A 141,770-nucleotide genomic window follows, 5' to 3' on the forward strand; every position below is an offset into this window, starting at 1 on the left:
AAAATATCAAATTAAATATTTTTCCATGAAGCTCTTTTATTTATTGTAATAAAACAATGAAATTCATATGTATATTAAATAAAGTTGTAGAAGACAATGATATTCTTATATTACAAATATGTATTCATATGTAGTATTGTGTCATAAATATAGTATATCAAAGTATCAAATTAACTATTTGATCAAAATCTATACACTTATTATTGGTAACCATATATATTCTATTTTTTATAAAGATAATTAACTACTATATTACCCGAAAAAGCAGATAGCTGTTATATGGGGGGTAATTTTACAAAGAGCGTACTGTCATAAAGTTGGTCGTTGCCGTTATAAGTAAAATGTTGTTATAGAGAAAGTAAAATATAACATAAAAGATTAGTTCCGAAAAATCTTAGCTGTTATAGAAAGATGCTGTTATATGCTGATGCCGTTATAGAGAGGTCTGACTGTATATACTTATTCACTCAATGTCCTTCTATTCATCGTTTAAGATTTTGACATACCCATTAAAAATATTACTATTTAATAACTATTGTATATAAATTGAGCCTTCTTGATTTCTTAAAACAATAATTATTTTGGTCAAATTTGTTTGGTTAAAATGACAATAAAAAAGACAGGAGAGAGTATATTGTTCAATTAAAAAACCAAACACAGAATGTTATATTATGTTGACTTTCTTAACTCTTGTTGAAGTGGCGAAATTGAGAGAGCAAGGTGTGGGAACATACATAAAAATCAACAATCATTCGAGAAACTAACACTTTAAAGAAATTTATCACGAAATGACGACGCAATTGTGCTTATTTATATGGCACTTGATGATCTTATTAATTAAATTATGATAACAGCTAGCGATGATCATGGCACAGAATATACCAGGAACTTGGGGGAAACAGAATTTAGGCCTTATATATTTCTACTACTACTATTACTCAAGAAAATGCAGGACCTTACACGCCTCATTTAATGCATGGAATTCATCTTACACTATTAGTAATTTCATGACTCAAACTTAAGTTACATCTATTGATACAGTAGAATACTAACATATATCATCAGTACGATTTAATTATTATAGCATGTTATTATTCTACTTTCTCCAATTAGTTACGGCATCAAACTTAATATGGAGAGTTAATTACTTATTGATATATATAGGTCAACTTAAAATGTATTTTACACCGTCATATATTACGCATTCTAACAAAAACTGTTAGTCAAGGTGCATGTCTTATTTCATGCTGACAACTTTCGGGAGGTTTATCAGTAAATGTCATTTGGATGATTTAATAGTATAAAAATTTCTTTTCACTAATAGTGTATACAGTTGAACTTAATGTATTTTATTTTAATTATAATAGCAGCAACTAAGAACTTGGTAATTAAAGAAGAAAAGAAAAATAAATATAAAAACGAAAAACATAGCTGGGAATCTACAGAGCGGTACGCGGTATGGGCTTAAAAAAACCTGTGGGCTATCACCATAAATATCTTATTAATATTATTTCTATTAGATTGACGAAAAAGTATTTCTTTTTCCGTTAAGAAAAGTATTCAGTCTTTCGTACTGCAACAAGTTGGGGAAGCCAACTGATAAACATATGAGATCACTCCTATCATAATTCATAATGCATAGAAGGACAAAAAGTAAAAAATAAAAAGAATGAAACCATCCACCGTCGTGCTTTGTTAGGGTGTAACTTGGTCCCACACTGTTCTCATGTTCTTTCAATGTAATATATTTATCAATTAATTATAAGCAACCAATAGATCAAATCCCTATATATATATAACATGTTCACCAATCATTTCCAAACATTAAACAAGCTACCTTCTCCTTCTTCTCCTCCACTTCTTTTTTCACTTGAAAACACTCGTAACTTCTTAATTTTTCTCTTCAAGAAAATTAAGTTCATGATGGGGAAAGGTATAAGGGCAATGATTCGACAAGCAAAGAGCAATGTTTTTGTACGACCAAAAAAGGAGATACCAAAAGGACACATAGCAGTGTACGTGGGAGAGAGGCATTACAAGAAGCATAGAAAGTTTGTGGTTCCAATTTCATATTTGGAACATCCTTTATTTCAAGAATTATTGAGGAAAGCAGAGGATGAATATGGATTTGATCACCCAATGGGTGGTCTTACTATCCCATGCAGTGAAACTACATTCCTCACTATCACTTCTCATTTGAATCTCATTAGTAGATGTCAATAATATTCAGGAACCAAGAATGTTGTTGTACATGCAGAGAGACAGATCCAAGATTTGTCTTTAATTACATTCTTATCAGTGGATCCATTGTACTTTTAAATTCATGGGTTCAAAATTCAATACTTATTGTAATTTAGTGATTTTTTATACACAAATACACATTTAAGTTGTGAAAAATTATGAGTTCAGTTGAATCATAAATTCTTAACTAGATCCGCACCATGTATATGCATGCGTACATTCTATCTTCCGATATCTTTAATCAATTTCACCAGCACAACGTAGCATATTGTGTGTTCTAGGCTCATTATTGCACTAGATGCACTATATTTGTCGCTTTCACAATTTTGAAAAATATTGACAGAGTCTTGATGAAATGCAAACTATGCACGTAATTTTACTTCAACTTAAGAAGATACATTGATCCTCGGATAAATTGTTCTATATATATACACTCTATGTTCAGAAATCAAAAATTGAACGACAAGGTATATAGAAGAGAAGAGAGGAAACTAATGCGTTACGTTTACGTAAAAGGAAAAAAAAATCTCCTTCGACTTTTCTATTGGATTCAACCAAACAAGGAAATAAGTCATTTTTCCCTCCCATACTTACACTCTCATGCAAGTACACTTTTTAATAGATTTTGTTTCTATTTTCTCAAAATCTCAACACACATGCATGCCAGCATATTGTGAAATGTGAATTATATCATAATACTCCCTTCAATCCCAAGCATTTTTTTTTTACGAGTAGCATTCATCTTCATTATTTTGAAGACGCAAAATATGAATGACGTTCCAAAATGGATGAAAATCTAAATGTACTGTACCTTTAAGATCAAAGCCTTTCCTTTTCCTACAGGCAACTGAAGGGCATTAAAAGTTTAGAACTGTGGCACTTGAAAACCTGGTCGCCAATACAAACAGAGTTTAAGTTTCATACGTACGTTGACAGTAGTGCAATTCTTTTTTAAAACAATCAGGTCACATAAAAGACACTAACTAAAGGCTGGTATCGTCCATGATTATAAGTACGGATTAATACCTAAAAATGAGACATAATCCGCTGAAACATCTTAAAATACACTAAGGGCTCGTTTAGTTGGAAACAACTTATCCCGGGATAACTTATTCCGGGATTAGTTATTCCACCTTCAAGGTGGGATAAAAAAATACTATAATGTCGGGATTAGTTATCCCGAGTTTTTATTCCAACCAAACATGGGATAAGGTGGCACTAAATTTTATCCCATGACTATTTTTTCTTATCCATCATACCAAACGAGCCCTAATAGTATAAAAAAAATCACAATATCCATGTATATTTAAGTTGAATCAATACAGGAAAAGATTGTTCCGACACTTCACAGTCTCATTTAAGATCAAAGAATGACTTCCACTTCTTTAGGGCAACAATAAGGTACGGTTTGCAGTAGGAGTAGCACTTGACGCTGCTTTGCATGGCTGGATTTTCAGATTTTTTATAGGGAATATTAATTTGCGGTGGAAAAGCAGTATAGAGAAATATACTTTTTAAATTATTTTTAAAAATCCGTACTTTACAACGTCGTTAACGACCTACTAACACACTGGCAATAATTAAATATGACATCGGTGCGGTTATTTATGGTAGTTTATTTGTGCGGAGGAGGAGGATTAGTCTACTTTAATTTGTCAACATCTAGAAATTCTTTCAATCTTGTTTTTCCCTAATCATAATTATTGTTAATTCTAAAACTCTTAGTGGTCGTTTGGTTTGAGGTCAAAATAGTCCCGGGATTACAATTCCGGGACTAATTTATACCATCTGTTGGTATTATTTTATACCATCTGAAAGATGGTATAAAATAATACCAGTATAAGTGGGTTAAGAAGGTATAAGTTGAGTTATTCCAGCACTAATTTTTATACCACGTTTGGTACAAGGTATAAAATAATCCCGGGATAAATCTATACCTTATACCAAACATGGTATAAAAATTAGTACCGGTATAATCCATGTTATACCTTAAACCAAACGACCACTTAGAGTCTCTAAGTCACGCTGATATGATTCTGTTATGACTCTGTTTAGATGGAAAATCGCTTTCGATCATTTGTAAATTGTAATACTACCATTTATTATCTGGATCTGAGTCACAGATTCTGTGATATCGATAATTCTACTTTCAATTTAATTTAAATAGAAATGCTCATCGTACTGCTATATGAGTTGTTAAGATTAATTGCTTTTCTCTTTTGTACATTCATAAAGTTCTTTTAATATCTATGCAGACACGTTCCAGTATAAGAATAAAGATTTATTGTAAATATTATATGTGCTTCGTTTTCATTTCCTTACGACAACTTGTTTTCATTTCCTTACGACAACTACTTCGCAGTAACATCAATGCGGAATTAATAATATGTTGCATTAATTTAAATATTTATATATGTACGCGGAGAATTAGATGTGCAAACAATACATACATATATACTGGTATTATTATTCGTCTATCTAATAATCTATTTAGTTAGTTTGTCTATTCCTTACGAAATGCATTGGGCTGTTTGTTCTCTAATTTGTAAGTACGAAATTCGTGTTTAATTTGTTCACACTTAGGAGTTATTTTCCTTAATTTGTTTGGTCTTCCACTCCTTTCTGTTACAAGTCAACTTGATTAATGGACAATCACAAGTCAATTTTATGTTGAATAACAAACATAATTCAATCGCCTCTTGACCATTTATTCATTTAACAATTTAATATAGGACAAACTTTGTGGGCAATCTATTAGAATATTTTTCATGCAAGTCGCAATTAAAAATACCTGACGCGAATTGTTACGATATTACCGAAAGTGGAAATAACGGCTCTACATTGCCAAGTCCATGCATATGAGCAATTATAAAGCTTTTGAAAAAAGAGTTTAAGTTATATGTATCCAGTAACAAATACTTATATAGGTAATTACATGTAAAAATAATTATAAGCATTAATTGGTAATCTATCAAAATTGATAACTAACCTATTATTACAGGATAAATTTTAATTGATAGTGTTAAAAAATCTTTATACTGTCGGTATATATATACCTTAAATCCTTTAGAAATAATTTTAAAGCTTGGAGGCAGGAAAGAGTTTGTACCCGGCTAAGAAAGAGTAATCTTTAGATAATGACTGCATATTTCACAACTAAATGTACATCAAAGGACATGCAATTTGATTTTTGTTTGAAGAATTTCCATACTGATTGTATTACACAACTAATGTCTAAGGAAGAGGCAACATCAAATTGTATTAGGGGCCGGGGATGTTGTTTTTATGTTTGGTCGTGTTTTGGACACAAACATTAATATGGATGAAAAAAATGTCCAAGTTGGAAACAATGGCCGAATGACGGCAAGGCATGCCAAAATTCAGGAATAGCAAATGCAAGTGGATATATGCTTGAAATGCTCATTTTATATAACTTATCTTTACACTTACATACAATTATTCATAATAAGTGAAATTAGTACTCCTCTGTCTCATTTTATGTGATATACTTTCCTTCTTAGAGCTTATGACTTTTGGTTTATTTTTGTTATTTTGGCTTAAAAACAAGTGCTTAAAAATATTTTTTTATTATGCCCAAATACTACAAAAGTGCTTAAGAGTTATTTTGGCTTAACATCACCTAAAATAAGCTCATCCAAACAGGCTCTTACGCTGTCAAAAAAGAATGATACAATTCTTTATTTAGAAATAATTTAATATAAAACTTTCCCTTTTATCCTTAATGAAATGATTTACAACCACACAAATATTTATGACTTGTTTTAGACCACAAATTTCAAACGTCTTCCTTTCTTTCTTAAATTTCGTGCACAGTCAGACTATATCATATAAATTAGGACTGATTCACTGAGAGAATAATAATTAACTTGAAAAATGAGGCACTTAACCTGCTAGCTACAATAAGTTAATTGAACATGACCATGTATATAAGTTGAATATCTCTCGTAGTATATATTCAAGCATCAAAAAGTTAGTCATTACCATCTTTGCCACACCTCGTTCCTCCCTAAGATTGGTACTTAGTTCAAAATTGGAACAATCGAGTTTTGTCAAAAATATAATTTATGTGACACTTTCATTTTTTTTATGTCAAATTGAAAGTCACATTTCTATATTTAAAAATAATTTAATTTTAAAATTTTTATTTTCCCTGAATGAGATGCTATGACCATAAGTATCTAAGATTTGATTTACACCACAATTTTCAAAAATCTTAATTATTCAGTGCCACATTAATTGAAATGGAGGGAGTACTGTATTATATGGCTACTTACTAGCTGTCTGCTAGAAACCTACTTCATGCAGGTGATGTTTGTAAAATTTTGAGGCTAACTCAAAGTTCTCCAGAAAACTCAATGCTAGTACATCTAAAAACTTGTTGAAGAGTAAAGCACGACTATTCAATAATATTCATAGTAAAGAAATTGTAACAATCTCATTACATATGCCTCTGTAGGGAAGATTTTTCTATTGTTTCTGAATGCAATAAGTTCGTAGAAACAAGTAGGCTCCTTAACCACTACAGAGTGATGTCTTCACAGGGAATTGAATATTTAATTTTTATTATTATTGAACAAAATGAGCAAAGCCCATGTGAAGTAGGGCCTCCCTCACAAGGCAGCTAATATAAGTACATAACCTTTCCAGTCCAAACTCCAAACCATTCAGAATATTCCAATTATCAAACACCTTTGGTCCATTCGTCTCAAGTACAAGTTCCACTTCCATTCGTCTCAAGTACAAGTTCCACTTCAATCACTGTCGATCAAATTAAACACCTACTACTTAATTACCTTCAATATCAAAAAGTGATCATATCATGGGTATTCGTTTGCTATCTATGATTTCCGGTGTCAAGCAATTCAACAAATTGCACTCTATTCTTACCAGGAATCAAATTTCAGATGTTCCAAAAGGACATTTTGCAGTTTATGTGGGAGAAACAGAGAAGAAGCGATACGTGGTTCCTATTGCATACTTAAATCAGCCTTCGTTCCAAGAATTGCTACGAAAATCAGAGGAAGAATTCGGGTTTCATCATCCGATGGGTGGCCTCACAATTCCCTGTAACGAGGATGCTTTTTTTCATGTCACTTCTCGATTGAACCGGGCTTAAGTGATTCCTCTTTTAATTTTCTATACGTATAATATTTTTTCCTCTTGCCATGCAAGAGCTGTATATTTATGGGCAAAGCCTTTCCACTGTCTCATACTGTTGAGAGAAATACTGGAAAGGAAAACATACAATCAAATTTTTACCATTCTTCATTATTGTCGTCAGAAAAGATTTGAGTTGTATAAGACTATCTTATTTTTTACACGGCCGGTCAGTGCAGTTTAACTTTTTAGAATACGTCACGTACCATTTTTTTTAATCATATGTATATCATAGACCTCTGATTACCTTATAAGTAGCCTAGCAAGTTATTTAAATATTTTCTAAAATATCCGTACACAGAAGTTAAACTCCGTCGAAAGGTAAATCCCTTCTCCATTTAAAGATAAAATATCAAGATTTTGCTATGTCCAATAATGGGTTCAAATTTACCTAATAGTAACACTTATCAACGCTGCGCGCTATGCCCTGCTGGATGCTCTCTTTCGTTATCCACTAGGAATATTTGCGGTGGGAAAACAGTATGGAGAAGAATATACTCACTAATTTGATTAATTCCTAATTAAGTACTTAACTGTGTCATCGGAGAGGAGCTTTGGAACAAAGTTAAAAGTTGCCTTTGTGTGGCATATGGGTCATGTGTTCAAACCATGAGATCTGTCACGTACTGAAGCACTATTCAAGGTATATAGGTTGACGAGTGCGGCCCTTCGTTGATGTTTCGTGCCAGGGCTACTATATTTTTTTTTCTTTACAATGTCGTTAATTACACTGGCAATAATTTATGAAATCGATGGGTTCTTTTTGTATGGAAATCATGAGAAGCTAGCAGAGTAGTCCACATAGAAATTCTATTAATTTATTCTAAGTATAGTAAGTCACGCTAATTAATGATTATGTTTAGGTGGAATTTCAATCATTTTCATTTTTTTATTATATGGATCTGGGTTGCGGAATTGGAATAAAAGATGTCAAAGCACTTCTGTATAACTGTTGAGTAATTGTCAAGAAATTTCCTTAAATCCATTTTTTCTTTTTGCAGAATTAATAATAAGGAAATCTAATTATTGAACAGCGTCAGCAGTGACTGGTTTAGAGTCGTAGACTAATAGATTTGAACTTGCAACAACATTAATTAGATGAAGTAAAGCTATATATCCCGTAAGAAATTATAATCGTAAGTAATGCCAACTCTCAACGATTTTTTAGATTCCTTCACATTTGTTCGCAAATGTAAAGTCGTCTCCTGTCCACAATATTGAGAAATTCTTTATTCATTTTTTATTTCGTAAAAATTATTAATAATTATACTAAAAAAAAATGTCACGCTGATTGTAGTTATATAGAAAATGGTTCCAATCATTTGATCTTTTATTTTCTGGATCTGTATCACAAATTCTGTGATATTGATGTATGAAGTTCTATTCATTTTAAATGGAACATGTGAAAGCACTACTGTATTAGTAGTAGTTATAATTAAGATAAAATACTCTCTTTCTTAAAAATCAGAACCTTATTTTCTAAGATTTTGCACCGCTCTCGCCCAAGGTTGCATGCGGATTGTCTATGACACCATCTATATCAGTCCAAGTCCACTAATGATATTATCCATCAGCCCAGGCTCGCACGACTTTAAAATGTATTAGTAGGGTCTAAGACTTTTTTGCCGATATATGAAACATAAATCAAACTAAAAATTTCTTCGGAAATTGAAAGAACGCTGACAAACTATAACAAATTGTGTAGCTTATTTATTGCCTTAGCTAGTAGCCTGGTATATATGGATAAGCCATTTATGAATCTGCAGGCACAATAATAGCTTATGATAGATCATAAATGCGCACATTCTTTTTCCTTTCCTTGATCCGGCAACTTCGTGGTAGTAGCTCGTCACAGAATAATTAATGTGTTCCATAAATTTAAAATCATATATACGCGGAGAATTAAATATACAAAGAAATATACATACAGGTTGTAATTTTGGTCAAGTTAAGCAATTTATTTATTTGTTAGTCGTTACTTAACAAAATCATTTGATGTTTGTTCAAACTTATAGTACAGAATTTGTGTTTGTTCACACTTAGAAGTTAGTTTATCGTGTTTCTATTTTCATTTTCTTTCGTTGCAAATCACTTAAGTAATATATTGCTTAGAGTTTGTCCTTCACAGAAGCTCATAGTTTAGTAGTGACTATAATGTTGAAGATATCATTAAATGAATAAAGTGTATTATCTCTAACAACATAATTTTTTAGATGAAACAGTTCCACGCTTCAATATGATATATAGTATCAAATAGATGTATCTTAGGTTCAATTCGAGTCTGAAATCATTATAAAAAATGTGTTTCAATCATCAAGAAAAAGAATCAGGCCCTGCGGAGGAAGGAACATACCGTGTTAAAAATATTAAGTTTACACTTTTTAAATAAGAAGATCAAACAATTCACGATATTCAAATGCTTATCAAATGGGCAGAGTTAGTAAAACTAGTACTCATAGAAATATACTATTTTCATGCAAGTTGCCACTAGTTAGAACATAAGTTGAAAATTCAACACGAAGAATATGCAGAACACAATTTGTGTACTGCCATATGTTTGAAAATTCAACACCAAGACATATGCATGTGGGCATGCAGTTATTTCCGCAGAGGAGGCACGTAGGAATTTGCACCAAAAGTTATCTTTAATTCGATCATAATGACTTCACAACTTTGTGGAGAACTTGAAGATGCAGTACTTTAAGGTACTTAGAACTTTCGTGGAGAACTCCAACGACAAGAAGGCAGTATGGGAGTTGCAATTTGATAGAAAAGGATTAGAGTGCAACATATATACATCTTTTAGGGGCCCGAAATGTTGGTTTCATGGTTTGGTCATACTTTGACACAAACAATAATATGGATAAACATGACCAAAATTGAACAATTGGCGAATAGTGGCCACCGTCATCACCAAAATTCAGGAGTAGATAATCAAGTGGATGGAAGAGTAGAAACCCTCCTAATTCATTTGTATTTATGCCGCAAAAAAGAGATCATTGTTTCCCTAAATTTGACTGAGCTCAAAGTCCAAACTATCCAGTTTACTTGCTAAAGGCAAACTCAATTACTTTTTGGAATATGACCTTTTTGTTAAATTGACTCGATGGAGAATTTGAAATAATCCATCAAACAATTGAGTCACTATGAATAAAAAATAGTGCAACCTGACGGGTCAAAATGCAATCTAAACATTCAAAATCAAATTTGGAGATTCAGAATTATGTAAATTTAAAGGAATTTAAAGTTAATGATTTTAAAAAATATACATAAGATTCTACGTACTCTTCTTAACTTTTTCAAAAAGCAAAATAAAATAGGAGCAAATGTTCGGACATGTTGGATAGATTGAGTCATGACATATAATTTGAAATCATCTTGATCCAGACATACATGACCAATTTTTTTGGTTTAATCCCAAATACTCGCCCTACTGTAGTTAGTGTATGACTACTACTGTTTGCTACATTTCTAATGACTACCGATCGATTTCAAAGAAACTGAAGTTGCATCTCTTCTCCACTAAAGAGTTTTATGTGTTTTCACGTCATTTGAGATCCCAAAAAATGGAGAAATTCCTTTTGTTAGGAACAAGTACAAAATTTATATTCTAGTCTTTGCAAGTTCCTGATCCCGGCACACCCTATCGCATGACAAATATTGTGAAAATCTAGACAATCACGGGTAAAGAAACATGTGTGGGCTTGAAAGGCTCAGGAGTCGGGATATTTGATACTCCTCCGTTCACCTTTACTTGTTCACTATTTTCTTTATAGATTTTCATTTTTACTTATCAATTTTCACATATTAAGGTAAGACGAAAAAAAAATTCTTCTTTTACCCTTAGCATTTATTACTCATTTCAAATCATCTCCAATACAACTATACACCACTTAATAGGGGTATTATGGTAAAATACCTATCTTAATCATTATTTTTTAAACAACATGAAAAATCAAAACTTGATAAGTAAAAGTGAACGGAAGGAGTACCTTATCCTCTGTTCCTCTGTACTAGGAACTTGAATCAACTTGTGAAAATTTTCTACTATACGACTATTTTCGAGGCATCAAATTTCGAAACTACAGCAACCCAATGCAATAAATTCGAAGGAATACAGTATAGTGGTGTCACGTCCTTAGTCTTCAACTAAGCGCACGTGCGGCACTTGACAACTTGCTCACGATCTTGCTATGCCAAGTCAGCCTAGTTTACTACACTCAAGATCGCTAAGGGAATAGTAATTGAGAAAGACAGGAGAAATTTGCTAGAAGGAAGCTTTTTATTATAGAAGACTTAGAGCCTGTTTGGATGGGCTTATGCCTATAAGCTGTAAACAGCTTATAAGCTAAAAGAAAATAAGTTGGGGTAGTCTAACTTATTTTTTTTGGCTTATAAGCTGCTTTAGATAAGCTAAGTCAAATGGGCCCAATTATCGTTTTGAGCTTATTTTAAGCACAAAATGACTTTAAGCTGGCTAGTCAAACACTCAAAAAAATTGAAAACAGCTTATAAGCAACTTATAAGCCAATCCAAACGGGCTCTTAATTGATTTTGCTTGATGATTTACAAATGAATGACTCTCCTATTTATACTACTCACCTAGGGACTAGTATGTAAATAATAATTATTATACAAGTCCCTACATATTTACAAATAAGCTCCTATTCTAGAAATCTCTACACAACTAGATTATTCTAAGGACTTTCCATGCAATTCCATAAGGTTCTAAGGTCTTCCATGAGAAATCTCTATATTTCTCTAGAATCTTCTCACATAAGCTAGCCTCCTCTCCATGTAATCATCCACATAAGCTTCCTACATGACAAAAATAGTTTCACGTGGCGCCTAGGTGACATGATGACGTGGCGGGTCACAGTGGGCTGATTAATTATTCACAGGGGAATTGGATATGTTAATTTATTTATTTATTGTTTTTTGTTGATGAGCAATATAACCATACTGTAAAGCCATGTGAAGTGGGGCGCGTCTCACATGCGACCAATAGTCCACAAGGACGGCATACCTGCGGTGGTAACATATTGCAAGGTGACTACTATAAATATAAGCCTTTCCAGTGCAACCTTCAGAACAATAACAATTCATCAAACACTTTACTACTTTAGTGCATTATTCCTCTCAACAAGTTCCAGCTCAATTGCAACCCCATCTTCAAACACCAAAACTTACCTTCAATATCAAGATCTAGTCATGGGTATACGTTTGCCATCTATTATTTCCAATGTGAAGCAATTCCAAAAACTGCATTCTGTTATTAAGAGAAATCAAATATCAGATGTACCAAAAGGACATTTTGCAGTTTACGTGGGAGAAACAGAGAAGAAGCGATACGTGATTCCAATTGCATGCTTAAATCATCCTTCGTTTCAAGACTTGTTGCAAAAAGCAGAGGAAGAGTTCGGGTTTCAACATCCAATGGGCGGTCTCACAATCCCCTGCAATGAGGATGCATTTTTTCATGTCACTTCTGGATTGAACGCTTCTTTACAAAATGAAGAAACAATTAAGATGCAGCGTTAGTGACAGATTATATTAGAGCTTAATTAGTGCTTTCTCTTTCGTTCATTTTTTCCTCTTGCAATGCAAGAGCTGTAAATTTATGTGCATAGCCTTTTCACTGGTGGCTCATAATGTTGAGAGAATTGGAAAGGAAAGTATACAATCAATTTTTCACAATTTATTCGACAAAGATACAAGTTGTTAATACTGACAGTTTAGTTAGTACTTACTGCTTAATTATTTACGTTATCAATGCAGTTTAACCTCTTTAGCATAAATTATTTATTGATTGTTTTTATCAAGTTATCAATTAATTTGTCTCAATTTATATATGTGGCACAATTTGAATTTTTGGAGTCAAATTTTAAATTTGACTATAAATTTGAACATGGAATCTTTAACCTTTTTTGTTTAGATTAAATGTACATATTTCAAAAAAAAAAACACGTAAAAAGTACTATAAGTTACAATAATTTAAAAGACATATGAAAAGATTATTGTGACTCTCGATATTCGAAAGGTAATGTATAAATTACAGCAATAATATACTGTAGCTGATCGGCATGCAAGCCCTCCCCAGAACCCGCTTGGTATGATTATACGAGGTATATTTATTGTTGTTGTGATCGGCATTCACCCCATTTTCGTCAATTTTTTATTTGTATGGAATTAAGTTTTGCCGAATTTGTCCAAAGAGAAGTTCCTTTAATTATATTTATTCTGATTTGATCACTATAATAAGTCACGCTAATAATTATTTTGATGGATTTAATCAATTTTATTTTTGTATTATTGGATCTGGGTCACAGATTTGGAATAGTAGATGTTAAAGCACTTCTGTATTAAAGTAGTTGTCAAGAATATTTTCTTTTCTCGTTTAGATCAACCATACACTTTAAGGCCTCATTTGTTTTCATTAAGATTAAGACGTCTGAATCTGAATTGACGTCTGAATCTGAATTCACATCTGAATGATTAAGATGTTGTCTCTAGATCTAAACACTGAATGATTAAGATGTTGTCTCTAGATCTAAACACTGAATGATTAAGATGTTGTCTCTAGATCTAAACACTGAATGATTAAGACTGTTTGTTTTTCAATATCTAAATGTATTTATTTAAACATAATAAATATATAATTAAAATAAAAAAGTAACTAAATCTTAGAAAATAAATACAAAGTTAATAAAATAAAAAATTATTTAATAAAAAATTGAAATATTTATGTTTGCTAGTAATGATAGAGATGTTTGTAGTGGTGGCGGGTGGGGTTTTTTTTTGGGGGGGAGGGGGTTATAGGTGGTGGGCCTGGGGTCGTTTGAGGGAGGTGTAGGGAATGGGGGTGGGGTTTGGGTGGTGGTCGGAGGTTTGTGGGGTGGGGTGCGTAGGTGGGGATTGGTGTGGAGTTGGTAGTGGTGAGTGGAGGGTAAGGTTGGGGGTTAGTGTGGTGTTGTTGGTGGTAGGGGGAGTAAGGTTGGGAGGTGGATGGTGAGGTTGGGTTGGTTGCGGGGTGTGGGGGGTGAGGTGGGTAGTTTTAGGTAGGTGGGGGTGAGGGGGTTGGGGCGGTGTTGGTGGGGGTGGTGAGTTGGGGGGTAGATGGTTGAGGTGGGTAGTGGAGGGTTGGGGTGGGTGGGGGTGGGTTGGTTGCTGGGTGGGGGGTGAGGTGGGTAGTTTTTGGTAGGTGGGGGTGAGGGGGTTGGGGTGGTGTTGGTGGTGGTGGTGAGTTAGGGGTGGATGGTTTGGGTTGGCAGTGGAGGGTTGGGGTGGGTGGTGGTGGTGGGGGGTGTTGGAGCCTGTGGTAAAAATTATCCATATAAAATACCTCTTAATGAAATTAAGACTTTGTTCTAGATCTTAATGATTAAAACCTATTCAGACCAAATAAGTGTTTAGATCTTAATGTAAACAAATGCACTTAATGGCCTAAGGTCTGAACCATTCAGATTCAGACCTCCGTTAAGTGCAAACAAATGAGGCCTAAATCTTTTTTCTTTTTTCTTTTGCAGAATTAATAATACTATGGAAATCTAATTGTAAAGCAGTGACTAATAGAATACTAGATTTGAGCTTGTAACTATGATTAGATTTTACAAAGATATCCCATATGAAATTATAATTGTGAGTAATGCCTATAATTTTTAGATTCCTTCACATTTGTTCGTAAATGTAAAATTGGCTCCTGTTCACAATATTAAGGAATTCTTTTATTTATTTATTCGTTCATAATGATTATCGATAATTCTACTAAAAATATAGTCACGCTGTTTATATTTATATAGAAAATGGTTCCTATCAGTTTGAGTTTGTATTGCCTGGATCTGTATCGCGAATTGCGTGATACTGATATGTGTATGTACTTTAGGGTGGATCATTTTCTATGTTAATTTTTTTTTATTTTAAATGAAACATGAGAAAACACTACTATATCGGTGGTAATTTTGATTCTCTTTCTTAGTATCATAACGTTCTTATTTTTTATTTTATTTAGTAAAGAGATGAATAGAAATTGAACCGAATAACAATGATAAACTTAAACTCGTAACACTACATATTATAAGTTATATTGCCTACCCTCACCACATAAAGAGCCCGTTTGAATTGACTTATAATTGGTCAAACCAGATTATAAGTTGTTTTGTGGTTTTTTATGTGTTTGGCAAACCAGCTTATAAGCTAAAAAAAGTGCTTAAAATAAATCAATTTCTTTTTGGCTTATAAGTTATTTTTTGGTCAAACCAGCTTATAAGTCACTTTTTTTAAGTTAGGCCAAACGGGCTCAAAGTAGTGTTTATATCTAACTAATTGATGCATGATATGTATTTGAACATATATAACTATCGCTTAATATCGGGTAATTAATTTATAATTTTAATTCATAAATTATTTAATCATGATAAATTGAATTAAGTTGATGTAAACATCTAATGCGAATAAATATTTACTTAACCTTTGTTGTGCTGTCAAAAAATAAATCAAACGAGAATTTTTTTCGTAATTTTCAAGAACGCTAGCAAGCTATAAGAAATTGGTAGCTTATTTATGGGCATGGTCAATCTGCAGGCACACACAATAATGGCTTATGATAAAATCATAAATGTGCCTAATTCTTTTTCCTTCCGGCAACTTCTACGTAGTAACTCCATGCTAACTAATGTATTTTATAAATTTAAAAATAATATATACGTGGAGTTAATTATATTAAAAAAAAATATGCATCTAGGCAGAAGCGGATCTAGGATTTAAACTCTTGGGGTTCAATCTTTTAAATTTTTAGCATTGAACCATTATATTTTTAAAGTTATGGGTTCATATCTACTATTTATTTTAAATTTAGTAAATTTTTACATATAAATTTATACACCGCATCGAAAGTTTGGGATTCAATTGAACCCCAAATTATAATGCTCCATCCACCCCTGCATCTAGGTAGCGATTTTGGTCAATTTAAGCAGTCCATTTTATCTTTAGTCGTTACTTAATAAATCATTGGGTTGTTCGTTCAAACAAAAAGTATGGAATTCGTGTTTGTTCACATTTAGGGATTCTTTTTTCGCTTTTTCATTTTCTTTTGTTATTAGTCACATTAATTAGATTTATTTAGTTTTTCTCTTTCACAAAGTTAACAGAGTGTACGAATTTAAACAGGATTGCAGTGATTGTTTTGTCAAAGCATTATTAAATACTAAAAAAAATGTAATCTCTAACGGCTTAAATTTTTTGATGAAATGATTACACACATGTCAATATGATATCAAAAAAATTATGAATTCAAGTATTACATAATTTCCATGTGCTTGACCATAAATTAAAATAAAAATTAGGCCCACACGTAAGCGGCGTGTCGAAAATATTATTATTAAATAAATAAAAGTTAACTCTCACTAACCATTTATACTTTTAGATAGACTGCCACACACTTCTATTGTTTGAAATGGAGTAAAATACTCGTAGAAATATAATTTTCATGCAAGTTGCCACTGGTTGGAAACCTAATTAGAAAATTCAGCACCACGAATAAGCAGCAGAACACAATTGTTTAAGCTGCCATACCTGACACAAAATTGTGACGATATTAGCAAAAGTGGAAATAATGGCTTTAGCATTACCAAATCACTTGCATGTGCGCAGTTATTTGCACGGAGGAAAGTTTGCAAGCAATGAACTTAGACGTAGGAATTTGCACCAAATATTATCTTTCGATAATGACTTCACAACTTAGGAAAATAGGAAGATACTTGATGGTGACTTCACAAATTACATGTACTTCTAAGGATTCCAACTTAATTCACCAACGACAAGAAGGCAGCATGGGAATTGCAATTTGTTAGGGAAAAAGATAATGGGCAACATACATCTTTCACAGAATTATTTAAGGGGCCCAAAATGTTGGTATTCATATTTGGTCATGTTGTGACACAAACAATAAATGGATAAACGTGACCAAAAATGAAACAGTGGGCAAATAGTGGTATATTACCATCTTATGGCCACCGTCATCACCAGCATGCCAAAATTCAGGAATATACGGAAAATCAAGTGGATGGCAGAGTAGAACAAACCTCCAAGTAATTGTATTCATGCCCCAAAAAGACCATTCTTCTCCCAAAAGTTGGCACTTAATTCAAAGTCCCAGCTATTTAGTTTTGCTAAGACTTAGAGGTGGCAAAATGTAATCTGCCTAGCTAACCCGTCTAAGTTAAACGTGAGTGATCATGATGCATTTGTTGACTTCATTGAACCTGAGAATCCGAAATAACTTATTAAATTATTGGGTAAAAAGTAAATATTGATCGAAATAGTGCAACCTGACGAGTCAAGGTGCAACCCAAACATACAAAATCAAATTTGAAGATTGAAAAATATATAACTTTCACTCTTTTTTTGAAAAAGCAAAAATTAAAAAGGAACAAAGATTAGATAATAATGGGCGGGTTGGATTATTTGCTATAATCCTAGGCATTACACTTTATTCTACTCTTTGCAATTTCCTAGCCTAGCACGCGCTACAACATTAAAAATTCAGAGGTCCTCTGTAGTAGGAACTTAAGTTCACATCTCTTATTAATTTTTTTCCATTATAAGACCACCTAATTCTCAGGCAACACGCATTGCAACTATAGCAAACCATAATGCAATATAATAGGAGTAACTTCGAAGAATACTATAGTGGACGCTGACATTATTCACAGGGAATTGGGTATGTTAAAATATTTTGTTGATGAGCAATATGAGCCATGTGAAGTAGGGCCCTTATCACATTGGACCAATTGTCCACAAGGACAGCTTACCTGCGTTGGCAACATATTGCAAGCACCTCCTATAAATATAGCATTTCCAGTACTGCAAACTTCAGAACTAGAACAATTTGCAAATCATCAAACCCCTTTAATTAGTGCATTATTCCTCTAAACAAGTTCTAGTTCAATTACAATCCCATCAAACACCAGAACTTACTTTCAGTATCAAGATCTAGTCATGGGTATTATTCGTTTACCATCTATGATTTCTAGTGTGAAGCAATTCCATAAATTGCATTCTGTTATTAAGAGAAATCATATTTCAGATGTTCCAAAAGGATATTTTGCAGTTTACGTGGGAGAAACAGAGAAGAAGCGATACGTGGTTCCTATTGCATACTTGAATCACACTTCCTTCCAGGAATTGCTTCAAAAAGCAGAGGAAGAATTTGGGTTTCAACATCCAATGGGTGGTCTCACAATACCCTGCAATGAGGACGCATTTTTTCATGTCACTTCTCGATTGATGAACAGTTTATGAAATGAAGAAGCAATTAAGATGCAGCATTAGTGACTGATTATATTAGAGCTTAGTGTTTAATTTTTCATTTATTTTTTCCTCTTGCCATGCAAGAGAGGTAATTTTATGTACAAAGCCTTTCCACCGGCTCACATTGTTTTTTGGGAACCGGAAAGGAAAGCATACAATCAATTTTTTTACCAATTCTCAAAATGGAATGCCAAATTCTTTAAATACTTTTAATTGTCTTGTAATTTGTTTAATGTATATGGTTAGTCAAAATATTTACAGGGGAAATTCTTTTTATTTTCTAAATCTAAAATTTACAGAGTGGCAAAGCATTGATGTAGCAGTGTAGCTTATGACATATGATAAAAAAAAAAAAAAACTGAAATATCTTAGTTACGGTTGTAATAAGTAAAGTTAACGACCAATAGCAAATGAGAGAATATCCAATATAACCCAAGTCATTCCTCAGGTTAAATAGCATGTGAAATCAAATTACTTCTGACGCGACTAATGGGAATCATTTTATAAAATCCAATACAAAGAGTAATTCTCTAGAATGCTTAACCGAATTAGTATAGGCTTGTTGACCCACGCTAGCCTGAGAGTAGGAACTTGCTAGTTTGAAATTCTGTTTCTTCTGATCATTCCTGAACTGTGGGTATAATTCCCTTTTTCATTTGAATTCTCCTAACAATATGCTGGAAGGGGCTAGAAATTTCCCTTTGCTGCCTCGAGTGAATAGAATCTCTATAGCCAGCTATAGTACAAACGTATTAATTTAGTATATGCTGCTATCTATACTACCTATCATAAATCATTTATTATATTAAATAGTATAGTTCTGGAAGTAGAAATAACGACTTTACGTTGCCAAGTGATCAGAAGCTAACACACACACAAAAAGAGGGGAAAAGAAGAACTCCTGAGTGAGATACTTCTACACAATTAATATTTGGAGTTGGAAACACGCACCAAAAAATTAATAAACCTAATTAGTCATGACTTCACAAGTGCATGTACTTATAATTAAGGACATGTGCTCTTTACATAACCCCCGGAACGAGAAGAAATAAGTACCAAATGGCTAAGGCTATTGCAATTTCACTATATCTTTTTTGTTTGCATAAAAGCATATTTTATTAGAAAAAAGTTCACTTTGACTTAGTAATAAAGAGTTTTAAGTTCTACAAATACATTAATGGTATAAAAAATACATATTTACATAATTAATTCACTTATAAGATAGTAGTTGTCTATAAGAAGTAATTGATAAAATATAATAAAAGTGGTAACTTACCATTATGAGTAGTCAATTCGTAACATGAATCTTTCACAGAATTATTTAAGGGCAAGAGTTGGTGCAATACTGCATGTTCTCTTTCTTCATCTGCAAGGAATATTTACGGTTAAATGTATATTAATGTTCTGACAATAATTTGTGAATCGGTGGGTTATCTAGGCTAATTTAATTGTACGGCTGCTGCAAGTTCAGTTTGTTCACATTATAAACAAATTAATTCAATTCAGCTTTTTTAGTTGTAATGAAATGAATATTATGAATTCTACGAACTCCAAGTCAACTCTGATTTTGTTTAGATGGAAAATCGTTTTTGTTCATTTCCTTAATTATGGAGATCTGTACCAAAGAGATTCTGTAAGATTGATAAGTCTTACCCCATCAGTTTATTTTGATTAGAAAATATGTCAAAGTCAACTCTATTACTGTTAAGAAGCATTGCATTAATTCCTCTTTCAATTATAAATATTGTACTTCGATCTTTACATTATCTTTTGTATTTCCTTTGGGCGACTTCTTCGGACTAACTTAACGCTGAATAATACTCCCTCCATTCCAAAATAAGTGTCCTTAGGCTTTTTATTTTGTTCCAAAATAAGTGACACTTTAGGATTTCAAGAAGAAACTAATTTTATTCTTCCAAACTTACCCTTATTGAATCATTAAATAACTTTTCTTTTTATAAGCATTAATTAGGGGTAAGTTGGTAAAAACATTCCTAATTTTCTAAGAGTGAACAATTTCTTAAGGGGTGTGCATGAGCTAAAAGAGACACTTATTTTGGAATGGAGGGAGTATAAATGTACATTGAATACATACGTATAAGTATTAGTTCGATCTGGTCCATTGTAATTAATTAGTTCATCACTAGATATTTCATGAAATCATTGGGTTGTTTAGTCTAATTTCTAAGTACAGAATTCGTGTTTGTTCACATTTAGGATTCCTGTTGACTTCCTTAATTTCATTTATTATTCATGAGAATTATATTCATATTTTTTTTTCCACTAGTTAACTGGAATCCAAAGTTAACTCGTGATGTTGGTCAAATATTGTGATCCAACTACATGTACTTGTAAGAACTTGCAATTTGCTGATAACTGCAATGAGCAAATAGGAGAGTGCAGGTATGGGAGTTGCAATTTGATATAAAAGAGTATTTTCCCCATATTGTGATATTTACATAAATTAAAGAGGGCAACATCAATCTTTTACAGAACATTTTAGGACCCAAGATGTTGTTTTATATTTGGTCTTTGTTTTGACACAAACATTTATATGGATGCTAGCATTTCCAAAGTTTGAAACAATTGGGAATAGTGGTGTTATCATCAGCTTCGGACCATTTCCAACCAACAAAGCAAGCCAAATTTCAGGAAAATAGTATGCTAAGTGGGTGTCAAAAAGGACTGGATAATTGGTAACTTATCAGGAAAATAGTATATGCCAAATTAACTTCAAATGACGGATAAAAAGGACCGTGATAGTTGGTAACTTTTCCAGAGTCTCTGCATCGTAGGAACCGAAACTTAATAATTCATCACATGCAATCTGTTGTTAGTAAAAAAAAAAAAATTCATTAACGCGATCAACTATTCCCAAGGCATCGTATCACACTTTGGAATGAAATTTACAAGGAACGAGTGGGATCTTTAATAATTATCCACCTCAGGCTGATATATTCAGAGGAGTTAGCTAACTTATAGTATTTCTTAATTGAGCTTATATTGGCAAAGCCATGTGAAGTAGGGACCCATAGCCCGTAACAACAGCTGAACTTCGGTGGCAACACATGCAAGGGAGCTACTATAAATATAACCTTTCCAGTGCAACCTTCACAACAATTTCTTTCAAATCAAATACGAACAGTTAATTTAATCAATCTCAACATCCAGTTCAGTCCTATATATCAAACACCAAGTTAATTACTTTTCACTATAAAATAGTGATCATATCATGGGTATACGTTTGCTTTCTATGATTTCCAGTGTCAAGCAATTCCACAAGTTGCAATCTGTTCTTACGAGGAATCAAATATCAGATGTGCCGAAAGGACATTTTGCAGTTTACGTAGGAGAAACAGAGAAGAGGCGATACGTGGTTCCCATTGCATACTTGAATCATACTTCGTTTCAAGAATTGCTTCAGAAAGCAGAGGAAGAGTTCGGGTTTCAACATCCAATGGGCGGTCTCACAATACCCTGCAATGAAGATGCATTTTTTCATGTTACTTCTCGATTGAACACTTGTTTGTGAAATGAAGCAGCATTCTACAGACTTAGATTAGAGCTTAGGATTTCGAATTTTCTTTTCTCTTCGATTTTCATTTTTTCCTCTTGCCACGCAAGAGCTGTAAACTTAATTATATATAGACAAAGCCTTGCAATCAATTTTTTTACCTGGTTTGTCTTGGAAATGAAATGCCAAATTCTTTAACAGTACTGCTGGACTAGCTGCTCTTTTGTTCTTTCAATTTTCCCAAGAGAAAAAAAACCCACCTTGTACAAGTGAGAAGCTTATAGTAACAGTTAGAACTCAGAGGAAGATAACATAGCCAAATCTTCTACGCAGCGGATTGATACTGTAGCACACCATTAATAATGACTATTAGTGTGTCCAGTTATAAGCTCAATGATAACCATTGAAAGGCCAATCACAAACAACTATCTAATAACTGGTCACGCCCCAAAAAAGATAAGGCGCAACCGGCCGGCATAAGTACTTTCAACTTATCGAGCGAATCACCTAATCTTGTCTATCCATTCATGGTAATATCAAGTTTGGAATATAACTTTTAAATCGTTTGGTTTAAACGTCTCATTTTAACTCCAATTAGATTAGGCCTTTGACCAAAATGCATAAGTGCGAAATGAACATGAGAAATAAAATATGAATCCCAATTTACATAATTAGACTTCCCACTAATGGAATCTCTAGACATATATATGGAGGAAATGTGTACTCCAAATGTCACAGTAGCTGAAACATCAAGTAAGTCACTTCACATAAGACACTATGAGCAAAATTTCTATAAAATTGTACCCCGTATCTTTAGTCCTACCAAAAAGGGTTTGAACTTTGAACGATGTCTTTTAAAACTTCGGATACAAAATAGAATAATATATCATGACAATTTATGACCCTGTATTTCATAAAATTCTAAACAATGAAAATCGCTTTATGCTAATTTTAGATGTACTGAAATGAGAAATCGAGTTTGCGTACATTAAGAAGCTCTTTTAAAATTCTGGTGGTTAATCATCTTATTATGATTCTGCTAGCTGGAACTTGGAAGTCACGTTCATTTAATTTTTTTTGGAGTTAAATTTGCTGTTTTGTAGATCTGTATCACAGCTTCTGTGATAATTGATTATTGTACTTTTAGTACTTAGGAGTATTTAAATGGAAAACGTCAAAGCACAGCTTATTATGTTACATAAGAATATTTTCTCTTTCTCACAATCTTAAAAGTAATCGTAAATGTGCTTCGTTTTCATTTCCTACCAACTAGCTCAGTGCTGAATATTTGTTCCATAAATTTATAATTCTTACATACGCGGAGTTGAATATACAAAACATATATATACTTACAGGTATTAGTTTCGTCAATTTATGTCATTACATTATGTTTGTTCCCATTTAGGACTGCTTTCTTTCTTCTTTCCATTTCTTTTTCCTTTTGTTTGGTTTTAAAATTTGGATGCTTAGTTTTAGCTGGCAATCAATTTATAGTGTTCATTATCTGTATCAAATATAAACTCGGCCTTAACTGTTAATCCAAACATTACTATAAACTAATGTATACTCCTATTATTTAGTTGTTAATTTAGATAGCTCTTTGCTCTTTACAGCAATCACCACCACTATTAGAAAACATTGAAATTAGCTACGAAATTTGTCAGTAATCCCCTCTATTCAGCACTGCCCAATACCCACCACAGTGCAGCGCGTATACTAATTATAATGCTCAATACAAAAGAAAAGAAAAAGAGTAAATTACTCTTGTTCCAAATAATGCTATTGTAACCACTAGTGGAAGTCAAGTTTATGTCAATATGTGAATATAAAAGTTAACTAATCATATATATATATATATATATATAAAAGCAGGCAAAGGGCCCGCTGACGTGGCAATCTCTATGATTATAATGGGTATTTATCTTTTTCCTCATTTATTTGACAATTTAAATTCTAAAATTCAATTATTAATAAGTTAAACAAAACACAAAAGCCGCTTAGGTTTCGGTGTAAGAAAACTTAAAAATCGTTTCGGCTAAAACTCAATAGCCGCTTCCTTTGTCCCCTTAATTACGCATTGCTTTCTCCTCTGTCTGAAACGTTTTTTTTTTTTTTTTTAAAAAAGCTTTTAAAGAATCTTTTGCAGTTTTACTTTAATTTCTCATTGAGAATTACCTTTAACTAGTATACGTACCCGCACGATCCGCGATAATTTAAAGAAAAATAATCATAAAAAATGCTAAGTTATTCATTTGAAATAATAAAATTGATCAATTTTTATTGTATCACATTAACATATTTAAATTGACTATGAAATATTAAAAAAAATGTTAATAAATAACTTTTTAGTAGTGAAATTACAATTAGTACATAATATCTTATCACAGTTGCCATTATTTTAGATGTTTTGATATGAAAAGAATAATATTATTTTTATCATATTCCATTGACTGATTTTGAAAAATAATCAAATATGAGATGAAAAATAATTGTATTGTAGTTGGACTTTGCCGGACATATCAAAAAAGTTGTGTTTGGACGTGTTTGAATTATAAGAAATTTCGAGGTTCTTATTTACTTGAAAGGGTAATCTAGAAATAAATGACTCACTTTTATTTTCATAATTAATCGATTTATATGTTATTTAACTTTATATTTTTAATCAATTAAAACATGCGATTATACTTCTTATCTTTCATTTCAAATTTCATCTTTTTGTATATCAATTCAATTTTAACAAATAACTACACTCAATTTAAAAAAAAAAAAAACTTATCTTCCAATTCCAATTCGAACACTAAAAATACTCAATTGTGTCAATTCCAAAAGTTCTTATTCCAAATTTTAAAATTAACCACAGTCAATTCAAAAACTAAGCACATGCAATTTTATTATATTGCTTATTAATTTTATCAAAAATTATCATGTGACTCATGTATGATATTTTTTACCGCAAACGCGCGCAGGAATGGATTTATATTATGTGGCCAACTCCCCAATTTAAAATAGATGTATACATGTTTCCTTTAAAAAATATAAACGGTTAATTGAATTTAAATTTAAATTCAAAACAACAACTAATTATCATTAACCTAACTAATTCTATTATATTGGTATTCTTCACAATTGCATTCAAGAATATTTTTGGTGCAGAACAAAAATGGGAATAAAATATAAATAACAGAATTGCAATATCATTCATATACCAGGCTATCCTTCATGGAATTCACATCTTATTGGAAATTGGTTCCTTTCAAATCAAAGTGATCTAGAGACTACAATAGTTCGTACTTAAACATTACACAAACTAAATCTATCCCTTCTTTTAATTTGAACTTCATCTCTCTCACTTCTCTTCTTTATTATACTGATCTCCGATATATAAAATTAGTGATGTCAACAACTTTTCATAGCATAGCCTGATCACACCGACTCTTTTGTTCTGTTTGAAAAATAAATAGATCATTTGCTCAGGCCCAAGTACTGATCCAACTTCAAGTTTTTCACCAACGTCCTCGGCCTTAAAGTAAGCAATCTGATATTGAATCGCCTTGTACTAATAAATTGTATAATAATCTACATCAACAATATTGAACTGAAATGTTTTAAAAAGGTAATGATATAAACATGTATTTTGTTCTATAAAAATAGTTGAAACTTCTAGCATGACGTACCTGTTGATTGTACAGACTTTAAACAAGACTTTAAGAGATCAACACGTTATGCTCATAACTTTGATTTAGATTAAATTTTCAATGATACAAAGAAGTTTTAACTGTACCAACAAAAGGCAAGTAGTAGTTTAAAATTTCTGGACCTCGTACATATAAGTCGAACGGAAAGAGCAATATGGCAATGATATCAAAGAAGTTGAAATGCACCAGCAAAAACAACAATAATGAATTAAGATAAATTATTGTGATATAGGTACCTCCTGTATTTTTCCCTTGCTTCTGGTGTCCTTTTTTGTTTTGTTCTAATGTAGTTGTTTTCATAATACCCGCAACACAAACAAATACTCAGACAAAAAAAAATGGTGTCTGTTTTGGGGAAACTGAAGGCTAAAAACATGTTGTTTCACCTTTGTTATAAGATCACTACTATTTCCTAATTAGTTTAGAAGAAAAACATAGATGAGAAAGATATAAGCTACTATATGTATATAGTAGCCATAAGCAAATCCAATGTGTAGAAAATTGTTTTGAGCAAATAATTTTTTTATCTGATAGTATTCTTGGTTGTGGGGATGATAAATGATTGCCCTGCATATTGAACAAATTCTTGTTGCTCTTTCAAAGCATGCAATAAGAAACGAAAATAAGAACAAAGATGTGAACAAAAACTGATAGCACCGTTTGAATTATACTTAATTATAGTTTTCAGTACTGTTTGTAAATATTTGATATGGGTTATGGGTAAGCATCTATCCTGAAAAACCTCTAAAGACGAAAGGTGCAACAAATCAAACAAATTGGTGGTGCAAAAATATGACAGAGAGAAGCAACAAACATTTGTATCCCGAAAAGAACAATAAATATAATGTTCTCCAACATTATTCGACTTGTCAAAACTGCAAAAGCACAAATAATAAAACAGACTAAAGACTATTGAAGACCTCTATATTGTCACATAATCTGACTGACATTTCTATAACTAAATAAATTTTATGCAAATTCCAAGTAAAAGATGATTAAGAGAAAAAGAAGGGGTTATGAATTCTTGCAGCCACACCAAATATTTTACACTTTTCACTGAAAAGTGGAGTATATGTTATGCCCTCATGGGTGTGTAATATATATGTGTGCGCATGTGTAACCGTGTGTTGGGTTATGGGAGAGATTATGTGATAAGGCATGCGGGAAATGGGGAAGTTAAGCAGACGTGAGTGAGGCTTTGGGTTTATTTAGGTTAGTTACTTTTTTTTATTTTGGTATTTTCCTTATTTTATCTATTAATTAGATAAGATTAATTGGATTAGACAAAGTGGAGCAGTTGTAATCTCCAAAATTGTCAGTTTAAATTCAAATTTTAAACCTTTTATCTTTCTATTAATTTTTAGTTATCTTCGAATTTGATTAAAATAATTAACTCTTGTAAAAATGATATATTTGAATTTGAAAAATACTATAATTACGATATACTCCTAAAAATACTAACTTTTGACAAATCATTCATAGAATTCCAGTCCTCACAACTGCTCAGTGTGGTTTCTCCTACAAAATGTCGTCATTCTAATTAGTACGTGTAGATAATCTATACATGTATAAATTGGAAATCTAATTTATAAAATTCCTATTTTAAAATTTTGAATGAAACATAGTAAGAAAAATTACAGAATTGAAAATCTAATATATAAAATTTCTATTTTAAAATTTTGAAGGAAACATAGTAAAAAAAAAAATTACAGAGAAAAACATGACTCCCCTATATATTAAAAAAAAAAAAGTAAAATAAGCTTAAATTTAGGAATCGGTTGAGAGTTTCGTTAATAATAATTAAAAAAAAATTACATTCAAATTATACAAAGTTGTGGATAATATCTAACGTAACTTGAAAAGAAAAGAAAAACCATCCTATAATTTTTTTTTTCAAGTAACACATGGCATTCTCCTGCACTGCCACTTGTCCTAATTCTATCGCAAACTATCCTGTTTTTAATAATATATAGTATACATACCCCCGCGCGATACGCGAAAAAGTGTTTGAGGAAAAAAAAATCATAAGAAATTATTATATTTATTTTCTTCACCATATTTTTTTTTTTGGCAATAAAATGTGAATTATTACCATACCAACAAACCAACCATTACACCTAAGAGAGCACTCATAATCTCAACCACCTACTATGTAGGGTGCTGAGAATTGGTGAGCCTCTGAAGAAACTAAGTACATAATGAGTCAATCAAATGAACAAACTTCCTACCCTTCTTGGTATTCCTATACATGTTAAGCCTTTCCCTAATTAAATTTTGCATCTGCTGTAATAAGTAACTGCACTGTACACTTTGTCCTCAGAAAATTTTGTGATTTCTAGCAATCCAAAGGTTGCAGATAGTGGCACCATATATTACAGCTAGCACTTCCTTTCGAAATCTGCTCCAGTGTTTACCTCTTATTCCCATCAAAGTTGCTTTGGAAAAAAAAAAAAAACTATCTAAACACTGCCTTCATAAACTTGTAAAAAAAAAAAAAAAACTATCTAAACACTGCCTTCATAAACTTGTAAATAAGAATTGCCCTGGTGCAGTCTTCTCGGCACGAGCAAAAATAAAGTTTTCAAATGTCTTTCAACTTAGAACTCCCATAAATTAGAGAGAAATTGACAAATAAAGTATGGTTTAGTTATGAAATTATAAGTAGTTCATAAATATGATCACATATGAGTACAGATGGAAACAAATACAAAAAAAAATTAAAAAAAATGGGAACAATAGCATCGACTTATGTTTGAGAATGAGTTAAGCCCATCCATATCGCGTGCCAGCTGCTTTAAGTGATTCACCAGTCTGGTGCCATAACCTTTCTTGTTCATAACCCTTCCTGTTCATATGTCGTAACTGCACGAAGAGCTCTCCCCCCAAAACTTCTAGCTACAATATGAATAAGAAGAAGTGCACCAACAAATATTAAATAAAATAAAATATCACAACAGCAATTTACACACCTCTACATAGGGGGAACAATTCACTACTTGGAAATATCCTGTATAGCATTGCAATCTGACACATTCACTACTTCAATTTTTTCATAAATACATTAAATATATACTATCATTATTTTCAATCAGGTTTACCATAGATCATGAGTGTTCTTCCCACAAATGGAATATAACTTCTATCTAATGTCAGCAAACTGTTATCAGTAAAAGAGCCACGAGAACACAGTAATGTTGCACGTAGCTGCACATGAATAGATGCTAGATGGGCTGCAACAACACATAGTAAGCTTATTCACTTAAAAAACTAACTAATCAATATGTTTGAATGAGTTTCTATAGATTGAAGGAGTCATAAGTCCCTAGTTCTTGGTGGTTCTATCCTGGTTCTTGCAAGACCATAGTGGAAAGAAACCTAGCTGATGTCTTCTTCTTTCTGCTTCACTGGCTCATGAAATCTTCTCTGTTATAATCACTTGCTTGTCCTTGTTGGTAGACTGTTGAAAATTGTGTGAATTTGGCCATTTTTCCTTTTTCTCAATTTTGGAATAGATCATTCCAACATTCATTTCCTTGTGGCTTTAAATCACCTTTCCTTAAAAATTCTTTATTTGGATATACTATAGTCTGCTGACCTTCGAAATTCATTAAATACAACATGGTTGAGAGAAAAAAAATCTGCAGCAAAGTGGTTGTCAAAAATCCATGATTCAATTATCAAAACTCATGTTTGATGTGTTTAACTCTTCTATAGCATGCCATTTGCACAAAGCAGCCTAAAACAAATGAAATATTTGTGCTTCTGGTAGTGTTGATGGAAAGGGTTGAATGAGAGATGTGCGTCGTTACATTACATATATAACGTTTAATGAGAGAGAACTGAAACTTAGCAGACCTATTATAAAATGAGTTTTCGTAAAAACTATTTTAAGGCCTATGATCCAAAAGTTACTGGTCTTACAATCCTAGGCATTAGGGGTGGTGCTGGTGAACATAGTTTAAACCTCGACCAATTAGATTTTTCGTGCTTCAGGCAGTTATGCATCTGAGACATCCACATGACTCCCAAAAGCGTTGAAAGCAAAAATCACAAACTTATGAAGCCAAATGCACGATACAAATAATGGCATAAGAATCAATTATAGACTTAGCATGACTACAATTAATATGTCATCAGCTTTAACTTGCATAGCTGAAGGCATTAGGATACCTCCAGAGAAATTAACGCATGCGCAAGACATCACCAAAAGATCTCTCTCTGGCTAAGAGGTTCCAACACAATATTTAAAGGAAAGAGTTCCAAATTTTTCCACAAGATCTTCTTCTTTAGAGCCAAAACTCTTCCATTTTACACGTTCTTTTTAAAAATAATTCACTTTACACGTTTCCTATCATAAAATTGTCTCTTCATTTAAAAAAGAACCCCCAACAGTCAACAATAAAAAGGGTAACTGCTATAGCTTTCCTACTTTCCTCCAATATTGGCCCAAAGTTAGTCTTTTTCACTCTTTGAAAGTTTTACATGTAATTCTAATGACAGCATTTTCTTAATTTTGAGTGGTTTTCATTTCTCTCTTGAAATCTAGTACCCTAGAGTTTGATTTTAATAGTAATATGAGTTTAAAAATAAGTTATTGCCTCAAGAAAGGAAATAGAGTTTTACATTCTGCTACTTTTTAGACATTTCGAATGCACAAAAAAAAAAGAAAAAAAAAGAAGGAAATACTACTATACAGATAACACTAATGAAAGTAAGAAGGCAATGGATTACATGACAGTGACTGATGTAGAAATCTCAGGCCAGAAGTAATCAACAAAGGCATTGAGATTGGAGAGAGCGTGGAGTTTCAACTGGGAGTGACTTTCATTCAGCATAGCCAGTAGACTACCGTCAGTACAGCAGATGCTCCTTTGCTAGCCACTTAACACTGCCATATGAATATTATATTACGCCACCAACTCTTCCTCATTTATTAGCGAATTTAAAACCTAATTATTGGCAAATAGATTACGATCTGTATATCCATTTCTACAATTACTTCACCTAAAAAAGAGATATAAAGGCTTACTACTGCACATTGCACTCCTAAAGCTTCAAACTGTGCAACTATTTGATTAGCGAGCTCTCTGCAATACACAAAGAAAGCAGTTATACTTTAAATCATTAAAGAGCTTCTACAAAATAAAACCCGCTAATCAGAAGAAATGGATGGCCAGAAGAGGATAAAGCACAGAAAAGAAGCAGTGACTGTAAATTATCTTTCCTTCCTCACAACCTCAGGCACTTAGAGAAAATTCATGTGAAATTCAACCTGGACCATTATAGATCTGATGGTACTCATGTCCCAATTCATATCCTTTAATGCATTATTAGTTAGACATTGCTCCGTAAAAGGAGAACTATGACACTCAAGTATTGGCAGAGATGTAACAAAGAAGAACACATTTTGACATCCACAGTTGTATGTTGCTAATACTGCCTTTATGAAGACATACCTGAAAATTAAATCATATAATAGCACCTTGACGGAAAAGTCATTTTTGATGTCATATCCTTAATAGGTTGCTAATACAATATCCCCCCTGCAGTGTTCAAGTACGTATGATGTCATATGATGCTTCATCAAACTTGTTACAGGTCGCCATTGTAGTTTATTCCAAGTAATTTAAATGTTTAACGAAAAGTATATAGCCTCTGAATGCACCTATTTTAGTATGAGACAATATTTCTTTCACCATTTTCACCATCACCTTGATGGTCTTAATGGAACCACATCTCAGTTATAAGGATATTACCTATTGAAAAAGTTATTTGGTAATTGACACAACTGGCTAGACTAAAAATTCTACCATGTTATAATCGGATTTAAGGTACTACCAGATGAACTATATAAGATTTCTATTACTTGTCAAATAGTACCTTCATAGGCTTAAGAAATTCTGTATTCTTATTTGGTTTTGCCAAACGTTAATGCAAGAAAGTTGATGTTAAAAAATAAGCTTAAGTCATAGGATTTGCAGTGCAGAACTGATGCAAAAAGCTAAACCAATTCTACTCTAAAATTACAACAACATGAACTGCACCTTGAAAGATTTTGAACGACAAATGGACGAATCTAAATCTGAAGCCATGGAGTATGACCTATCGGCTACATCAACTTGGTCCAAATCCATGAAAGCATCACATTGGCAGATATATCCCTGTAAAAATTAAATCTAATAAATATTGCATGTAGAGATTAGGAGTAGATGAAGTAATTTAATGTTCTCCTAAACGAATTGCAGAAAGAGAGTATTCATATATTGTATCTGCTATATCAAAAGGAAGGGGATTGTGACTTCATGTCCAAAAGTGGTCCTTTCCCACTTTGCTAGTCGAAATATCAATCTTACGTTTACAGAATTTTAAGGACTGCTCATGAATTACAAATCATATCACTCACCTCTTGTAGTCCAGAATTCTTGTAGATTATCATTCAAAACTTGTTGAAAGCGAATCAAATGGCTTTTCTGCAAAAGGACATTTCGAATAAAATTAACCCAAATGATAAAATTTCGATCCTCAAATTAAATCGCAAAAGGTCTCATGGAAAAGAAGCAAAAAACATCTCCAAATCTACATATCAAATTTTGATTTGGAGAATTTTAATTCAAATTATTAAATTAATTTTACATGTTTAAAACAAAATAACGTAGAAATTAATTTTTTATTTAAACGAAGAAATATTATTTTTTAATTTTTAGTAAATATTCTCGGTTTAGCTCATTTTACTTGTTATGTTGTATAGTTTTTAAGAAAACGTCGATTAAAATTATAATTTGACTAATTTACCTTATTGATTATTTGATCTGCATTTGATATTTTTTTTTTACGACATTAATTTCTTTTCACATTTATTAGAGTAAGAATAAAAATAAAAAAGTGATTAAATTCTATCTTATTTTAAAATATAAATATTTTAAATATATTTATTTTAGTAAACATAACAAATAAATGACATGGCGGAATAGCAAATACAACAATTTAATATCTAGATTAGATCTCAGGCTAATATAAAAAATTAAAAAAAAAATTGTATGGTTTGACTACTTAACCTTTTGAAGAAAAGCAATTTCATGGATTGACAAACACATGGTAATGAATTCATCATTATTGACTTAATGAGATACATTGGAAATTACATGAATATTGTTTGATTTTTTAATAGGGGGTGCACTTTTTTTTTTGACATTATTAATTTGCACTATTTTTATGCATATATATATATATATATATATATATATATATATATATATATATATATATACTATGTTCAAAACACGATTAATATAACATTGTAGTTTGTACTCCGTATCTAAGACTTTATTATATTAGTGTTTACTATGAATACAAAGTCTGCACTTTTTTTTTTACATTATTTTTTTTTAATATGGGGTTCACATTTTTTTTTTATATTACTTGATTTTGTTAATATGGGGTCCACTTTTTTTACCGTGAGTTTGGAGATGGTGGGATCCACTTTTTTTTTTATATTGTTTGATGTCATTTAGTATGGGGTGCAATTTTTTTTTTGACATTATTAGTTTGTACTATTTTTATGCATATAATATATATACATATACTATGTTCAAAACACGATTACTATAACATTATAGTTTGTGCTCCGTATCTAAAACTTTATTATATTAGTGTTTGCTACGAATATAAAGTCTGCACTTTTTTTTTTAAAACATTATATTTTTTTTAATATGGGGTTCACTTTTTTTTTATATTGCTTGGTGTTGTTTAGTATGGGGCCCATCCTTTTGGACATTATTAGTTTGCACTATTTTTATGCATATAATATATATATATATATATATACTATGTTCAAAACACGATTAATATAACATTATAGTTTGTGCTTCGTATCTAAAACTTTATCATATTAGTGTTTGCTATGAATACAAAGTCTGCACTTTTTTTTTTGGCATTGTTTTTTTTTTTAATATGGAATTCACCTTTTTTTTATATTGTTTGATTTTGTCAATATGAGATACTATGTTCAAAACACGATTAATATAACATTGTAGTTTGTGCTCCGTATCTAAAACTTTATTATATTAGTGTTTGCTACGAATACAAAGTCTGTACTCTCTTTTTTTTGACATTGTTTTTTTTTAATATGGGATTCACTTTTTTTTTTATATTGCTTGATTTTGTTAATATGGAGTCCACCTTTTTTTTTCCCGTGAGTTTGGAGATGGTGGGTTCCACTTTATTTACTTCTTTTTTTAAAAAAAAAATATTGGTTGGTGTTTTTTTTTATTTTTTAATATTGGTTGGTGTTTAATATGGGGACCATACTTTTTTTTAAATGCTTAATTGGTTGGTGTTTAATATGGGGACCACACTTTTTTTTAAAGTATTTTAAGTATGTTGCTATACAATAATTTCATTTGCTTCCACTAATGGGTTGATACGCATGTGGCAATAAATCCATCATTATTGATTTAATTGTTTGATTTTCTAAGCACTTTTGTATTTTAAGTATGTTGCTGTACAATAATTCCATTTGCTTCCTCTAATTGGGTTGATACGCATGTGTCAATGAATCCATCAGGCTATATGGGCCCACAATTTTTTTTTCAAAAATTGGAAAACGGATATATATATATATATAAGTATTTTAAGTATGTTGCTGTACAATAATTTCATTTGCTCCCACTAATGGGTTGATACGCATGTGGCAATAAATCCATCATTATTGATTTAATTGTTTGATTTTCTAAGCATTTTTGTATTTTAAGTATGTTGCTGTACAATAATTTCATTTGCTCCCTCTAATAGGTTGATACGCATGTGGCAATGAATCCATCATTATTGATTTAATTGTTTGATTTTCTAAGCATTTTTGTATTTTAAGTATGTTGCTGTACAATAATTTCATTTGCTCCCTCTAATAGGTTGATACGCACGTGGCAATGAATCCATCATTATTGATTTAATTGTTTAATTTTCTAAGCACTTTTTTTTTAACATTGTTTGTTTTTTTCATATGGGATTCACTTTTTTTTTCCCGTGAGTTTGAATGTGGTGGGTTCCACTTTTTTTATTACTGGTTGGTGTTTAATATGGGGCCCACAATTTTAAAAAATATATTAGTAGTTGTTTAAAATATGTGGGCCACAATTTTTTTTTTAAATATTAGTAGTTGTTTTTAAATATTAATAGTTGTTTAAAATATGTGAACCCACATTTTTTTAAATATTAATAGTTGTTTAAAATATGTGGGCCCATAATTTTTTTTTGGGCCCACAAAAGGATGACGAAAAAGTGCTAACGGACGACCAAAAGGTGCCCACACTCACCTTTCTATATAGTAGTAAATTCTACACAAAACTAAAATAAAAAGAGAATTCCTCCATAATAAAATATTATAATTAAATAAAATTACAAATGACTTACATGTTTAAAATGCAAAAAATTATTACTGATAGTAGATAATGATAGTAGATAATTGAGATAAGGATAAAAAACACACCCCAATTATCAGTGTTTTTTTAGTTTTATACCTAAACTATCATAAGGTTGAGAAAACTACATAAACTATCACTATTTAGTTTGCAAAACACATCTCAAATTATTCTTGAATGACATGTGATCCACACTCTCCATTTTGTATAAAAATATTGCCAAGTGTTGTCCACGTGGATAAATAATGTCACCATGGAAATTACAAAAAAAAAAACTATTTGTTTTAAAAAACAATATGAAAAATAATAATTTTTGTAAAAAAAATCAAAAATTATAGAAAATAAAAAAATAGTTTGAAAAATGGAAAAGTTATTTAAAAATAAATAAATAAGAAAACTGATTATTTAAAAAAAAAATCAATTTTTCCATTTTCTTAAATCATTTTTTTATTTTCTATTTTTTTTTAAATCCAGATTTGTTTTTTAAAAAAATTCTAATTTTTTTTAAAAATAATGCAGTTTTTTTTTTAAATATACATTTTTTTATTAAAAGAATATTATTTTTTAATTTTCATGTAGGTGCCGCCATAGAATTACTTATGCCTTGTAAACATTTTTTTTAAGAAAATTTTAGCTTCACGTGTGTTTTGCAAACTAGATAGTGATAATTTAGATAATTTTTTCAATCTTATGATATGTTAGGTATGAAATAAAAAAAAAATGATAGTTAGGGTGTATTTTTGACCTTGATAATTTGTTCTTTTCTTATTTATGAATTTTGAAAGATGCATATTTCAGAAAATATTTTTTTGTTTATTTTAAAGTACTGAATAAGAATTTTTAAGTAAAATATTTATACCTTATAGGGGCGTAAATATAGAAATTTAGGAAGTAAGAGTCTGATTTTAATTATAGGGTTAATATTTGAAAGTGGATCATACTTTAGGGTTTGTTCAGTGTAATTAACCTGAATTTCTGATTCAATAGTTGATTGATTATAGATACTAGTAGTTGTTAACAAAGTTAAAGGCAAAATTCAACATTACAGACCATTGATACCACATTGTTGAGTGCTTCGCTACACAGGTATGGTATTATCTTCTTCTTCTTCTTCTTCTTCTTGTTTTATTCTGTAATATGCCCTACTTGAAAGCAAATTTCATTTGCGTATTATTCTTTGAAGATTGGGAATCGCGGGTTTTATCTAACTGTTGGAGTGTAATCGTTCTTGCATAGTGCACACAAGGTGTTTGAGAAAATTCCTTTATGAAAATCATCACGTTTTGTGAGTTGTGATTAATTGCCTCATTGATTTCTTATTCAAATGCAAATATTGAATTATTCCATATCTGGTGTGATCAGGGTATTGAGCATTCCCCTTTTTAATGGCAAATGCATTTTGATAATTTAGTTTTTTCTTCTTTTACTGAAATGGGCAAGATAAGAAAGATTGAAGTGACATTTGAAATTTGGGCGCATTTTGATGGCTGCATTTGAGCTTCTCATACATTTGGTCAAAAATCTTCTTTGATTTCAACCCGCATTTATTTTGTAAATGATCATAACTCCAACGGTAAAGTTGTCTCCATGTGACCTATAGGTCACGGGTTCGAGCTGTGGAAGCAGCCACTAATGCTTGCATTAGGTTAGGCTGTCTACATTGCACCCCTTGGGGTGCGGCCCTTCCCCGGACCCTGCTAACGCGGGATGCTTTGTGCACCGGGCTGCCCTTTTTATCATAACTCTAATGAGAACGTTCCCACGGCGACCTTCTTCACCGCCTTTTATAATTCAAATCCCCAATGCATTAATTCCTTCTTCTTCTTTTTTGTGGTGCAGCATTTGGAAGTTTTGTGATTCGTCAAGCAAAATTTGACAGTCATTTCCATTGAACGTTGAACTTCACTGAGTACAAGGAACTATAATGGATGCTTACATGACTGGAAATCCTGTTCCTCAGCCTGCTTATCATTGGCCGATGGAGGGAGTTAAAGAGTCTACCCTCTTGATTCGACATCTTCCAGAAGCAATTCCTCATGAAACCCTTTCTAGATTGCTCTCCAATTATGGGGCAACTTCTATCCGTCCTTGTACTAGTGGGAGGTATTCTGAAGAACTATTCCATAATTCCCAATTTTACTGCTATTTTTGTTTTTTATTTGTATCTTTTAAAAACAACGAGAAGGTTGGCAATCTTATGTTTCTTAAATCTGTTTATTTGGCTCATCTTTTTGGTGTAACTTATATTTTTTTTAACAAGCAATGGGAATATGATGTTACTTATGCACCACCAACCAGAGGAAATCAGCTTCCTCTGGCACAAACAAGTAGAGAGAAAGTTGGACGCATACCCAAAATTTCATGTCTCATTCCATTTCAGTAAAATGTTTCACCTCCCGCCTTTGCTTTTAAAATTGCTTGTGACCCAAAGAAATGCATTTATGTGTACCTTGTATTTGGGATCATTGTGCTTATTCCATTTGGGCACTAGCACTAACCTGTCCTTGAGGCTTCTTTCTCCGTTTCCCCTTTTGGTTTATTTTATAATCATCATAGTTCTTGGGATAACAGATAATTGATGCCATCAGCCTTTGGTTCAATGTTTTTCATGTCTCTCGCTAGTACATAACTCAACTGGACTTTTTTTTTTTTTTTTTTTTTGAGAATGGATAACTCTACTGGACTCTAATTGGAACTTTATCATTTATTTGGATTTATTTTATCCTGGACAGGATGAGGAATTGTGCTTTTGTGGATTTCAAGGATGAAGGTCTGGCTCACCAAGCGCAACAGCATTTGAATGGGTATGTTTTTCTTTGAATCTTTTCTAATTGTCCTCAGTTTTCGGTCATCTTAGATAAACATACTTAAATGCCCTCCTTTTTTTTTTTTTTTTTATTTATCTCAAGAGAGTAAGCAAGTCTAATTGCCAATATATGTTGTTAGGGTACGGTTTCTTGGTAAAACCTTAGCGGTGGAACGAGCTAGTAGAAGCACAGAAAGAGATAAATATGGACAAAGTGAACCTCGGATAGGAAATGAATCCGTCTCTTTGATCCAAGATGCTGCTGCTAAAGAATTTGGTGGAGGATCCAGAGCAGGTCCTTATCCTGTCAGTGAACCCATTGCTGAAAGACTTGGGGTGGATTATCCATTTCCTCCTCACCTAGAGTAGGTTTTCAACTGCTTCATGATTTTTAAAAGTCATTTTTCCATTTTTTCATCTAAATTTGGTGGATAAGTTGCTATGACAGCTGACTTGCATCTTTCACTGTATGCAAATAATTCTGTAAATTATAGGCTCTATTCCTGGTCCTTCTGGCATACGCAGAGAAAACTAGGAAAGGACAAAGAACAAAGAACTAAATGTTACCATTCTCACAAAAAAAAAAAAAAAAAAAAAAAAAAACAAATAACTAAGAGGATTTAGACATTCTATCTGCTTGATCTTACACATTATAGGTCTCTATATTGTTTCTTCAGTACTGATAAACAGAACCAGCTTCTATTTATTCTTCATAAAGCTGACTATCCTGCTTGTGATTCAGATATGTTTACCCACCACCTGATGGACATATACTTACCAATATTGTAAATGCTCTTATTGCTGTTCCTCGGTTCTACACACAGGTATTTCTTTTCATAATTAACTATCTCCTTTCTGCTTCTCAAATTCATTTTCTCATTTCCTTAGCTATTCGTGGGTATTAGTCTATTTTACATCTTCTTCTTCTTCTTCTTCTTTTTTTTTTTTTTTTTTAAATAAAAAAATAGGTCTAATTTACATCTTTTTATACCCATATTTTGACATGGTTTAGGTCTTGCACTTGATGAACAAGATGAATATTCCAGCACCATTTCGGATGGCTTTGCCGACTCCACCTCTGCCAACTTCCCCGTCTGTTCCTCCTCCACCCCCTCCTCTTCCTCCTCCAACAGTTTCTAAGAGTAGAATGGAAGATCAATCAAGTAGTGAATCAGAAATGGAGTCTTCTGATGAGGTAATATTTTCTATGCTGTTAGATATTCTTTTACTTTTAGAATTGAGTTTGGCGAAATCAGCTAACTAGCACTTGAAATATAAATTATAAACCTCAAGGATATTGGGGAACTGACTCAAATTTTAATGTTGTATGAAGTATATCTCTGGTTTAATTCTTTCCATCTTTATGTTCCTTGTGTTTACTGTCATTTTTCATCATGATCTTTTAAAACCTTTTGCTACTAGAGTGAACTTTTGGCAGATTCTAATGGTTTTGTATATTTAATGGTTCAGGAAGCTTCAAAGGTTGGTGGGCCTAAACAAAAGCGTATCAGACATGAAGCTATATTGGGTCCTGCAGTTGACAAAGATGTTGCCCATGAGGCTGTTGGATTGAGAGCTGCTGCCTTGGTTCCTAAAGAGATGCCAGTAGTTAAGAAGAAGAACCCAATAATTCAGGTGATGGCCTTGGATCTCCAAAAGTCTCCTCCTTCTTTGTTGTTCTTCGTTGAAGTTGGTGATACTAGGTTCTTGCTTGCTTTCTTGCAGATTAAAGTAGCACCTAAACAGGTACAGAATGAAGAGAAGGATGATGCGAGTGCAATGCCATTGGTAGTGGAAGATAAAGAGAACGATCATAAACCTTTTACAACCCTTGAAGAGTTAAGAAGTGGAAGATTGCCCCCAGAAGAAATTCTGTCGCTTCCTATGTTTAAGGTATTGGATATTTGTGTGTATTTACTTTTTCCCATGAATCACTTGCTTGCAGATTAGATAAGAAAGAAATGGTAAACATGAGTTTCATGTAAGTGACTTATTTCCAATTGATAAGAAATGTTAACTGGTTTATTGATAAGAAAGGTAATGGTTTAGTGTGCTTAAGCTGGCAAGTACTTGCTATAGAAGTTCACTAAGATTGCATCTTTCCACTCTATAAATTATGTTGTTCTAATTCGCTTCATTATCAGTAAATCAAAAGTACTACTAATGAGCAAAGCCAAGTAGTAAGTTTGTGCTTGGACTGTTGGACGTGTCAAAGGAGGACATTCCCCGTACAAGCACGAATGGATTTCTTTCTATGTGAGCTATTAGTGCAAGCAAAGGACTGAATAATAATTGACTCGTGAGCTTTCTTTCTATGCAGAATTATTGTGCTGGGAATCCTTCACAGATCTTGTACTTGAAGAACTTAGCAAAGGAAGTGAATGTTGATGATATTTACTTCATATTTGGTAAGGTTAATGCACATATCCATTGCAAAATTAAAACACCTTTCTGAATTTTTCTCAGACTTCTGTGTAGTTTCAGGCTTAAATAAAAAGGATGGATAACTAGAAGTTACTTCAATTGGAAATAAGTTACGTACACAAAACTCATGTTTACCATTATATTTCTTCTCATCTATTATGTTCTTTAGGATCTTTATTTGGAAGCATTGATGAAGCTAAATCCAGTCTTGCAGTGAAGTTAATGCAGGTGAGGTTCATCTATATTTTTCTAGTTCTTCTAATACTGTGATAACTTGAGGCTTTATTTATTAGTTTGTACTTCCTTTCCATTGATATTTATTCTAGAGTTTTTGCTGAAATTATATGACTTCCATTTACAGGAAGGGAGAATGCGTGGACAAGCTTTTGTTACATTTCCCTCAGTTGAACTTGCTGAAAATGCCTTGGTATTTTATATATACTTACTTTGTGTCTTTATTCCATTTCCTTTGATGGTCCATGCATAGTGAACTTTTTATTTGGTGCATTTCTCAAAGTTTTTGGTGTGATGTTTTGCACAGAAAAATAACCCTGGAAAATGATATATTAAAATATTGTACAAGTCATTCTCTGGTGTCTAGTTCAGAGGCGGATCCAAGATTTAAATTTTATGGGTTCAATCTATAGATTTTTAGCATTCAACCCATTATATTTTTAAAGTTAGGGGTTCATATCTACTATTTATTGCAATTTTAATAATTTTTTACACATAAATTTAGGCTCCGCGTCCAAAGTTTGGGGTTCAGTTGAACCCCAACCTTATAGGCTACATACGCCTCTGGTCTAGTTGGACATAAAGGAGGTGAAAATAGTAGTGGTAGAGGGTGGACGGTGGGTCATGAAGGGTGGGTTTTGGTGATTTTATAACTAGTAATTAGTGGAAATAATATTTATGGGTTGATAGGAACAAGAGAATATGGTGTTCAACTGTTCTGGCACTGACGCACCAAAAATGTTTTTGCTGTGGAACCTTATTATGTCATTTTCATTTAAGTTCATTGTTGACACATTTTAGTTACTAATGGAATATTCATGAAAAATCCACATGCTTCTAGTGTAAAAGTACCACAAATGTTTCTTGCTCTGTATCACCCTGATTTTTTAATCCATTTCACAAGACACTACCACATAATCAATGCCCACTTGCTATTTTGAAGGATGCCGTGGAAGGGTCCTTTCCTTTTTGTTGGGGAAAGAAGGGGGCAGGGGAAGAAGGATGATTTAGAAGATTGAAAAAGAAAAAAAATGAAGGAAACAAGACCCGGCGTTAAAGTTTATCATGTCCACGTTCCTTTGTTAAAGGGGTGTTAGATTAATCTGTTGGAGTGCTGGATCGCAGAATCATATTTCAAAAGAATAGCAGAATCTGGGGGAAACAAGGGGGAAAAACTGGTAATTTAGTATATTGTTTTCCTCCTGAGCAGTGGGATTGTAAAATTAATACCATGAAAGTGGTTGTAGGCTTTATTGACCTCTTTAAAAGATAAATCTTAAATCTGAGAGGGATCTGGAAGCACCACATGCGAACCACCCTGGGGTATTTCAGCATTAGCTTTTTGCAAGCATCATTAAATTTGAAATTCGAATGATATAACGTATGCAAATATTTTTGAATTGCCATTTGTGGCATCTATGTTAGCCTATTCAAATTTCACTATGCTGTTATAATTTGTTGTTTAGCTCCTGCAGCTGGTGCTATGTGCCTATGTTTTGTCCTTGATGTACTTTTATGGTGCTTTGTCCTTGATGTACTTCGATGGTGCAATTTCCTAGTTAACAGTTCTCGACCTAATTGAACCAAAAGCTCAAATTTCTTCAGAAGGTGATAAACCTTCTACATGTAATCGTGAACCTGTGTTAAATTTCCAATGGGTTATATAAAGTGAGTAGATTCATGTATATGGTTAGGTTCCTCAAGTTGGATAAAAATGTACTATATGGATGAAAGGAAAATCTTTTTATCATATACTTATAAGTTTATATCAACACATGCGACTGTCTAGAAATTAGCTAATATTATGGTGCTATACTATACTTGATGATACTCGTAAACATTAAATACAAGAAGTGAATGATTGCAGAATCTGGTGAATGGTTATGTGTTTAAAGGCAAGCCTATCGTCATTCAGTTTGGTCGTGATCCTGCTAAAGCAAAAACTAGGTAGGGAGGATTTTTGCTACATGGGTAATTTAAACCCTCAGCTCAACATTCTAAGTCAGGTATGTACGTATGATCTATTGCTTAGTTGCTATATTTATTTATCTTTTTAACAAGTATATCTCAAATAACCTCAATACAGCACCAAAAGTAGTTACTCCTTAAGCCATATTATCTATAGGCAACTCATCTCTGTAATGACTAGTACAGGGAGCTCGTGATTTGGGCAGCAACGTCAGTAAAGATCATTTGAGTTATGGGGTTGCTGGTGCCCTGGTACATTAAAGGAGTCAAGCTAATGAAGCTGCTTCTTGGGGAAGGAAGGAAGGAAAGTAGGGCTTCCTTTCCGGACTAGAGAAGGTCAAACTCTGGGCAGGCTATCTGGTTTTTACCTACGCAACGGTTTCACCAGATGTCTGGAGCCAAAACCTTACAGAAGTTATTATGATTTCTACATTGAAGCACAATTGATCGGCTGGAGCCAAATGGTTGTTAGTTCATTTGTTGTGTATAGTAAATTTCTGGAGTCTGGACAGAGATGTTTCACTGGCAATTCATTAAATTAGGTGAGAGGACTCTGCTGTTTCATTAGTAGTGACTTCAGAGAGTTCTTGTATTATTGACAACAGTTATTCATGCGGTATTGATTGAAAATTTACACTCCCCGAGTCTACAGTGGCATGTTAACTACGAGCTCGCATTTCACTTGCAGAATCATTTTTGCAATGTAAAGTACCTGCAGCTTAGATGTCTGTTTAATCGTCATAATCTACATTTAACCTTAGAGGACCAGGAAAATTTTATGCATCAGAGAGCCAATTAATTCAGCTATTGTACAAAGCACTTGTTCTCTAGGTTTAGTATGACAGCAATGCCCAAAAGTAGTTCACCATCTCCTCCTGGGAAGATGGTTACCCTTTAAGAAAATTTTGGAATCACTTTTTAATGTTCATTATCTGTATCACTGATAAATTCAGACATAAGTCATTTTTGATGGAAAGTAGAAACTGTTCCAAACAATTTGATACTACTAGTGTATTTCTTAATCAGATGTTTAGATAGCTTTACCATTTTGGACAATCACCATTCACCACCACGCCTCATTTAGAGCCCCGCAAAACCCCTGAAGATTAAGAACCCGATGTTTTTAATACAGAAATTAGATATGGATAAAATACTAAAATACTCTTGTATCGAATAGTTTCTTTTTGTGAGCCTACAACAAATCATGTTATTGTCGAAATAAGACTGCAAAAGCTAACCAGTCCTAGATATAGAAAAGTGGCAATTTCTTCAGAACAGAAAAAAAAAAAAAAAAAAAAACATAGCGCCAAAACAAATTGGGATGAACGGAGTAGTTAAAATGAAAGACCTCATCTAAAGCCAATGTGATCCGAATTAGTAATAGCTAGAAATATCATAGCATGTCTATAAGACTATACATTTTGTCATATTTCAACACAAAAAAAGTGCTGTTTAAAGTCAGCTCAATGTTCCATTTCTGTAATCTGATCAATTCAAGGAGCAGTGAGTCAATTGATTTTCTTGACAAATTTAAGCCAACACAGCATGTTATTCTTATGGATTAATACCTGCTCATAATCACAATTGCCCTACACATTAGAGGTTATCTTCTATATTCTTTAGGCCTATCTTCTGTTAGTTGTTCCCTACAAAATTAGTGCTGAGGTCCACACATGCTCAGCAGTGGCATAACACAAGCACACACTGGTTGGTTTTGCTCTTCCTTGACATAAAACACTGCATGACTTATGACCTTCTTATTGATAAATGAAACTGGAGAAATATTCCAACTTATCCAAATCTCTATTGTCCAACTAATGATAATCTTAAATTGACCATTTTGTAGTTACTGTATAAGTCTTCAACTGCAGCACCAACTTGTATCCTGAGCCATCACTTTAGCACTATGGACGATCAGATTTTGCCTAAAATTCTCAGGTTATGCTCTCATAGATCAATCATTGGAATGCTGACTACAACTTGTTGATTCAACATCAAGAAATGGCTCCAAGTGGTCCTTTACCATTTTCAAGAAGATGAGGTTTCATGAATCTGTTGTTTGGTGTGAATATCAGTGGGACCTTTTGCTTTTAGACATAGTTTCAAAGTCTAAATAGTTTGATAATTAGTTGGAAGACATAACCATATGTTATTTCATGTGGTATTGTCTCTAAACTGTGCTGCACCAAAACTCAACCACGCAAGTAATCTTTAACTGGTGCCCACATAATGCCTATCCAATGCATATCAGTAGGCTTCTACAAATTGTCATTGGACTATATAAACACATACAAAGAAAGGTTTACCATAACAGCTCAACAAAACTTGAAATCATACAAAGCTTTTCTTTGCTTTCAAAGTCCTTAAAAGTTCTTTCCTACCTTATTTGCTCATCTAAATTGAACTAAACGACCATGGCTATCCGTATGCCTTGTATAATCAAGAAGTCTTCTACAGCTGGAGACGTTCCGAAAGGCCATTTTGCTGTATATGTTGGGGAGAAGCAAAAGAAGAGATTTGTGATCCCCATATCATTCTTGAGCCAACCTTTATTTCAAGACTTGCTAAATCAAGCGGAGGAAGAATTTGGCTTTGATCATCCAATGGGTGGTGTCACAATTCCCTGTAGCGAGGATGTGTTTGCTGATCTTACTGCTCGCTTGAATAGGATCTGAGACTTTTCCTTTCACAGATTTGTAGAGAACTAACATGGATTTCCAGTTTGTACATTAGAGTAATTAGGAATGACACCATATCTTTGAAAAGAAAATAGAGGAGGCTACTGTCAGCTACAACTGTAGATCCCAATTTTGAATGTAATTTTCAGTAGTTTAGAAAATGAAATCTCTTCAGACTCATTCTTTATCCAATTTTGTTAATTAGTATTCCTGTTTTACAAAGTTCTTTACATGACTCCGTTCTCTCCTACCATGGGAATTGGAGCTTCTAAAGTGCTTAAGTCTATGTTAATTAACTCTAAATAAGATAACTTATCCTGAACACTGAAATATTTTTGGCAATGACAGCAGCTAAAACTTTATCAGCAGCACAACAACAAACCCAGTGTAATCCCACTTTATTAGCAGCAGAAATTTCAAAATATCAAATAAGTGACATTCATAGTTCACAACTTCACACTTCATTAGACATTTTCGTTTTCGCTCTTTTAAAAACAAAACTCTGGCTTGATTTTGTTAGAATTTCTCTCGACCAGCTGAAAAACTCAGATAGCTCTTATCTGCAAAGTTGATTAGCTTATCAGATTAAATGACTTATGATATGAGAGGAAAAATTGTATTTATTTAAATCAACTTATTTCTAAAAGAATCCATTAGTTACATCTGTATTTACTATATGGTTGTATAAAAGAGTGCCTATGTAGAAGTAACTATTGATGCTTGTTTGCAAGCTATTGAATTCAAACAATAACTTTGTGTGTTTTACTTCAACAAAATATATTTTGTAAAATATAAATATCTAAAGGGCATTTGGCCTTGAGGAGTTCTCTATAGCTGTAGACCAACTACGCCAAGCAATTAGGAGGGCAACCTTTCCTCTTTTTTTTTTTTTTTTTTTTTTGGTCTTTTTTGCTTTATTTTCCATTCAGTAGTGCAAAAATTCACATTTATTCTCCTTCCTCTTTCTCAATTTTGTTATTTCATTCTTTTTTGGTTAACTTTGCTATATAAGTTGTTGGTCAAAGTCTACCTCATGATTGAATTTCCATAATTAGCCAACTTTGTAAGTCAACACATTAGATGTTGGTTCTTTTAAGCGTTCCAAAGATCAGGTGTTTTGTTTATTATGATCTTAGGAAATAGTTTTTAAACCTCCATATATAAATTATACTCAATCCACTAAAAATTGCGATATTTCAGATAAATGGTTACTAGAAAACCATGTTAATGACAAGAAATGTCTAGGGGTAGATTTAAACATGAATAATCACACTTTAGCAATTTGATTGTGAGGCATGCTACGTTCCCACTTCAGACATAATGTAGGGCCTTATGTTTTGATCTAATACGGCCTTAATATATCAATACTTTGACAATTAGTTGGAAGGCAAAAGCATGTTACTTAAGGTGATATTGTCTTCCGGCGGTGCCCACAAAATAATTCCTTGCTATCAGCAGGATTCTCAGAGTTGCCTTTTGGCCTATATAAACACATTCAAAGTGTGTCTACCACCACAACTCTCAGCAACACTTGAAAAGTTCTCAAGCTTTCTCTGACTTGGAGTTCTTTAGTAATTTTTTCTTTCTTTTCTCATCATGGCTATTCTTGGTATGATCAAGAAGTCTTCCACAACTAGAGATGTTCCCAAGGGCCACTTTGCTGTGTATGTCGGGGAGACGCGGAAAAAGAGATTTGTGATCCCCATATCATTATTGAGTGAACCTTTATTTCAAGACTTGCTTAGTCAAGCTGAAGAAGAATTTGGCTTCGACCATCCAATGGGCGGTGTGACAATTCCCTGCAGTGAGGATTTGTTCATTGATCTCACATCTCGTTTGAAGAAGTGAGAAGGAAAACCAGTCGCCATTTTTTGCTTACACAATTTTGTGTAGCTGTAAATTAGGATCTCCACTGTGTACAGTTCAGAGTTAGAAGATACACTAGGTGGACTAAGGACACATTTTTCTACTTCAAAACAAATTGAAGTAATGAACCTTTTTACTTGTATGGTTCCATTGTATTCCATTTATTAATGTAATGAATCATTGCAATAGAAAGTTTTGCTCAACTCTCATGGTTTGCTAATCAGAATAAGCTAGAATCTAGTCTTCTATAGTGGCATAGCCCATTCAATTGGTGAAATGATAATCACACTTGATGGTTTCAAATGAAGTTAAATGCACTTGGTAGTGGCCATCATATAGTGAAGTATAACTCAACGTGTACTAGATCTGCCATTCTGCAGCAATGTGGAGGTACTGAGTGCAACTGACTGCAATAGAAAATGAATTTAAAATAATTAACTCCCAAGAAGATAATAGCTATACTTTTCTTGGATATGCACTCAAACTTCTGGCAATAATAAGGTTTTGACCAACTCATAATTTAATGGAGATTTGCAAAACCCAGACACGGACATGTTGATAGCTAGTAGACATTTCTATTATCTAGTTAATCTGGAAAAAATTCTCAAATTTTATTGAAATAACTCAAGTTATTCTGATCAGGAAAGTTGATCCTTCAAGTTGTCAGATAATGCAGTAAACTTATTTCTAGCAGCAGACCAAGTGGTCCTGACCAGAATGAGGCTGAATCATAACAAGACAATTACTCATTATTGTCAATTTGATTTCTAAAGATCCTCTGTTCTCTACCTTGTCATGAAAAACACTGGGGTCTGCTGATATTCAAGAGCACTAGCTAAGATCATATATATTTGACAATGAGTCGGGTAGCAAACCATGTGATACTTCATGTGCTATTGTCAATCAACAGTTCAACAAAGACCTCTCCACCAGTGAAATCTTACATATTATTGACTTTTTTTTCTCTTACAGTAGTTTTTTTTGGGACACATATGTATGTATTATTCCTAGAAATCACAAGGCACCAGGCGATATTTATGGATTTGATTCTGAGAGATCCTTTGTTCCCTGTATGATAAAAAGGATAGGACCTAGTGTCCTTGAACTTATATGAGCTAAAGTATTAATCTTGTCAATTAGTTGGAAGGCATGACCATGTGGTTATTGATGTATCATTGTCTTTAACTGATGCCCAACCCAAATGGCTCTTCACAACAAATCATGAGATTTTATGACTTTTCATTTGCTTATATAAACATGTTTTAAGAAGTTGCTACCACCACAGCTCTCCACTATACTATAAAATTACTCAAAGCTTTCAGAATCATTACTAATTCTTCTCTTCATTCTTTGCTCATCTTAAATAAAAGACCATGGCTATCCGCGTTCCTCGTATAATCAAGAAGTCATCTACATCCTTGGATGTTCCCAAGGGCCATTTTGCTGTTTATGTTGGGGAGAAGCAGAGGAAGAGATTTGTGATACCCATATCATACTTGAGTCAGCCTTTATTTCAAGACTTGCTAAGTCAAGCAGAAGAGGAATTCGGCTTCGATCATTCAATGGGTGGTGTCACAATTCCCTACCCAGAAGACATCTTCATTGGCATCACTTCTCAGTTTAGGATTTAAGAGCATAGCTGAGATTCATTTTTCTTTTTTTATCTCACAATTTTGTATAGCAATGCAGGAGAGCCATATTTTACAGTTGATTAGTTAGAAGCTAAGTGAGGTTTAGCACCACAAAGATTGGTGCTTTTTGACTCACATAGACTAATTCAAAAAATACATTTACCACATTCGTTAAAATTTCTTCAGTTATCAGTTGGCCTGCGATATGCCCTAGACTAGTGTAGCTATGAGTATCTACAACTTTATTTATTCATTTATTGCTATTAACGATATAATATTAGATCGAATTATCTACAACTTTGTACCAGATGGAATTATCTACAAGGTGACCTTATAAAAATCGAATTCCATGAAAATGCCAAATTATGGGATTTTAATATTTTTTGTTCTTTTACCTTATTTTTTCGTGAAGTGTTGAACGAAAAGCATTATGCTTGATTTGGGGTATATGCGTGAAAAAGGATCTTAGACTAAGTGAATTTTGACACTAACAATGCATAAAAATGCTGTAAACTAGTCCAGCTCGATAGATAAACATACAAAAAACTTCAACAATAAGCATATACTTAAATATTTTACAAAAAAAAAAATATATAAAAAATTAATTTAGGCAGCTATACAAAGGCCACCCTTAATGATTAAAGCACAAATTTTCTCATGAAAAAAAAAAGGCATTAAAAACCTTGAAGTACTCTTATCTTTATGGCTGCTACTGGTGGAAATATTTTGGGGGATGAAGAGAGCCAGCTTCCTTTTGGAAGTAGTAATAAAATTAAAGTTATTTCTTTTACACAAAAGTAAGTATCAATTTTTTTTTGGTCGTCCCTCACCACTCTATAATAAGCCTACGAGTATATATATTTTTGGTTTGATATATTTCCCCTTTGTTCTCATTTATATGTATGGCGTTTGGCTTTTTCTTAACAGCTTAGATGACGAAAAGAAGAAGTATACTTCACTCACAATAGCAGAAAGGTTGGGCTTGCCTGACTTCTTCACTTTGGATGTTAGTAAATTTCATCTCTTACTCATCATTTTTTTCTATGTTGTATACAATATTTGTGACTATATATATCCATGACAGTTATTACTGAACTTGGAGGAGATCTAGCATATCATGGCATTTTATGGTTATAAAAGCATATCATCAAGAATGAAATAAAAGGTCTAAAGTTAACAATTTTCAAATATAGAAAGTTGTCATTTCGTTTGGAACAGGTAAAAAAAATAGTCTCATATAAACTGGAACAGATGGGTTACTTAAGATTTTCGATGGTGTACCACTGTCTATGTATATCTCTTGGAATGGTCCCGGTGAATTTAAATTATGTGCGTTATAATATGAATAACTTTTATACTATACCAACCTAATTTAATCTGATTCTAACAACTTACTTGCATTTTTTTTTAAAGTACGTAAAAATTTACATTCACTACAAGCAACTACTATGCTTAGTTGGCTTTTAAAGTAACATGTTTACTTGACCTTTTGATATATAGGTCTGGCGAGCATCGGTTGGAGAGCTTTTAGGCTCTGCGGTTCTTGTTTTTATGTTGGACACCATAGTGATTTCAACCCTCGAAAGTGATGTCAAAATGCCAAATTTAATAATGTCAATTCTCATAGCAATTACACTCACCATTTTAATCCTTGCTGTTTTTCCAGTGTCTGGAGGCCACATTAGCCCTGTAATTACCTTCTCCTCTGCACTTGTTGGACTAATATCAATGTCACGAGCCATAATTTACGTAGTTGCACAATGTGTTGGTGCTATTTTAGGTGCCCTAGCACTCAAAGCTGTGGTAAGTAGTACCATTGAACACAGATTCTCTCTTGGTGGTTGTACCATTACAGTAATTACACCAGGGCCCAATGGGCCAGTCACTGTGGGCCTAGACATAGCCCAAGCATTTTGGCTTGAGTTTTTGTGTACATTTGCTTTGCTTTTTGGGTCACTTTGGATGGCCTATGATCATCGTCAGTCCAAGGCACTTGGGCTCATTACTGTGATGTCCATTGTTGGGCTTTTAGCAGGCCTCCTTGTGTTTATTTCAACTACAGTGACTGCTAAAAAGGGTTATGCTGGAGCTGGAATGAATCCAGCTAGGTGCTTTGGAGCTGCTATTGTTAGAGGAGGCCCCCTTTGGAATGGGCATTGGATCTTTTGGGTTGGGCCTGGACTTGCTTGTTTTGCTTTCTACTTCTATACCAAGATCATTCCTACGAATCATTTTCATGCTGATGGATATAAGCATGATTTCTTAGCTTTAATCGCGGCATTGTTTCGATCTGAGGTGTAATGATTTTTGCCAGTTCACATGCTAGTTATGTAGGATTATAATGTAGGGATTGTCTATAAATGATTAATAATGACTGAATTACTTTAAGGGCCTGCCTGACTCAAGACAACCTCAAAAGGATTCTTATCAACATGCCATCTATGCTATCAGACTTATGAGACTGTGAATCACCTATTTTTGCACTGCCCAGTGACTGCTGCTGTCTGACACTTCTTTTTCTCTTGTTTGGCCTTAGTTGGATTATGCCTTCTTCTATTAAAGATGCTTTTGAAAGCTGGATATTATGGAGAGTTGACAAGTCCATCAAAAGGATCTGGAGAATGATCTCAGCAGCCATCTTCTGGTGTATTTGGAAAGAAAGAAACAATAGATGCTTTGATGGAAAATCAACTCCTACCAGTTTTTTGAAAGGAATCTGCTTAGTTAGTTTGTTTAGTTGGCATTTTCATACTCCTGTAAACAGTGTTGATAACTTTTTGAATTTTGTTGGCTCCTTGACTCTTATTTAGCAGAGTTTCTAAGGTAGCATAGGTCTAGACTGTTTGCACAGGTTTTTGCTCACCAATCTAGCTTCATGCAGCTTTATGTTTGAAGCTTAGGTTTCTTTCTGTAACTTTGCATCTACTATCAGCCTTTTCTAATGAAATTTGTTTACTTTACCAAAAAAAAAAAAAAAAAACTTTAAGGGCATTTCTACTTTTAAAAAGTTTAATCATCATAATGCTAATACATGTACTCTTATTCCATATTCAACTTTGCGCCTTGTGTTTTGGGCAGGTGATTAATTTGAGCCAAAAAGTATGGTTCTATTGCTTTTGCAAAGTAGCATGTAATAAGGTACAGTTATTATATTATGAATATTGAGAGGATGAGGTGCTAATTGCAAACAAAATCCCTATCAATGGTAAGCATATTAACTGGTATTCTTATGAATTGTTTGGCTAACATTACACATCCATCTCAAAAATAGCCACTTATCAACTTATCACCATAAGCCCGACTCAATATCAAAAACTGCACATAAAACAACCAGTGGCACTTCCACTGCTCCGAACATAGTCCAATTGATGAGCACGGATTGTGCAGTACAAAGGCTTCCTCGGTTTGGATGCTTCTTGCTTCTTTCTACTCTGGCATCAAAAAATCACCAAGCCAGTTTTCCAATTTTCATTACAAAGTTAACTGGCAGCTACAGCACTCTGTTTTATCATGGTGATTCAACCAAAGCATCAATTCATTAAGAAAATGTGATGTCTATGTTTCATTAGCCTCCTTGAACTCTCCTAATCTAAGGACAAATTGCCAGCTCGAATGTCACGCTGTTGCTGGCTTATTCCTTTTCGTAGCCGTGTCGGGGAGAAGCTCAAACCTGTTAGTTTCCAACTTAAGGGGGATTCAAACTTTGGCTGGAACCACCTTTTCACAATAACACCGTTGATTCGAATCTTCCCACACGATTCGTTCCCTGGGTAAGGCAGACCAAGCCTCCTCAAAAGTGATGCAATTGCCTGGTTGATCCTGTTGACCAAATGATAATTTGAGAAAAAATGTTATGTCATTCGTGCAGCTCTTAGAATGCTGTACCCAAGCCTTACCAGAAAAAAGAGAAGGCAAAAGATGTACCGGAGCTCATGAAAGGTGAATGCCATATAAGCTAACTTGGCATTAAATGTATTTCACTTTTACAAATGGTACCTTGACTTTCTTTTTGGCCAGTTACCCATATTTTGGTTTCTTTCATAGTGCACGCAAGGCATGAAAGTTTTATACTAAAATTTGTAGCTTATATACATCAGTCTTGCCAGAAATGCAGGACTTGTTATACTACCAAATTAACATCATTTTCTCAGTCCCACATTTGTCCTTTCTGTGTTCTGCTATTAATGTAATTCCAGAAAGAAAAGAAAAGATCTTTTCCTTTTTGTGGATGAAAAAAAAAAGATTTTACATATGTCATTATTTACAAAGCAAGCAGCATCACACAAACATGCAAAAGGGAAATTTCTTCTTGGAAAAGAGCTCTCATTACCTTCCGGCAATCTTAATTGTTTTCTCGCCAGTGGGTGTCTGGATATGTGACTCCGCTACAGGGAGTAGAATGGATATGTTTGGTATTTTTGCACCTGCATGATTTTCCGTCATTTCAAGAGATGTTAAACATAAAGCAATATATTCTAACGGTGAAGAAATTTCCAGTATTGTGATCTTTTCGAATTCTCTATTTTATAATTTTTGATAAGGAAATAAAGAAGCTTTTACTCTTATCTTTTATATAATAATATGTAGTCTTGTAATCTCCCAGTGTTATTCAAGAAATAAGAAGTTGTTTTCGTTAGAAATAACTTCGTTCTTGTGAATTGATCAATAAGTGTTCCCTTGAATTCTTATTCTCCTATTCTGAATGACCGTAAACTTGGTACATCTTAGTTGTTAGTTAAGTATATGCCACATCTTGTGCTATATAATGGAAGTGGGAGCTAAATAAGAATTAAGGGGCCATTTGATTTTTCCATATAAATAAATCAAAACTGGTATAATAAAATTCCGCATAATTAATACACAACTCTACCAGTAGTTGGCCAGTGAACTCTCATGTTTAGAAGATAAAAGTTGTGGAAACGAGGATGCTGAGGTGGATGTGTGAGCATACTAGGCTAGATAAGATTAAGAATGAAGATATCCGGGACAAGGTGGGGAGTGGCCTCCGTGGTGGACAAGATAAGAGAAGTGAGGCTGAGATTGTTTGGCATGTGAAACGGAGAAGCATAGATGCCCCAGTGAGGAGGTGTGAGAGGTTGGCCATTGTGGATGTAAGGAGAGGTAGACATAGGCCGAAGAAGTATTGGGGGAGGTGATTAGACAGGACATGACGCATCTTAACCCTACCGAGGACATGGCCTTAGATAGGAATGTGAAAAATTAAAGTTAATTTTTTGGAAGAATAAATATCATAGATATTTAGAAGAGTTTCTAGAAAGTTATAATGTAATATCTTTGATATATATTGTATTTAGGAAATGTCTAGAAATTCTAGACACTTAGATATTTACAGTTGAGGATAGAATTATCTAGATCCTTTTTGTATGTAGAATAATATCAAGATATTCTAGAGTAGTGGTAGGAGATAAAGATGACTAGATTTTTCTAATGGATGTATCTAGAAGTATTTCTAGAACCATCCCTACATAAGTATAAATAGGGGTGACCTTAGTCATTTGTAAGCAACCCAGTACAACTCAATTCAATAGCATTCAAGTCAATTCAAGAAGTCTTCTTCCATAATCAAGTTCTCCATTTCATAGTTTCTTCTTCTTTAGTTGAATCTTCCGATCTTAGTTAACGATCTTGGGTTAGCAGAAGATTTCCCCGATTTACTTTTCTTCTGCTATATTTCTTTACATGGTATCAGAGCCATAGCCATAGGTTGGCTTCTGGATTTTGTTTCAAGAGCGGGTTACTGGTAGATTCAACTGTTTTCTCTAAATGGATTTGAGCGGCCGTGTTAATGGACTGGGGATGGAGTTGTTGAATCAATCCAATTACAAGGTATGGAAGACATGTATGGAGTCATACCTTGGGGGTAAGAATTTGTGGGATGTTGTTAATGGTAGTTACACAAGTCCTCCTACCGACGGATCGGAAAATAGCAGCGCATACAAGAAGTGGAAGCAGATTAATGCGAAAGTGGAGTTCATCCTAAAGAAGTCCATCTCGCACAACTTGTTTGATCATATTATAAGGTGCAAATCAGCTCATGAAATTTGGAGCACCCTTGATCGTTTGTTCAACAAGAAAAATGAAGCTCGGCTTCAAATATCGAAGAATGAATTGGCGAACACCACTCAAGGTAATTTTTCTATTGCAGAGTATTTTTTGAGGATTAAGGACTTATGTTCAGAGATACAACAACAACAACAACATACCCAGTTGAATCCCACAGTGTGGGGTCTGGGGAGGGTTAAGTGTACGCAGACCCTACCCCCACTTTGGAAGGTAGGGAGGTTGTTTCCGAAAGACCCGTGGCTCAAAAGAAAACAAGGGAAAAATCAGGACGAGGCTATCTCTGAAGCACGAATGAGAAGAATTATCATTCGTGGTTTGAAGAAAGAATATATTCCTTTTGTTACATCAATTCAAGGATAGGCTCAACAACCATCCTTGAAGGAGTTTGAGAATCTTTTATCATCACAGGCCAAATAGATGGCTAGTGTGTCTATCAAAGAAGGGGAGGAAATGCTCTTGTTGCTAACAAGAGGAATTTTAAAGGAAGACAAAAGCGAAGTGGCTCAAGAGATATGACAGATTCTCAATTCCATGAGGGTTCAAGCTCGTCAAGACAGAATGAGGAGTCTTTTAATCATTATGGTAAGAAGACTATTAAATGCTACCGATGTGGTGAAGTAGGAGACGACAACAACAACAACATCATACCCAGTTGAATCTTACAATGTGGGGTCTGGGGAGGGTAAAGTGTACGCAGACCTTACCCCCACCTTGGAGACATAAAAAGATTTTGCCGAGCCAAGGAAATCAACATGGCTCAAACCGAGAAAACTCCTGAAGAAGAAGACCGGGGAAGGTGCTTCGTAGCTTCGTAGCTGAGACTCGAGCAATAGATGCCTTGGCTTCTCTTAATTTCGAAACAGATTGAATGGTGGATTCCAGATGTGGACACCATCTCACAGGTGTTGAATCTAAATTTTCCAACTTCCGGGAACACAATGATTGTGATGTAATTGTAACATCAAATAATACGATGCATCACGTGGAGAAAGAAGGCACTGGTGACATCAACAAGAAGCAAGAAGATGTTGAAGATGTTCAAACTAGTGACGTGGTAGCTTGTACCGACGAAATCAATGAACCAGATCCTGAAACTGGTAATCAAAGTATGGACGTGAAGGATGTTGAAGTAGAACTTAAGCAGGCAGTGTCTGAAACTATATATGGTAATGGTGACCATTCCGGAGAAAGCATTGAGGGAGTTGTAATGGAAGTTGAAGTCTCTGGTCAATCATCTGCAGTACCAGAGTCAATCACTAGCTCAGATCAAATACCGGAAGCAGATGGAGAAGCCGACGGTCAAATAAATGACAAGGTTGACCTTGAACAATTTCATATGCAGATACAAACGGTATGATTTTTGGAAGCTCTGAAGCCGCCAAACAATTTATTGAGGAGCTGGAAAGGAAATCTGGTAGTCGATCCTATGCTGGTATTGAGGCTTCGAAGGAAATTCGTAGTCAGATCGTCACCGACTCAGGTGCTTCTCCAGATAACACAATTGTTAAGGAGCTAAGAGAAAGGGGGAGCCTAGAAACTCAAGAATGTGAAATTCAGCATGAAGATGATTCACATGGTTCGCAAAGGCCAAAAAGAAATAGTGGAAAGTCTCCCGCTACAGAGATGTAAATTTTATCAAGACGAATTCATGTTTCTTTGGAGGTCCAATTATTAGCGGAAAACCATCATCATTTGAAGAAGGAAGAAGTGTCGGGAAAGTATTGCTGAGATCTTCACCAAGGCATGTCCAAAAGCTTCGTCTGAGTTCTTCCACGACAAGTTCAGGATAGCTTCCAAAAAATTACTTTAAGGGGGGAGTGTGAAAAATTAAAGTTAATTTTTTGAAAGAATAAATATCAGAAATATTTAGAAGAGTTTCTAGAAAATTATAATGTAATATCTTTGATATAAATTGTATTTAGGAAATATCTAGAAATTCTAGACACTTAGATATTTGTAGTTGAGGATAGAATTATCTAGATCTTTTTGAATCTAGAATAATATCAAGCTATTCTAGAGTAGTGGTAGAAGATAAAGATGACTAGATTTTTCTAATGGATGTATCTAGAAGTATTTCTAGAACCATCCCTGTATTTCTAGAACCATCCCTATATAAGTATAAATAGGGGTGGCCTTAGTCATTTGTAACCAACCCAATACAACTCAATTCAATAGCATTCAAGCCAATTTAAGAAGTCTTCTTCCATAATCAAATTCTCCATTTCATAGCTTCCTCTTCTTTAGTTGAATCTTCCGATCTTAGTTAACGATCTTGGGCTAGCAGAAGATTTCCCCAATTTAGTTTTCTTCTGCTATATTTCTTTACAGGTTTGGAGGTCGAGGATTAGGGCAGAAGTTTAGTTGGTAGTCGAGCGTTCTCTCGCTTTCGATAGGCTTGGTGGTCGTATTTGTACCTACTTTCTTACAAGTAGTATTAGCACTATTCCCGTTTCTTGTTCTTTGATTTTTGTTACCACCTGTGTTTCTTGTGCTTCGGGTATCACATTGTTTCGTTGTTGTTACTGTTCTTTTTTTTAATGCTATGTATTGCTTTTCATATCGCATTATTTCATTGTTGTCACTGCTTTCATTTCCGTATTCCCTTTTTCAAACTGCTTTGAAATGCTTTACTTGAGCCGAGGGTCTATCGGAAACATCTCTATCTCTATGAGGAAGGGATAAGATCTGCGTACACTCTACCCTCATTCGAGACCCCACCTGTGGGATTACACTGGTATGTTGTCGTTGTTGTTGTAATACACAACTCTACATTGCTAATGCAGACTTCACATAACAAATACAAAGTAGGTTTAAGATGTAAAACTGTGCATAACTAATACTCCCTCCTCCGTATCAATTTATGTGAACCTATTTCCTTTTTAGTCCGTGCCAAAAAGAATGACCTCTTTCCATATTTGGAAAAAATTTACCTATATGCAATGATTTATAGCCACACAAAATATATGTGCCTCATTTTACACCACAAGTTCAAAAGTCTTTTTTTTTTCTTTAAACTGCGTGCCCAGTCAAATAGGTTCATATAATTGAAACGGAGGGAGTACAATATATGACCTGTAGTATAAAATTTTGCATTACTACTACAAGCAACCTTATGCGATGTTATATGTAGGACAGAATATGGAATAAAATGCATGCATTAGCAATACTTAAGTAATAGCACCTAAAGACAAAAATATCATTTTAAGTAAGCAAAATATTCTTTACCTGCAGCCAAACGATGCTTGAGAGCCTTTAGGACAGTCAAAAGATATACCTGGTTAATTTTCAGAGAAATCATAAGAAAAAGAAAACTGTCAAACAAAGTATCAGCAGCAGAATTGTTTTGAAAATGGATGGGGAACCAGCATAATGTATAAGATTAGCAAAAGGAATACAGATCTTTATGCATGAAAAGTAAATTTTAATTCCCTAATTCTTAAAAACTATTAGGAATCCTGCAAAACGGGGAGACAGAAAAACAGGAAAAGAGAAAGATATCTTTGCAGCCAAAAAGGACAAACTCACAATTATGAGTGAATATGCCAAGACCAATTAAGCTCGTCAAGATTATTTACTACCCATTAAGACAAGCTTACCTGAGCTGCATGAATATGCAAATTCCTCACATCGACAACAATAGGGCTTCCCTTTAAGGATGTCAGAGGGATGATTCCAAGTGAAGCTGCCTCCTGAGAAACAAGAAAATATGCGAGATGATCCACCACATAACTAACAAGATGAAGTTGTATCATATTCACAATGACTAAGATAGACCACGGACCTCAAGCAATGAAAAGGCACGGGGATCATATTCACAAAATCCATCAACCAAAGAGCAAAGATTTGAGACTTTTGTTGTTTCCACAGTTAATCCTAGATTTTCAATTAGTCTTTCTTTTAGGGATGCATCACGAGGAAGTTGTAGGCAACCCAGAACTAGTGATAGCTCCTCCATTGTGGGTACCACACCAGCTGCAATTGTTTCCCTGTAGACCATTAAGGCCAAAGATGTCCTGCAAATCAATTAAGAATTTCATGAGTGGGGAAAAAATTTTAAAAAAAAATCTTCCTGGCCCATAAAGAGCCGTTTAGCCACTCAAGGGACGAACTTCTTCTCTGATTCAATGACATGTAATTGGTGAAACAGGAAAGAGACATGAAAGATGTGAGGATAAATCCACCAGCCCAAACTTCTGAGATTTCAAATAAATCAGCCACAAATGTGCTAGGAATTAGTGACAACTATGTGTACTAATAAGTCCTTTAACAAAGCCAGCATGCATAATTAACATTAGTGACATCTTTTATGTTTGGACTAAGGCACAAGCAGTCCAATCCTACTTGAGCCTGAAAGGAATATCCACTCAAGAAAAGAATATTCTTAAGACAATCCCTCACTGTACGCCAAATTTCCCTGAAATAGCTGAACGAATCAAAATGACAATCAGGCTATCTCAATAAATGATTGTAACAATATGTTCAATACGCCTCTTATATCAACTGCTTTTACAAAGAAATTGAGGGCATTCACTAAAAGATAATTTTACATCCATCTTAATACACCAAGAAGTTGGGCCTAAACATTTCAAAGCTTTTAGAATTCGTATCTGATAAAAATGAAATCAAATAACAATAAAGAAAGGTACTAATAAATTATCACCAGAGGCACTTTAGATGGAGATGTTGATCTTAAACATCAAGTTAAAGCTGGCTAAGCCAACTCCATCGTCACTATAACAGTATATAATTTTCCTTCTGCAATCCTTTCTTAACAGACATTCAGAATCAGCAGCAGATTAAATAGAAGCATACCATTTACTGTTCAGCTGCAGGCGACCAGAGCTATATGACAAGACAGGCTCACCAAGTGTACAAGCTTTCTGGAATCTCCTTAAGCACATAGCTATAAAAAAAATCCACATAATCAAATAATTGTGATGCCCAAAACAAATGACACAACAAAAAAAGATCCATTGCTACAGAATGACTGAGATACAATGGCAAGACTAGTTGACATTCTTGTTATGAAGGACAAGAAAAAACAAAAGCTGCAGAAGATTGTGAACCGCTCCTTTATAATGACCAGGTAAGGGCATGGTTACTAATACTGGCTTATCTACTAAGCATGCCAATCTTCTAGAAACTTAGATGATATCCTAAAAACATTCCTTACATTGGCACCACGGGGATATGGGCAAATGCCACAGTAAGCATCATTCAGTTTTGAAGGAAGTTCCAACTGCTAATGGTGTGACTAGCAAAAGTCCTTTCCCCTGGGGGGTGCCCGAGTATACAGTGCCATAATACAGTTAGCAAAGACTGGCCAAAAGAATGCACTTCCATTCTTTTTTGGGTAGGCCATCCATTCGTGGTCACCGTGTAACAAGGACATGAACAGAAAGTCTATCATTGGCTTAGAAAGTCTTCTATGCATAGAGGTGTCATGATGTCATCTTTTATGACCTCCATTTGGTCTAAGAATTGCTGGAAGGATCAATTAGTGCATAAATGTTCCAACAGAAAATCCACCAGCGAGCAGGCAAATAACTTGTAGGTTACAAGGCCCTTCTAGGCAATAAGGCTTGGAGGTTTAGAGAATAGGCTCATCCTTGTGTTCCCGCCATGTAATATGGATGTAACCATAACTGTCACATGAGCATCAATAGAGACTCTGGAAAGAAAAATTCCCGGAAACTTTGTTCCCTGTCAACCATAATATAGGTGCCTGGTCTCAGCGATGGAAGGATCAATTTCAACTTGTTAATTTGTTAGATGGACCTAAAACATACATTATTTTCCACCATAATGAACATATCCAAATAAAAGGAAAAGAATCAATCCTTTTGGTGATGTTGTAGCACCGTATATCAAGTTAAGATTAGCAAAACCAAGGCAATGACAAGCTTATAATTCTTACCAAGAAGACATCTGCACATAACAAGGTTTGGGGCAACACCATCTTTTTTAGCATGAGAAAGAAGCATGAGGCCGATATCCAAGTCATCCTTTCTGTCATGAGATAGGAGAAATAAATGATAAAACTCAGATATACAGAATATGATGTATTGACAGGAGAAAATGATCATAATACATAAACCTCAATGTAAAGGGTTCAAGCTATTACTTTTCACTCGCCACTAACAGAGTGGAGTATGTAATGGTGTTAGGGCATAGGTCCACTCTCTTCATTTCAGAAAAAATTTCCAGAGCCTTCTGATATTGATCGGCATAACCTATTACAAACATATCTCATTGAGGAAAATAAGCAAATACTTAAGAACTGGCAAACAACTTAAACAGATGCCTATAAAGTAAGGCCATCCTCTGTTATAAACATAGTAGGTGTCACAGCAGAAAATAAGATGAAGATCTAGAAAGTCTATAAAGCAACTATTGAACCTAATTCTGAATCATGAAAGAAACCTCCAAGCTCTACCAATGGACTGAGACCACTTAAAGGTATTGAATTATGAACCTTTTGAAACTAAAAACTAAGCAGGAGAAAGAAAAACACAAGTGTAGACATTTGGAGTCAAAAAAAGCATCAGTGAGATGCTTTATGCCGAGAAAAGCTTAAGATGTGACTTACACAATGCAGTTATCAGTGCATTCATCATTGAAACAGTTGGTTTTAAGTTGATGCCTTTTATATCCTCATACAATTCTAGTGCCTTCTGCCAGTTCTTTGCCTGCAAATGGAATGGAGAAGTGTTTAACGACCAAGTCGCATTAGCATAATGTGTGTTTCTTAAACTTTTCGCGTTGTTCCATATAAACTAAATTTTGCCATAAGGAAGCAGAGCTTGTACGTTCGTCTATACGAGGAAACACAAAAAGGAACAGTATTCATACATTACAACAGGCTCCCATCAATGAGCTATATGATATGGATCCCACATTTATGCCTTTAGTCCTGGCTTCTTCTAGAACTTCAAATGCAGCATCCAACTTACCTGTGTGCCCTGCCACATCTATCAGCGCACTGATAAACATCTGCACAAATAAACAGAACTTAAGTTATTTTAAACTTAATTGCTTATCTTATCAATAAAATATACGGAACTTAAGTAAGAAATCTCAGTGGCAAAGTTAATGCTGACAAAATGATGTAAGATGGAGATAGATAGTGATGCATTAAGCTCTGATTTCAGCAACAAGATTGAGAAGCATGATTTTAGAGATAGAGGCCAAAAAAATTGTATTTCAAGAAACCTGACTCAGCTAATCAATCAAAACAAAATGAAAAAGAAAGACTCAGCTAAACTCGCACACATTGAACAATGAAAGCCAGAATACCTCTTGGATCAAATTGCCCAAAGAAAGTGCATAATACTCTATGATAGCAACAGAATTCCTTCAGAGGTTGGGCAGATTAAGGTCAAACAAACAAAAATTGGAGCAAGAAGGAGAAACAAAGGGTACTTCCCAGGAGAACAGCTGACATTAAATACAATTTTCAAAAAAAGATAATTCGATGAGAAGATAATAGATATCTGGAAAAAAAAAATGCCTCTAAATGCTTCGCCTGAATGTATATTATTCAAATCAAAAGTTGACCTTCACTAAATCATGTGTACATTTTCACTAAATCATGTGTACATAAATAGGACTGTCAACTGGACATTTTTTTTTTTTGATAAGGTAAAGTACAGACTAACAACCGGGTAATAGGTCAGCACCTTGCAGGAAGTATGAAAAGGCTGAAGTAATCCATACAAAGAAAAAAGAAAATGAAACTTCATGATTCAGGTAAAACCATTGGCAATCACTTAACATATCTTCCTCAAATGGATGGGGAAACACGTAAGATCAATACTAGGCCTATCTTATCTATCTAATAAGGAACATTGGATGCCTATTGAATTCTTCCTCTTAGAATTGGATCTTAGCAACACGAAGCAGCAACAACAACATACCCAGTGTAATCCCACAAGTGGGGTCTGGGGAGGGGGTAGTGTGTACGCAGGTCTTACCCCTACCCTGTGGGGGCAGAGAGGTTGTTTCCGATAGACCCTCGGCAAATCTTAAGAACGCGAAGAGCAACGGATATTGATATGGATTAGAAGACCAAGAATGCATATGTATCACCTCCTGTAGAAGAGAAAAACATCTTCTATACAGGACCAAGTTGTTTCCTACATTGACAATAAATCATTCTTCTATTCGAGGAAATTCAATCCCAACTCCATCACTATGAATAAAGAGTCTATGTTCCTCTTTCTTTCCAAGTCGAAACACAACGGGATGTGTTTCTTGGCCTCTATCTCAAAAGCAATGATGGAAAGTATTGTTCATCCATATTGTGTTTCAATATGCATCTCTGTAGATGTCTCATTGTGTGAAGGTTTACAATTACTTGTTGATCATCCAAAAGCAAAAATCCTTTTAACAAAAAGGAAAACAAAAAGGCTCCTCCGCTCATAGAATTGTTATTCTGATAAATCTGTAATATTAAATATTCTGTACCTTGTTTTAATGAGGTAAAGTTTTATTGAAACAGCACCAAGATGGTACAGCAAGATACCAAAAAAAAAAAAAAAAAAGAGAAACCAGACACACTGCTATGCTCTCCTACCCAACAACTCTAGTAAATCCATGTTCTGGTCTAGGTTAACAAACATATTGCTATTACACACCAGAAATACAGATTGTGCAGACACTTATTCTTAAAATGTTCTGTATTTTAAATGTGATTTTTTTTCTCTTTTTGCTTTTGGTAATTTCTCTAGTTTGGGCTTTGACTTTCAGAGGAGGGGGTTCATTTTGGACAAGAATTATACGCACAGCAATACAGAAGCAAGCTTTGAAAATTCTGGAGCCTTTCTGAAGGGTTGACTCTTAGTGTCCAAGAAACTGTCTACTGATGCCATTGGCAGGAAAGGCAAAAGCTGCTGGAATTCAGTTGCAGTGTCATAGTTGGGTTTATTTGCATTTCAGTTTTGGTGTTGAAGATTCCAAACTTGTTTGTGGATTAACGGTATCCTAAGCTTTCTAACTGCTGTCAACTCACAGAAATATTTGGTGGTTGAGAATTGGGTTTGATGTCATCATCGTCAAAAACCACATTCTCTTGTCCCAGTCAAGCGTACTGAACATCATAATATGTTGAGGAATAATTAAGAATTTCAAGCCATCAAAATGTAAAAGAATCTCCAGACATGCAACCACAGCAAGTTTAAAAATTAGTACCTCATCTGGATTAACACCTTTTTTGGACATGTCAGCATAAATGCTGCGGGCAAATTCCCAATTACCACTTTGACTGCAACAATTTACAGCAATTGTGTAAACCTCTGGTGTGCCCTTGATATCACATTTATCAATCATACGATAAACATCTAGAGCTCGATCAACCTAAAGCAATTCATGTCAATGGTTAATTATGATAGAAGAGCAGCTGAATGTGGGAACATCAATCCCATTCAACAGAGATATAGATTTCAAGTATAAACATCTAAAAACAGAATGCACATATACCTGACCAGCATTTGCACATGCCTTCATCAAAGCCCCAATAGTAATCTGATCGGGTTCTATTGGTCGTGCTTCTGCTCTCATCTCTGATAAGACATCAAATGCACGATCCACTGCTCCTGATTGACCACAAGCGGTGATAAGAGCATTGAATACAACACGATCTGGCTTCACATTCTACTGAATACAACAGGAATCCAACGTGAGATATTCGGCTGTCTAAGTACATGTCACTTTTCAGCACAATTTGGTAATGATAAGCTGATACAATTGAAAAGTTAAAGCAATACCCTCTAAAATCTTATATACCCTAAGTAGATAAATTCATACCTTAGATCTCATTATACCATAGGCACCGAAGGCCTTCGCAACTTGTCCAGCTTTAGCACAACCATCAATAAGTGTACCATATGTATTAGCATTCGGCTCAACTCCAGCATTGACCATTTCATGAAAAACCTACAACTTCAGAAAATATCAACTCGAAAGATGGTATATAAGGGTGCAAGGATAGGCAATACGAATCTAAGAATTCATGCAGGCTTACCTATATTAAAAACAAAATTACCCTTAATGCGACTAATGCGACTAATGGGCGCAGCAGATCAACTATCATTAGGTCTAAAAAGCAATTATGAGAAAGAAAGTGAATTTGTTTCTCCCTCTATGAAGTACTCTTTGACGTCATTGTCCTGTTGGGAAGATATTTGAAAATTACAAACAACAGTTATGCCTTAATCCCAAGCTAGATAAGATCGGATATATGAATCCCTCACTATCCATCTCGCTCTGTTAAGACCTATCCGATCTAATATTCAATAAATTTTAGCTTCTCTAATACCAGTAGTTCTATACATTTTCTACTGACTACAAATCTCTAACAGTAATAAGACTCGTGCTGGATCTAATGTAAGTGTACTAATTTTATGACCAAGCCTTAATCATAACCTAATTGGTATGCATATATGTATCTTTTTCATCTAGTTTGTTCTAAATGCATAGATTCCAAAAGATTGTACGTCTTTCTAGAGAACTTCTCTTTTTAACACCTTCAGTTATCATGGTTCACGCCTATGGACCATGCAACTGGAGGTCGACGCAAGGCATAACCAACTCATATTAAGCGACCTTCTCTCATTTCATCGTCGGTGTTACTTGTACCTTTTGTTGAATGCGATCAATTTAATCTTTGTATGAGCTCACATCAAACTTAACATCCACATTTGCAACACTCATTTTATTGATTTATTAGACCTTAAAGGCCCGACATTCACTCACATAAAGAGGATATTTAAGAACAAGAAAAAAAAGACCCTTGAATGGAAATCACCTATAAGCTATAAATATAACAAATTTTCATGAGACATCACAATGGCGGTACTTACCTCAAACATGGTATCAACTTTTCCAGCTTTTGCACAAGTTGATATAAGAGTAGTGTAGAGCTTGCAGTCAGGTTTCAGTCCAGTCTCACGGACAAGTTGAAGCACTTGAAAAGCACCTAAGCAAACACAATAAATTGACCATAATTACGATGGGATAAAGACAAATGCTTCTATTTTCCGAAGAAATTATTGAAAGTTGATTTCCAAAGTCTTAAGAAAAAAGATAACATCCCCTTGCACTTTGTCCTCTCTATCCGTGTCAAAGAACCTTACCCCAAAAAAAAACAGGAATAAGCATCAAGAAAAAGAAAACTTACGCTCCAAATCCCGGGAGCTTGCACATACAGACAAGAGCATATTGAATGTGCTTAGAGTTGGATTTTGGATAAGCTTGGTGAAACGGAAAGCTTCCTTCACAGCCTTTTGACTTTTACAGACTTGGAAGAAACCAGCATGATACACCTGTAATGTGAGCTTTAACAAACTACGAACCAGCCAAATTTCATAAATAGAATATGAAGTGAATATAAGCAGAAGTCTCCCAGTTTACTTTATCCATATTCAGGGAACCGCGCCTTCCCATATCTTCAAGGATTTCTATGCAGTCCATCAACCTGCAGCACGAATTCTTGTGCATGAGCTCGAATGGTATAAACAAGAGCAACAGACCAAGGGTGTCCCGTAGCCAGTGGTTACATAATTTTACTTCAATCAATTACATCATTTCGTTATTCAGCCACCATTTCAATGGTTTTGCTAGCTTAATCCCGTAACTCACAAGTCTGAATGTTTTCATAAAGTGCAAACCCTTCGTTAAGAAAGAAGCAGAACAAAATCCAACAGGAGAACATGTCGACATCCTAAGTACCATTTTTTTATAAGTACATCAGAAATATCATTTACTACGTGCTAAACCTTTAATATTATTAATGGCAAGCATAAGACCAGTCCAAAGAATGAAGTCAACCTGTCAAAGAATAGGTTACCTGCCCTCTCTAAGGAAATGGCGATAAGCCCTGAACTGTTCGGGTGGATGAGGTCCATCACACACTTGGATCCCCTTTGGATTAGGAATCTCAAACTGTTTTGTGGTACCATTGTCCGGTAGAATACTCTTTTCCTTCTTAGTGAAATGCTGCTTTCTTTTGGCAAAGTTGTTTTTGTTGGATGGTCCTTCTTTATAACATCCATGAAGCCTTTTCTCCTCAAAAGCCTCTGGAAAATAACTAAATCTCGTCAAAAATCAATACTGAAGGAAAGAGCAAACAAACCACGAAAAAAAGAATTCTCAAGGGAGATGTACAAAAATATGATAAAATGGAATAAAGAGGTTGCAGCATTTTCGTAGAACACCCTGCTGGATAACGAGAATCTGAAAAGATGCTTTACCTGCTCGTACTGAAGATACTTTTAAGGGGGCTGAAAAGACCCCAATGCGTTGAAGGGAAGCATGAGAAGTCAATGCTTCTTGACCATTTAAACTTTTGGTAGATGCCTCAAAGAACGAGTAAAGCTCTTTGCGTGCAGAGTCCCTGAAAATAAGATTGTGGATATTGACTTGATTGTGGATATTGACTTCATCCTCTGCAACAAGTTTATGGGCTTTCTTACATCCGTCCTTCCTCATGAGTTCCGGGTCCATTTTCATGGTTTCATCAATTCTTTTATCTATGTTGATTGCAGGAAACAAAGCAACACTACGCTCTGAACTGACTTCCTCTGCAGTCAATATGTTACTCATTTTAGTTTCATGTAGATATTCCTGCAGATAAATGTTATTCGACTCTGCCACAAAAGAAGATGGTACTGCATCTGATTCGGTGTGTGCATTAGATCGAGGTGCTCTGACTTCCTCTGTAGTCAATATGTTACTCATTTTAGTTCCCTGTAGATTTTCCTGCAGATAAATGTTATTCGACTCTGCCACAAAAGAAGATGGTACTGCATCTGATTCAGTGTGTTCATTAGGTCCAGGTGCTCCTGAGGTCAAAGAGCCATCGGAACTAGGAGCCAACTGATTAGTATCTGGAGACTCAATTTTGTTGGTAATGAACGTTTGTTTCAAATAGGTTCCACCATGTTGCAGCACATTTGTCCCCCCATCCTCACACTCATTGCTGACTTTGGTTACTTCCTTCATTTGGTTTTTGACAGGTTTCTCCTCCTGTATGTTTATAAGAGCAAATACATGACGTGGAAACCAGTTCATCACATGTCTTATTTTTCGCCGCAAAGCATGAGTTAACTCAGCTGAAATCTATGAAAAAGTGTGCACATCAGAAATATGGTCTTCCTGAAGTAACTCTGGTACAACTGTAACACCTCTTGCTAATGTGTTAAGAAAAAATTTGTCTTACTTTGATGCCAGTGACCAGAAAACTTCAGCCATAATATTTTCAATTTTCTATAAATTTATTCAGCAACTAAGAACTGAGATGGTAGAGTTCAATACCAAGATGACTATTAAGACCAAACACTGAGAAACATAGTTCAAGAGGTTGTGTTCTGCCCAGTTTTGGTCCCTCATATATAATGTACTAACTTCCACGACATTTTTAAATGACATTCAAGTATCCCATGGGAGTTAATAGAATGATAAATGAAGCAACTCAAAACTAGAAAAAGAATTTAGAAGATGGTGAAAACGAGAGCAAAATAGTTGTTCGCGTGTTAGAACTGATCCTGGCAAACCAAAGCATTTCCAATCTTTGGTAGCCCCGCTACGTTTATAGGCTTGTTCCATGTCTAACTGTTTTATTTAGCAGTTGCTTCCAGGAAAATTCACCACCCATCACGATTTGCATGAGTATGTTATACCAAAAACTAGAACACATGAACTATCACATGTACAAGTATTAAACCTTTATCTCTTTTCTCAGTCCTGGAAGATTAGCAAAGAGTTGCCTTGGAGAATATTCAAACAGCACATGGTGAATGACGATCCACATAAAACTATATGATTAGCATATATCTAAGGACATCTATGCTAGAGTCTGTACATGAGAATTCATATTTTAGGACATTCTATCAGTACATTAATTTATGTAATTCTCATGAATTTTTTTAACTATTCACATGTAAACTTTGATGTACAACTTCTCTATCAAACTAAACTTTAATAATATTTCCCCTTGATATTACTCAGATACTACTCCAAATTACTAATTGAAGATTAGCAAATTAAGAGTTCGCCTTCTGTGCATATTCATACTGTTGAAGTCTCTACTTCGAGCAGAAAGTTACCAGTTTCAAAAAAAAAAAAAAAAGTCTCTACTTCGAGCAGTGCACATGTGTTGCACATGAGCTTAGCAGAGCCGGTTAGTGGAGTAAGTTAGAGGTTGTTAGCTTAGTTGTTAGTTATGCTTAACTGGATAATTAGGTTGACAGCTGGCCCATCAGCCTTGTATATATGTGTGTGTGTGTATATATATATATATGTATATATATATATATGTATATATATGTATGTATATATATATGAACTTGGCGACTTTTATTCAGTGCACACATAAACTTTACTGTGCCTAATTACCCCCCTCAACTTGACAATATGATAGGCACGACCCCTTGGACGCTGACAACCCATGAGAGTGACATACGCGCTATCACATGGATTTTGTCCATGTGGCCTTTTTTAAGAATAAAATATATATTTTTTACCTTTTTAAGTTCACCAATTAATTGAATCATCTTTTTCGGTCCAAATTTGTAAAAAAGAGCCCGGAACAACGCTATTTTGACTATAATTTTTTTCTTTTGGATAAAGATAATGATATTCTAATCAAGTTATTTATATATTTGTCCAGGAAAAGAAGAAATGCATAGAGAACAAATAAATATTACAGCTCAAAAAGAAATAAATAAAATTCCAACAAAATATTTTACGAATTTGACTCGAAAAAAGAATAATGCACAATTGAAATAAATAGTCATTGCATGAAAAGAAAAATATACAACTTTTTTTTTTTTTTTAGAAAATACACCGTCTAAACTTCATTACTTTTGCTAAACCTTCTTTTTATTTGACTAAAATAAATAGAGTTTCAACTAAGGTTCGTAGATTTGGATCCAAAAAAAAAAAAAATACATGTTGAAATAAATAATCATTGTATCTAAAAAGAAAAAATGCAATTGGGATAAAATATGCAATGTATATAAAGAAAAAACAAAGAGAAATACAATTGAAACAAATCAATCATTATATTGATTATGTGGCAATTAATAGTTGAAAAATACCCCACTTGGAAGCTGAATTTTCGATTTTTCATCCATTTCACGCGCCTAAAAGAGAGTGCATTCACGCTCTTTGCTACATCAGCGTCTAGGGGGGTCGAGGCTGTCATATTACCAAGTTCAAGGGGGTAATTATGCCAAACGTAAAGTTTAGGTGTACACCGAATAAAACTCGACAAATTCGGGGGGTCCCGACCTATTCTGCCTATATATATATGTATATACACGGTTGAATCACCTGTTCTTCATTCTCTCTTCTTAGCTTTGCATGTAATCGTCCAATTTCTCTTCCATAGATCTAGAGAAAATTGACACATACAGCATGTACTGAACCGATGATAATCTATGTCAAATGATGAGAACAGAATTTAGCTGTGGACATCTACATTCTACACGACAGCATGTTCATGTACTACAATTGAATCACTAAAGACGTATACAGACTCAGACACAACTGTATTCCGTACTGACCGACATCTAGCAACAAAACTGAACTAGTGAATTTATACACCGAGTACTTGCCAGGCTTACCTCTTAGAAATTCGCATCTCTTTAACAAAAACACGTAAAAAATGAACCGTTAGGTGAAATAACAATAGTTGAGTGATTTGCAGGTGAAATAGTTATAGTTGAGTGACTTTTATGTTATGAAATAATTATTAGTTGAGTGACTTTATGAGGTAAAAGATGTGAGTTGAGTAACTCTAGAAATAGGCATCTCTTTCAAAAAAAAAAAAAAAGGGGGTAAAAAGTGAACGGTAATGTTATTCACAGAGTAGAGCTTACCTCCTTGAACTTGGCATTGGCATTGTCGTTATTTCTTTTGTTAAATTCAAAAAAGACGATAGAAAGAGCAGAGATAGTGACAACGGATGCAACAACTACAACCGTTTGCGAGTCAAGAGAAGCTTTAAGAACAAATCTCGAATTTTTCGAGCCGATATTATTTCGGCATTTCCTCCGCGAGTGAAGAAGGCCGCCAGTTGGCCGTAAATTATGACTAGAACCGGCGAGAAATTGGCGGCGAGGAATAAGAGAAGATGAGATTGGAGAACAAGATATGAGAGAAAGTGTGTGAGGTTTTGGAGAGAAGATTGTTGAGTCCATGAAATTGAAAGTATTGGAGAAGAAGAGGAAATGAGGAGAGGAGTGAATTAAACGAGTAGTTATTCATCTTGAAGATAGAGTGATGACTGGATAGGAAGTTATGGAGCTGACGGAAGGAACGATGTTGCTTGCGTGGCTTGTTATGTATCGAAATCTGAGCCGTTAGACATTTATCTTTTTCTTTTTCCTCTTTTCTTTTCTTTTGTTTTGTGATAAAAAAAATACAAAATCGGAAAAAGAAAAGAGCAGGATATGCAGCATAACTTGCATCCAAGAACATACCAACAACTAGGGCTGACCATAAATATCGAAAACTGAAAAATTGGACTGAACCAAATTAATTCGATTTTTTGGTGTTCAGTTTTTCAGGTTTTCGATTTGGTTTCGGTTTCGGTTTTCAGAAATTTCGGGGTTCGGTTCGGTGTTCAGGGTTTAGTGTTCGATTTTTCGGATTTTTGGTTTAAATAGAAATTTTATGTATTAGCCATAAAGTATTATATAGTCCAATCTTTTTATTTGGGGATACATTTTGGTGATGAAATGTCTTGATTTTGCAGATGGATTTTTAAAGTCTGTACCTTGTAGTTTTGCTTATTCATTTCTCTTATCTTTCTTAATAGATCTATTTATGATGGAATGTAATGGTTGTGAAAAATTCATGAGGTGGATTTTTTTTTTCATTTTTGCTGCTTCACCATTTGATTTTGTAATCTAAATCTTTAGAGAATTAGAATACAATGTATGTTCTTTTTATCTCCTTTTGTGTGTTTGAAGGCATCTTTTCAATTAATTAAATGTATGGTTGATCAAGTTATACAATTGGTTTTTTTGTATGTTCATCCACTAGACTAAGCTAAGACCGGGCAGACCTTGAGGATCCGTCATGCATATAAAAAAAAACCGAATGGAAAAAATCGGAATCGAACCGAACCAAACTTCAAAAAATCGAAATCGAAAGAACCGAACCGAACCGAACTAGTTTGGTTCGGTGTTCAGTGTCCACCTTTAAAACACCGAAACCGAAATAGCCGAACCGAAGAACCGAACGCCCACCCCTAACAACAATAACTAACTTATCCAGGAAAATCCCACAAAGTGGTCTGAAGAAGGTAGAGAGTACCCAGACCTTATCAAGATAGAGAGATTGTTTCCGATATACCCTTGTTATAATTCCATCCAAGAACATGTGTGAAAAAAATTAAATGAAAGTAAAATAATAGTTAGTCCTATCTAAAAATAGTTAAAATAAATGAATAAAAAAACAAAAATATTATTTTCTCAAATTTATTTTATATAATAATGTAATTACTCAGAGAGTCCTTATTTATTATTTTAATTTCACTAGATAAAGTAATATAGATATTTCAAGAATCCAAGACAATCAATACAGCTTTACATGCCTAAAGTTTACCATAAGCCTATCACTCGAATAGTCACTCAAACTATAATAAATGCTCTTTAATATTTTTATTTTGACTCAAAATAAGTGTTCACCTATACAATAAAAAAAAAATCTAATTTTAATTATATAAAATAAAATAACTAAAAATTGAAATAGTATATTTTTTAAAGATAACCGACCAAATCATCCCGTTGACACCGCTACTTACACGCTTTTTTCTATTTTATTGTCAACTACGGAAATAAAATTTGTTATTTTTATCAAAATAACTCGTACAAACAGAAAAAAGAAAGGGGCAACCCTCTTGTCACAGTCTTTCCACCCGCCAACTTGCACAAACTAACGCCTTAAACCCTACGAATTTACACTCTAAAATCCCAGTGTATCCATTATTTGATGGGGAAAATGGATATTGATGGGGACGTGGAAGAGGCTGCAAGGCGTATACAAGTCCGGTTTGTAACGAAGTTGAAGGCCCCCTTTAGGGCCCCGCCTTCTTCCATTGCTATTCCTTCCAACCTCACCCGTTTCGGCCTTTCTTCCATTGTCAACAACCTCCTTAAATCCGGTAACTCTTACTTCTAACGCATTCTGCTGCCTAGTGGAGTATTCGTTTTTCTATATCGGAAAATGGATAGATTAGAGGGTTCATATAGTTGACTCATTGCAGTTGATTGATTAGTTTTCACAGAAAATCACAAATATACCAAGTCCCTTATGTTTGACTGTAGGTATAAAATAGTCCCTTAACTATGCACTTAATAGTTTTGGTCCTTTAATGTTAGCAATTTTTGTCTCTGTCAAATATCTACCTATCTTAGTCGGTTAGATTTGACGGGAACTATGAAAAAAAAGTAAATTAGCAGGAATTCATATTTAGAGGTACCGTTTCTGAAGCTTCTGCAAATTTTTTTATATTTTTTTAGTGTTTAGTGTAGTTTCTGGTGTGGCATATTTTAGGATTTGACGAGATTTTCTTGGTGTTTATAGTTAAATCTTTTTCCACTGTCGTCAAATCTAATGGACATAGTTCGATAAATAGTTTACAAAGACTAAAAGTGTTAACTTTTGGCAAACTTAAAGGACTAAAACTGTTAAGTGCATACTTAACGACTATTTTGAACCTACCCTCAAACTAAAGGGACCATTTTTATGTCCAGACACAGATTCCCAGGTAAGCAAAATAGATCCAGATCTGATTCTCTCTCCTTAGACCACCATCACAGCCCTCACTCCAGCATGACTCCAGCTCTCTCTCCTCCATAGCCTCCATCTACAGCTTTTTCTCTCTCCTCCATAGCCTCCATCTACAGCTTTTTCTAGTTCTTTTGCTTTCTCTCTCCTCCAAATCTTTTCAGATCTACCCTCTGTCGACATCAGCGACCTCTGACAGTGCCGGATAATTTTTCCGGCGACCTGTCAGTGCTGGAGAAAAAAAAAAAAAAAAAAAAAACTCCGGCGACCTGAGTTGCTGTCGGCAGAATCACCGGTGACATCTGACAGTGACGGCGACCACATCAATCAACATAAAACTCCTTCAGTTTCAGTGACTTTCATTAGAAACATGCAGGGCTCACACCTTTTTTTCATCAGTGGGGATAAATCCTTTGAACTCAGGAATACAGGGGATAAATATTATAACTGGTTTTCATTAATAGAAAGGGGCAAGAGATATACAAGCAAGATCAATATGGATATTCAGAACCTGAGATGGGTGTGCGAAGCGCTTATTCAAGCATCAAAAGGCACTGGTCGACTATATAGAAGGTGGGGTAGAAAACAACAACACAATCTTTTCAGAGTTTACCAAAATTTCAATGTTTATGGTAGATTTGTTCGCATAGAGGTTTGGCATGGTTCATCTAAAGCAGCAGTGATAATCCCTGAGATCAGCCTTAACAGTGGATGGTCAGATATTGCGAAGAAAATCCTTCAATTTCTGAAAGAATTCAGCGAAGCAGAGCCACTGCTTCCTCCTCCCCCATTGACAAAATCTTATCGTGCAGCTGCTAGCATTGACAGATGGCCAGATATAAGTCAAGGAACCAACAAAGGAGAATTGAATGGAAAACATCCTTTGCACAGAAGCTTGGTTGGCACCTTCAATGATCCATTTCATCACAGTCCCAATCCCGAAACTATTCAGAAATGGTTCATTAGTAGATGGAGAGTTACTGCTGGCATCAAAGTCATACCTTTAGACCACAATCAGTTCCTCTTTGAGCTTCCTTCCAGGCAAGAGGCAATAAGGGTAAAGGCAGGGAATTGGTTCTGGAACGGAAGACATCTTTCTTTATCTTGGTGGTCGCATGACATTTTCTCATTGCAATCTGGTAACTGCTCGGAAAACATATGGTTGAAAGTTTTTGGAATCCCTCTAAATGCTTGGTCAATGGATACTTTTGAACATATAGGGGCTCGTTGCGGGGGTTATGTCGGTGTTGATGAAGATACGAAGAACAGAACCCACCTGATCTGGGCTCGCATCTGCGTCAAAAAATCAGCTATGAAGTTTCCGGCAAGTTTGAATTTTGAATTTGATGATAGGATCTTCGAATTGCCAATAATTAAGGAAATCCGGTCTTTTTCTTTACATGCTGGTCCTTCAACTGGTTTGCCCGAGGTTGGTAATAAGATGGGATCAAATTCTCTCTCAGCTCCACGTGCTAATACCATTAATGATTCACGTGACACACGTGTGGAAGAACCTGTGGAGAAAAGAAGGAATTCGAAGGATTTAAACACAAATGGGCCGGCCTTATTCTCTTCTAATAGTCAGGGTAGTAAGAAACACTACAAAGGGAGAACTTCATTAGCTTTGAACAACGGTTACTACACTAAAGGCCCACTTACAAGCAAACACTTCAAGCAACACAAAAAGAAGCAAGTGTGGAGATCATCTGTACCAAAGCTGGACCCATGCTGCTTCAGAGCTTCATCTTCCTTGAATGCTTCATTCTCTTTTGATCCTTTTGAACTAGAAATTCAAGTTTCTAGTCTCAGGGATTTAGAACTCATGGAGGGGACACTGTCCGAGCCTGAAGCAGATGATGAAGCGGTTCACGCAGGGCACTCGATGGACCCACATATACCCAAACCGATATTCTCAGCACTGTCAGTTTCAAATGAATCTGACTCTGGTATCTCATCTCAGTCCTACAACAGTTTTCTTCCTTTGCCTTGGCATGATCCACAAATTCAAACTGTTGATATCCCTGATGTGGTGGAAACCTCAAAATGGACGAAGTTGACAATGATGAAGGCTTGCAAAGTGTTGGGGGTAAATGTTGCTGGGTTTGAACACGAACTTCTGGGAATTATTCTGAGAATGGAGGAAAAAAGAAAAGTGCAGATTCTTGAGCAAAAAAATAAAACAGGAGAATTAAAGAAAGGGAAAAGCAAAGCAGTTACTGAACTTAAAAGATTGGATTGGGGTCTCCAGGACGGGAGTGGGAAGAAAGAGAGGGGCAGGTCTCAAAAGGCTCATTCCAGATGAGAGTTAAAACACTCAGCTGGAATGTGCAGGGTCTCAACAATAAAGACAAGAGAAGCACTTTGAAATCTCTTATTCACAAGTGGGGAGTTGATATTATTTGCCTGCAGGAAACCAAAATAGAGACATGGAATCCATCTCTAATCAGGCAAATTTGGGGAAACAGATGGATCTCTTGGGCAGAAGTCAAAGCAATTGGTACCAAAGGTGGGATATTAATAATGTGGGACAAAAGAGCTTGGAAATGTGTTGATTTTGAAGCAGGAGCCTTTTCTTTATCATGTAGATTCGAAAGTCTTGCTGAGGATTTCAAATGGGTTTTTACTAGTGTTTATGGCCCTCATACCAATCCAGAAAGGGAGGATCTTTGGCTCGAGTTAGCATCTATCAGGGGATTGTGGTCTGACCTATGGGTCATAGGAGGGGATTTCAATGTGTGCAGATTTGTGGGGGAAAGATTGAACTGCGTTAGAAGATCAAGGGCGATGCTGGGCTTCTCCAACACTATTCTAGACCTGGATTTGATTGACCCTCCACTTCAGGGAGCACAATTTACCTGGTCAAGAGGGGAGGAGTCTCTCCAAGCCTCTAGAATTGACAGGTTCCTTATCTCAACAGAATGGAGCGAGATGTTCAATACTATCAAACAGTACCCCTTGCCTAGAGTTTTTTCTGATCATAAACCAATTATCCTGGAAAGTGGAGATTGGGAGACCACACCTTCTTATTTCAAATTTGAAAACATGTGGCTTCAAGCTGAGGGTTTCATGGACATGATAGAAGGATGGTGGATTTCTTACACTGTATTAGGCACCCCAGACTTTGTGCTAATGCAGAAACTAAGGAATCTCAAGAAAGACATTACTAAATGGAATAGGGAGGTCTATGGAACAATCGAGACTCAAAGGAACAAGGCACTCAAAGAACTTTGGAAGCTGGACCAGTTAGCTGAGCTCAGAGCTCTCTCTACAGAAGAGAAAGGTCAGACATTGAATCTCAAACTTGAAATTCAGCAAATAGCAACCGCTGAAGAGATCTCATGGAGACAAAAATCAAGATGTTTATGGTTGAAAGAGGGGGATAAGAATACAAAGTTTTTCCAAAGAATGGCCAACTCTCATAGAAAGGGCAATACCATTGACAGACTCAAAATAGGGGATGAAGTAATTGAAGACAAAGGAAGGATCAAGGATGGTATTCTGGAGTACTATCAACAAATTTACAAAGAAACTGAATCTTGGAGACCCTCAGCTGTCTTTGAAGGTCTGTCAAGTCTCAACACAGTGGATAAAGAGGACCTTGAACTTCCTTTCACCGAAATGGAGATTTTAGAAGCTCTCATGACTTGTGCCCCTGACAAAGCTCCAGGCCCTGATGGTTTCACTATGGCTTTCTTTCAAAAATCATGGAACTTCATCAAAGCAGACCTGCTAGCAGCTTTTAATTTCTTTCATCAGAACTGCCAAATGGTGAGATCATGCAATGCCTCTTTCATTGCTCTTATCCCAAAGAAGAAAGGGGCCGCAGAGCTTAGAGATTATAGGCCTATAAGTCTTATAGGCAGTGTCTACAAATTGCTGGCCAAAATTTTAGCTAAGAGGCTCGGAAAAGTGGTGGATTCCTTAGTTTCTGGACAGCAGAGTGCTTTTCTGAAGAATAGACAGATCACTGATGCATCTATGATTGCCAATGAAGTGCTAGACTGGAAAATTAAAAGTGGTGAGACTGGGATCCTATGCAAATTAGATATTGAGAAAGCTTTTGATCAGCTTAACTGGGCTTATTTAGTCAACATTTTGAAGCAAATGGGTTTCGGGGAAAGGTGGATAAGGTGGATTTATTTCTGTATTTCGACAGTGAAGTTTTCAATTCTGGTGAACAGAAGTCCAGTTGGGTTTTTCTCTTCTCAAAAGGGACTCAGGCAGGGGGATCCATTGTCCCCTTTCCTCTTTATCATTGCGATGGAAGGATTATCTCAGCTGTTAGCAAAGGCCAAAGAACTTCAGTGGATTCAAGGGTTCCAAGTGGGCAGAAATCCTTCCACCTCAGTCTCAGTCTCTCATCTACTCTATGCAGATGACACCCTTATATTTTGTGGAGCTGATTGTCAGCAGGTCTCTAATCTCAACACTACCCTCATGATCTTTGAGGCCATCTCTGGACTTCATATCAACATGCGTAAGAGCACTATATATCCAGTGAATGAAGTGACCAACCTAGAAGCTCTTGCTGATATTCTTAGCTGCAAAACAGGCTCCTTTCCCACCACCTATTTGGGACTTCCTTTGGGTGCTAAATTCAAATCATCTGGGATATGGAGTGGGGTCATTGAAAGAATGGAGAAAAGACTAGCCACTTGGAAGATGCAATATCTCTCATTGGGTGGCAGGCTCACCCTCATCAAAAGTGTCCTAGACAGCATTCCCACTTACTTTATGTCACTCTTCCCTATGCCAACCTCAGTTCTAAAGCAAATTGACAGGCTTAGAAGGAAATTCCTATGGGAAGGTAACAGTGTTACTCATAAATTCTCTTTGGTCAAATGACAATCAGTTATTCAACCCAAAGGCCAAGGGGGGCTGGGGATTAGAAATCTTAAGTTTCATAACAACAGCCTACTCATGAAGTGGCTTTGGAGATATGGTCAAAATGAGGCAGGGTACTGGAAGGAAATCATCAAAGCTAAATATGGTATTCAAGACCACTGGACTGCAAAGAAAAGCAATGAACCACATGGTGTTGGAGTATGGAAACACATCAGTAGTCTCCAAGAGGAATTCTTCCAGGCTGTCTCATTCAAGGCTGGAAATGGGCTCAAGATCAGATTTTGGCAGGACAAATGGCTTGGGGACACTTTAGTAAAAGATTTATTTCCCTCACTATTTCTGATAGCTTCTAACAAAGAAGCAACATTAGCTCAATATAGAGTTAACAACTGTTGGACACCAATTTTAAGGAGAAACTTACAGGATTGGGAAGTTGATGATTTTCTTTCTCTATTAGAAAGTTTGGGACAAAGTACTTTGGTGGCAGATTTTCAGGACAGAATACTCTGGGGCAATTCTAAGGAAAAGATTTTCACTGTGAAGGAATGTTACAACAACTGGTGCTCTCAAAATAGCCTTTTAGAGGTTTGGCCTTGGAAGCTTGTATGGAGAACCAGACAGCCTCTCAGAGTTACTTGCTTCACTTGGACTGCACTGAAGGAAGCATGCCTAACACAAGACAATCTTAGAAGGAGAGGTGTAATAGTTGTTAACATGTGTACCATGTGCAAGCAGACCAATGAAAGTGTCAACCATCTATTTTTGCACTGCCCTGCAGCAGCTAGCCTCTGGTTTTTCTTCTACTCTATGCTTGGTCTACAATGGGTAATGCCCTTCAACATCAAAGATGCATATGCTAGCTGGATACTCTGGAGAGTTGACAAATCCATTAAAAGAATTTGGAGAATGATCCCAGCAGTAATTTTTTGGACCCTATGGAAGGAGAGAAACAACAGATGCTTTGAAGGAATCTCAACTCCTATTTGCTCTCTAAAGTCTAGGTGTTTAGTTAGTCTTTTTAGTTGGCATTTTTTTGCCCCTGTAAACAATGTGGGTAACTTTCTAGATTTTATCAGCTCCTTTTCTCTAGTTCAGTAGAGATAGGATATCTTTAGATTGTTCTACAGGTTTTGCCAAGCCTGCCAGCTTTTTCCATCTGTAACCTTGCATCTTCTTGATGTTTTACTAATGAATTTTATTACTTTACCAAAAAAAAAAAATGATGAGGAGATAAAAAAAAATTAACTATTTTGAAATGTTGATTGTAATTGTAATAGTAATAAGGGGTAATCTTGATTTAAAAAAAAAAATAGTAATAAGGGATAAATCAACTAAGTATTCAGCTTTTTAAAGTCTTTCTAATATCTATCAGAATGTACTATTTAATTAAGGGTAATTTAGTCAAAATACCTAATTGTTTTTGGGAGTTGGTATTTTCTTAAGGGGTGTGCCAAAGGCCAAAAGGTCACTTATCACGGACCAGAGGGACTATTTGTTTAACCTACATTGACAAGTTGAATAGATTGCTGGTTGTGGTCCAAGAGCTTTGTTATTATGGGCACTGGTTGCCATAACTGAGCTACTTTATCCTTATAAATGACTATCAAATTGTATATTGTGTCTAAATTTGGGATCAGAGATAAAAGAGTCAGTTTTCATATTTAATTAAATAAAGGGCCTGATCTCATGTATACTGGACAAGCTCTGCTAGTTGTGTTTTTACTAGTATGCTTACCTGCTTGTCATTTGATTGTTATTAGGAAAGGATGATTGGAATCCTGAGCCTTTCGATTTTCTCATTGATGGGGAACTGGTCCGCATGTCACTTGAAGAGTTTCTCCTTGCCAAGGGCATTTCAGCTGTAAGTTTCTTTCCTGAAATCACTTCTTGACTGCTAGAATGACCAAAATTCCAGTAGTACTGTTTTGTCTCTTCAGACCAACTTAAAAATAAATAGATCCTTATGGAAGCTGGTTAATCTTGTTTCCAAAGAAAATATAGAATGAACTCTATACATTCATGTTAACATTGATTTTAAACACGATAACAGAAGTGTATTTTTGTTGTGTGGCTCCATTAATGCGTAATCACATTCTGCTTAAAGTTTGTTGCTTCAATATGTCTGAGCATAATGACTGATAGAGAATGATAATAATAATAATGATAATAATAATAATAATAATAATAATAATAATAATAAATTCTAGAAAAGGATGAATAGCAAGTGGCCCGAGCTCGAGCTGAACTTGTACCAACAGTTGTAGCAGTTGGATTAGCTCAAATGCTGTCACCCATTACTTAGAGTTATTTCTAATTCCACAAAGCATCTACTGGCTGCTGCTAGTGGGATTGTTCTTTTGCATTATTTCATAGGTTTTAATTCGTTTATGCTTGCAATTGTATCTCTTATTGGAGTTTCAAAATTGTAGAATGTATACTGTCTCCTGTTATGTGCTTTTGCACTCCCAACACCAAAGTATGAAAAGGTCTGTTTCAAAAATTGTAGATAGTGTAGTACCAATCAATACAAAAAATTGTAATCTGTGTAGTGTAATGTCAAAACAATTTTTTTCGGAAATGATAAATTAGTCTCCCTTCGTTTATGAGGTGTTTGAAATAATTGCACGCATTGCAAAAAGATATGCATACCTGAAGGTTCTAGAAGTACTGCTACTCTGTAATTCTAGTTCCTTCCTAGTTGTTTCTCGCATGTTCTCGCTCACTAGCCAGAAGTGGCTTATTTCAGTCGCAAGTGATTAAATTTTTGACAAAATACATTGTACTTATGTTATACATTTATTTAGTGGCTCTTATACTCCTTATTCTGTTTCTTACTTTTTAAAAAAATATTTTTACAGGAGAAAATATTAGAGATTGAGTACATTAGAGCTGTAGCTCCAAGAAAACAAGAAGAGCCATCTTTGCATGACGACTGGGTCAGTGCAGTTGATGGTTCTAATTCTAAGTAAGCATGAGTGTGAAATTTGTTTTTCAGTGCGATCCTTGTAATAGTCTCCGCCTTCTATATCTTTCTTTGTTAAATATACTTAACATGGTGTTTGTATGCTTCTAAAGGAACTTCTTTACTGAAAGAGAATAGTGGTTTATCCCCAAAAAAATTAAAAAAAATAGAGAGCCTGCATAATATAACTAAAAGGAATGGTTTCATGTCCCTGGCTATTGGATCTCTGTACCTTATACTCCACGTCTATTGTGCATTCACTTCACTCATAGTTATCTTACATACTAGATCTCTGAGGACAACACTTTTGATATTATTACATTGTGCTGCTTTTGTTCCAAGTGTTTTTGAGGTAATTTCATCCTCCATATGCTATTTTCCCTAAAATATTGGCTGGTGACAGTTAAGAATGTATAATGTTCTTCTTTCCATACAATGAACTATTGCCTTAACTGACAAGATGTGCATATTTGTGATCTATCAGGTTTGTTTTGACTGGATGTTATGATGGTTTTGGAAGGTAATCTGCTGATTGTATATTCTTTTGCTAATTGCATTTTTTGGTTCAGAACTCAGTTTTATTTGTTTTTTTGTTATTGTGTCAACCTAACACTTGATAGTGCTAATCAGAATATGGAAGGCTGCCGGATCTTGTACTCATCTATTGGAGGGCCACACTGGTGCAGTTACTTCTGTTTGTGTTGTCAAACCAAGAGGTATTAGTGGGAGATGGTTTCTCCTCAGTTGCTCGTTTTCTAGCATTATGCTTTATCGTCTGCTGCCATTATCATTTATCCGTGACACCATGTTCATACTCCTACATCACCTGCTTTTGATATTACTTTTTTTTTTCGGTTAGTATTTCTTGTTGATATCCATTCTATTAACTTGCCTTGCAATGCTGAAATACACTGGATACCAAACACTTTACCACTATGACAATCATGAGGACTATACTTTGAATTTCTCCTGGATATCTAATTCTCCATGCTTCATTTTTTCCGCAATTCTGTCTTTGTGTTTATCATATTTATACTTTTTATTTTCTTTAGTGGCTCAAAGTGGTGCCGATCAAATAGTAGCGACGGCTTCCAAGGATAGGACACTGCGGCTCTGGAAGGTAATTGATGTGCCTGCTGCACTACTTATAATTTATAACTAACTGCCTAATTCATGATCTTCCTCTAATTAGTATTTGTTTGGCTTAAAAGTTTGACGCAGATGATTCTTCGGATCAGACAAAGAGGATTAGAGCCTTTAAGATTTTACATGGACATAATGCTTCTGTTCAAAGTATTGCAGCAAATCCTGCTGGAGATATGGTCGTGCATCTCTTTACTTAATTGATCATTTGAAGCTTTTAAATTACGAAGAAATTGATTCTAAGAACTTTTACGGACTCCCAGTATTTATTGTGTTGACAGGTGTGTTCAGGGTCCTGGGATTGCCAAATAGCTTTGTGGCAAGCAAGTGGCTCAGATACAGGTGATGCAGTTTCAGTCAAGAAAAGGAAGAAGGATGCCGAAAAGGAAGATCCTCAAGTAGAAGTATGACTACATTTCTTCTAACCTGTCTAAGTTAAAGAGTGAAGACTGAAAAATACATCTATTTCATGCGGCATAGTGTACAAAAATCCATGACCTGTTTAATAAGGATAACGTATCTCTTCTAACTTCTACCTTATCCAAAACAAAGAGAGGGTAATGTGTTTGTTCTCAAAATCAGTGAAAAAGGAGGAAAGAATAGTTTGTGGCTGCTGTTGCTTAAGTTTCCAGTGCAAGGCATACACGTAACAAAACAATCTACTTGTACTTTTCTGGAAAACCTCTTCTTCCTTGAACACTACTTTGCACCCTTCTCCATCCTACCTCTTATATGCCACACCCATCCAATTGTACCACCCTTTTTCCTGCAGCGCCTCCAACTTTGTGTTGCTACTCCCTCCGTTCCAAATTATGTGACATTATTTGAACCATCACAGAGTTTAAGAAAAAAATGAAGCTTTTTGGAACTTTTGGTCTAAAATATGCCATAACATTTCTGTGGCTATAAAAAATTTTAAACTTGTAGCCTTAAACATAACATCACATAAACTGGAACTCGCGGGAGTACTTATTCTTCTTCCTTCCCCCTACCTGTCATCCCTAGCGGTCCCCTAGCTTCCTCCCTTGTTCCTTATCTACCACCTTTGTTGCCATTATATTCTTCTTTCCAAAGCTGTTTCAGCTACAATTTTGTGCCAGTCCAATGTGTCTCTGACTTTCTATGTTGTATCTCATTGACAAATGATATTGATTAGCAAAATCTTTTGTGTCCCTTTTGGTGAAAGACAAACAACCTTCTGGTTTCCTTAAATGACAATGTTCATTAATGCAACTGAAGGACCAAAATAATGTCAAAATTGATTTTTGAAATATGTCAGTCGTTGGCTAGCAGGAGAGGTGTTATCTCCTCTTATTATATCTTTGTGAATTGCTTGATCTTTGTTTTTTCTCTCTTCATTCTCTATTATTTTCTCTTTTCTTCTTAATTTTTTTTTTTTTTTTTTTAATGTTGTTATCCTAATCTTGTACTCAAAAAATTTCCATCACGTCTTATGCTCACAGGAGGAGGCTAAATCTACACTTGTAGGACATACACAATGTGTATCTTCCTTGGTGTGGCCACAAGATGAAACAATCTATTCAGCATCATGGGATCACTCTATTAGAAGATGGGATGTTGAGATAGGCAAGGATTCATTAAATCTGGTGAGATGCCATCTCTTTTCTTCTGTTCTTCCAGTCACATCTCTAGTGTCCTGTGCATGTAGCACTTACATATGCTATTCCTAGTGATTTAGCTTTCACTTTCTGTCGGAGATAACATTTCTCTTCGGCTGTCAACAATCTCATATTTTTAAAAATTATACCATCTTGAAGAAAAAGCTACCACCCCATAATGATAAGTAGCCACGGTTTTGAACTTTTGTAATGCCAAGATGTATAGTTCTTTTTTTAGTCTATTGTGTTGAGGGCTTGAAACTGTATTATCCTAAAAGTATGGATAATGATCACCTTCCTCTTCAACAGTATTGCGACAAAGCCATTAATTGCATTGATGTTGGAGGTGAAGGTTCTGCCCTCGTTGCTGCTGGCGGTTCTGACCCCATTCTTAGGATATGGGATCCTCGCAAACCAGGTTTCTTTCTTTTTCTGTCCAACTTGCAGAAGCACTTTTAAACACCCACTTGAACTTTAACTCCCTGTTTCTCTGTGCTTAAATATTTTTTCTCTGTGTTTATTCTTCAAGTAACTGTTGACCTTACATCACACAACTATATCACTTAACAGGTACTTCAGCTCCTGTCTATGAGTTCTCATCACACAGTTCTTGGATATCCGCTTGCAAGTGGCATGAAAAGTCATGGTTTCACTTGGTTTCTGCATCTTATGACGGGAAAGTAATGTTATGGGACTTGAGAACTGCGGTTAGTACTACACTTTAACGTCTCTATTATTACTAGTACAACTTTTATAAACACTTACATTTTCTGTTCCTGGGTAAAACAATTGTATTGCAGTGGCCCCTTGCTGTCATTGACACTCACAAGGACAAGGTGCTAAGTTTTGTCTTCTAAGATCTGGCTTATGAGTGGTTGTTCTATTACATTAGTATTTCCTAAACATCAGGCTGTCTATACAGGTATTGTGTGCGGATTGGTGGAAAGGTGAAAGTGTAATCAGTGGTGGGGCTGACTCGAAACTTTGCATCTCTTCCGATGTTTGTGTGTTGTGATGTAGAGGTAAATTACTCTCTTCTTGGTGTAGACATTTGAGACCAATTATCTTTCATCACTTAGTTCGGTGGGAGTAGAATATATATACTATTAGAAAAAGGATTAGAACTTATGATACGGCTGAGTTTTATCTGTATCAAAGTTCTGATAGGACAAAGTTAGTACATATTGATATTGATGGTTGATGTGTTTTACATGATTTAACATTTGTTCTTTCAGGATTGATATCCCCTGTTGCAGAGGCGACTGTGCTCCAAAAAATTAATACAATTTTACTAATCGAATCGGTTGCGTCAAGCTGAAGTTCTGATAATTTACTTCAGAAACAATTTTGTCTATGCTAACTGCAAATGGTTTGTATCATGTACTCCTGTGGTGAAGCTGTATTTCTTGGATTTACCTTTGCAGCTTCTGGATTTTATTACAAGACTTTTACCCTCAAGCAAATTGGTTCAGAGTTATTTGAAATTCTAACTCGATCCTTGTATTACAGTTTAAACGGTACCATTTTTTTACCATTGAGCTATCACCAAGGAATGTGATAGAAATGGTTGACATGCCTCCTTTCTTAATTAAAGATGCTAGTATTCGTATGCGGTGGGTCTCAAAGAAAATTAATTGTATAAACAAATTAATTTATTTGTTTAATATATTAAATTTTTTGCCATATCACATTTGACATATTTAAAATCAATAAATTTGCGAAATAATAAGTATTACTATTAATACACTCAATTAAACTTCATCAATGATGTATACTTAAATAAAAAAATTATATTGAAAATTTAAATTGACACTTAATATCATATCATGATTACAATTACTTTAGACATTTATATATGTAAAAGATATATTTTATTTTTTGGTGAAAGGAAAGCTTTATGATCACCGAAAAACTTTACATTTTTCCTATTTATCTAGGAGACTAAGGCATATCTTGTAAAAGATATTCTTATCATGTCCCATTGACTTATTTTTAAAAAGGCTATGATATTAAAAGATAATTGCCAAACCCGGCGCATGGTGTTTTTAGAATTCTTCTTCTTGCAATACCAACACATTCATTTATGTAGATCAAATTATAAGAAACTCACATTATTTTAAAATATACTTATCGAATTCAAGAAATTTACATATTAGACAGGTTTTAAAGTTTATTTTCGTCAAAATACCTATGATTTTAAAACCTCTCAGCTAGTATTATAAGTTTTTTACAATGTATTGAAGTCCTACAATTACTTTCCTTAAACGTGATATCTTGTTTCGAGATTAATATCCCACTAAAATAGGGTAGTAAATATTAATTTAAACTTGCAAAGTTTTTATTTTTATCTCTCTATCTTTACTGTTTTCTTCTCCAACCACTATGCATCAAAATAGGTGAGTGCATCAGTTTTAACTTTCAAGGTTTAAAATTATATTCCTCATATTTCTCGATCATATATCTTCTAAAAAAGCTCAATTCTCAAGTGATGTGATGGTTATACTAAAACATATGTTGAGTGATTAAGCAGCCTTTGTCAAATACTACTCAATAGATTAACATATATAACTTTACTTTCAAAATAGTCGAGAAAAAAATAATAAAAAAGTCAGATAAATAATCAAACAATAATTTACTCAATAATTTACCTTCAATACCATGACGGGAGCAATAAATTTTTAAATAGCATTACAGAAAAAAATATAGAGGCCTTTAAAGTAATGAAACTAACCATTAAATAATTGAGATCTTTTAACATATGGGATCATTAAGGATTAAAGTTGAAAAGGTCTTTACCTGCACTGACACCTAAAAAAAAGCAACTCATATTCTATGAATAAAATAAATTTTATTATAAAGAATCTTAATTGAGATTGAAAAAAAAAACTAAAACAACACGTCAAATGAATTCTTATGCAAAAGCTTGTGAACTAAGAAACAGGATGAGAATTTTGTAGAAAAAAGACACTCACCAAATGATAGGTTTATTTCAAGCTCTGCGTATTTCTGTTTGGCTTCTTTCTATCAAGATCTCTTTATATGGGTAAAGTTATAGTTTTATCTTTGTTTTTCCATAAAGAAACAACCAAAAATCGAAAATTTAAATTCAATTATTTTATCTCACAATTCAAATAAATAAACTCAAATGTTAATTTATCATGAATATGGCATCTAGTCTAGTGTAATTATACCATGGAACAGTCATGCAAAATTGAAATTAAAAAAGATCATGAAAGCTCACAATTTGAATGCAAGACATTTATCTTAAACTTCCATGCACTGCAGTGGTAAATGAGTACAATGCATCTGTAAACAAAAACAAACACAAATAAGCAAACAAATAGTGTACTATATTTCCCTTCCTTCCGTAGATGGTTTGCAACAAAGTTAGAAATTTAAAATAAATAGCTCGATGCCAGTATTTATTTAAACTAAATCAAAAAAATTCCAACCAAAGACAATACTCAAGATTTTAGAAAGAATATCGTAGAGAAAAGAGTATGATTTCTAGAACTAACCCAAGATGATAGCCAAACAAAAATGCAACTATTGTTGCCACAAGTACATGTGGACACGAATACTTCCAATATGAACATACAAATTGAATTACATATTAAAAGAGTAGCATTCACATCAAACTTTTAAATACACATAATAGAGCAAAGGATCCAAAAAACGACTGTTGAAACTCGACAAACTGATCAACATATCAAAAGAGTAGCACTCATGAAATAAACTTCGATAGAAGAAATAAAAACAGTCTATGAGCCATAATATAACCCAATGGGACTTTAAAATATTAGTTTGCTACCTTCTTAATTATCTTGGAGAATCAATTCAACCGAGAATGAGCTGTGTGAATGCTCACGATCTATCATGTGCCATCGTCGTACGACTCGAACTTTCAACCTCCATTGGTTATCGTTGATGAGTTCATTCTGATCAGTAGGCATATTATGCATTTGAAAAAATATCGATACTCACCTATATAGGTTATAAATCTATAACAAATAACTATTCTACAGAAGAAAAAGAAATACTATTGTTTGTTAAACAATTATTTTCTAGACCACTGTATTCTCTTTCGATGTTTTTGTAATAGTAATGAGATTCACATCATCCCCACGGTTTAATTTGTGATCCATTATCCACAAAAACTACTCGTATAAAATTCTAATTAAGTAACGGATTGGAAGTTTCATTATCCGGATTTGGTGAAAGTGTAGTTCCTCGAACTAACACTATGGAACCACAGCACGTGCACCTCTCCCCCACTTCCCTCTTCTTCAGCCACTTTCAAATCTTTTTCCTTGTTTTTAGATCACTATTATTAGTAATAAATTTTATCAATATTTTAAATAATTATTAGTTTACTATTACATGAAATATGCAATTATTGTGATTGCCTACTTAAAAAATTTAATCATATTTGTTATGATCCATTTTATTCATAATATAAAATGACTACATCACTTCTAATTTTTTATTTAAATTATAACAAGTGTTAAGAGAAGTTGAAATAAATTTTAATTTTGGATAAATATTGTTATAAGGAAGGAGTAAAAAGATGGTGTTTTGCTTGGCTATACTTTTATGAAAAATATATATAGCAAGATTCATTTCAACTGAAGATTAATAGAGAATAGTATGCATTTTTTTATTTGTAATAATTATTAGTATATTCGAGCATGTCCATATTAGCCAAGTTTATATATATTCAACTTTAAAAGCTTTGGAAAAAAAAATCATTAAAAATCGTAGTCAGCTAAACAATTACACGATTTTTTTTGGGTACTTAAAAGCTTTGGAGAAGTTTTTTTTTTTTCCTTTTTATGAAAAATCCTAAAATTTGCTAAGTGGCTTTGTAGTATCTTGCCACTTGGCTTAGTTTTTTATGAATAACTAATTTCTTGTCCTAAATTGCCAAGTGACTTATTATTAGCTTGCCATTTGGCTGAATGTGGTGTTTCTTCCTTTGCTTTTAATAATATATATAGATATAGATATACAAGATTTGTGTTCGACTATTATAATGTAGAACCTCTTGAGAGGAACCGCTTTACTGAATCTTTAAAGATTATTGAATGTTATGTAATGCTTTCCCTTATTTGTTATTTTCTTTTTATTTTTGTATTTGTTTTTTCACCTGCTTTAATATGCATTACTTGAGCTGAGGGTCTTTTGAAAACAGCCTCTTCTCTTCACCTCTATTATGTAGGGATAAGGTCTGCGTACACTCTATCCTCTCCAGATTTTACTTGTGAGATTTCATTGGACATGTCGTCGTTGCTTAAAAAAAAAAAAAAGCAGTTCCATTACAAGTCATGCAAGTAATATTTTATTTTGCTAGTGGAAGACAAATCCACAATTAAACTAGTATGTTCATACTTCATAAAGCACGCGTCAAAATTTTCCGGCGCAAATACGCAAAGCATCAATCCATTATTCTTGACAAGTCCAACTCACAAGTACGAAGCCACAAAAAAAAAGCCCAAGGAATCCAAAACGGCATCTCACCCGGCCCACTAACTTTAAGGCCTGGCCAACGAGAAACAAATTACGTGTACACTACGGTAACGCGCCCCGTAAAAAGCGGACACGCGTCCCATGTTAAAGGACCGACCATAGACAGGTCACAAAGACTTCGTACCATTGCCCGCCCTAACCGCCCCAGCTGTCCCAACCACATAAGTATAACATCTTTTTGAGAAATTGATAAAAATTGTCTCTTACCTTTAATAGTAGGTTCAAAATAAATATCTTAAGTATTAGTTGAACAGATCTTTTAAATTTATTAAAATGAGTATTTTTTATTTCCGCTTTATCATACTCTAATTGTTAAATTTAATTGGTATTATAAAAATCTTCTGATTGTTAAATTTAATTGGTACTGTGAAAATCTTCTTTAACCAAAATCACTAGAAATATCAGTCAAAAATCCCGAAAATACTATGCCAAACACAAAATATAGATTAAAAAAAATCATAATTTACACCTCAAAAATTGCACCAGATTCATGAAATAGATCAAAAAATAACATAAACTATAAAATCTGTACTTCTAAATACGAGCTTCCGTCAATTTTTTTTTTTATTTCAAAACAGTTCCGATTAATGTTCAAGTTTGAAAAAAAATGTTCAAGTTTGACAAAATTACAGGACTAAAATACTTAAAAGACTACTTTGAACCCACTACCAAAAGAAGGGACCATTTTATCATTTTGTCACATATTTTTCTCTAGAACTCTCACTCAAAAGAAATTGCTTTGCGAAACAACTCAATACACATTGATTTGAGACACAACCTTTTTGGAAGAGAAAAGAAACTTCGTCACGAGAAAGTGAGGTTTGTTGACAAGGAATTAAATTAAAGGCTAAAAATGGAGGAGAAAAATGAAGAAGTGATGAAGATGGAAAGTAGTGGGAGTAAGAGTCAGGTGATGGACGGTTCAGATATAATGAAGTTAGTTGGAAATGAGGCTGTGTTTAGTAACTTTGTAGATCATAAGTTTCAAGAACTAGACATAGACCAAGACGGCAAACTTTCAGTTAATGAGTTACAACCTGCTGTTGCTGATATTGGTGTTGCTCTTGGTTTGCCTGCTCAAGGTTCTTCCCCTGAATCTGATCATATCTACTCTGAGGTACTTTCGCACTGCAAAATTCTATCTCTTTTAAATAGGATAAACACTTAGTCCACACCCCATATTTATACAAAATCACATTTATTTACCATGATCAAGTTGTATTCATTGGTTTGTATAAACATCGATCGCGATATTTTTACATACCCCTTCAAGTTTCGTATGGTCATGCTTTCTTTGTTTCTTCTTTCTTTTGATGAAGTTATGGGGGGTGTTCCGTGCAGAGGAAAACATTTTTTAGTTTTCTCAAATTTTTTGAAAAAGATTTTCTTCAGTAAAACAAGTTAATTAAAAATAAGAAAAATAACTTCACTAGAAAATAGAAAAAACAAGTTTCATGGTGTCTTCTCATTTTTAACCAAGATTCGGCCAAGAGGAACATGGGAATGATGCAAGTACAAAGTTAACAAATCTCTTTTAAAAATAAAAAAAATAACAATAGGGCGTTTTGGCCAATTTGCTTATAAGTCAAGCTATTTGAGTGTCTGCTACTCCACTTCTTATTAACAAATGTTTATTAACAAATATATAAGGTAGCTTTGTCCATCAAAATAAAAAGAAATTAACCAGTAGTAATATTTATTTTCTCACCTGAATTTTGAGCCCTGATCTCTCATATATTTTTTTTTATTCTTAAACAAATCTACACATTTTTTTTTTGGTTAATTATGGGTTGAAATGTAAATTGCATAAGTGGTAGTGGTATGGGGCCTAAGAGGCCAGATGGTTCAATGCTACGAGTGCTTTAGCTGAGACAGCAACTTAATTGACTCTTGTGTCTGGACTGTTCGTTTATTTTTCAACGTTTTTTATTCAACAGTTCAAGTTTTCATATTTTGTAGTATGTGATTTCATTTGTTTGACTATCAATTTTCAAAGTCATGATTTGAATTTGGTTCTTTTTTAATTTGGATATACATTACGTACTTCTACAAATATCTGGAATCTATTACAGAACAGTGACTAGTTTTTTGGATCAGAGGAAATTTCCTCGTTTTTTCTTCTTCATGCTGTTGCTGAAAATCCTAGTAGAGAGATTTATGCACCTGATTCCTAGGGTGCACTGAAGTTGACGTACAATAACAACTGTAACTTGGAAAACAGAATAACCACCTGCTTATCCAGTTAAATTACACTAACTAAACTGTAAAAAAGTTACACCGTCTTATATATGACAAGTTAAAAATATTTGAAATCTCCAAAATAATTATCTATAGCTTTTGATCAACTTTTGGGGATTTTGGCCTTTCAAGTTGTTCTGTCTTTAATGTTTTTTGCTTTTTCTTTTTATCTCCTTTTCCCTTATACATTTGGAAACACTATAAAAATGTGATGGAGATTGCCTAGATTTTTTTATTTTTTTTTTAAATTTAATTTTGAATCTGTTGAAAATGATGAGATGAATAGACAAAATCTGGTTGAAGTGCAGATAGAGCAGTTAGTTATTTTGCATCTTTGTGCCAAAACAGTTTTGTTTAATCCCCTTAAGATTTAAACAGCCTCTCTCATTTTACTGATTAAAAAAAAATATTCTCTCTTTAACTAGCTGTTACAAAATGAAAGAAAAAAAGGTCTAATTAAGTTGGGTGATGATGTAACTAAACATACCTAACTAGTCAATTTTGTGTGATTAGCACAATCCAGAATAGCATTTATCACCTTCTGTGCTCAAGTTAAAAGATGAATTGACAATTAACCATATCAAATACACGGTGTAGAACGAACTAATCCGTGACCAGCAAGTTTTCCGAAAACGAACTGAATGGAATTGTTACTTTCAAAAAATCTTGCTTCAAATCAAAGAAAGAAGGTTTTACTTTCCCACGTATCTCGCCGGTCAATTAAAATATAGGTGTGAGTCTAATGTATAAAGGATCATTCTCAGGGGCATGCTAAAACTGATCGCGTCTTTTACACTGCCAGTGTTTTGAAGTTAAATTCTTCGCTAAATACAGTATTATATTGTTACCTCTTTCTGTTATTAACCTATATAATCTAATTCTGATTAGTGAACTTGTTGTGAGTTAGGTTCTTCAAGAATTCACACATGGAAAGCAAGAGAAAGTAAGCAAGACTGAGTTTAAAGAGGTTCTTTCGGATATTTTACTAGGCATGGCTGCTGGTTTAAAGCGAGATCCTATTGTACTCCTTCGTATGGATGGCGAAGACCTTCTTGAGTTCGTTAAAAGTCCTTCATTCGAACCAGAGACGCTTTCAATGTTCTCTGAGATAGAACTGCCTGATGGATCCCTTAAAGATTACATCATCAAGGCTTTTGAGAAGCTTACGGTTGATCAAGGGATGCCTCCTGCCTCAGACTCATGGGTAGTTCATTTGTTCTCTCTAGCGGTTTACATTCAGCCCACACTTTCAAGCATTGTTAACTAATATATACCGACAGTCTAAAGGAATTGTACACTATCTGGTCACTTAAAATTGGTAACCTGCAGGGAAATTTACACTTGTAGTGTAAAAATCTTTTAAACTGTCAGTGTACATAAGTCAAACTTTTCTTCATAATGCCCCTCTAATAGAGGCTAAGGCGATAAGAAATATTATGCGTGATATCTATTCTTACCTGGCTAGTTTGTGATTGCTAACTGATTTATTTACTGCTTACTATACCTGGTTAACTTCTTTGGAGTTCTTTGCAAATTAATAGGGCACATTACTTTGTTATAATCTTGCTCTGTAGGTAATGAGTAATGTGGTGGAGCCGGTAGTTGAATCCTGCATTGGAGCATCTAATGAGCAACCTGTTTCACAAGAGACATTTTTGGCTGAATTTAAGAAAGTTGCAGAGAGTGCTGCTCAACGTCTCAAGGAGCAGCCGGTGATTGTTGCTCACAGCGAGAACACATTTGATGGAAATGGAATTAAAAGACTATTGTCTAACAAGTTTGAATTGGATAAGGTATGTAAGTAGTATATCGACCTAGTAACATAGAAGTATATCGTACTACAAGAAATGAGACTTTTGTAGCGATTAAAGTTGTTACAGGAAGTGGAGAAGTCGCCACAATAGACTTTTCCTAGTGGCCTGAGGGTCGTCATAAATTTCCCTTTTAGCTAGAAACAAAAGTTTAGTCTATATTTTGTGGCAACCTAAGTATACACGACTAGTAACATGGTAGTATATTGTACTACAAGAATTGAGACTTTTGTAGCGACTAAAGTCGTTACAGGAAGTGGAGAAGTCGCCACAATAGACTTTTCCTAGTGGCCTGAGGGTCGTCATAAATTTCCCTTTTAGCTAGAAACAAAAGTTTAGTCTATATTTTGTGGCAACCTAAGTATACACGACTAGTAACATGGTAGTATATTGTACTACAAGAATTGAGACTTTTGTAGCGACTAAAGTCGTTACAGGAAGTGGAGAAGTCGCCACAATAGACTTTTCCTACTGGCGTGAGGGTCGCCATAAATTTCCCTTTTAGCTAGAAACAAAAGTTTAGTCTATATTTCGTGGCAACCTAAGTATACACGACTAAAATATTACTTTCCAAGGTGACTACACAAATCGCCACTAAACTACCACTTATCGCAACAAAAACCCTTACTTTTACATAAGTCGGAGAAAATGACAAAAATGGTCCCTAGTCTTTGATAGTAGGCTCAAATTAGTCTCTTAAGTATCAACTGAGCAGTTTTGCTCCTTTAAGTTTGCCGAAAATGAGCACTTTTAGTTCTCTTCAGACTGTTACTGAACCTTTGTTGTTTATGTATGGTGCAGACGCTGGATTCTGCCTTAAAGACTGTACCCAGAGATCGCCATGGGAAAATGTCAAAGGAATACCTACGAGTTGCACTTGATGTTGTTGCACCATCAGCTGGTTTACCTCCCATTGGTGCTGTTGACCAGGTATTTGTCCATTAAGGATTTAACTTATATGCACTAACAGTATTTGCATTTTTAACATATTAGCCCGTAATCTATCTTATTTTTCAAGTTACAAATCTCACTTTTTATGGATAGTTACATGTAGTTATCTTATTTATGAAGGGTTTTTTTCCTTTTTGCCCGTCAGCCGAAATTAATTAGGAGCGCTAGCCAAAATATACAAAACCTATACATTGATTATGTATATTTTGTGTATACAATATGTATATTTATATTTAATATACAAAACCTATACATTTTCTAGATATTATTCTTTTGAGCGGTCCAACGTTTAATTATCTCCTTTATATTTTATATGAATGTATAATGTTAAACTCGTCAACTAATAGATCACATTCTTGCTTTATTAAAAGCTGGTGTTGTGTATGACATAGTTGTATCTCCTTTGCAGATGGATAGGGTCGTCAACGAGGTGTGTAAGATGCTTGATGCTGATGACCGAAAGATGGTTAAAGAGGAAGAATTCAAGAAGTTGTTGACAGAAATACTTGGCAGCATAATGCTGCAATTAGAAGGAAATCCAGTTTCAGTGTCCACGAACTCTGTCGTGCACGAGCCTCTGGCTTCTTCCTCTACACTCTTGCAGCCTCCGTCTAATTCTGAGATGTAACAGATCTTATGGAAACTAGAACAAAAAGAATAACAGGGGATGTATTATGTAAATTTCTGTTAGAAATTAAAGGCTGAGAGATACTGCCTTATTAATACCGCATCCATTTGAGCAAATTAACTGTGACATGAGGTCTCTGAATACCTTAAAAGTTTGAATGAGTAGTCTTATTCTCATAATACTTTAAATATCATCAACTATTGGCAGAGTAATTTAGCCAGTACAACCACATTCCAATAAACCAGAAGCATAAACTATCATCATAGTTACTACTCCTTCCGACCCAATTTAATTTATGTGAAGGTGTTTGATTGACATGGAATTTAAGAGAAAAAGAAAGACTTTTGAAACTTGTGAGCTATGGAATTTAAGAGAAAAAGAAAGACTTTTGAAACTTGTGAGCTATGGAATTTAAGAGAAAAAGAAAGACTTTTGAAACTTGTTAGCTAGAATAAGTTATAGAAAATTGTTGTAGCTATAAATCATTTCAGTAAGGTTATATATGAAGTTATATTGTTATTAAATATGGAAAGATGTCATGATATTGAATGCATAATGCCAAAAGGGAAGAATTTGGAATTTTTGACAATCTTGATCGAACCTATTTTAGGTTCCAAGATCAAGATTCCCACTTTGTCTGCAAGTATGAGGTCATTTTGTGACTCATATACATGAATAATAAAATCTTGATGCAGGAGTAAGTCAACTCATGTTATTAGGATTGACATTTGGAGGATTAGTGTTAAACTATGAATTTATCGATCGATCAAAGATTGTAATCTTTACATGTTTAGCCATAAAAGCTTGTTTTCCTCGAAATCTCAACTAAAAAAAAGTTTAGTTTATTAATTTTCCTTAACAAAAAGTAAATAATATCTGAACTTCTGAAAGATAACTCGTGCTTTCTTTACCTTTCTTACATATTGCATGTTTGCCACCATACCTAAAGGATGTTGGAAAGGCCAAAAAGGCCTGTTGAAGATATTGGTTAAATATTCAAATATCATGACTTAGTAGTTAGTTGAGTATCTGAGAAAAAGTTCTATAGTTTATTGTGTGTTTGTCCTTTTTCATATGCCTGTTAACATACTGTTGATATTTCCAATGGTCTTGTGCTTTGTTACAACCAAACATGGTGGATTTAATTCCAAGATAGAATGCTCTATATGCTATTAAAATCTTCTTTTCTGTTCTTAGTAAACATCATGAAAAGTTTGTCTCATTATAATTTATATCTCCCATTCTACTTCTGAAGAACTATATCTCTGTTCGAAATTGCCTTTTCAGAAAGGACCATGGACTTGATCAGTTTTGGAACAGGGTGTTTTCCTCTGATGATGGTTCTGATAATTACTATGTGCAATCTTTCAGGCAACGCCCTTTTCCTTATTTTCTTTCTTTTTGCTTCTATTTTGCAAATAGTAAATAACCTAGCCACTTGTTTTTCTGTTAAGTTGGGTGCTTTTTCTTAATTCCAGATTGCTATGATCCTTTGGATCCTACTGGAAACATTGCAGTTACATACGACATTGTTAGATGGACGGAAGATGGTTACCAGGTCAGAAAAATAAGAATTACTTCTAATATCTAGTACTTATTTTTGTATGCCCAAATGCAAGAATTTTGTGAATTCAATAATATCCATTGATGCCTGGGGAAAGTGGAGTATATTGTGGTAGAAAGCTTCATAGAAATGATTTCAGAATCCAGCTGCATGTTGTGTATGAGATAGATTTAAATTCCTTCACAGCAGAAGTAAAAGTTCATAACTACGACAATTTGAACATGTTCGAAAGCCTGTGGGGTTGAGCTACCTTTTAGAGTTCAGTTAGGCCCAACATCAATTTTCTTAGCATGATAATAGAGACATGGTTTACCAGGCCTGGCCGTGCTATTGAGTTTGGGTTTTGGGGAGGGGGCCTAATCTCATGAGCTAACTTTTGAGGTTGAGTTAAGTCCGAAGTCATATTCGTTGAGGCCAAAGTTTATATATATATATATATATTCATCAGTTTATATTAGTAATTCTTTGCTCTCTAATTTGACTATAATGCTTCAGGCAAGGATAACCATTCAAAACTACTATCAGTATAGGCACGTCGAGAAACCGGGATGGCGACTAGGGTGGATATGGACAGCTAATGAGGTCATTTGGTCAATGTCTGGTGCTTTTGCCACTCAACAAGGGAATTGTTCAACCTTCAAGTCCGAAATTCCTCATTGTTGCAAGAAAGATCCTATTATAGTCGATCTCGCACCAGAAGCTCCACCAGAGAAAAGATCAGATGGCTGCTGTCATGGTGGATTTCTTGCTGCCTCAGCTATCAATCCTTCCAATTCTTTCGCGTCCTTTGAGATGAAAGTTGGAAACTTGAGGGGAAATTATACAGCTCACAAGCCTCTAAATCTCACTCTAATGGCTCCAGGACGTGGTTATACTTGTGATGATTTTGTGGACACTGATCCAACGACATCTTCGGTTATAGAAGGAAAAAGACAAGAACAAGTTATCAGTAAGTACTTTGTTGGAACCTTAATGTAAAATGTTTGATCAATATCACTTAATCACCTTTATTCTTTGTTATTACTTTCAGGGACATGGAAATCAACATGCACATACTCATCTTTCTTAGCCAACAAATCGCCAACCTGTTGTGTTTCTCTTTCAACATTTTACAATCCTGAGATAACACCATGTCGTTTGTGTAGCTGTGGATGTAAATTAGCTGACAATGAGGCAAAATCATGCATTGGGTTTGTAACTAAACAAAACAGCCTTTTAACAAATACTTCAATGTTGCCCATTTTGCATAGGTTGTTGATTTTGTTGTGGTTTATATACGTGGAACAGACAAAGTTCGTCATCACCATATGAGCGCGAGCTACTTCAGTGCACTGATCATATGTGTCCACTTGGGGTTCACTGGCACATTAAGAAGAATTATAGGAATCATTGGAGGGTGAAACTGACCGTTTCCAATTACAACTTAGGTAAAAACTATTCCAACTGGAATGTGGTAGTTCAACATCCTGGTTTTGGCCAGCAAGCAACTGTCTTCAGCTTCAACAATACAATGCTCCCAACTGTTGGTGTCCCGGGTATTTGCTCTACATTAAAAGTCACATTACAGTAGCTGAACTTTACACACTATAACAGTAAAATTCAAAACAATTTTTCATATTAAAGTAACCGAACCACTATTATAGTAAGTGACAAAACTTTATCAACTATAACAATAAAGTTTCTTAACGAACAATGGGTAAGTTTTGTCGTTATAGTGGGTAAAGTCTAGTGACTTTACTGGATAAAGTTAAGTTACTTTAATTTGACAAAAAGAAATTTTGTGAAATTATTATTATAATGAGTAAAGTTTAGTGACTATACGTGAAATATATCCCCAACTTCGATCATTTCAGTGATTAGAGTAATGTCAACGTGCATGGTGATATGTTAAATCAGGATAAAAGAGATAGTAATTCCTTTTGTCCTTAATTGTTACATTAAGTTTTTTTTTTTTTTACTTATTCTTATGTTATTGATGTTAATGCAGATGAAGTTGCACTCTTTTGGGGTTTAGATTTCTACAACGACGCATTGTTGCAAGCTGAAGAGAAGCAAGTGGGATCTGTGACGACAGAGATACTTTTACTCAAGGACATGAACTCATTTACTCTTAGTAATGGATGGGCATTTCCCAGAAGAGTATATTTCAATGGTGAGAACTGTGAAATGCCTCTTCCACAGACATTCCCTATGCTTCCAAATGGTTGCTCAAAGAAAAAACCTTATAGCAGCCATCTTTCTGTTCTAGTCTTGGTATACTTGACTTACACAACACTTTGAGAGAACATGTATATCAGAGCAAGTAGAGAACACTTTGACATGATTAACTTCTTGTAAACTTGACAACTTGTACATGTATATTCACAAAATTTATTCACACAAACAAAATAAAAAAGAGGGGTAAAAGAGAAACATTGTTTGTAATTGGTTTCTGCACTTGTACAATATGTAAACTGAATTCAGCTTGATGGCCACGGCATCCAATGGTAGAGCATATCTTATCTTTCTGTTAACCTCCCTTTGGTTCTATTATGAGAAAATAACTAATTAAACGATCATGTGTCAAAGTAGGAAAAAAAAAAAATAGAGAGAACAAATTATGAACAATTTCTGATGGTAGGTGAGACTTGAGACAAACGTGTTTTTTACGAGGTTGCAGATGCCAACGAGTGACTACATAAAAGAAAAGTAACCTAAACAGTCGCACACACAACTGCTTAAACAAAAAATAGCCGGTGGATGGGTAATATATGTATAATCCATGTAGTAGAGATCTTAGTAGTTCAGTTGGTTAGTTACCTGAACTTTTACTTTGTTGGTGATGATTCGAATCCTCACATTGTAATTTCCTTTCTCATTTTTCCCTTCCCCTACCCCTACGTAATAAAAGCAATTTTTTTTTTAAAATATGCATAATCCATGTATAATATATGTATAGTCATGTATATTCCGGCTAGAAAATGTTAGACGTGAATCCGATCAACTGTTCTTGTAAATATCTCTACAAAATATACGGAAATGCATCAACTGTTTCATTTTTTGTGGAAATTAAATATCACTCCGGCAACCGGCAATACCAAAAAAGAAAAAAAAAAATCCCTCCACTTCAATTTTTATGTCGTATTCTGTCTAAATCTGTTCAAAAAATGTGTCCGTCAATATTTAGTAGGAGTATATCATTTTGGGGAAAACGCCATTTTCTGGCCAAAAACAGCACGATTTAAGCCATGCCAACATTTTAAAATATTTTGCCAACTTCTTATGTGTCTGGTTAACTTTTTCCAAAAGAGGCTTTTAATATAAAATAAAAAAGACATTCATATCAAAGTTAAAAAAAATAAAAAATTATCGATTTTAAATTCTCAAAAATTGTAAAAATAGATAGAGTAGAATGATATACAATATATCGCTTTCAGACTTAAAATTGAGGGACCAAAGGTTTGTTATTTTGTCTAAAAATCAATCTGCATTGTTTGTTTTATACAAAAATCTATTTTGTCAATCAGTGAACGCAAACCGTACTTTTCAGAATACTTATTCAAAACACATATAAGTAAACTATTTTAATTTCTTTCAAAAGATTCGTCCAAAAATGTGAACGGTTAAAAAATTATATGGACAGACAGACACTAGGCAGATTTCCATTGGATATTGGGGTTGGTCACGTAGGCCCTTTATACCCTCATTTTCAGTCAGCTCTGCTTACTACTAATAAAAATTAATATCCCCATCGCCTTTAGTTTACCACTTGCAACTTCGATTCTCAATTTCTCAATTCCAGAAATTAGATTTATATCTCAAAAAGAAAAGAAGAAAAATATTTTTAAAAAATGGCACCTCCACACGGCGAAAAGTCAACAGGAGTCAAAGACGCCGTCGATAACCGCCCTATCTCCACCATCGTCTTCATCATCGGTAACTTTTTTTTTTTTTTAACTCTCTGTGTTTGCGGTAACTTTTTTTTGTTTTTTTAATGTGTTGACTGGTAATTTTGTTGAATTGTTAGCTATGCAAACGGAGGCGTTACCTCTTGTTAACAAGTTTGAGCTTACTGAGGACGTTGATTCAGTGTAAGTTCACTTCTTTCTTATTCGAGTCTTTTACAGTTTTACTGACTCAAAAATGAAGGAATTATGTACAAAATCACAGGTAAAAAGAGTAGATATTTTTATACTCCTTTGTTCGGTTTTTTTTTTTTTTTTTTTTGGCTTGTTGTTTCGATTATTAGTCCTTATGTAGTAAAGATCAAGAGTAAGAGGACTAAACACATCTAATTTTAGTTTTTATTTTGTTCTCATTACTTGTTTAAAAAACATCTAGTTATGAATTTGGACATTTTTGAAATATAATCTACATATTTAAATAAAGGGAAAGTTATGCATATGTGCCGGATCTAGTTGTGATTTTGGAGATGATTTGTTCATTTTTTAAATATAAGCTAGGCATATGTACCTTCGGCCAAACTTAATTACTGGCAATAGCCCAAATATATAAAACCTATACACTGATATGCATATTATATTTTTAGTATATGTATATAGTACATGTATATCTATAGTATATGTATAGCTAAGTATTAATATACAAAACCTATACATTTGCTGCCTATTTTGTAAACTAGATCACCCAAAGGTATTGGGCTGTAATTTTCCCTTTTAAAAAGTCACTTCATAGCTAAAAATATTCCTTAAAAATGTTGAGATTTTGTAATCAAAGGAAAAAAGAAAATTGACTTTAACAGAGTGATGAGTGTTCACTTAGAGATTAACGAACTAGATATGTGAAGATAACCAAAGCTAGTAGAAGAAATGAAATAGTAGTAATTACTAGATAAGTTTTGAGGTGGTAAATATTTTAGATGCTAGAGCTCTGACTAGAAAAAACTGTATGGCTTGTCTATTGGTATACCTTTATCAAAGTTATTTCATTTTATCAATTTTTTCCTTTAGGTAACTGGAGTTTTAAGCTTTCACAACCCCTTGAGGAACAACAGCTACTTATGAGAGATTTTGCTGTGCATTTCTTTTTCTGACTGCGTTAGTAGCATCTTAAAGTAAAGAAGATTATGGTGTACGGCAAATATCGGGAGTAATTTGCAAATAAGATATCCATGAGATGCATATTCTCAATGTGACAACAAATGTTGCAAAACCGTTTACCTGTTGAATCTTGTGGTATTAGGTTTCATGATAACTATAGCAAGATTCTGATTCGTTGTGTTTGTATTATAACTTATTCAAACTTTGAAATATTTTGAGGATGAGTCACTTGATTTGAATAAATATGATATACTAGTCGAGAATAAATTTTGTAAGAAATTTGTTGCATTCCTTTAAAAGATTTGGGAATTTTGTTATGATGACTGGTAACCTCTACATTTTCCATGTGCTCAATTGTAGAGTGTGATTATTTATGCAGTATTTTCCATACTTAGTGGTTTGTTCTACTTTCTCTTCTTGGTTCTAATATCTGATGTGCTCAATGCAGGTTTCCAAAGGGAGTCCCTTGGGTGCGATTCTATGGTAATTACAAGGGTCTCGCCATTAATATTGTTTGTCCTGGGAAAGACCCAGCATTGGGTAGGGTATTTCGATCTTGAAATTTTTTGCGTGCTCATTTCATTTTATGAACATCGCTGCTTTCCTAACCAATGCATGAACATATTGTTCCCATATTTAAAATAGCAAATTATATTATCAGTAACATTCCTTTTTGTTCCTTTGATGTATTAGCAATTGTGTATTGCCTTTCTTTGCACCATGGTTTAACTGTAAAAATACCTTTCTTTGCACCCTTCCACCTGATAATATAATCAGATCTCCCTGCTTCACAGCCGCCTTCCTCCAGCATTTTCAGTAATGACATCTGCCCTTGCAGCTCCTAAAAATTTCTTCCAAAAGTGATATTCGACTTGAATTGTCTTTGCACTGGGTTATGGTGGCTTCTATATTTTTGGTCAAGATCTGGAATTCATCGTTGAGATGAATATGGCTTAGCCAGTGATCTTGGGTCAAAAGCTAAAATTGCAGTTCCAAGAGCAAGCTTTAAATTGCCAAATGTTCTACATGATTGCAAGACTTGAGAAGTAATTCTTAGAGCTAATAGAGGAGATATATGGTTGACTCTGTTTATTATAAGTGTGCCCATTTGCAGAGGAAAGTTGCTACTAGTCTTAGAGTCTGGTCTACTCTAGAAACCTTCCTCTTGCTTGAAGGAAATAACTTTTCCAGACCATTAAGCGTCTGATGCTTCGAATAATTTGATGGTTTTATTTTGCAAGTTTGTGTGAATTGTTTATATGCATCAAATCTAGTTGTCCCTTAAAGTTTATAGTACTAACTTATGAATGGTCTAACACAGGAGTTGATGCTGTGGGCACAGTTTCTGCATCTCTCGTGACATATGCTTCTATCCAAGCATTACAGCCAGACCTCATCATAAATGCTGGCACAGCAGGTGGATTTGCGGTATGATTTTTGCTTATAGATTCTGATATAATCTCCCTTTCCTCTTTCCCTGGTACTCCCCCTTCCCCTATTATTTGTCTCATCTCTCTTATCGGGCACCAGTTAGATTATTAGAGCAAAAGGGACAACTTTGTTGGACAGGAAGATTTCTGGACTGATTAGTTGAAATTTTTGTTCCGTGCTTTCAAAATGCTTCCTCTATGTTGAATAAGCCCTGTATAGATTATTCTTTGGATATGGTATTTTTGACTGATGATTAGATATTTTCAGGCCAAAGGTGCTTCAATAGGAGATGTGTTTATTTCATCAGAAGTTGCTTTCCATGACAGAAGAATACCAATCCCAGTAATGTTCATTTCCCATCCTCGCTTATGCATTTTGAATTCTCTTATTGTGCAAGAAACATATGGAATGTGGGAAATTGGATCAAAGTCGACACTAGGTTGACAATCTATTTGGCTTTGCTTTATACCTCTTACAAGAGATCACAGTTCCTATTATTATCGTGGCTAAACTGCTACAGTTACATCTTTTCCGCTATATTTGCGGACTTGGTGCATCAACTGTGTTAAGTAAATAGGGATTGATAATTAAGTGAAAGAATTCCCTAGAGACCTGAATTGATAATTCAACCATTATGATTTGGATAGCTTTTTGGTAAATGTCATGGGCAACTGGCTAAGGTCTTTGGATGCACTCATATACATGTAGGTATTTGATATATATGGAGTTGGTTCACGGAAGGCTTTTGCTGCACCCAACCTTCTGAAGGAACTTAACCTGAAGGTAAACACTGTTCACATGTGCATATAAAAGAACGCTCATGGCTCACTTGTTTGATATCTATCCTTGTCTATGGTTGGTGGATGTACATTCTTAGATTGTGGTTTTAGCTGCTTGTTAGAGTTAAAATTTACGTAGGTTCAGGTTGTCCTTTCATTGTCATTTTGTCAAAGTTGGATTTGGGCGCATTTTACCTCATTAATGAATAGATTCAACATGCTACACCTCAATTCCTAACTATTTTTGGTTGGTTATATGAATTTTTAATACCCATTCCTTTCCATTTTTAATCATTTATATGAAGCCTTCTTCTTTTGGGTTGGTGAGTGATCATTTTAATGTGAATAATGGTGCTGATGTTATATCAGTAATCCCATGGTACACTTTGTGCCAGTACTTGTCTACTATCTGCTATCCTCTTTCCAAATATGACACCTGAGTACAGACTAGTTTTACCAACTTAAGATGTGGTAACTTTTTTATGCAGTGATGTCTACCAGTTCACATGACCTCTAGGATATATTTAGCAATTTCTGTAATTAGGTGATTTGGGCGCTCATGAATCGGCATGTGAAAATGGAAGAAGTGCATGCATTTTTTTTTTCTTCAAGTGTATTAATGATTTAGATTTTACCTGATGTTCTTGAGGACCGAGTAAAACTTTTTGGTTTACGTCCTTTTTGTCAATTTGTTAATGTCCATGTGTACACTTGCTTCTTTAATAACATCTGATTATTTCCCGACTAGCTATTGTGCACATGTAATTGCCAAGTCATTAGGTCTACTTGGACATATTCAATAGTATTAAAGTTTTTCCTCATAAAAAAAGGTTTAAATTTTAGTTATTGTGAAATTTGTCTCTTATCATTTCAGGTTGGCAAACTGTCTACTGGTGACTCTCTAGATATGTCTCCAATGGATGAAGCATCTATCGTTTCAAATGATGCAACCATTAAAGACATGGAGGTAACCATCTAAATGTCTTAAGTTACCATGATGGCTTTTGTGAAGACTTAGAGAAACTAATCCCCTGTGTGCAAGTGTTGTTTGTTCTGTAGTCTATGTCTGGTCATTTTGTTCCAACTATTTAGAGGATAATGTTATAGAGATTGGTCAAATATTGTTATTTGGGCCCATTAATATGTTTGGCTAGGATGCCCTTATTTTAAGAAAATAATATTGAAGGATAGAAACTTTGCCACTGCAACATACTTCTTAGATTATATTAACTCTGGTCTTCTTAGAAATTTTACATCTCAAGGTTCACCTTTCTAATGATAGAAAATAAAATGTTCCTTCTCAGGCATGATTAATGCTATTTTTAGGCATGATATTTGAAAAGTCTAATTCAAGACTGAAATTGTGCTTGTTCGATGTAGCTTTCATTTTTTTTCCAAGTCACTGTGTTCATGTAGCTTTGTTCTCTCTTATTAGGGTATGCATTTCTCTCCTTTTTCTGATCCAATGTGTTTTTTGGGTTTCAGGGAGCAGCCGTAGCTTATGTGGCAGATCTGTTGAAAGTTCCTGTCATTTTTCTGAAAGCTGTGACAGACATTGTGGATGGTGATAAACCAACACCGGAAGAGTTTTTGCAAAATCTGGCAGCAGTAACCGCTGCTCTTGATCTAACTGCCACCCAAGTTGTTGATTTCATCAGTGGGAAATGCTTGTCCGAACTGTGATCTAATCTTTATTTCATCCCATGCCTGCTTCAGTGGAAGAACATAATGACATATTTGTATCTAGGCGATTTCAGACTTCTGGGCAGTGAGAATGTTACTTTCCTTCAAACTGCATACTATTTTTGTAGTGCATTGCATCGGCCTCACATTGTTCCAGCTAGTTTCTGTAAACATAGCTGCTATTCTGAAACTGTTGTAAGATTAATGAATGAGTTTTAAAATTTGATGGAAATTGCAGTTGGGGAAGAGAGTGGTGTTCCTATATACCGAGTTTTTTGGACGAATTTATCTGCAAAGCACACGAACAACCTTCATCCCCTGAGGTCCAAAGTTGGATGAAAACCTCCATTTGCTCTTTCCCAGTGATCATGAATTCGTTCAATTTTTCTAATTCGAGTACTTTGATTTTATTTTTTTAAATAATTCTCGACTTTATTGTATCCCAATAAATGCATAACAATCCCTGTATGATTGCTGAGGTCTTAGCAATTCATGTATTACAATCTCTATTTAACTAGCAGGTAAATCGCAGTCCTATAATGTTTCCCAGGGCGGATTAGCTATCATTCATGATAGCTTACGAGTAGGGCCAAGGCCACCATAAATGAAAGACTAGACTCTACATTATCTAAGAGAATAATTTTCTAAATACTTCCATATGAGATGATTAACGTGGAGTAAAACTACTTTACGTGAGTGAGCGAACTATGTAGATAATCTTGCAGCAGCAAAGTGTGCTCAAGTTTGCAACTTCAAACCAGAGTGTCACCTACCACGGATCAACATTTAACAATACTAATCTGAGATGGAACTTTTGGACTTGCCAAAATCATGAACATCTTGTTCCTCAACTAATCACAAGAACTCAATAAACAAACAGTATTTGAGCCTCTACATTGTGATGATAGATCTAAAAAAATCTTAATTCAGCTTAATTCATCCAACAGAAACTATTTAGTACAAGATATAAATAGATAGCTGTGCACCAAGGCCTTCAACACCAAGTAGTGAGTATATGGGGAGATTGGAGAAAATGGAAGGAAGGAAGGAAAGTAACTCCGGAAACGCTACCATTCTTGCTCTGGGCAAAGCCTTCCCTCATCAGCTTGTTATGCAAGAGTTTTTGGTTGATGGCTATTTCAAAAACACTAACTGCGATGATCCAGAACTCAAGCAAAGGCTCACTCGACTCTGTAATCTTGTTCTCTCTTTCACCCTTTAACCATAAACGCCTAACTTTATTTTCATGTTGATTAGAAACGGTTGTAAGGTCTCGATATAAACCCAAACACTGTTTAGTCACCCATTTGGTTGAGCAAATGATTTGTTTTCTCGTTACATTATTTTGGTTAATGCTCACCTCAGGTCGACTTAGGTACGATGCCCATATTTTTAATATGCCATCTGAGCCAGACTCATGACTCATCCATGTTTCTTGATTTACCAATATTAAGCCCCCGTGTTATATTGTCAACGCACCAGATGTCCACTTTTAGGTGTGTGGGGGGAGGGATGTTAAATGTACCACATTAATTGAGAGGACATATTGTTATCTCGTGTCAGACAATTTTCATCATCTAACTTTTGAGATTCAGTTAGAAGCCCACGCTCATTTTCAATGTCTTTGTACTACCTACCTAAACATAGTTGAAAATTAAGACATATACACTAGCTACACCATGTTCAACCCGTTGTAAGTTATAACGACAAATTAGTAGGCGCAATATTCTTCTGCACCAACTGATTTTAGATCCTGAATTTGCCTATGGAACGAGTTTCTACAAATTGGATTAATTTGATTCTTCCTTTCCTTTTAACTTTGCAGGCAAGACAACGACAGTAAAAACGCGGTACGTGGTAATGTCAGAGGAGATCCTAAAAAAGTATCCTGAGCTAACAGTCGAAGGCCTTCCAACAGTAAAGCAAAGACTAGACATATGCAATGCAGCAGTTACAGAAATGGCAATTGAAGCCTCACAATCTTGTATCAAAAAATGGGGTAGGCCAATTTCGGACATTACACACGTAGTATACGTTTCCTCAAGTGAAGCTAGATTACCAGGAGGTGATCTTTATTTAGCAAAAGGACTCGGTTTAAGCCCGCAAACTAAACGTGTTATGTTATATTTTGCTGGTTGTTCTGGTGGAGTCGCGGGCCTTCGTGTTGCTAAGGATATTGCTGAGAATAATCCAGGAAGTAGAGTCCTGTTAGCTACTTCAGAGACTACTATAATTGGGTTCAAACCACCAAGTGTTGATAGGCCATATGATTTAGTTGGAGTGGCTCTGTTTGGTGATGGTGCTGGAGCTATGATAATCGGGTCGGACCCGATTCGGGATATCGAAAGGCCTCTTTTTGAATTGCATACTGCTATTCAGCATTTCTTGCCTGACACAGAAAAGATCATTGATGGCAGGTAATGGTGGCAAATTGGCCGGTCAAAACAGATTAAATCAATAAACGGATGACGCCACCCCCCTCCAAAAAAATATTACTTGTTCTATTGTATGTGACACTTTTTTCTTTTTAGTTTGCTTAAAAAAAAAAGGTCATCTTTCTGAACTTTTTAACTTTTCTGTTTTACCCCTAAAATTTTAGATTACAAGTTTCAAATGTTTTTCTTTTTTGAAACTCTCTGTCTAGTCAAACACCTCATAAAATGAAACATACATTAGTATATTTTTCTTGAATTATTAGTTTAAATTCTTTCAAATTTTCTCAATCTCCATATTTACTGTTGTATATTTGGGTTTGAGTTACACTTCGACCCGTTTTGACCCAATAGTTCGATGAGTCATCTCAAGTTCAACATGTTGGGTCGAGTTAATAAAGGGGCAATGATTCAACTCGTTTAAACTTGAACAGATTACTAAAAAAATAGATTGATTTTGCAACCTCTAATTGCAGGCTTACTGAAGAGGGAATTAGCTTCAAGCTAGAAAGAGAACTACCTCAGATAATTGAAGACAATATTGAGGATTTCTGTGACAAGTTAATAAGTATTTCTGGAATCAATGATAAAGAATACAACAAGTTATTTTGGGCAGTTCATCCAGGTGGCCCTGCTATTTTAAACAGGCTAGAAAAAAGGCTAGAATTATCTCCCGATAAATTGAGTGCTAGTAGAAGAGCATTGGCAAATTTTGGAAATGCAAGTAGCAATACAATTGTGTATGTGCTAGAGTACATGTTAGAGGAGAAAAAAGAAGATTCTGATTGGGGATTGATACTGGCATTTGGTCCTGGAATCACATTTGAGGGTATTCTTACAAAGAATCTGACTGTTTGAATCGTGCGTTACTAGCCCTTGGAAATTTTTTCCTTCAGTCAAAACAATAAAAATAAAGAATATGGTCATTTGGGTATGTTAAAGAGTAGTTATTCTTCTTCTTGTTGAAGCGTTTTTTACTTATTGTCTATAGATTACGTAATTTGTTTAAGAGCAATGAAGTATCTTCTAGAATTGCACTTTCTAGAGCCTGGATAAAAAGGATGACATTATGACCTAATTAGATTGTCATTCACAAATTGTTTATGCATAATTAATTGGTAATCCCTCTGTTTCAATGTATGTGTCTTACTTTTTTTAATCTGTTTTAAAAAGTGTCACTTTTTATATCTAGTAAATTTCAATTTCAACGTAACATCTTTACATGGCATGACAAGATTCAAAAGGCCAGTAAAGATAGTAACATTTTAAGTGACATAACAATATAAAAATTCTTTTGAACTATATGTGTATATATAGAAATGTAAACTCTTAGATAAATTAGAAGCAATGCAATAGTATGAAGTACGAGCATATATAGGACACGAGTCCGGAGCCAAAATGACATGTTTTTGGAGCTAATACCTCAAAATAGGATGTTTTTTTTTTTTTATACCAAAATGGGTATTTCGTTGGTTATCCAACGAAATACCCACAATCAACACTGTTCCGCTCCGGAATTATTTGTTGCATTTCGCTACACTTGTAGTGAAATGTAACAAATATATATATTTTTTTTTTTGCATTTCGTTGGTATATGAACGAAATATGATTTTTTTTTTGTATTTCGTTTATTAAAAAATGAAATGTGATTTTTTTTATTTCGTTCATATAAAAACGAAATAGGAATATATATATATATATATATATATATATATATATATATATATATATATATATTTGTATTTCGTTGGTATATGAACGAAATAGGATAATTTTTTTTTTATTTCGTTTATAAAAAAACGAAATATGAAAATATTTTTTTTATTTCGTTTATATAAAAACGAAATAGGAAAATATATATATGTATATATATATATATATATATATATATATATATATATATATATATATATATAAAAAATTGTATTTCATTTATATAAAAATGAAAAATAGGAAAATAATTTTTTTTTTCGTTTATATACCAACAAAATGTTTTGTTCCATTTCGCAAGTATATAACGAAAAACCCTTTTTTTTTTACCGCTTTTCTGCTCTCCATATCGCTATGGTTTTAATTTTATTTTTTTGTTCATTTTTGTTGGTTCAATCCGTTTCAGACGAGCATTGAATAGTTGTCAAAATAATATCTTTTACATTTCGTGACTTAATTTGCAAAAAATTTTACTTTTCTCCGTTTATAAATATTGTCCTATCTTTACCTATGGTATATCCTTCGTCTTTCAATTTTCTTTTGTCCATCTCATATCTTTCATCTATTGTTTTTCTCTTATCTGTTTCATATCCTTCAACTTTTATTTTTTCTCTCATATATTTCATAAAAGATGACGGAAACTCCCGTTAAAGTATATTTTATTTTGGGGTGGTGAAGTTGTGTATGAAGTAGGTTCGGTTAGATACAACCGTGGTCCTGAAATAGGGCAAAGGTTTCCAATTTCCCTAAAATATGATCGTCTGCAACGCGTCTTAAGGAGTAAAATGTTCGTAAATGATCCTGAACTATCGGTGGTTATAACCGGACGATGTCCAAGTTCATTTACAGCCGATGGTTCACCAATTTATGGTGAGATGCCAATTACGGACGATGAATCTTTATCGTCATTTCTTCGTTGTCCTGAGATTTTTAAAAATCACATATGCATAGCGGCGCTTGACATGTATGCTACAGTTCAACGCTCTACCCAGGTCGAAGTACTGACCGACAATGAGTTCGATTTTGGAGGTACTACCTATCTCCCAAGTTTGAATATTGGTTTTTCAAGGGGTGTAGTTCAACAACAAACAATTGTAGGATTTGGTAGTCAGTTAAATGATACAACTAATTATGGTACACAGTATGATGGTATGACTTCAACGCACAATCATAACTTTGATTGGAGTGGACAGAATCGTGAGACGGGTGGACCAAGTAATGCTACTATGCAGTTGCATAAACGAAATGCAAAAAAAAAAAAAAAAATTATTTTCCTATTTCGTTTTTATATAAATGAAATTAAAAAATATATATAATTTCCTATTTCGTTGGAATATAAACGAAATGCAAAAAAAAAGATTATCCTATTTCGTTCATATACCAACGAAATACAAAAAAAAATTATATTTTCCTATTTCGTTTTTACATAAATGAAATAAAAAAAAATTCATATTTCGTTTTTTTATAGACGAAATAAAAAAAAAATCCTATTTCGTTCATATACCAACGAAATACAAAAAAAAAATAAAAAAAATTCCTATTTCGGTTTTATATGAACGAAATAAAAAAAAAATCATATTTCGTTTTTTAATAAACGAAATACAAAAAAAAAATCCTATTTCGTTCATATACCAACGAAATACCCATTTTGATATAAAAAAAAAGACATCCTATTTTGGAGTATTAACTTCAAAAACATGCTATTTTGGCTCCACATTCTATAGGACACATCTTTATTTAACTCGTACTATATATATAAAGCTTCAACATCCGAGAAAAGAACAAATATAAAAACTATACACAAACTTTGTTTATTCCACACCTTATTATACAATACAAACCAGAACAAAAATTACACCAAATGTATAAATTAACACACAGACTGAATACAATTCCTCAAAAAGAAAAATACAGTAAATTATTGGAATATTTATACAATATGGACAGAACCATATAGTATAGTAAACAATAATTAAATAATCGTAGATGATTTTAAAAGATTAAGGGCACTTCTTTTTGTTGCCGTGAGTAGTCATATTGGCATAGCAAGGGCAAGTCTCAGTGTTGCCAGAAGTGCCAGGTGGAACACAGTTGCATCTAGCACAGCAAGTTCCACATGCCCTGTTACACAAATGTGGCCTTGATGATAATTTGCACCTTGCGTTACATGCTCCCCCACAATCTGTACATATACACACAACAAACCCATTAGTACATAAAAAATAAAAAATAAAAACTTTTCACCCGGCGGCCGGTATTTATTTTGGGCCCCGATTAATTTGGATTCGCACAATATAAGAAGGAATCGCTCTAAGAAAACTTCTCAGGGCTCGAACCCGATATTGCTTAAGATCAAAAAGCAAGACAGTCTATTTAAAGAAGAGTTTAAAGTTTATAGGTTGATGGAATAAACGATAGGATTTAACTTATACATACTGATAATGTAGAGAAATATTACACTATTACTATAATTTAATTTGTTATAGCAGGTTGGAGAACATGACAAAAAAAGTCCCTTATGTCTGAGGGGAGGTTCAAAATAGTTCCTTAAGTATGCACTTAATATGAGTTGTGGTCCTTTAAATTTTCCAAGAGTGAACACTTTTAGTCTCCATCAAATATTTACCGAATTCTGATAGCAACGATTAATTGTAATTATCTTTTAGATGAGGTAGTATAAAAATTAGAGGTAGAGTTGATATACATATATAATCAAGCTAAATGATCATGTCAAAACCAATTTTGAGTAAAGTAATGCAAGAATATATATAATCACATGAAAAATTCAGTAGTACATGGAGTAATAATTTGAAGTGAAACAGAACAGGACAAACGTACGGGAATAAAGGTTTAAAATTAAAGAAGGTTGACAAATGTTTTACGTCGTCTAGCGAGAGAGTAATTTATGAGGTTGTAAAGGATAGCATACCTATTTTCTGGTAGGAATAAGCTGCATCAGGAATTGCATTGCTGGTCTGCAAAAAAATCGAACATATCATGAGCTGAATGAACTTGAAATTAAGGAATATAATTTTTATTAAAATTTAATAATGTATAAATTAAAATAGATCATATTCACATAGTAAAAGTAGTGAAGATTACTTAAATTTGAACCGATGACACTACAATTCGAATTATAACCTTTAACTATTTATAAGTTGTCTCTTTGAAACATAAAAAAGTACGTAACCTGAATAGTAAAACAAATTTACTCTTACTAGATTTTGAAATAAGCTAAGGATGAGTTGATAAAATTACTCACCACTTGATCGGTCTGAATAGATTGAACTTGTTCGATAAGGAGCAAGGAGAGAAGTAATGAAGCAAAGAGAACTTTAGAAATGGCCATTGGAAATTTGAAATGATTTAGAACTTATTGATATTTGTCTACAATCTTTTAGTGTGATTTGAGAAGGATGATCAATTGATGGGTATTTATAGGAAAAAGATAGTGGAAGTGTCAAGTGTGTAGGTTCATTTGAGGACAAATAAAATTGAAACACCAAAAAAGAATATATATATATATATATAAAAGAAAAAGAATAAAGGCATGTACGCGGAGGGTATCATGCATGCGAATTTTTAAGTACGGAAAGCTTAATTGTGTGGTTGGTAAGTGGGCTATACTACTAATAGAGAAGGAATTTAATTAGTAAAATATCTAACAGCATAATCATAGAGTCTGAAATTATTAGTGGACTTTCCAAAATGTGTATAATTGATGTAGTAAGTCTCAAACGCTTCATTACATGTATTAATTAAAACAAGTTGGGTTCTAATTAATTATATTATCATTGGCCAAAATAGAACTCAAGATTCCATCAAACTATTTTTGTATATCTATGATCACTCTTTTGTGTTGATATGTACGAGTTTACGGTAAGTGAAACTGGTGGAGCTGGAAATTTCAGTGACGATAATCAAAATATAAAGAAAAAAATTCACGACGAAATCAAGGGGAGCCAATATATATATATATATATATATATATATATATATATATATATAAAAAGAAACTCTTACGTAACTATACGGTGAATTTTCCGATGAAGCCAATGAGTAAAACATTTTCTTTTAACTACAATGTGGCGGAGTAAGAATTTTCACAAAGAGAATTCAAAATATATAGAAGTGAATGCACAAATAAATTACGAACAAATACGCTATGTACATAAGAAAATGAATTTAACCTTATATATATATAATATTAATTTTTTAACAAAGGAGGTTCTGATGACATCCTTCTTACACCCACGCAGTGGCGGAGTCAGGATTTTCAGTAAGGGGGTTCAAAAATATGAAGAGGTAAACATACGAAGAGGCCAAGGGGGTTCAACACCTACCATATATACATAAAAAATAATTTTAACTTTCAATATATACTGTAATTTTCTGCTGAGGGGGTTCGGATACCCCCTCGGTTACACTTAGCTCCGCCCCTGCGCCCACGCATATGTATTATTCAAGTTATTAAAGGTAATAAGTCAATTCCTGAATCCCCCGACTGATGAATAATATTTAAACTTTGAAAAAATCAGTTTCAACATAAGACTAAGGTACACTGTGAAGTCCAATCAATATCTTCATCAAAGACAAATCTCTTTCTTTCGATTGATACCCCTCAGTCGAAAATTACATCGTGTAAATATCAGTTTAATATTTTTAATGTATGTATACTACTATACGTTAAATCGATTTCTTTATATGTTTATTTTTTTATATTTTAAATTGTGTTATTGAAACTCTGACTCCTTCACCGACTTTTATAATCGAAAAAATACTTTTTTCATCTTAAATTATCTATCGTGATTTCTAAAACTCAAATTATTTGTCATTTAGAAGTTGAAGACAATTTTTTTTTTTTTCATTTTATCCTTATTTGTTATTGTTCTTAAAGACTACAAACACATTAAGCATGGGGGAATGATACATAAATAGAATAAAAATTAATATCTTATGTCATAAATAGGAGTAATATAGTCAAAACTCCTCCTAGTTATTTTTTAAGGAGCATATAAAAGAAAAACACGACAGATAATTTGAGACGAGGTTCATTCATCTTGAATCTTTAGAACACCACTAATAAAGCTATAATATGACCACACAGGAGTTCCAATTTTTTAAGAAAACGCGTTTGGACCAACAGTTTAGTTGATCAAATTAAAGCATCAATTTGGTGAGCCAATTATTTAGGATTTTGGAATTGCGCCATTACAAAGCTTGTCAAGTACATGATGCAAGATAAGAGCATGATTTTAGAAGTCAAAAGCAACACCCAGCTATAACAACTACTACTAGGGTGTACATGGACCGGGTTGGTTCGGATTTTTTAAAGACCAAACCAAACCAATTGCATCGGGTTTTTTAATCTATACACCAAACCAAACCAACAAAAGTCGGGTTTTTCAACCTCGGGTTTTCTCGGTTTTTTCGGGTTGCTCGGGTTTTTCGGGTTTTTTCCGGTAAAGTCTTCATATAAAACATATAATTTGTACTTCAAATATTCTTTAGTCCTAGTAAGATACGACTATCTAATTAAGATATTTATTAAGAAAATAACACAAAACGTGATGAGAGATGACATTGTACTAAAATATTCAACGAAAAAAATTAATGAAATTGCATAAAATAAAAGTGTCATAATCTAAAAGTACTAAGTCATGCTACAATAAATACAACTAATTTATAAGGCATGTAGAAAATGATCATAATCTTAAAGTACTAAGTCATGCTAAAATAAGTACGGCTAATAAGTATTAATTACATGATTAGATATTAAAGAAAAAAATAAATTAAGTTATGTATTTTCACTTTCTAAACTAATATAAAACTAAAGAATAAATATCAAAATTATTATCATTCTAGTGTTAGATATGAATTTCTTTTGTTAGCATTAGTATTGATTTGATTTTTGTTGAGTTTTATTTGAGTTACTAATATTATTGAGCTATAAAACTTATTAAACCATTCAAAATTCTAATTCCAAGCTTGAAATAATATGTTAAAAGACAAAAAACTATGAAAAGTTAAAGAAACATTTATAAATTACATTATAAATAAATATTTCTATGTATAAAATATGTTTGAAATTTTATCAATGTAATGTCGGGTTGGTTTGATTCGGTTTGACTTTTTTTAGCTAAAACCAAACCAAACCAATAGTGTTCGGGTTTTTCTTTTTAAAACCAAACCAAATCAAACCAAACCACTAGTCGAGTTTTTTTCTCAGTTTGGTTCGGATTATCGATTTGGTGCGGTTTGTCGGTTTGGTTTGTACACCCCTAACTACTACTATGAATACTACTTCCTTTTTTGTTGTGTAATGTGATTACTATGAATGAGTTCAGCCAACAGCTAGCATCTTAGTGTATTACAGCTGTTTGTTTTCTGGAACTCTCCTTTTCCAAAAGGATTACCACAAAAAAATGTATTTAACTTTTATCACTTTTGAAACTTCTGGACGCACATAACAATTTGATAGGAAGACAACAAAAAAAAATTAAAAGGAAAAAGGACAAGGATGAAAATGAGATTTTGATTTTCACTTCAATGATACTCCTGTCAGTTTCACCTTCACATCATGCACATATTAAACAATATTCGGATAATACGAGGGTCAAATTTGGCGAGTCCGGAACTAAAATGCCCCCAAAAAAAATATTTTGAATCAAAATACCCCAATAAAAAAAAAAGTTACCAAAGTATCGATAGCGCAGTATTTTACTGCGCTATATAAAAAAAAATTCTTTCTATAACGCAATAAAATACTGCGTTATAGAAGTACCAAAAAAAAAATATATATATAACGCAGTAAAATACTGCGTTATATAAACAGTACAAAAACAAAATTAGCCAACTTTATTTTTTGCAACACTTAGTGTTATTTTCCATACTTTGACCAATAATTAGTCGTGTGTCAAGATTCCGAAACGTCAATATTTTATATAGAACCTGATATTTTTTTCTGCGTACAATAATGTAGGCTCAATACATCAAGGATACGTAAACGTTCGAATCGTCATTTTAGGGGTTGAAAAGGTGCCCGAAGTAAGTTTTGAGTTTTTTTCATACTTTGACCAATGATTAGTCGTGTGTCAAAACTCCGAAACGTCAATATTTTATATAGAACCTGATATTTTTTTCTGCGTACAATAATGTAGGCCCAATACATCAAGGATACGTAGACGTTCGGATCGTCATTTTAGGGGTTGAAAAGGTGCCCGAAGTAAGTTTTGTTTGATAAAACTTAGTGTTTGACTGTAAGGTTATTTTAGTCAACTTTATATGTCGAGAAAATTAGTCAGCTTTATTTTCAAAAATTGAAACCGTAGAAGTGAAATTGACATTCACAGCTACATTACCCCGGGATTTTTACGTTGAAATTTATTGCGTATCATCATATTATAAGTAAATAAAACTGAAAATTTCACGCCATGGGGGAAAATCGAAATTGAATGGGGTAAAAGGCTTTTTTTTTTTTTTTTTTAAATCGGCTCGGCCAAACTGCCTAATGTCCGCATAGATCTCGAAAAAATACGCAAGTTCAAAAAACAAACGCGTAAAACGGACGTCCGAGCGCAAAGTTATGACCATCTAAAGTTTGACGACTTTACAACTAGTTTTTGTCCCTATATTTTTTAGAATTATATTTATATTCAAAATAAAGTTATGTCTTGATTAAAAAATAACACGCTTAAATCAAAATCTTAAAAAATAAAACACCCTAAAGTTTCCAAAGAAATCTTACTTCGGATACCTTTTCAACCCCTAAAATGACTATCCGGACGTCTACGTATCCTTGATGTATTGAGCCTACATTATTGTACGCAGAAAAAAATATCAGGTTCTATATAAAATATTGACATTTCGGAGTCTTGACACACGACTAGTCATTGGTCAAAGTATGGAAAAAACTCAAAACTTACTTCGGGCACCTTTTCAACCCCAAAAATGACGATCCGAACGTCTACGTATCCTTGATGTATTGGGCCTACATTATTGTACGCAGAAAAAAATATCAGGTTCTATATAAAATATTGACGTTTCGGAATCTTGACACACGACTAATCATTGGTCAAAGTATGAAAAATAACACTAAGTGTTGCAAAAAATAAAGTTGGTCAATTTTATTTTTTTGTACTGTTTATATAACGCAGTATTTTACTGCGTTATATAATTTATTTTTTTTTGGTACTTCTATATCGCAGTATTTTACTGCGTTATAGAAAGAAAAAAAAAATTGGTACTTCTATAACACAGTATTTTACTGCGTTATAGAAGTACCAAAATTTTTTTTTTTTTAATATAGCGCAGTAAAATACTGCGCTATAGCACTTAACGGCTCTGTCTCCGTTAGTGCTATAGTGCAGTAAAATACTGCGCTATGGGTACTTTGATAACTTTTTTTTTTTTGTTGGGGTATTTTGGTTCAAATTTTTTTTTTTTTTTTGGGCATTTTGGTTCCGGACTCAAATTTGGCCAGGTGACTATTTATTGTACCAAGCAGCGGTAATTGGTAAAATCACCTGTCCCTTTAAAGGGAAGAGAAATTTTCACAAATGACTATAGTTTGGACGTTGTTTGCAAGGCATAGCTATAGTATCCTTACTGTTCGTTGCTACAAAGTATTTGTCATAAGGTGTATTTTGTTGCATTCAATTCGGTTGTATTCAATTCACTGCATTCATTCGTACTTACTTTTATACTGTATTCAATCACTGTGTTCAATTCAGCTGTATTCAAACAAAAATTCAAAAAATACAAGAATTTTTTTAAAACAATCTCCTTCGTAATACATAAATACAGGCGAAAAATATATAGATTATTTACATTCAAAATGCAGAATACACTCAAATTCGGCCAGATCTCAGAAATACAAGAAAACAAAATACAGCGAGCAAGGTCAGCTGAAAAAGCCGCCGGTCTAGTTAACACATGCGACGGTGGTGGAGGTGATGACGTCGGCTAGATCTGGAACTCGAAATCGTCGCAGATCTAGCCATTTTATCTATCATGTCGTCGATTGAGCACCAGTGAGAATTGAATCTGGCACGTGTGAGGTGATGACGACGGTCACATGATGATGACGGCAACGAGAAAGACATGATGACGACGGCGACGAGGACGACATGATGGCGATGAGGACGACGTGATGATGACATGATGGAACTTGAAATCATCTTCATCTTCTTTCACCCAAGAACCATCGCCACCCGTGAACCTACATATGTTCAAAATTCTAGGAGACGAGATTGTGGTTGGATATCAGAGACGACGGTGAGATGACAGCGGAGGAATGAAATTGTTGATCGGTGGTGGAGTGAGGTTTTGGATGTGAATTTGCTATGAAAATACATAGTATAGCTACGATAGGTAATTATTATAAAGCATAGCTACGGTAGATAAATACCTTTTAGATGTTACTTACGTCATGTAAAATTTCCTTAATAGAACCTGTCACACCCCATTTTAACCGGAGTTAAATTAGAAGTACAACATATTGGTGATTCCTGTTTTTGTTTATTTGTTTTAAGGAGTCGCCACCTAATTATTTATGGTGAATTAGGACACCTAAAGTTTATCAAAGTTATTTTCTAAAGTTAGCTCTGTTTAAGGTCTTCGAAACTTAAGATTCTAGGTAAGGGTTCAAATAGTCTAAAGGGAAGGTATTAGGCATCCTTTAAGACCCATTAACAATGGTTAACTGACCGGACTTATAATTAATTAGGCTAAGTGTAAATATGGTATTATAGAAAAAGAAAGTAGCTTTGTAAGTATGGCTAAAGTTATAGACAGACATGTAAGAATGCTATTTAAAATAGAACTTATAGAAAATAATAATTTGTATAAAAGAGTACTTATAATTCTATTTTGAAATACGACTTATAAATATTGTTAAGGTTTCAACTAATGATGTTATTTTAAAAATAAAGCTTGCAAAAGATAGTTTACATATGAGTGGACAAAAATGTGAATTTATGCAGCGTTTTGATAGATATTTGAAACAATTCAAATGGTGAGATATTAAACGATTTTTTGTATTTTTTAGGAGTATGAATGAAGTACGAAAATAATTAATGCGAGTTTTATTTTATCTCTTTCATTATTTCTTATAAAACTATGCTCAATCAAAGTATGTGCAATTTGGATAAATCTGGAAAAAAAAAAATCAATTACAAACGTGTGCTTTAATTCATATTGGTCTATTCATTACGTTTGAATTCTTTAAGACAGTGAAAATAAATTATGGTTCCCTTAGCTAGAAAAAAATGTAGTCATACTATTTTTTTTTTTTTTAAGAATCAATTATTCGAATATATAAAAATATTATAGATGCCATAAATGACTATAATATAGAAGGAGAATGAAATCTATGGGGCTACTCGTGAGTTTCTCTCTTAAGTTAAGCTACCCATTATGCTAAAGTTAAACCCGCTAATTTATTAGAATTCATCTAAGTTAATAAAAAATAAGATAAATGTTAGTCATACAAACAAATAAGAATACACAACAATAAAATAAGGAAGAGAGGAAAAGAGTAAATGGGTACGGCCCATTTTCTTGGACCGCTGCTGCGGTCTGTTTTGCTATTGGGCTTTGGCCCAGATTTTGTTTTCTATTTATGCTGTAGGCTGGGCTGACACAGGAGGAGAGTTTCGTTGGGCTTTTAGCCCAACGCCGAATACAGGAGAAGACCAGTCCCCCCCGGACTCGTATGCGATGTTCATGCATAAAAAATGGAAAGAAAATTATTAGTGCATAACCAATAAATAAGACTAAACATGTATAATGTGAATGATTCATGTATATACCAGGTATACTCTCATGTACATATCCTAATATATACATGATGTTTCCTAAACTAATGCTTCAGTTCATTTGTTTACAGATGCCAACAGGCAGAACATAAGGCCTTCTTTGCAATCGTGAATATAGTGGACAACAACCATTGAACAATTTTTAGGCAATTACAAGATTTCCTCATATGTATTATGAAAATCCAAAGTAGGAAAAGAAGACAGAGGATGGAGGAGAGGAATAGAAACACATACGAAAACGAGTCACAAAGGAGCAGGAGTGTTATGCAGAAAAATCAGCAGGAAACAGTAGCATGGGTATGCAGCAGCCAAGAGGAAAGAGATGACCAACACAACAGCACATTTTCAATATTCAAAACAAGTCAAGTGACTGATGTGTATATTGTGTATATCCAGACAGATTCATTAACCTAACAGCTCATTATATGTATCAGGGCATCATGGAAAATATAAAGAAACAATTATATGCATAAGGGTAATCAACTACTGAACAGAATAACAGACAAAACAGTGTTATATTTTGGTGTTGAACTCAAGAAACTGCTTCAATCCGTAGCAAAACTTCACAGAAAACATATAGAACCCACATGGGCTTATTACCCCCTGTTTAGCATAATAATTTGGGTCGATAGAGAAGGAAGCATTAGCTCTATTTTACTCTAGATGTTTTGAACCATTGAAAGAAATGAACTAATCTTTTGAAATAGGACAAGATGGTACAGAATGAGCAGGCATTGGACATAAGGCTAGAACTTCTTGCCTATGCATTAGTTTTAACATGACAGTACAAATGAATCCAGTTGCGGAACAGTAATGTATCAATCAAATATTTAAGCTAAAATGAAGTCAGACAGTTTGGACATGGTATAAGACACGCAGAACTCAACTACTTGAATAACTAGAACCCAAATTTAATCCCAAGAAATCTGAACAAGCAGCTGGAAGCCAACATCGTGCTGAGCAATGACAAGAACCAAATTAAATACAGAGGTGGGCAGTTGATACCAGACTATATGACAACTAGGCTAAACGAATTAAATGTGATAATCAAACTAATAGGGGGGGGCATAAATTTGGTTGTGATGCAGCTAAGGGAATAAGCAGGGGAGCAGAAGCAAACCAAATGACATGTAAAAAAAGAGTGTTTCAGATGGACAGGGTTGCTGGTGAGGTTACCAGAGAGATATCATGCCCTCAAATAGCCCAAATAATCACACCATCAGCATAAGATATAGATATATTGTTAACAGGAAATAGAAGTTTAGTGGATGAAGACATGATATGGATAATGACGTACAATGTGATACACATAGAATGTATGTAGAGTAAGATGTTTTAAAACAATGCAAGGGCTGAATCAAAGCTAACTTCTAACAAACCAACATCCAAGTATGAGACAATTCAAAGGATTTCAGGACTAATTTGTTGGGCATAGATAAACAGAGATGAAGAGGGAAATTGTAGGATATCACACTGTGCATACATCATTTGCAATCTCATTTTTTATATGTAGACTCACAACTCTCCTTTAATCTTAGTTCTCAAACATATAGGATTAGTTTGGTTACACAAATCATATTTTAGGCCATCATGATCGTATATTGACTCTACAGAATCTTTTGCAAACAAATTTGGACCTTTCAACCAATAAACCAAAACCTGGACAGGACTAAATTCAAAATATACATACTTAATTAGGGTAATAACATTATCAACATACCAAACAGCTTCTTTAACCAGATTGGCATAAGGAGATATTTAGAATCACAATTTGGATGTCATATCCTTTCGTGGACGCATAGCAGTAGCACATGACACACTAACACAATCAGCTACCTATGCTAATCATAAGTAAGGCAGAAAATACCCTTTTACAGCTAAAATCATCCACTTAAACATAGTAACATTCGTCTACGACATATTATGTCCTTAAGGGACAATTTCAACTAATAGAGGACCCAACTTGAGGAAAATGATTAGTTACATACAAAGTTCACCCCTATAAGGTTATATCAACAAAAGATTACTAATTAACTGATATACAGGTCCATACATACAACTCAAACTAATTCAGGAAACGCAAATATTCATGCTCATTGGTATCCTAGCAATTAGGCTGAAACCGATCCAACTAAACAATCTTAAGCATAAGCAATGGGCTCGATACCTACTGACCAGCTGAAGCCAAACAAATTCATAGACACATGCTAAACTGATTAGACGAAACAAGAATGACAAACATAAGATTCCATACTTGGAATTTAATCTAAAACATCAAAAATATGCAAACGACATGCTGAACACGATCACACAACAATAACAAACATAAAACATGCTGATACCCAAACCAATCTAACTACAACAATAATCACCGATTTGAGTGAAATGATAACAACAAAGCATCATAGCAGGAGTTTTACACTAACGGGATTTTAACGGAATACTGAGTCAAAATGTATCAGATTTTACCTTTTTTGTGTGCAGTGAACTGAGATCGTCGGGGTCTCGAATCTACTCTCTTTGGGAATAGATTAGGACTCGATACAAATGAATCCGAAAATCTCTGTCGCGGCCAAAGTCCACCAAGACAGAACGAATGTTTGACGTTCTTAAAGTTAGAACGATAATCGAACGAATGAAAGTCGTAAACTCTAAGGATTTCTGGAAAAATTTGAGGCGGTTAGAACTTGTGTTTTGTAAGGGAATTTTTTGTAGATTCCAGATCTTTTTCTCCCTTTCTTCCTTTCTTCTGTCTGTTCGATCTCCCTCTCTCTTTATAGAGTGAGGAGAGGGAGATCGTATGAGAGAGAGACGAAGGGGACAGGCATGGAGGGACAAGGGTGAGTGGAGGAGATGATGATGAAAAAGGGAAAGAGAGGAGCGGGGGGAGCGTAGGAGAGCGGCGGTGGGGTCGTCGTGTGGGGAAGAGAAGCGTGGTGGGGTAGCGGTGTGGGCATGCGGGAGTGGAGGCAGAGAAGAAAGGGAGAGAAGGGCGTAGAGAGAGAGAGATGAGGGAGGCGGAAAAAAAAGAAAAGAAATGGGAAGGGAACCCTTCCCTCGTTTTGGACCGAAAAATTGGGCCGGGTCGGGTGATTTTGGGCTGGACCGGGTAGGAATAGTTAATGGGCTGGTGATGTTTAATGAATAGTGGGCTGAAAAAAAACGTGGGTTGTTTATTTGGGTAGGGAAATAATATTGTATTTATATTTCGGGTCATTAATTTGGCCGAAAATTGTTGGTCCTTCCTCCTCTATGTAATTAATTTTGGGCTTCTAATTTAACAACTAGCACAATATATACTATATGAAGACTAATATGTAAAAAGTAAGGATTTAACAAAGTGTTGTTCTGTAATTAATTTAACGAGTCCAAACCTAAAAAAAAAAAAATGATGACGAATCATTTAAAATTTGTGGTAAAGTAATGCTCGTAGTGTTGAAAATAACAGTAGTGATATTAATAGTAGTAGCAATAATAATAAAAGAGAAAAAAAAATAGTGAAAATAAAGTATTTAGCTCGTCAGTAAATTTAGAAGCCCGAGTAAATTAAAATAAAGGAGGGACAAAATTGGGTGTCAACAGAACCCATGCGAATTAAAATTACTCGGGCCAATATATTTCAAACATCAAATAATTAAGTCAAAAAGAAACTCTTTGTCTTATTATTGACATTTCACTAACGGTGAAGCTGATTATAATTATTTCTAGAATTTTTTACAAGTTCATCAAAAATATTACTCCCTCTATCCCAATTTATGTGAAGATGTTTGATTGGACACGACGTTTAAGAATGAAAGTAAGGCTTTTGAAATTTATGGTCTAAAATAAGCTATGGATTTGTGTGACTGTAAATCATCTTTTTAATGTAAAATGACAAAATGACAAATTTAAAGTTAAATTGTTATAAGAATAGGTCAATTCTTTTTTAGATGGACTAAAATGAAAAGAGTATAACACAAATTGAGGCGGAGGGATTACCCTTTTTGATACATCATCAAAAATATTACGACAGTGTATACAAGTAAAATATTGTTGACACAGTATTAATTGAATATACATTCAAACCTCTCTATAACAACGTCGTTGGGTTCGAGATTTTTTTGTTGTTAATTATAGAGTATTGTTGTTATACACCTATAACAGCATTTGTCATTTAAATATTAATTGGCTGTTATATGCAAAAAAGATGCATATAATCTATTTTTTTATTTTTTAATGTTGTAAAAAAATAACAAATTATTTAAATTTTATATCTCAAAGATATGAATGCTTCACTAACTAAACATTAAAGAAAGCTAATACAATTTCAATAAATTCATAACTGAATTTATAAAGTTTTAAACTCTAAGGCACACATTTTAAATCTACGAAAATTAAATTCTTTCAAGATTGATGGGAGAAATTTTATTGTAGCTTGTTTCGTAGAATCTAATCTCTTAGTGGTGATATAATGCTTTAATTTACGAATATTTGCGTCTAAACTTTCAGCAAACGGGTATCCAATTACTTTCCCTTGAAAGGAATCTAAGAGTTGAACCGTTGAATCTTCTAACCTAGTCCAAGTAACAATAGGTTGAGGTTCTTCGACAGCACTTTCATTGTCGTCTTCGGCTTCCATATTCTGTTGTTCTTCATTAGTGAAAGATCCAATGATAGGAAGTGTTGCATCAAACTCCACATATGTATTCATATGGAATATTATGTCATAAATATAGTATATATTAAGGTATCAAATTAAATATATGGTCAAAATCTATACTACTTATTATTGATAATCATAAATATTCTATTTTTACAAAGATGGTTAATAATTATATTACCAAAAAAAGCAGATAGTTGTTATATGAGTAGTGATTTTACAAAGAGCGTACTGTTATAAAGTTGGTTATTGATGTTATAAGTAAAATACTGTTATAGAGAAGTAAAATATAACATGAAAAATCTTAGCTGTTATAGAAAGGTACTGCTATACGCGAATGTCGTTATAGAGAGGTCTGATTGTATTTACAAATTACAATATTGTGAGCCTGTTTGGATGGGCTTATGCCTATAAGCTGCAAACAGCTTATAAGCTAAAAAAAAAAAAAATTGGGGTAGTCTAACTTATTTTTTTGGCTTATAAGTTGTTTTCAGCTTATAAGCTGCTTTAGATAAGCTAAGTCAAATGAGCCCAATTATTTTTTTGAGCTTATTTTAAGCACAAAATGACTTCAAGTTGGCTAGTCAAACACTCAAAAAAGCTGAAAACAGCTTATAAGCAACTTATAAGTCAATCCAAACGGGCTCCGTATTGAAGCCAATCATTGTTTTAGTGAAATTTACAGTTCATCGATAGCATTTAAGATAGCGTATGCTGGTTTAAGAAGTCTCGAAAAGCAACTTCCATGTCATGAAAAAAGAATGTAAAGAAATTAAGCAAGTTTCTCCTCAAACCGTTTTCTGTAAAATGATTCTTCTGTTTTAAAGCACCAATAGCATGAACATTTTAGAAAAAATATGACCCCTCTTGGCAGCTGTGCAACTTTGGTTATCCTCCCTTTTTTTTTTCTTTTCTTTTTCTTTCTTTTGGATGAAATGCCAAAGATAAAGCAAAATGCCGCTTGCTTAATCAAATGGACTCGTATTAGTAGAAGTATATCTGAAAATAGATAACATAATTTTGTATACGGTAAAAATCGGATATATGTTAGGCCGGTGAAGGAAGAGATCAACACGGGTATGGAGATCTACGTTCAGGATCGGAGGAGTGCTTGAGCCGGGGAAAGAGAAGAACATTGTTTGGTCCGACTTTCCCATAGCCGAGTTGATCATGGTCGTTCCCCCGTTAGATTGTGGTTGTTAGTCCGTTTGATCGTGGTCGTTAGTCCGGGAAGGTCCGTTACGCGATTGCCACGCGTCGGTAACGTCCTGCCATGCTCAACTGTCTGCCGTACGGGTGTCAGACCGTACGGCCAACCTAACCCAACCTAATCTCAGAGTTTTTTCTTTATTTTTTAGTTTCTCATGTTGTATGAAGCCCATGGGGCAATACTATAAATATGGCTCATTGCTCTACTTTTGAGGCGTTGGCTTCCTCATATCAAGAACATTTTTGTACTAGCAAATATATGCGAATCTCTCTCAAACATCTGACTTTGGTCCGGATTCGACGTGTTCATCTCTTAAATCTGTTCAATCAAAGCAATAATCGTATATTATTAGATACATAGGTCTATAGTGAATCTCTGATCATCATTACTTTCTTCATTTCGCATCCATATATATCTTTTCCCACCAAATAGATTGAGGTTTAACCACATATCCTATACCTACTCATAAATTTAATTGATTATCCAAATTCGGGGTAAACAAATTTAAGGACAAAGGCAATTTTCGTTCGGTAAATCATTTAGTCAGGAAACAGGCAATGTGCAAAGGTAGGCATACCAAAGATCTAAAGGCATGCACACAAACGGATCTGGAGCTAGTGGCATAAGGGGTTTATCCAAGCCTCCTTAGCTTCTTCATATATCTGTTCGGTTTTTGGCCAAATACATAAACGACCCCTTAAAGTTGACTCCGAATTCTATTTGTACCCTTCAATTAAAGCTTGTACCAAACCGAGAAAAACCCGACTAGTGGTTTGGTTTGACTTGGTTTGGTGTTGAAAAAAAAAACCCGACCATAATTGGTTTGGTTTGGTTTTAACTAAAAAAAGTCAAACCGAACCAGACCAACCCGACAGTACGTGTATTCAATTTTTAAAATATTTTATACATAAAAATATTTGTTTGTAATGTAATTTATAAATATTTCTTAAATATTTTCGTAGTTTTTTTTTTTATCTATTATCATATTATTCAAGCTTGAACTTAGAATTTTGAATGTCAATAAGTTTTATATCCTATGGATATTAGTAACTCAAATAAAGTCCAAATCAAAACCAACTCAACACTAATGCTAACAAAAGAAATTCAATTTACCACTAGAAATGACAATAATGTTGGATATCTATTCTTTAGTTTTGCATAATTGATTTAGAGAGTAAAAATACATAACTTAATTTTTTTTTCTTTGTCATGTAATTAATACTTATTTTAGCATGACTTAATATTATTAGATTATGATCCTTTTTTTTTATGGCTTGTTAATTAGCAATATTTATTTTAACCGATTATATTAGCTTTTGTTGAATATTTTAATACAATATCATCACTCTTCTCACGTTTTGTTTTATTTTCTTAAGAAACACCTTAATTATATAGTTGTATCTTACTAGGACTAAAGAAATATTTAAAGTAAAAGTTATATGTTTCGTGTCAAGACTATTCCGGAAAAAAAACCCGAAAAATCCGAGGTTGAAAAACCCGAATTTTATTAGTTTGGTTTGGTGTATAAATTTAAAAACCCGAAGCAATTGGTTTGGTTTGGTGTTTAAAAAATCCGAATTAACCCGGTCCATGTACAGCCCTACACCCCACCATAATTCTGTTAGAAAAATTAAGTATTAAAAGTGGGAAAAAAATAATCCGACTTTAATAGAATTAATCTCTGTAGTTAATCTCTGTCCTTAAGGATTTAAACCTCCCACTTCGTTCGTGCAGAGATGGTGGCAGAATTCCTCCAGGATTTTACAAAGCCTATGAAATTCAAGTTTCAGCAATTAACTTGAATTCCCCACAAGAACAGAATGTTGTGATTTGTAGTGAAAGTAAAAGAGAGAAAGAGAAATATGATTCATCTTTTATTTTGGAATAATCAGGTATTTATAAATACATTGGTGTTTGTTCAAACCAACAAAATTGAACCATTTATGAATATGCACTTTTAGTTTAAACCTGTTATGATTAGACACTTTAAGTTTAAACTTTTTACGAATAGGTACCTTTTCAATCACAACCAGTCATTTTAATGAGTGAAATATATTCACCAAAACCTCTTCTCAATACTTCCCTATCAATCACTGACTAATACTAACAAATTCTAAGTGTGCCTATTAAACACCTCACTCACAATGACTCAAGAAAACCAAGTGTGTGTTGTTCACACACATGAGCTGGCAAAGTTACAAATAAGACAGCGACACATGGCATTTGGACCAGATATTCATAAGAAGAGATCGAAAAGCAATTTTATTTTTACATAATCCCCCCCCCCCCCCCGAACCCCCCACGCCACCCTCGCCACCAGGACCCACCATGTCCCTCTGCAGGGGACGTCAGTTTTACGGTGGTATAAGGTAGAATTGGATGAGGTTAGTTTAGGTTAAAAAAAAATGTTCACTAAAGTTAAAAAAAAAAAAAAATTGTGATTTTGCCATTTCAACGTATGTGCTTAGTAGGCACACTTTGAATCATGTTGGAGTGTCTAATAGGTACAAGCTTTAGTTGAGATGTTAAAATGAAAATTGGAGCCAACTTTATTTTACGGATTCTCTTAGTGAAAATTCTTTCTCCATCACAGCACACCCTATTCAACAAGTAGATGATATCCGTAGGGCCAAAAGAAAGGGAAGTTGCATTATCTTTGTGAGGGAACGATGACCTATTATTGCAGATTCACTTGGTAAAATTGTTGCGTCAAGTTCTCATCCAAATGAAAGCCACTATGACAGATACGAACAAATTCTTTCCCTTGCGACATGACCATCCTGAAAGGGAGACGGATGGGAGGGGTACGTTCAGGGAAAATTATGTCAGAATCAGAATAATTAATCATTCATTGTGGTACATTAATCCATAAGTACAACAGGGCGGAGCTAGCCCTTCGGGCGCAGGTTCGACCGATCCAGTAGCTTTGGTCCGAATCATATATTTGTATTATATTTTTGTCAAATATGTAAAAAATAATTAATTTAGAACTCAATAATCTTAAAAAATTAGAACTCCGAATCCACAAGTTTCAAATCCTAACTTTGTCTCTGAATACAAAAATAAGTACGTGTCTCAAAGCCATATGTTAGTGCTACAAAGTAAAATAGTCTATGATTGCCAGAAAACCTACTGTTTATATAATTTAGAGATAGTGCTAACTTCACAAAAGACGCACGCTTGATTTTGCGCCTGAAGATTCCTAGACCAAAGCTGGGACCTTCTAGAGGGACCAAAGATACTACAACAACAACAACCCAGTGAAATCTCACAACGTGAGGTCTGGGGAGGGTAGAGTGTACGCAGACTTTACTCCTATCAAGATAGGACGGCTGTTTCCAAAAGACCCTCGGCTCAATAGAAAGCATAAAAAGAGGTCAGATAAGGCCAATAAATTCAAAGCGATATGGAAATGAAAATAACGAAAGCGACTAAGCCATGATAAAGCAGTTTGCAAAGGGGTAGTAGCTATCACAGATAAAATAAGATAATCAAAGTACAGAAAATAACGGATAGTAGCAGAAATCAAAGCACAAGAACTTATATCGCGATAATGCGACTATTAATACGAAAGGATAAATAATACTATCTACTAGCCTTCTACCCTAATCTGAGTCCTCCATACCGACTTATCTAAGGTCATGTCCTCGATAAGCTGTAACTGCGCCATGTCTTGTCTAATCACCTCTCCCCAATACTTCTTCGGCCTACCCCTACCTCTTCTAAAATCATCCATGGCCAACCTTTTCTAAAATCATCCATGGCCAACCTCTCACACCTCCGCACTAGGGCATCTGTGTCTCTCCTCTTCACATGTCCAAACCATCTCAATCTCGCTTCCCGCATCTTGTCTTCCACCGAGGCCACTTCCACCTTGTCCCGGATAGGCTCATTCCTAATCCTGTCACTCTTGGTGTGCCCACACATCCATCTCAACATTCTCATCTCGGCAACTTTCATCTTTTGAACGTGAGAGATCTTAACTGGCCAACACTCTGCCCCATACAACATAGTCGGTCTAACCACCACTTTGTAGAAGTTGCCCTTAAGTTGTGGTGACACCTTCTTATCACATAGAGGGACCAAAGATGAGCAAAAGAAAACCAACAAACATGTGTGAAATTTCTGTCCATAACTAGCACAATCATCAGTTACACGACCCCAGAAGGAAGGTGCATGACCAGCTGTACACTGAAAAATGCTGTGGAGATGTTTGATTGAGCATGAAATTTATGTAAGAAATGAAGATTTTTGAAACTTGTGGTCCAAAATAAACTATAGATATTTGTGCGGCTATAAATAATTTCTTTAAGAGTAAAATGAATAGTTTAGAGTTAAATTACTACTAATTATAAAAAAAAAAGTGTCATTTCTTTTTAGACTAGCTAATAAGAAAAGAGTTTCATATTGATTGGAACGAGGGGAGTACTTTTTGGTACATCGTCAAAATATTATGACAGTGTATATAAGTGAAATGTTGTTATCAAGTTATTTATTGAATACTTTACAATATTGTATTGGAAGCCAAAGATTGTTTTAGTGAAATTTACACTTCATCGGTAGTATTTACGATAGCAACTTCCATGTCATGAAAAAAGAATGTAAAGAAATTAAGCAAGTTTCTCCTCGAACCGTTTATCTGTAAAATGGTTTTTAACCAATAGCATGAACTTTTAAAAACAAATATGACCCCCTCTTGCCAGCTATGCGACTTTGGTTATCCTCCCTTTTTCTCTTTCTTTTGGATGAAATGCCAAAGATAAAGCAAAAAGCCGCTTGCTTAATAAAATGGACTCGTATTAGTAGAAGTATATCTGAAAATAGATTACATAAGGGCAGACAATTTTCACACAGATAGGCTGAGCTAGGGGCACAAGGGATTCATCCTTTAACTTCTTCACGAGTCCCTTTTTTTTTTTTGGGGATTCCTTTAATGAAAATTCCAACAGCATCACTTCACATCATTTTCAACAAATGTACTGATTTCTGTAGGGCTATAAGAAATGGAAGTAGCATTATCTTTGTGATGGAATGATGATCAATTATTGCAGGTCTTGGTAAAATTGCGTCACAAGTTCGTCCAAATGTAAGCCTTTATGACTGAAAGGGAAATGGAGGGTAGGGTACATTCAGGGAATTATGTCAGAATCAGAATAATTAATCATTCATTGTGGTACATTAGTACATAAGTACAAAAATGAGTACGTATTCGAAAGCCATATGTTAGTGCTAATTGCTAACAAAGTAAAATAGTCTCTGATTGCCAGAAAATCTACTGTTTATATCATTTAGATAGTGCTAACTTCACAAAAGACGCACGCTCGATTTTGCGCCTGAAGAGTCCCTACACCAAAGCTGGGACCTTCTAGAGAGACCAAAGATAAGCAAAAGAAAACCAACAAACATGTGTGAAAATTCTGTCCATAACTACCACAATCATCAATTACACGACCCCAGAAGGAAGGCGCATGACCAGCTGTCCACCGAAAACACTGCAATAAACAAAAAATGGCAAAAGGTCATCGTCAATACAGCAAACGAAGAGGAAAGCCAGAGGATAAGAAACAGATGGACATGAGAGAAGCTTATTATACCTTTTAACATAGTAGTAACAGAAGTCTGCTAAGATAAAGGTTTGAACTATTTCAGATATTAGAACCATAGAAGGCCATAGACCATGACCCAATGCTACCAGCAGATGGCCACGACTATCCAAAACCTTTCAGAGAGCAAAGAAAAAATCATAAGGTTGTTAGAGCTAAATAACATGCTAACAAGACTACTATCATACATCAAAACCAATACATTAACACATTGACTACTATCATACATCAAAACATCTTGATCAGCCAATTGAAAAAATAATTGAACATCCCTAATGAATTCCACATAACACAGTGAGTACTTGGTATGATCACAATGCAATTCCTTGCCTGCCTGACTAATGGTATTCCATACAGTACAACTTGGATAGACAACAAGGAACATGAAATCAGAGCATCATATCAGCTAGTCAATTTTTCTTGAAACAAAACCATGTTAAGGTAAATTATAAAATCCAGCATCCATCCAGGAAATATGAATAGCATTTTCAAATAGAGTAATCCGACAAGTTTTGATACCAAAATACTACACGAACTGAAAATTTGCAAATCAAACCTGGAGAACCCAGTGAGCGCAGCTTAAGAACCTTGCAACACCCAATGCAAATACATAATGAGCTGTGAATGGTTCAACTATCTGTGTAAAAAACAATAAAGAGGTGGTCAAAGGCAGTTCCCACACAGCACAAAAATATTGAGGGGGAGGGGAGTTGAGAAATCTGCATATCAGAAACGATAACATGCAATTATACCTTAGTATTTTGCATGACACGGAGTTGAGGTAGCACAGAAACTGCCTCCAAGTAAACACAGAAAGCCCAGAAGACTCTATTAACGAAGAGATGTGATGTAGATGGATGAATTAGTAAAGCTAAGGCAGCACAAGGGATCACCTGCAGAAAACGGAAAAAAGAAAAATGCTTTCTTCTCAAACTAACAACAACAAAAAGCCCACTATAATTCCACTAGTGGTGTCTGGGGAGGGTAGTGTGTATGCAGACCTAACCCCTACCTTTTTTTTTTTTTTTTGATCAAGCTATGCAGACCTTACCCCTACCTTGTGGAGGTAGAGAGGCTATTTCCGATAGACCCTCAGTTCAAATAAAGAAAAGAAAAAGAAAATAAAATAAAGAAAGTGAAAGCATTCCCAAGCAATTGTTGACACAGAGAATAGAGAAGTGAAGAAGCCACGGAAAATAATAAGAAAAGCATTACACAGCATGCTGAAATAAAGGAACAGTAACCACTAAATAATACAATAACCGGAAAAAACATCTGCAGAGGGTGTCATTACAAGAGTCCTACAAACAAAATTACAACAAACAAAGAGAAATAATGACACCAGCAGCTTGAAAAAATCAAAGACATTTCACATTCTTGAAATGAAGATAAAACTGAAAGCCACTCTGACTCTATTCAGAGTTCACATAAAATAATATGAAAATGAAAAATTCTTAATCTCGATTGCTAGAGATATATCAGTCTGAAGGGTAGCTTCTATAGCCATGGTAAAACAGAATCCTCTAGTCTAAACTGCAAAACGATCTATGAACAGAGTACTACTTCAAAATGCTTACAAGCAAATAAAACAGAAACCAATAACAACAAAAACAGCTCAGTCCTTTGATTCTAAGAAATTGTATTCCCTTAGTGCCATTCTTTTTTACACAATTTGATTGGCTGTTGAATTTAAGCTTTCAAATTTGACTTATGAATTATATAAGTAATAGTGGAAGAAAATATTATCAAAATGTTTGAACAAATAGTTTGATAAAGGAAACATCAAAGTTTAAAATTTGGATCTTAAAAATATGAAAGTTGTATAAACTTTTTAATGGAATGGTGTCAAAACATTCAAAAATAGAAAGAATACCACAAAAATGGGGATGGAAAAAATAGAAGATATCCAATATCAATATTGGATAGCATTTGAGATTTAAGTGGGTCTTCAATAAACCCTTTAGCTTTCATCTATCATATGGAACAGAAGATTGATAAATTAATGAAGTGGATAGCCAAATTAGATAGTAAATAGAGCACTGCAGCTGATAACAACTAATGTGTTCCAGTTTTTATATAACCGTGTTGTCCCAGCCAGCTTGTGCACACCCCCAACTAATTCTACCGGTACCTGCTACTTGTGCGCACCTCAACTAATTTTACCGGTACCTGCTACCTCCCACCACCAACAGGTATTGAGTAACTCGGGTCACCAAGGCTTGGACGGATGGGAAGAAATCACTTAAGAGTCTTTTTTCCTCTGTTGGAAATTGAACCTGGAACCTCATGGTTCCAACCACTTCATTGACCACTAGGACACACCCTTGGGTTCAAAATGTGTTTCAGTTCTTAGAATCCTAAAGGAAAAACTGTGTTTTGATTACTCTTATATTACTAAGAGAAGTTCCTTAATACTAATTGGATTTGTCATACTGAAAGTAACAAAATAGATGGAAAGCAAGGAACAGTTATAACAAGATGACAAGCTAGTTCATTTTTTTCCTCTTTTGTTGTGGGTGAGGAGATACTAGGAGGGGTCTGTCTAAGCTATCTTAAAACTTAGATTAGCCCAATTGACTAAAATATTTCAATGGATTGTTTCTTACGAATTACAAACATTTGGAATCACTTCAAGTTCAAATTTGACTTTGAATATGATAATTAGAAATAAATTGTATTTCTGACAGGAGATGTAATAAAATCCTTCTTTTCTATAATCTTCACCTCTGATCAAATTAAATGAACCATTTTCATTATCTTAAAACCCCTAAATAATACAGATCTCAATAATTTGATACAAATAAGTTTAATATATATTCATGCTGATGAAGATGGTATCTATGCAATTATGAAGATGTTTAAAAGCACAAAAATCATTTTAACATATCCTGAATATTTCGAAGACAATATAGTATAGCTTTGTTATTACAAGAATAGTTGTTTCCTATAAATCAAATTAGTTTTGAATAGACAGAAAGAGTGACAAATATTACAAAACGGAAAACATGTAAAAGTTAAGACCTGCATATATTTCTGATATAAATTAGAAAGTAGGTCAAACAACCCTTAAAATAAGTCAGCCTTTTATATGTCAGAAAGTTTAAAGACACGTCTACTTTAACTTTCATCAAATGTTATGCTTCAGTACTTGAGAGGTCAAGTACATCAAGTATTGCATAAAGGAGACAGTGCCTATTGCATCCTTTTAGACTTTGGCATTCTACAGCTTTCAATAACTATCCTATTGTTTTCCCGGCAACCAGCTCAGATTATAAAACAGTGCACAGATGAGTAGATGGAATAAGCTATTCAGAGCAAAATAACCTCGCATCTGATAGCTTAATATCATTTTCATGTAATGAAGAAATTAACAATAATGAGAAAGTCGTGCAAAAATCACTAGAAACTTCTTTTATGCTAAAAAATAATCAAACATCAGATTGAACCAGAATATAAATCTTTTGGCGAAATAAATGACACCAAATCAATCTTTGGAAATAGCATTGCAGGTGACAAGACCACAGCATGCTACCATTAGTTGTACATAAAACACTTATACTTTCCAATTGCTTAAATCAATCAATCGACCTTTACATCAACATTAGACTTCTAGTCAAAATAACTCAAATTTGCCTCATTACACATTTAATAGCCATACACACACATCCACATACGCACAATTAACATGTCAAACCAGGTATCACGTATCTTTTTTGGGGATGCAAATACCAAATGAAAAACTAGCCCCAATCACACAACTACGTACAACTAAAGAAGAAAATTGGAAAAAGTTATGCATAAGCTGTTTGTGACTTACCACGTAATAGATTAACATATTGTCTTTGTCCTCCATGTAACTTGATTTAAGCTTAAAACGGATCATATAAATAACCCACAACGTTGTAGCTAGTGTAGCTAAATCAAGTAAGGTGTGTATATCATATTCCATGACAAAACTGCAATACAGTCTAACAGCCAAAAACATAGCAGTGAGCTCCTGGGATTTGAGTGAAAGTCCTGCAATGATATACATCGGAGTTAACCAGAAAAAGTGAGGTGTAAGATTGAGACAGAAATAAAAGGACAAGGTCCCTAATAAATGTTCCAGTTTCCACATTGAAATTGAGAAACAGATCCCTATTGTGTGAAAAAATCCACCTTTTAAGAAAGAAAGAGGATAGATGAGAAGAAACTCAAAATCAAATTTAACAGATCCCATAAAAATGTACCAATTGATGGGTTAGTTTGAGCTTATCCATGCGGTTATGCACTCTTTGAATGGGAATCTGTTTTCTGAAAGATCCTGGCTTTTGTACTTTGGTGGGTCTCCAAGATCCTGTCTCGGACCTATGTTGAAGGGATATCTATATGTCATGCATATATCTTACACTGGGTATGTTGTTGTAACTTTCTATTTTTTGGATTAGTCTCTTAAATCAAATTCTCTCTAAAACGTTACAACAAACGGCAGCGCCGCCTACACGCTAATTAGCTTCCGATGTATTCTCTTGCATTGATTTGATTAAAGGAAACAAATCAATTAAAGATTTAAGTCTTTTTTTCTTCTTTCTTCCTAAAAATGAAAAAGAAATCATTCATACTCTTATAACTCAAGTTGGATGACTTTCAAAAAATTCTAAAAAAACTCTTCCGTCAATTTCAAATGATGACCTTTAACTAGCAGGGAAGTCATGGAAGAAAGTTTGACTGCTTTACTCCATCCCAAGAAGGCTTTCTTTAATAAGGATCCCAAGAAGGTTGTTTTACTTCATTTCTTGTTCCAACTAAAGATATTATCACTTTCCTTAATGAGAAATCTCTTTCCCATACTACTCCCTCCGTCCCAATTTATGTGGCACCATTTGACTTGGCACAGAGTATAAGAAAGAAAGGAAGACTTTTGAAATGTGTGGTCCAAAACAAGCCTTATATAAATGTGTGGCTAAGTTAAATTGTTTCTAAATATAGAAAGGTGACATTCTTTTTGGAACAGACCAAAAAGGAAATGGTGCCACATAAATTGGAACAGAGGGAGTATTAATAAATGTGCTTGTTCAAAAATCACAAAGGACCCATTCTTAATAAAAAAAGAATATTAAACCCATCTATTGAATGGTCTTCATAAAAAGAAAGCTATCCGTAAACGATTAACAAGATGTTCATTGTTAAATCCACTCTGCCTTTTACTTCCACCATCTCATATTTTTACTTGTTTCCAATGAATGTGTTTTTTTAGAAAACAAAAAAGCTCTAAGAACACACGTATAACCCATGTTTACTATCCTAAGACATCACCAGCAAGAGCTCCAAAAAACTGAAGCAAGAGCTCTAGCACTTCTTTCCAGTCACCTCACTGATCTAAAATTGCTAGCCCATGAGAAGACAGACTGCTTTACATAGCTGAGGATACTCATTAGGTCTAATGTTTCCAATGAAAAGAAAAAAACTAGCAACAAGGCACCGAAAAGCAACGTTAACATAGGTATGTGTCAACCGCTTCATATTCCCACCTAGGAAACTGATGGATCATACAATTCACTAGTCACATTCAAAATATTACAGAGTCAACAAAATCAACACTACTCAATAGAACTTACAATTGAAATGCCTCTCTCTTAACCAATAAAGGGCATCGCATACGACTACAACAGACAAGATTCCCCTACCCACCTTTTCAACACCATCCCTACGCTTCAAACCTCAGAGAAGTAACGGCAAAATTTAGTAACAGTCCCTCCATTTCTTCACCTCAAGTTTCGAATCAAACAAACAAAACCCTAGAATTCATCAGCAGCTTAACCAAAAAACCTCGAATCTATCCTTCAGCATACTCCAAAATATTAAACAGAGACAAAGTTCGCATCTTTTTGTCAGAAAACGCATTGTTTCTAACCCTATATGATCAATCAATAAACCTAACAGCACCAATCTGCTAATCCTTCCTAAGGTATAAAAAAACATCATAGAAAAAAAATTACTCTCTCTGTCGCACTTTATGCGACACTCTAGTCTATCCGAAAAGAATGACAACTTTCTATATTTAGCAACAATTTGACTTTAAACTTCCCAATTTACCCTAAATGAAATGTTTTATAGCCACACAAATATCTATCCCTAATTTTAGACCACAAGTTTCAAAAAGTCTCCCTTTCATTCTTAACTTCAAAAGAAAATACTCCCTCCTTCCCAATTTAAGCGTTTTACTTTCTTTTTTGGTTTGTCCCAAAAAGATTGTCTCTTTCTATATTCAATAAGTTTTCTACAAGATTCAAAAGTCTCCCTTTATTTCTTAAAATCCATACCCAGCCAAACCAAAACACTTAAATTCGGAATTAGGGATTAGATCTTTAAGAATTCCAGTACACGAAGCAATCTTTTCAATTTCGTCCATAACAATTAAAAAAAATATTAAGGTAAAAAACGCAATGGTAAAAAAAAAAGAAAATTACCGACCGGCACAAGTTTTTTCTTTCATGAGCTTATAAATAAGAACGGATATTCCAATGGAATGAACAGCCTCAGCAGCAACAAAGAGATTATCATGATCGTGTACGATGGCGCGTAGCAACACGAGCGCCGCCATACCGGTAATCACCGCCAGAAAAGCCTTCACCTTTGGTGGTTGCCGGCGGACCCATGTGGATACCACTTGGATCGGTCTACGTGTCGTCCTCATAGAGCTGATTTGTGGATATAACCTAAAAATTTGAGGAAGAAAGGTAAAGATTGAAATTGGATTTGAAATAAAGGAGAAGGTAAAATATTGGTGAAAAATAAAAAGAATTTAGGAATGAAGAGGATCTTGTTAGAGTTGGACACTAACCTATGTATATTGTGCTTGTGGGTGGACTATTTCTTTTTATGTTTATTTTTTAATTAATTTATGCCTTGAGAAGTAAAAGAGAAATCGAATTAAAACCATTTATCGACAAAGTATACTAATATTATAAGTAATATTCGACGGAGAAATTTAAGATTGAAATTGAAATAAAGGAGGAGGTGAATATTGGTGAAAATAAAATAAGTGTTGTGAACTTGAAGTTCCCACATCGCTCGCACACGAGATTGTGTGCGTGCTTATAAGCAGGGCCTGAAGCCTTTACTTATATACGCGTTTTAAAGCCGTGAGGTGCGCCAAAGCGGACAATATGTATAAGCTGTTTATAACACGTTATCAGCACGATGCTCGCGATGAGGGGGTGTGTTGTGAACTTGAAGTTCCCACATCGCTCGCACACGAGATTGTGTGCGTGCTTATAAGCAGGGCCTGAAGCCTTTACTTATATACGCGTTTTAAAGCCGTGAGGTGCGCCAAAGCGGACAATATGTATAAGCTGTTTATAACAATAAGGAGTAAAAAGAATTTAGGAATTAGGAGGATCTTGTTGGAGTTGGACGCTAACCTATGTACTTAGTGGGTGGACTTTTTTTTTTTTTTTTTTTTTTTAATAGGCCTTGAGAAGTAAAGAGAAATAGAAATTAGAAAATTACATCGAAAATCAAACTCAAAAGATACTTATGCGTTGCTTCCTCCGGTCCATATTCTTGCGGAAATGGGTTAAATATATCTTTTTACTATTAGAAATAATATAAATAAAACCTTTGTTATGCTTTCGATTTAAATATATCTTTTTCGTTATAACTTCGGTTCAAAAATAGCTCTCCTTTGATATTTTAACACAAATTTGCCTTTAATTTTAATGGAGAGATATGTGTCAAGTTCAAAATCAAATGATCCATCCACAATTTTTTTTTTGTTACATGGGAACCCGCAGCCACTACTCTTCAGGTGCGCACAGGTTAACCCAGCTCTTGTGTAATAGCTCGCAAACCACACAGGAGAGATAACCCGCACTAGGCAAGCTTCATGCCACGAGCTCGACCCAGAAGACAAATCTCCTGCTGTCATGGGCAAAGGTTTCGAACCTAAGACTTCTATTATGAAAATCCATCCCCGAATTTTATATACCCAAATTTTTTAAAAACTCACTTGTTTGATCCGACCTGATCCATTTTTCTCATGAAAGTTCCTTCGTTCCTTATTGGATGTGTTTTTAGTTGATATCCTTGATTCAGTTGATAAACAGTTGCAGACCTAGTGACATCTTTTTTTTTTTTTTCATATTTACGTAAATATGTGCTTACTTCACTCTGTTTTGTTAGCCCATACTTTGTATTTTGTATCATAACCTTTTATACGTGCTTTCATTTTTAGGATTGGTAGGTGCAAATAAGCACAACTGAAAATATAGTCCAATTATACACAAGTTGTTGGAAGAAGATTTTAGAATTTTATGATGTTGTATTTGATTCCTTGTTCTTTTCGTAAGCAAAAACGTGCTTCTAGAAATCGTATTGACTTGAAAGTATACCTTTTGCGGAAACTTTATGTATGGATCTTTACAAGTGTATAATATGCTAATTTATATGCATTTAAGAATTGTCGTTATTTTCAATTTATGTCTTTCGTGAGAATTCATTGAACGATTTAGAAGAAATAGGAATTGTGCAATCAACAACTCAAATGTTTTTTTCGGTAACCATGTAAACAGTACCATTAACCAACAAAAACCAATACACCTAAAGAGCACTCACCCCCCCCCCCCCCCCCCACACACACACAACCACCTTCCAAGAAGGGTGTTGTGCATAGTGAACCTTGAGCAAAAAAACAAATTACTATTGGGTCTTCGACTTGGATGAAGTTATAACAAGGTAAATATAAGGAATTTGTGGCTGGATTGAATCTTTCATGATAGAAGTGCGCTCTCCCCCCAACTTTTCAACATAATAGGGGAATTGCCTTTCGAGTTTTTAGAAAAAACACAGTTGTTAACGATAGATCCTTGCAGACGTACTACTCTCAGTGGGTTATGTAAAGAAAAAAGATCAAAATTATTTACGTAAAATAGGTGTTTTGATCTAAACTAACAACTTCTGTAGTGTTTAATGGAACCCAACAAGAACACTAATTTCTTATAGTCATAATTCCAATCAAAGTCTGGCATGTCTTAGAGGCTAGAGCAACTTTATTGGTCAATTATGTCACGACCCAACCGGAGGACCATGACGGGTAACCGGAGCTAACCTACCGAGCACCTCTTAACATACTTCTCATAGTCATAACTAGATGGGCCACGAAAGGTAACTCATAATATCATAATCTGTAAGGGCATGAGGTCAAAAGATAAATGCATATCTATATATAAACATCATCAACTATGCCCATATGTACAAGCCGACAAGGCTACCAAAAATGGTATGCAAAGATATGAACCGATGAGGCTACAGAACATCTAACTA

At 34.2% G+C, this 141,770-nt stretch overlaps 16 protein-coding genes and 1 long non-coding RNA gene across 30 annotated transcripts; 13 read left to right on the top strand and 4 right to left on the bottom strand.

Moving 5' to 3' along the window:
- The first annotated feature begins 1,923 nt into the window (after nt 1-1,923).
- On the top strand, nt 1,924-2,223 carry LOC132644736 (auxin-induced protein 15A-like). The gene has a single exon (XM_060361342.1). It carries the CDS (start codon nt 1,924-1,926, stop codon nt 2,221-2,223), a length of 300 nt encoding a protein of 99 aa, XP_060217325.1.
- A 4,720-nt stretch (nt 2,224-6,943) lies between these two features.
- On the top strand, nt 6,944-7,547 carry LOC132599270 (auxin-responsive protein SAUR21-like). The gene has a single exon (XM_060312562.1). It carries the CDS (start codon nt 7,082-7,084, stop codon nt 7,376-7,378), a length of 297 nt encoding a protein of 98 aa, XP_060168545.1. The 5' UTR covers nt 6,944-7,081; the 3' UTR covers nt 7,379-7,547.
- Nucleotides 7,548-12,532: 4,985 nt separating this feature from the next.
- On the top strand, nt 12,533-13,115 carry LOC132599269 (auxin-induced protein 15A-like). The gene has a single exon (XM_060312560.1). The coding sequence runs from the start codon at nt 12,631-12,633 to the stop codon at nt 12,958-12,960; it is 330 nt and encodes a 109-aa protein (XP_060168543.1). The 5' UTR covers nt 12,533-12,630; the 3' UTR covers nt 12,961-13,115.
- A 5,134-nt stretch (nt 13,116-18,249) lies between these two features.
- LOC132600274 (auxin-responsive protein SAUR21-like) lies at nt 18,250-19,001 on the top strand. The gene has a single exon (XM_060313346.1). The coding sequence runs from the start codon at nt 18,415-18,417 to the stop codon at nt 18,715-18,717; it is 303 nt and encodes a 100-aa protein (XP_060169329.1). The 5' UTR covers nt 18,250-18,414; the 3' UTR covers nt 18,718-19,001.
- Nucleotides 19,002-28,038: 9,037 nt separating this feature from the next.
- On the bottom strand, nt 28,039-32,514 carry LOC132599271 (uncharacterized). 4 transcript variants are annotated; one of them, XR_009566793.1, is made up of 6 exons: nt 32,339-32,514; nt 31,980-32,096; nt 31,392-31,478; nt 30,965-31,022; nt 30,667-30,884; nt 28,039-28,830 (listed from the first exon to the last, which is right to left on the bottom strand). It is a non-coding gene; the product is annotated as an uncharacterized LOC132599271 (long non-coding RNA). The 4 variants fall into 4 exon arrangements; XR_009566791.1 differs by having other exon boundaries at nt 30,667-30,823; nt 32,339-32,509; XR_009566794.1 differs by lacking the exon at nt 31,392-31,478 and having other exon boundaries at nt 32,339-32,512.
- A 3,648-nt stretch (nt 32,515-36,162) lies between these two features.
- Nucleotides 36,163-43,430, top strand: LOC132599272 (U11/U12 small nuclear ribonucleoprotein 65 kDa protein). Of its 7 annotated transcripts, none has more exons than XM_060312569.1 (13): nt 36,167-36,437; nt 37,191-37,454; nt 38,084-38,155; nt 38,298-38,522; nt 38,900-38,981; nt 39,170-39,352; nt 39,628-39,792; nt 39,883-40,050; nt 40,478-40,565; nt 40,751-40,809; nt 40,943-41,008; nt 42,683-42,821; nt 42,941-43,430. In XM_060312569.1, the coding sequence occupies exons 2-12, from the start codon at nt 37,276-37,278 to the stop codon at nt 42,764-42,766; spliced, it is 1,371 nt and encodes a 456-aa protein (XP_060168552.1). In that variant the 5' UTR covers nt 36,167-36,437; nt 37,191-37,275; the 3' UTR covers nt 42,767-42,821; nt 42,941-43,430. The 7 variants fall into 7 exon arrangements, with proteins under 7 accessions (XP_060168553.1, XP_060168552.1, XP_060168548.1 ...); XM_060312565.1 differs by having other exon boundaries at nt 42,965-43,430; XM_060312563.1 differs by having other exon boundaries at nt 36,168-36,437; nt 42,970-43,430.
- Nucleotides 43,431-44,780: 1,350 nt separating this feature from the next.
- On the top strand, nt 44,781-45,641 carry LOC132599273 (auxin-induced protein 15A-like). Its single transcript, XM_060312571.1, has one exon. The coding sequence runs from the start codon at nt 45,198-45,200 to the stop codon at nt 45,456-45,458; it is 261 nt and encodes an 86-aa protein (XP_060168554.1). The 5' UTR covers nt 44,781-45,197; the 3' UTR covers nt 45,459-45,641.
- A 1,416-nt stretch (nt 45,642-47,057) lies between these two features.
- LOC132644737 (uncharacterized) lies at nt 47,058-48,958 on the top strand. The gene is made up of 3 exons (XM_060361343.1): nt 47,058-47,305; nt 47,366-47,447; nt 48,698-48,958. Exons 1-3 carry the CDS (start codon nt 47,058-47,060, stop codon nt 48,956-48,958), a joined length of 591 nt encoding a protein of 196 aa, XP_060217326.1.
- On the top strand, nt 48,958-51,973 carry LOC132599275 (uncharacterized). 3 transcript variants are annotated; one of them, XM_060312576.1, is made up of 4 exons: nt 48,958-49,755; nt 49,886-49,964; nt 50,459-50,543; nt 50,625-51,973. In XM_060312576.1, exons 1-4 carry the CDS (start codon nt 49,661-49,663, stop codon nt 51,257-51,259), a joined length of 894 nt encoding a protein of 297 aa, XP_060168559.1. In that variant the 5' UTR covers nt 48,958-49,660; the 3' UTR covers nt 51,260-51,973. The 3 variants fall into 3 exon arrangements, with proteins under 3 accessions (XP_060168559.1, XP_060168558.1, XP_060168557.1); XM_060312575.1 differs by having other exon boundaries at nt 50,459-51,973; XM_060312574.1 differs by having other exon boundaries at nt 48,958-49,964; nt 50,459-51,973.
- Nucleotides 51,974-52,089: 116 nt separating this feature from the next.
- LOC132599274 (pentatricopeptide repeat-containing protein MRL1, chloroplastic) lies at nt 52,090-71,343 on the bottom strand. 2 transcript variants are annotated; one of them, XM_060312572.1, is made up of 19 exons: nt 70,921-71,343; nt 67,291-68,158; nt 66,888-67,116; nt 66,452-66,515; nt 66,219-66,363; nt 65,902-66,017; nt 64,847-64,975; nt 64,520-64,693; nt 64,232-64,396; nt 61,895-62,035; nt 61,632-61,731; nt 61,167-61,275; nt 60,960-61,051; nt 59,855-59,945; nt 58,824-59,055; nt 58,639-58,731; nt 58,268-58,316; nt 53,289-53,382; nt 52,090-52,777 (listed from the first exon to the last, which is right to left on the bottom strand). In XM_060312572.1, exons 1-19 carry the CDS (start codon nt 71,239-71,241, stop codon nt 52,543-52,545), a joined length of 3,447 nt encoding a protein of 1,148 aa, XP_060168555.1. In that variant the 5' UTR covers nt 71,242-71,343; the 3' UTR covers nt 52,090-52,542. The 2 variants fall into 2 exon arrangements, with proteins under 2 accessions (XP_060168555.1, XP_060168556.1); XM_060312573.1 differs by having other exon boundaries at nt 67,291-68,065; nt 70,921-71,342.
- A 1,562-nt stretch (nt 71,344-72,905) lies between these two features.
- Nucleotides 72,906-86,017, top strand: LOC132599276 (ribosome biogenesis protein WDR12 homolog). Of its 2 annotated transcripts, none has more exons than XM_060312578.1 (14): nt 72,906-73,211; nt 80,443-80,543; nt 81,541-81,647; nt 82,129-82,164; nt 82,275-82,360; nt 82,697-82,764; nt 82,856-82,966; nt 83,069-83,191; nt 84,251-84,394; nt 84,716-84,824; nt 84,977-85,113; nt 85,207-85,242; nt 85,329-85,428; nt 85,642-86,017. In XM_060312578.1, the coding sequence occupies exons 1-13, from the start codon at nt 73,040-73,042 to the stop codon at nt 85,419-85,421; spliced, it is 1,323 nt and encodes a 440-aa protein (XP_060168561.1). In that variant the 5' UTR covers nt 72,906-73,039; the 3' UTR covers nt 85,422-85,428; nt 85,642-86,017. The 2 variants fall into 2 exon arrangements, with proteins under 2 accessions (XP_060168561.1, XP_060168562.1); XM_060312579.1 differs by lacking the exon at nt 72,906-73,211 and adding an exon at nt 74,095-74,410.
- Nucleotides 86,018-90,596: 4,579 nt separating this feature from the next.
- Nucleotides 90,597-95,741, top strand: LOC132599278 (uncharacterized). Its single transcript, XM_060312581.1, has 5 exons — nt 90,597-91,049; nt 93,078-93,374; nt 93,745-93,963; nt 94,783-94,911; nt 95,342-95,741. The coding sequence occupies exons 1-5, from the start codon at nt 90,786-90,788 to the stop codon at nt 95,558-95,560; spliced, it is 1,128 nt and encodes a 375-aa protein (XP_060168564.1). The 5' UTR covers nt 90,597-90,785; the 3' UTR covers nt 95,561-95,741.
- A 145-nt stretch (nt 95,742-95,886) lies between these two features.
- Nucleotides 95,887-99,596, top strand: LOC132599277 (COBRA-like protein 1). The gene is made up of 6 exons (XM_060312580.1): nt 95,887-96,931; nt 97,039-97,118; nt 97,620-98,073; nt 98,155-98,314; nt 98,412-98,659; nt 99,112-99,596. Exons 1-6 carry the CDS (start codon nt 96,856-96,858, stop codon nt 99,402-99,404), a joined length of 1,311 nt encoding a protein of 436 aa, XP_060168563.1. The 5' UTR covers nt 95,887-96,855; the 3' UTR covers nt 99,405-99,596.
- A 1,231-nt stretch (nt 99,597-100,827) lies between these two features.
- LOC132599280 (5'-methylthioadenosine/S-adenosylhomocysteine nucleosidase) lies at nt 100,828-106,302 on the top strand. Its single transcript, XM_060312583.1, has 8 exons — nt 100,828-101,039; nt 101,131-101,194; nt 102,612-102,703; nt 103,485-103,591; nt 103,862-103,936; nt 104,303-104,377; nt 105,248-105,340; nt 105,859-106,302. Exons 1-8 carry the CDS (start codon nt 100,955-100,957, stop codon nt 106,054-106,056), a joined length of 789 nt encoding a protein of 262 aa, XP_060168566.1. The 5' UTR covers nt 100,828-100,954; the 3' UTR covers nt 106,057-106,302.
- A 144-nt stretch (nt 106,303-106,446) lies between these two features.
- On the top strand, nt 106,447-109,653 carry LOC132599279 (type III polyketide synthase B). The gene is made up of 3 exons (XM_060312582.1): nt 106,447-107,249; nt 107,882-108,473; nt 108,965-109,653. Exons 1-3 carry the CDS (start codon nt 107,072-107,074, stop codon nt 109,344-109,346), a joined length of 1,152 nt encoding a protein of 383 aa, XP_060168565.1. The 5' UTR covers nt 106,447-107,071; the 3' UTR covers nt 109,347-109,653.
- A 2,333-nt stretch (nt 109,654-111,986) lies between these two features.
- On the bottom strand, nt 111,987-113,624 carry LOC132599281 (snakin-2). The gene is made up of 3 exons (XM_060312584.1): nt 113,461-113,624; nt 113,128-113,173; nt 111,987-112,380 (listed from the first exon to the last, which is right to left on the bottom strand). The coding sequence occupies exons 1-3, from the start codon at nt 113,545-113,547 to the stop codon at nt 112,199-112,201; spliced, it is 315 nt and encodes a 104-aa protein (XP_060168567.1). The 5' UTR covers nt 113,548-113,624; the 3' UTR covers nt 111,987-112,198.
- An 18,377-nt stretch (nt 113,625-132,001) lies between these two features.
- On the bottom strand, nt 132,002-139,292 carry LOC132599282 (uncharacterized). The gene is made up of 6 exons (XM_060312585.1): nt 138,921-139,292; nt 136,285-136,484; nt 133,220-133,360; nt 133,024-133,104; nt 132,459-132,583; nt 132,002-132,356 (listed from the first exon to the last, which is right to left on the bottom strand). Exons 1-6 carry the CDS (start codon nt 139,141-139,143, stop codon nt 132,308-132,310), a joined length of 819 nt encoding a protein of 272 aa, XP_060168568.1. The 5' UTR covers nt 139,144-139,292; the 3' UTR covers nt 132,002-132,307.
- Nucleotides 139,293-141,770: the final 2,478 nt, after the last annotated feature.

The sequence above is a fragment of the Lycium barbarum genome, chromosome 6, assembly GCF_019175385.1.
Source record: "Lycium barbarum isolate Lr01 chromosome 6, ASM1917538v2, whole genome shotgun sequence".
Classification (NCBI taxonomy): domain Eukaryota; kingdom Viridiplantae; phylum Streptophyta; class Magnoliopsida; order Solanales; family Solanaceae; genus Lycium; species Lycium barbarum.

What these genes read in the sequence shown, in the direction of transcription:
- LOC132599282 (XM_060312585.1), bottom strand. Translation starts at nt 139,143, where the DNA reads ATGAGGACGACACGTAGACCGATCCAAGTGGTATCCACATGGGTCCGC. An exon ending in GTGTCATGCAAAATACTAAG is followed by an intron (nt 133,105 to 133,219) that starts GTATAATTGCAT and finishes TTTTTTACACAG; the next exon opens with ATAGTTGAACCATTCACAGC. An exon ending in GCGCTCACTGGGTTCTCCAG is followed by an intron (nt 132,584 to 133,023) that starts GTTTGATTTGCA and finishes GCTCTCTGAAAG; the next exon opens with GTTTTGGATAGTCGTGGCCA.
- LOC132644736 (XM_060361342.1), top strand. Translation starts at nt 1,924, where the DNA reads ATGGGGAAAGGTATAAGGGCAATGATTCGACAAGCAAAGAGCAATGTT.
- LOC132599279 (XM_060312582.1), top strand. Translation starts at nt 107,072, where the DNA reads ATGGGGAGATTGGAGAAAATGGAAGGAAGGAAGGAAAGTAACTCCGGA. An exon ending in GCAAAGGCTCACTCGACTCT is followed by an intron (nt 107,250 to 107,881) that starts GTAATCTTGTTC and finishes TTAACTTTGCAG; the next exon opens with GCAAGACAACGACAGTAAAA. An exon ending in GAAAAGATCATTGATGGCAG is followed by an intron (nt 108,474 to 108,964) that starts GTAATGGTGGCA and finishes CTCTAATTGCAG; the next exon opens with GCTTACTGAAGAGGGAATTA.
- LOC132599275 (XM_060312574.1), top strand. Translation starts at nt 49,692, where the DNA reads ATGAAGAGAGCCAGCTTCCTTTTGGAAGTAGTAATAAAATTAAAGTTA. An exon ending in CTGACTTCTTCACTTTGGAT is followed by an intron (nt 49,965 to 50,458) that starts GTTAGTAAATTT and finishes TTTGATATATAG; the next exon opens with GTCTGGCGAGCATCGGTTGG.
- LOC132599277 (XM_060312580.1), top strand. Translation starts at nt 96,856, where the DNA reads ATGGACTTGATCAGTTTTGGAACAGGGTGTTTTCCTCTGATGATGGTT. An exon ending in TACTATGTGCAATCTTTCAG is followed by an intron (nt 96,932 to 97,038) that starts GCAACGCCCTTT and finishes TCTTAATTCCAG; the next exon opens with ATTGCTATGATCCTTTGGAT. An exon ending in CCCAACTGTTGGTGTCCCGG is followed by an intron (nt 98,660 to 99,111) that starts GTATTTGCTCTA and finishes ATGTTAATGCAG; the next exon opens with ATGAAGTTGCACTCTTTTGG.
- LOC132599281 (XM_060312584.1), bottom strand. Translation starts at nt 113,547, where the DNA reads ATGGCCATTTCTAAAGTTCTCTTTGCTTCATTACTTCTCTCCTTGCTC. An exon ending in CTATTCAGACCGATCAAGTG is followed by an intron (nt 113,174 to 113,460) that starts GTGAGTAATTTT and finishes ATTTTTTTGCAG; the next exon opens with ACCAGCAATGCAATTCCTGA. An exon ending in TTATTCCTACCAGAAAATAG is followed by an intron (nt 112,381 to 113,127) that starts GTATGCTATCCT and finishes GTATATGTACAG; the next exon opens with ATTGTGGGGGAGCATGTAAC.
- LOC132599270 (XM_060312562.1), top strand. Translation starts at nt 7,082, where the DNA reads ATGGGTATTCGTTTGCTATCTATGATTTCCGGTGTCAAGCAATTCAAC.
- LOC132599269 (XM_060312560.1), top strand. Translation starts at nt 12,631, where the DNA reads ATGGGTATACGTTTGCCATCTATTATTTCCAATGTGAAGCAATTCCAA.
- LOC132599274 (XM_060312572.1), bottom strand. Translation starts at nt 71,241, where the DNA reads ATGGACTCAACAATCTTCTCTCCAAAACCTCACACACTTTCTCTCATA. An exon ending in CATGTGCAAATGCTGGTCAG is followed by an intron (nt 64,397 to 64,519) that starts GTATATGTGCAT and finishes GAATTGCTTTAG; the next exon opens with GTTGATCGAGCTCTAGATGT. An exon ending in CAAGCATCGTTTGGCTGCAG is followed by an intron (nt 53,383 to 58,267) that starts GTAAAGAATATT and finishes AAAATCATGCAG; the next exon opens with GTGCAAAAATACCAAACATA.
- LOC132599273 (XM_060312571.1), top strand. Translation starts at nt 45,198, where the DNA reads ATGGCTATCCGTATGCCTTGTATAATCAAGAAGTCTTCTACAGCTGGA.
- LOC132599280 (XM_060312583.1), top strand. Translation starts at nt 100,955, where the DNA reads ATGGCACCTCCACACGGCGAAAAGTCAACAGGAGTCAAAGACGCCGTC. An exon ending in TGGGAAAGACCCAGCATTGG is followed by an intron (nt 102,704 to 103,484) that starts GTAGGGTATTTC and finishes GGTCTAACACAG; the next exon opens with GAGTTGATGCTGTGGGCACA. An exon ending in TGAAGGAACTTAACCTGAAG is followed by an intron (nt 104,378 to 105,247) that starts GTAAACACTGTT and finishes TTATCATTTCAG; the next exon opens with GTTGGCAAACTGTCTACTGG.
- LOC132599276 (XM_060312578.1), top strand. Translation starts at nt 73,040, where the DNA reads ATGGGGAAAATGGATATTGATGGGGACGTGGAAGAGGCTGCAAGGCGT. An exon ending in GCAAGGATTCATTAAATCTG is followed by an intron (nt 84,395 to 84,715) that starts GTGAGATGCCAT and finishes CCTCTTCAACAG; the next exon opens with TATTGCGACAAAGCCATTAA. An exon ending in ATGGGATCCTCGCAAACCAG is followed by an intron (nt 84,825 to 84,976) that starts GTTTCTTTCTTT and finishes ATCACTTAACAG; the next exon opens with GTACTTCAGCTCCTGTCTAT.
- LOC132599278 (XM_060312581.1), top strand. Translation starts at nt 90,786, where the DNA reads ATGGAGGAGAAAAATGAAGAAGTGATGAAGATGGAAAGTAGTGGGAGT. An exon ending in CTGATCATATCTACTCTGAG is followed by an intron (nt 91,050 to 93,077) that starts GTACTTTCGCAC and finishes GTTGTGAGTTAG; the next exon opens with GTTCTTCAAGAATTCACACA. An exon ending in ACAAGTTTGAATTGGATAAG is followed by an intron (nt 93,964 to 94,782) that starts GTATGTAAGTAG and finishes TGTATGGTGCAG; the next exon opens with ACGCTGGATTCTGCCTTAAA.
- LOC132644737 (XM_060361343.1), top strand. Translation starts at nt 47,058, where the DNA reads ATGGCTATTCTTGGTATGATCAAGAAGTCTTCCACAACTAGAGATGTT. An exon ending in CTCACATCTCGTTTGAAGAA is followed by an intron (nt 47,306 to 47,365) that starts GTGAGAAGGAAA and finishes GCTGTAAATTAG; the next exon opens with GATCTCCACTGTGTACAGTT. An exon ending in CTACTTCAAAACAAATTGAA is followed by an intron (nt 47,448 to 48,697) that starts GTAATGAACCTT and finishes CTTAAATAAAAG; the next exon opens with ACCATGGCTATCCGCGTTCC.
- LOC132600274 (XM_060313346.1), top strand. Translation starts at nt 18,415, where the DNA reads ATGGGTATTATTCGTTTACCATCTATGATTTCTAGTGTGAAGCAATTC.
- LOC132599272 (XM_060312569.1), top strand. Translation starts at nt 37,276, where the DNA reads ATGGATGCTTACATGACTGGAAATCCTGTTCCTCAGCCTGCTTATCAT. An exon ending in CCATTTCCTCCTCACCTAGA is followed by an intron (nt 38,523 to 38,899) that starts GTAGGTTTTCAA and finishes CTTGTGATTCAG; the next exon opens with ATATGTTTACCCACCACCTG. An exon ending in TGATATTTACTTCATATTTG is followed by an intron (nt 40,566 to 40,750) that starts GTAAGGTTAATG and finishes TATGTTCTTTAG; the next exon opens with GATCTTTATTTGGAAGCATT.